Here is a 137,606-nt window from a genome sequence, read left to right on the forward strand (position 1 = left end):
TTCCTCTTAGTCCTCCGTCCCACCAGGGTCAGGCCTGGGGTTAGGCCGGGGGCCCGGTGGGGCTGGAAAGATGACAGACCCATCAGGTCCCGTGAACCACGATGAGCTGTCCGGTGTCAGGGTCGGGGTTTCTGCCCCTCCTTTCTCCCCCCCGACCCCCAGGGCTGTAGTCAGCGCTTGGAACAGTGCTTGGCACATAGTAAGCGCTTAAAAAATGCCATTATTATTAGTCCGAGGGGCCATGGGTGGTGGGGAGCAGGGGTCCGGTTAGGCCTCGGCCCAGCCTGGGCTCCTGGGGGTGTCCTGGGGGCAGCTCTCAGGTGTAGCATGGAAGGGACATGGTAAGAGGGGTTGCTGAGTTCTCCCCAAGGTGGGCTTCTCTCCTGGCCTCCCTGGGCCTGCTCAGGCCGCCGTCTGGGGGCTCTCAGTAGGACCCTCTTAGGGCTGGTGAGGGGGGCTTTAAGCAGGACCTGCTTGGGGCTGGGTGAGGGGCTCTCAGGACCCTCTCGGGCCTGGGTGGGGGGGACTCTCAGCAGGACCTGCTCGAGGTTGAGTGGGGGGCTCTCAGCATCCTCTCGGGCCCGAGTGGGGGGCTCTCGGCAGAACCCGCTCAGGGCTGGATCGGGGGGCTGTTGGCAGGACCTCCCCTAGGGCCGGCTGGAGGGTGCTGGGGGTGGTAGGGGTCTCTCAGCAGAAATGCGGGGGTTGCTTGCCGGTTTCCGGGCATACTGGACCGCTGTTCTTCCATCCGGCCACCCCCCTGCACCCGTAGCAGCAGCTCCAGCAGCTCGTGGCCCCCGGGGGGCAGAGGGGGCTCCGACCGCTGCGTCTCCATCCGCTGGCACTGCGTGGTTGGGGGGGCAAGGGGGAGAGGGTCAGGGTGGGCAGCAGCACTGGTTTGCCCAGGGCTGGGTATTTAGAACCCCAAGGTCAACCAATCAATCAATCAATCATATTTATTGAGCGCTTACTGTGTGCAGAGCACTGTACTAAGCGCTTGGGAAGGTGCCCAAGGAGGGCCTGGGGAGCAGGCTCCAGCACTTAGCCTAGTGCTCGCACCCGGGAAGCGCTTAACAAATACTTTCATTATTACTAGTAACGGTGTTATTAGTAGAGAAGCAGCGTGGCTCAGTGGAAAGAGCACGGGCTTTGGAGTCAGAGGTCAGGGGTTTGAATCCCGGCTCCGTCACATGTCTGCTGTGTGACCTTGGGCAAATCACTTCACTTCTCTGACCCTCAGTTCCCTCATCTGTAAAATGGGGATTAAGGCTGTGAGCCCCACGTGGGACAACCTGATCACTTTGTATCCCCCCAGCGCTTAGAACAGTGCTTTGCACATAGTAAGCACTTAACAAATGCCATCATTATTATTATTATTATTATCCTTAGGACTCCTGGGTCCCTGAAGAAGTAGAGTCTAGAGGGGGTGGGGCTACTGGGTCTTGGGAGGGAGGAGGCTGGGGAGCAGGGCTGTAGCACTCAGCACAGTGTTCGCACACGGTAAGCACTTAAATGCTGTCATCATCATCATTTATTCCTTCTTCTTTTTATTATTATTTTCAGGACTCCTGGGACTCTAAGTAGAGTCCAGAGTGGAGTCTTGGGAGCAGGACTCCAGCACTTAGCAAGGTGCTAGCACACAGTAAGTGCTTAACAAATACAATCAGCGTCATCATGGTTATTCTTGTATTGTTGTTGGTATTAGTATTATTATCATTAGGACTCCTGAGTCCCTGAGGAAGTAGAGTCCGGAGAGGAGGGACTGTTGGGCCTTGGGAGGAAGGGGGCTGGGAGCGGGTTGGGGGTCGACTTGCCTGGTGGCTCAGAATGGTGCTGTAGAGCTGCTCCTTCTCCTCGGGGGGCCGGGCCCGGGTCGGAGCTGAGACCACCCCCTCGAATTCGGCCCTCTGCTCCTCCAGCCGCCTGGACTGGGCCTCAGCCACCAGGTCCAGGAAGATCTCCGTCTGGAGGGACAGGAGCGAGGCCGAGCGGGGGGTGGAGGCTGCAGGGAGATCCGGGAGAGGCGGTGAGGGGGCGATTAGAGGCCCCCTCTAATCAGGGGAGAGGGGCAGGATCCGGGGGGGGGGGGATTGAGAAAGGGGGAGAGGGTCCCATTAGGAATAGGACTGGGGTCCCAGCACCAAACCCGAGACTGTCAACTCCTTGAGGACAGCAGGGAGGGCGCCTACTGACTCTACTGTTTTCTCCTCTCCCAAGCTCTCAGCACAGGGCTGGGCCCACAGTATGCGCTCCGTATATACCCCGGACTGATTGCTCCGCACAGAGTAAGCGCTCGCTCCAGAAGCAAAGTAGCCCAGTAGCAGAAAGAGCCCGGGCCTGGGAGCAAATTCTAATCCCAGCCCCGCCACTGGTCTGCTGTGTGACCCCGGGCAAATCACTTCCACTTCTCTGGGCCTCGGTTCCCTCATCTGTAAAATGGGGATTTAAGACCGTGAAGGGCCGTGTGGGACAGGGACCGTGTCCGACCCGATGATCTCGTCCCCACCCCAGCGCTTAGTCGGTGCCCATCACGTAGTAAGTGCTTAAGACCACGATGATTGATTATTAAAGACCTGTGGCGGATTGAAACCAAGAGTGGGGTGACGGGGGGGATGTTGGTACCTGGGTGGTGGTCTCTGGAGGGAGGAGGTGAGGGAGGGGCGGACCTCCAGGGCCGGGCGGAGCTCCCCAGGGGCCAAGCCTGCTCGCTGGACTGTCCACTCTGACAACACAAACACAGAGTCAGAGAGCGGATGGGGCATTCTGGGGCCGCCGTCCACGGAGAAATCAGACGGCGGGTGGGGAGGGAGGGGACACTGGGCCATCCGGCTCCATTTGTCCACCCTTCCTGGCTCCCCCATCCCTCTGCGTCTCCCCCCAGCCCGGTCCTCTCCTCACCTGATCATGGTCCCGTAGGTCTTCTTCTAGGGGTCCCTCCGTCGCCATCCCTTTCGGCGGGGGGACGGGAGGATAGGAGTCCTGGGTCCCAGGGGCAGAGCCAGGAGCTCTGAGGGGCCCGGACACCTGGGTCCTGGAAAGATTAGGAATGAGGGCCGTGGGGTCCGGATCCTGGAGGTGAAGGGTCCGGACGCCTGGGTCCCGGGAAGATTAGAAAGGGGTGCGGTGATGGCACCTGGATCCCGGGGTGGGGGTGTGGGGAAGTGGTCGGAGGAAGCCAGGGGCCGGGGGAAAGGGGCCAGAACCTGGGTCCTGGCAAGGCAGTGGGACCTCGGGGTGTGCTGGGGACGCGGGAGGGGGGACCAGGATGCCTAGGTCCCAAGCAGGAAGCTGTGTTCCGCATCAGGCTCCCCCACCCCGCCGATGGGCCCCGCCCACCCATCACCAACTCTACCGTGCCACCCCCTCCATACCCCAACTTCCTCCTGTTCCCCTTTCCCATCCCCCTCTCCGGCCCTCCCTTCTCTTGGGAGCCTGTGGGCAGATGTGTGTGAGACAGAGAGCCTCCTAACTTGCTTCCCTTTCCCAAAATGGTGGGGAGGGTCTCCCCGTGCACCCCCTCTAACCTCCAGCAGCCCGCTTCTTGAGACCTAGAGGATGCCCCTTCCCCCCTACCCCAGCTTGAGCTGTGACAACACAGGAACTCCTCGCAGGAAGTGGTTTCACTTCTCAGGGCTCCCGTCACCCTTCCCACCAGCCCAGCCTCCCTGCCCCCTCAGCCCCTGCCCCATCCCGTGAGGACCGGAGGGAAGATTCCCGGTTTCTATCCCCGGATGACCCTCGAAGGAGGGAGAGGAGGTTGGGTGGGAAGAGGGAACCCACCTTGAGCCACACCATCCCTCCGCCTTGCCCTGGCATCAGCTGGCTCTTCCTCACCGGTCCCGGTCAGCGTGGGAGGGCATCGCTCCGGCCTGGGCCCAGAGATCTCCAGGCAAGGGCGAACGAGGTGGGAGCTCGGGGGGCACCGGACGCGAAGCCTTTTAGACTGTGAGCCCACTGTTGGGTAGGGACTGTCTCACTATGTTGCCAACTTGTACTCACCAAGCGCTTAGTACAGTGCTCTGTACGCAGTAAGCGCTCAATAAATACGATTGATGATGAAGCCGGATGAGAAATCCCGACACCGCAGCAGAAGGGATGGGGGTTGCCAAGAGTGAGAGGAACCCCGCCATCCCTGAACCGGTGTGAGAGGGGAGTGAGGAAGGCAGGTTGGCATCTGCCTTAGTGCAGGAAAGTCAACTTGTCTGGGATTTGGGGAGACATACGGGGGCTGGGAAGCTGGACACCTGGATCCTGGATCCAGGTGAGGAGGGAAGTCAGAAATGGGAGCAGGGGCCTGGCCTCGATGTCCTCAACAATTCTATTTTCCTGTGGACCAGGGAGTTGAGAAGGGGATAAGTTTCTCTGGTGGTCTAGTGGTTAGTATGTTTGGTTTTGTTCTCTGTCTCCCCCTTTTAGACTGTGAGCCCACTGTTGGGTAGGGACTGTCTCTGTATGTTGCCAATTTGTACTTCCCAAGCGCTTAGTACAGTGCTCTGCACATAGTGAGTGCTCAATAAATACGATTGATGATGATGATGATTCGGCGCTCTCACCGCCACCGCCCGGGTTCTATTCCTGGTCAGGGAAAGAGATTTCTTTACCAGAGAAGCAGCGTGGCTCAGTGGAAAGAGCCCGGGCTTTGGAGTCAGAGGTCGTGGGTTCAAATCCCGGCTCCGCCACTTGTCAGCTGTGTGAATTTGGGCAAGTCACTTAACTTCTCTGTGCCTCAGTTACCTCAACTGCATAATGGGGGTTAAAACTGTGAGTCCCTCGCGGGACAACCCGATCACCTTGTAACCTCCCCAGCGCTTACAACAGTGCTTTGCACATAGTAAGCGCTTAATAAATGCCGTCATTATTGTTACTTGCAAAGCACTAACGCCACAATTATTATTATTATTATTACGAACAGTGCTTTGCACATAGCAAAGCGCTTAACAAATACCATTATTATTATTAGGTGATCCCCCAGTGATAGACTGTGAGCCCACTGTTGGGTAGGGACCGTCTCTATATGTTGCCAACTTGGACTTCCCAAGCGCTTAGTACAGTGCTCTGCACACAGTAAGCGCTCAATAAATACGATTGATTGATTGATAGCCTATGCCCCAGCCCTGTAAATAGGGCGGCGGCCCCTTTAAGAGGGCATCGCTCCCATTCCCACCGAGCGGCGTCCAGCGTGTTGATAACATAAGGACATTCTTAGTGCCTCCTTAAAGGAGCCGCGCCTCACCGCCTGGGAGGGGGAGGGAGCAGAAAGGCACTCAGTCAGTCAGTCGTACTTACTGAGCGCTTCCTGTGTGTGGGACACTGGGCCAAGCGCGTGGGAGAGTCCAATAGAACAATTAAACGGACACATTCCCTGCCCACAACGAGCTGACAGTCTAGAGGGGGAGACAGACATGAATAGAAATCAATAAATGACAGACAGGGACATAAATGCTCTGGGCCTGGGAAGAGGGGGGAACGAATAATAATAATAATGATGGCATTTATTAAGCGCTTACTATGTGCAAAGCACTGTTCTAAGCGCCGGGGAGGTTACAAGGGGATCAGGTTGTCCCACGTGGGGCTCAGTCTTAATCCCCATTTTATTCATTCATTCAATCATATTTATTGAGCGCTTACTGTGTGCAGAGCACTGTACTAAGCGCTAGGGAAGTACAAGTTGGCAACATATAGAGACGGTCGATCAATCAATCAATCGTATTTATTGAGCGCTTACTGTGTACAGAGCACTGCACTAAGCGCTTGGGACAAGTTGGCAACGTATCATCATCATCAATCGTATTTATTGAGCAATTACTGTGTGCAGAGCACTGTACTAAGCGCTTGGGAAGTACAAGTTGGCAGCATATAGAGACAGTCCCTACCCAACAGTGGGCTCACAGTCTAAAAGGGGGAGACAGAGAACAAAATCAAGCATACTAACAAAATAAAATAAATAGAATAGATATGTACAAGTAACATATAGAGACAGTCCCTACCCAACAGTGGGCTCACAGTCTAGAATCAATCAATCAATCAATCGTATTTATTGAGCGCTTACTGTGTGCAGAGCACTGTACTAAGCGCTTGGGAAGTACAAGTTGGCAACATATAGAGACGGTCCCTACTCAACAGTGGGCTCACAGTCTAGAAGGATGTCTAGAAGGATTTTACAGATGAGAGAACTGAGGCACAGAGAAGTTAAGTGGCTTCCCCAAGTCACACAGCTGACAAGTGGCGGAGCCGGGATTTGAACCCATAGCCCGGGCTCTTTCCACTGAGCCACGCTGCTTCTCTGGGGAGTGAATAAAGGGAGAGAGTCAGGGCGATGCAGAGGGGAGTGGGAGAAGAGGACAGGAGGGCTTAGTTTGGGAAGGCCTCCTACCTCCCCTCCCTTCTGTCCTTCTCCAGCCCAGCCCGCACCCTCCGCTCCTCCACCGCTAATCTCCTCACCGTACCTCGCTCTCGCCTGTCCCGCCATCGACCCCCGGCCCACGTCATCCCCCGGGCCTGGAATGCCCTCCCTCTGCCCATCCGCCAAGCTAGCTCTCTTCCTCCCTTCAAGGCCCTGCTGAGAGCTCACCTCCTCCAGGAGGCCTTCCCACACTGAGCCCCTTCCTTCCTCTCCCCCTCATCCCCCTCTCCATCCCCCCATCTTACCTCCTTCCCTTCCCCACAACACCTGTATATATGTAGACATGTTTGTACATATTTATTACTCTATTTATTTATTTATTTTACTTGTACATATTTCATTTTATTTTGTTAGTATGTTTGGTTTTGTTCTCTGTCTCCCCCTTTTAGACAGTGAGCCCACTGTTGGGTAGGGACTGTCTCTAGATGTTGCCAATTTGTACTTCCCAAGCGCTTAGTACAGTGCTCTGCACATAGTAAGCGCTCAATAAATACGATTGATGATGATGATGATGATGAAGGCCTCCTGGAGGAGATGGGCCTTCGGTTTTGAAGACAGGGAGAGTCACTGTTGGATTTGAGAAGGGAAGGGCGTCCCAGGCCGGAGGCAGGACGTGGGCCAGGGGTCGGCGGCCAGATAGAGGAGATTTGAGGTACAGTGAGAAGGTTGGCATTAGAGGAGTGAAGCATTCACTAGGACAGTAGGGAGGTGAGGTGGGAGGGGCAAGGGGACTGAAGGGAGTCCCCCTCGCCTGTTCCCATTTTTGCCTCCCTTTAATAATAATAATAATAATAATGGTATTTATTAAGCGCTTACTATGTGCAAGGCACTGTTCTAAGCGCTGGGGAGGTTACAAGGTGATCAGGTTATCCCACGGGGGGCTCACAGTCTTAATCCCCATTTTCCAGATGAGGTAACTGAGGCCCAGAGAAGTGAAGTGACTTGCCCAAAGTCACACGGCTGACAATTGGCGGAGCTGGGATTTGAACGCATGACCTCTGGCTCCAAAGCCCAGGCTCTTTCCACTGAGCCACACTGTGGGCCTGGTCCCCCTTCTAGCCTGTGAGCCCGTTGTTGGGTAGGGACCATCTCTATGTATTGCCACTTGTACTTCCCAAGCGCTTAGTACAGTGCTCTGCACACAGTAAGCGCTCAATAAATACGATTGAATGAATGGTCACTGAGGGGAGCACTGAGTGAGGATCGCATCTGACTCCTCCATTGTTTTATTTTTTTACAGTATTTGTTAAAGGCTTACTATGTATTTATCCAAAAAATACCATTGGTAGTCTCCTTTTCCTTTTCTTCCACTCCCTTCTCCATCGCCCTGATTTGCTCCCTTTATTCATCCCCTCTCCCAGACCCACGGCACTTCTGTCCATATCCGTAATTCATTTATTTCTATTAATGTGTAATAGACTGTACTATTAATGTGTAATAGTCCCTCTAGACTGTAAGCTCATTATGGACAGGAAATATGTCTGCTATAGTGTTGTATCATACTCTCCCAAGCGCTAAGTGCAGTGCTTTGCACACAGTAAGTGCTCAATAAATATGATTGATATTTGGCAGGCCCCATACTAAACTGAGGTTGATGCAAGATCAAGTCGGACACAGTCCCTGTCCCACATGGGGACTCACAGCTTTAATCTCCATTTTATAGATGCGGGAACTGAGGCCCAGAGAAGGGAAGAGACATGCCCAAATTCAGGCGGCAGAGCTGGGATTAGAACCCAGGACCTCTGACTCCAAGTTCTGAGCTCTCTCCTCTGGGCCACACTGCTTCTCCCCGACCTTATCGTCCTCTCCCAAGGGCTTCGTACAGTGCTCTGCGCACAGTAAGCCCTCAAAATGATTAATTGATGAAGCAGTAGAGGCCAGATCTGAGCCCATCGGGACATTTCTTTGGGTGGCAAGTGTTGGTGGAGGACAGAGAGGCCGGGCAGGTTTTCGATCAGTTTTATTTCTAGGAAAACCGCAGAGGGGGTGTTAAATAAGAGATTTGGGAAGAGAGCAGAGGGGTGGAGGGGTTGCCTCACTCCTGCTGCACCAAACTCCCACGGCCACCCCCCAAATTCCGACTTTCATTTCCAAGAGAGTCGGGGTGAGTGTGTAAGGAATCGGGTCCCTGGAAGAATATGCAGCCATGAATCCTGGCTTCGAGTCCAGTACGCGTTTTGTTTTGTTGTCTGTCTCCCCCTTCTAGACTGTGAACCCGCTGTAGGGACCGTCCCTACATGTTGCCGACTTGGACTTCCCAAGCGCTTAGTACAGTGCTCTGCGCGCAGTAAGCGCTCAATAAATACGATCCAATGAATATTCCCCTCCCCTGTTTTAAAGCCTTATTGAAGGCCATTTCCTCCAAGAGGCCTTGTTGGGTAGGGACTGTCTCTATATGTTGCCAATTTGGACTTCCCAAGCGCTTAGTACAGTGCTCTGCACATAGTAAGCGCTCAATAAATACGATTGATGATGACTAAAAACCCTGCTTTTCTCTTCTCCCACTCCCTTTTGTGTTGCCCTGACATGCTCCCTTTTTTCCCCTCCCAGCCCCACAGCACTGATGTACATATCTGTCATTTATTCCTATTGATGTCAGTCTCTTCCACCCCCGCCAAGGCTGTAAACTTGAGGGTAGGGAATGTGTCCGTTTTATTGTTGTACTGTACTTTCCCAAGCGCTTAGTACAGTGCTCTGCACGCAGAAAGGGCTCAATAAATACGATCGAATGACTATATACAGCACCCAGATTCGCACCCCTCAGCCTCAGGGTTGGGGTGTCACCGACTTCATCGCCGGGGCTCCCTGTGATCCCTCTCCCAGGATCGCCGCCTTTCCGTCATGGAGTTGGGCTTCTTTTTTGGGAAGAGGGGGTGACTCTCCTTCCCTTTGAGGGTCTTTACTGGGGTCACTGAGCTTCCAAATTTAACAATGGAGGGGAGCAAGGATGGACTGGGGGTGGGGGGGGGTTATCTCATTTTTTTATGGGACTATATTGTCCATCTCCCCCTTTTCACTGTGAGCTCCTTGTGGACAGGGAATGTGTCTATTGTTCTATCATCGTCTCTCAAGCGGTTAGTACAGTGCTCTGCCCACAGTGAGCGCTCAATATATACGACTGACTAGTCATTTTGGGGTCCCACCCTCCAAAGTCTTATTGAGGGCCCATCACCTCCAAGAGGCCTTCCCTAATAATAATAATAATGGCATTTATTATCTCTGCACACAGTAAGTGCTCAATAAATACGATTGATTGATTTATTAAGCGCTTACTATGTGCAAAAGCACTGGACTAAGCACTGGGGAGGTTACAAGGTGATCAGGTTGTCCCCCGGCGGGGGGCTCACAGTCTTCATCCCCATTTTCCAGATGAGGTAACTGAGGCCCAGAGAAGTAAAGTGACTTGCCCAAAGTCACACAGCTGACAGTTGGTGGAGCCGGGGGAAGGAGTGTGGCTCAATGGAAAGAGCACGGACTTTGGAGTTAGAGGTCATGGGTTCGAATCCTGGCTCTGCCAGCTGTCAGCTGTGTGACTTTGGGCAAGTCACTTAACTTCTCTAGGCCTCAGTGCCCTCATCTGTAAAATGGGGATTCATTCATTCATTCATTCAATCGTATTTATTGAGCGCTTACTGTGTGCAGAGCACTGGACTAAGCGCTTGGGAAGTCCAAGTTGGCAACATATGGAGACGGTCCCTACCCAACAGTGGGCTCACAGTCAAGAAGGGGGATGAAGACTGTGAGCCCACTGTGGGACAACCCGATCACCTTGTATCCCCCCAGCGCTTAGAACAGTGCCTTGCACATAGTAAGCGCTTAATAAATGCCATTATTATTATTATTATTTGAACCCATGACCTCTGACTCCAAAGCCTGAGCCCTTTCCACTGAGCCACGCTGCTTCCCTAAGGCCCCCCTTTTCCTCTTCTCCCATTCCCTGTGAGCCCACTGTTGGGTAGGGACCGTCTTTATATGTTACCAACTTGTACTTCCCAAGCGCTTAGTACAGTGCTGTGCACACAGTAATCAATCAATCATATTTATTGAGGGCTTACTGTGTGCAGAACACTGGACTAAGCGCTTGGGAAGTCCAAGTTGGCAACATATAGAGACGGTCCCTACCCAACAGTGGGCTCACAGTCTAGAAGACTAAGCACTCAATCAGCGTGGCTCAGTGGAAAGAGCCCGTGCTTTGGAGTCAGAGGCCATGGGTTCAAATCCCATCTCCACCACCTGTCTGCTGTGTGACCTTGGGCAAGCCCCTTCACTTCTCGGAGCCTCAGTTCCCTCATCTGTCAAATAGGGATGAAGACTGTGAGCCCCACGTGGGACAACCTGATCACCTTGTATCCCCCCCCCAGCGCTTAGAACAGTGCTTTGCACATAGTAAGCGCTTAATCAATCAATCAACCGTATTTATCGAGCGCTTACCGTGTGCAGAGCACTGTACTAAGCGCTTGGGAAGTCCAAGTTGGCAACATAAAGAGACGGTCCCTACCCAACAGCGGGCTCACAGTCTAGAGTGGGCTTAACAAAGGCCCTCATCATTATTATTATTATTAATAAATGCGATTGAGTGAATGAATTCCCTGACTGGCTCCCTTTGCTCACCCTCCGCCCCCGCAGCCCCCCAGCTCTGTCCCCCCCCTTTTAGACTGTGAGCCAATTTGTACTTCCCAAGCGCTTAGTACAGTGCTCTGCACATAGTAAGCGCTCAATAAATACGATTGATGATGATGATGATAGACTGTGAGCCCACTGTTGGGTAGGGACCGTCTCTATATGTTGCCACCTTATCATCATCACCATCAATGGTATTTATTGAGCACTTACTGTGTGCAGAGCACTGTACTAAGCGCTTGGGAAGTCCAAGTTGGTAACATATAGAGACAGTGGGCTCACAGTCTTGTCCTTCCCAAGCGCTTAGTCCAGTGCTCTGCACACAGTAAGCGCTCAATAAATACGATTGATTGATTGATTATGTTCGAGAGACAGTCCCTACCCAACAGTGGGCTCACAGTCTTGTCCTTCCCAAGCGCTTAGTACAGTGCTCTGCATACAAGAAGCGCTCAATAAATACGATTGATTGATTGATTATGTCCGAGAGACAGTCCCTACCCAACAGTGGGCTCACAGTCTTGTCCTTCCCAAGCGCTTAGTACAGTGCTCTGCACACAAGAAGCGCTCAATAAATTTGATTGATTATGTCCGAGAGACAGTCCCTACCCAACAGTGGGCTCACAGTCTTGTCCTTCCCAAGCGCTTAGTACAGTGCTCTGCACACAGTAAGCGCTCAATAAATACGATTGATTGATTATGTCCGAGAGACAGTCCCTACCCAACAGCGGGCTCACAGTCTTGTCCTTCCCAAGCGCTTAGTACAGTGCTGTGCACACAGTAAGCGCTCAATAAATACGACTGATTGATTGATGGATTATGTCCGAGAGACAGTCCCTACCCAACAGTGGGCTCACAGTCTTGTCCTTCCCAAGCGCTTAGTACAGTGCTCTGCACACAAGAAGCGCTCAATAAATACGATTGATTGATTGATTATGTTCGAGAGACAGTCCCTACCCAACAGTGGGCTCACAGTCTTGTCCTTCCCAAGCGCTTAGTACAGTGCTCTGCACACAAGAAGCGCTCAATAAATACGATTGATTGATTGATTATGTCCGAGAGACAGTCCCTACCCAACAGTGGGCTCACAGTCTTGTCCTTCCCAAGCGCTTAGTACAGTGCTCTGCACACAAGAAGCGCTCAATAAATACGATTGATTGATTGAGTATGTCCGAGAGACAGTCCCTACCCAACAGCGGGCTCACAGTCTTGTCCTTCCCAAGCGCTTAGTACAGTGCTCTGCACACAAGAAGCGCTCAATAAATACGATTGATTGATTGAGTATGTCCGAGAGACAGTCCCTACCCAACAGCGGGCTCACAGTCTTGTCCTTCCCAAGCGCTTAGTACAGTGCTGTGCACACAAGAAGCGCTCAATAAATACGATTGATTGATTGATGGATCATGCCCGTATCTAGTGCCATCTGTTTTCCGCCCCCCGGACCGTCAAGTTTTTTTGTGGGCACGGAATGGCCCTTTTTTCTATTGTGGTGTCGCCCCGTGGCAGGCGCTCAGTACAGCGCCCGGCGCTCTGTAGGCACGACGCCCGCCCTCCTGCCTGAGGGGCCGGGCCTTGTGGTGAGGCCTGTGGGGAGGCCGCGGGAGGGGGCGGGGCCTCGGGCGCCGGCCAATCGCAGCCGCCGACGCCCCCGGCCGCGACCAATGGGGAGGCGGCGGCGGCGCCGGCGGGCCGGGCCCCGCCCCTGCGCATGCGCCCTGCGGGGCGGCCGCCCCGTCGAGCAGCGCCAGCAGGTCCCAGTGGCGGCGGCGTCGGGCGATGTCGCGGGCCCCCAGCCCCGTCTGGTCGCGCGGGCCCCGGGCCGCCCCGGCCCTCAGCAGCAGCCGGGCCGCCTCCAGCGCCCCCTCGCGGGCCGCCAGGAACAGCGGCGTCTGATCCTGCGGACGGACAGGCGCGCGCATGCGCGCGGGGGGGGGGGTGTCAGGGCACGGGACGGCTCCAGCGCCCCCTCGCGGGACAACGGCGTCTGATCCTGCGGACGGGCTGGCGCGCGCATGCGCGGGGGGCGTCAGGACACGAGAAGGCCTGCTGTTAAGCGCTCACTCTGTGCGAAGCGCTCTTCTAACCGCTGTTTTGTTTTGTTCTTTGCACATAGTAAGCGCTTTACAAATGCCAGTTACTATTATTATTATTAATAAATACGATTGAATGAATGAATGAATGACCCTGCTCCATGTTACTAATAATAATGATGATGACCTTCTGTTAGGCGCTTACTCTGTGCAAAGCACTCTTCTAACCAATGTTTTGTTGTTTGTCTCCCCCTTCTAGACTGTGAGCCCGCTGTTGGGTAGGGACCGTCTCTATATGTTGCCGACTTGTACTCCCCAAGCGCTTAGTACAGTGCTGTGCACACAGGAAGTGCCCAATAAATACGACTGAATGAATGAAGGAATGACCCTGCTCCATGTTACTAATAATAATGATGCTGGCCTTCTGTTAAGTGCTTACTCAGTGCAAAGCACTCTTCTAACTGCTGTTTTGTTGTTGTCTGTCTCCCCCTTTTAGACTGTGAGCCCGTTGTTGGGTAGGGACCGTCTCTACATGTTGCCAACTTGGACTTCCCAAGTGCTTAGTCCAGTGCTCTGCACACAGTAAGTGCTCAATACATACGATTGAATGAATGAATGAAAGAATGACCCTGCTCCATGTTACTAATAATAATGATGATGGCCTTCTGTTAAGCGCTCACTCTGTGCGAAGCACTCTTCTAACCGCTGTTTTTTGTCGTCTGCCCCCCCCCCCCCCCCTTCTAGACTGTGAGCACTCTGTTGGGTAGGGACCGTCTCTACATGTTGCCAACTTGGACTTCCCAAGTGCTTAGTCCAGTGCTCCACACCCAATAAGCGCTCTCTGGGCCTCAGTGACCTCATCTGTAAAATGGGGATGAAGACGGTGAGCCCCACGTGGGACAACCTGATCACCCTGTATCCTCCCCAGCGCTCAGAACAGTGCTTTGTGCATAGTAAGCGCTTAACAAATGCCAGTTATTATTATTATTATTAATAAATACGATTGAATGAAGGAATGACCCTGCTCCATGTTACTAATAATACTGATGATGGCCTTCTGTTAAGCGCTCACTCTGTGCGAAGCACTCTTCTAACCCCTGTTTTGTTGTTTGTTTCCCCCTTCTAGACTGTGAGCCCGTCGTTGGGTAGGGACCATTGGACTTCCCAAGTGCTTAGTCCAGTGCTCTGCACCCAGTAAGCACTCCCTGGGCCTCAGTGACCTCATCTGTAAAATGGGGATGAAGACGGTGAGCCCCACGTGGGACAACCTGCTCACCCTGTCTCCTCCCCAGCGCTTAGAACAGTGCTTTGCGCATTGTAAGCGCTTAACAAATGCCAGTTACTATTATTATTAATAAATACGATTGAATGAATGAATGAATGACCCTGCTCCATGTTACTAATAATAATGATGATGGCCTTCTGTTAAGCGCTTACTCTGTGCAAAGCACTCTTCTAACCGCTGTTTTGTTGTTTGTCTCCCCCTTCTAGACTGTGAGCCCACTGTTGGGTAGGGACCGTATCTATATGTTGCCGACTTGTACTCCCCAAGCACTTACTACAGTGCTCCGCACACAGTAAGCGCTCAATAAACACGATTGAATGAATGAATTACCTTGCTCCATATTACAAATAATAATGATGGCATTTTGTTAAGCGCTTACTCTGTGCAAAGCACTCTTCTAACTGCTGTTTTGTTGTCCGTCTCCCCCTTCTAGACTGTGAGCCTGTTGTTGGGTAGGGACCGTCTCTCTATGTTGCCAGCTTGTCCTTCCCAAGCGCTTAGTACAGTGCTCTGCACACAGTAAGCGCCCAATAAATACGATTGAATGAATGAATGCTAACGTATCTGCTAATTCTGCTGTACTGCACTCTGCCAAGCACTTCGTACAGAGCTCTGCACAGTGGAAGCATGCAATAAATACCATTGATTGAAATAATTATGGCATAATTTAAGGGCTTACTACATGTCGAGCACTGTACTAAGAGCAGGGGTAGATACAACTTGCACTTCCCAAGTGCTTAGTACAGTGCTCTGCACACAGTAAGTGCTCAATAAATACGATTGAATGAATGAATGAATGCTAGCGTGTCTGCTAATTCTGCTGTACTGCACTCTCCCAAGCACTTAGTACAGAGCTCTGCACAGTGGAAGCATGCAATAAATACCATTGATTGATTGTAATAACTATGGCATGTCTTAAGGGCTTACTACATGTCGAGAACTGTCCTAAGAGCTGGGGTAGATACAACTTGTACTTCCCAAGCGCTTAGTACAGTGTTCTGCACACAGTAAGTGCTCAATAAATACGATTGAATGAATGAATACAAGATCATCAGGGTGGACACGGTCCCTGTCCCATATGGAGCTCGCAGTAGGAAGGAAAACAAGGACTGAATCCCCATTTTACATTTATGCAGCAGGCCGGTGGTGGAGCCGGGATTAGAACTCAGGTCCTTCAGCTGCCAGGCCCCTGGCCCTTTCCACTGGGCCTCTCCCTCCCTTCAAGGCCCTGCTGAGAGCTCACCTCCTCCAGGAGGCCTTCCCACACTGAGCCCCTTCCTTCCTCTCCTCCTCGTCCTCCTCTCCATCCCCCCATCTTACCTCCTTCCCTTCCCCACAGCACCTGTATATATGTTTGTACATATTTATTACTCTATTTATTGATTTATTTATTTTACTTGTACATATCTATTCTATTTATTTTATTTTGTTAGTATGTTTGGTTTTGTCTCCCCCTTTTAGACTGTGAGCCCACTGTTGGGTAGGGACTGTCTCTATACGTTGCCAATTTGTACTTCCCAAGTGCTTAGTACAGTGCTCTGCACACAGCAAGCGCTCAATAAATACGATCAATGATGATGATGATGATATGTATATATGTTTGTACGTATTTATTACTCTATTTCACTTGTACATATCTATTCTATTTATTTTATGTTGTTAATGTTTTCTTTTGTTCTCTGTCTCCCCCTTCTAGACGGTGAGCCCACCGTTGGGTAGGAACCGTCTCTATATGTTGCCAACTTGTCCTTCCCAAGCGCTTAGTCCAGTGCTCTGCACACAGTAAGCGCTCAATAAATACGATTGATTGATTGATTGCCGCTCCCCTTCTTTGTCCCTCCTCCTTTCCAGACTCAGGGTGGGGGGCTCATGGCCCGACTCCACCCTCCTGCCTTCCATTCCTTCCTGAGGCTCCATCCTTTTCCTCCCACTCCTCACTTCATCCCACCAGGTTCCCCCATTTCTCCCCTGCCCTCCTCCAGAACTCAGTCCCGAAGGATTTCAGTTTTTCCGGAAGAGGTCAGGGGAAGTTCAAGGTTCCCGGTCCCCGTTTCCGCTGTCAGCCTGAGATTCCAACCATCTCCTCTTCCTCCGCTCTCCCTGTGCGTCCGGCTCCGGGAACCCACGTTCTTTACCTGTTCTTCCTCCTTCCTAGACTGGGAGCCAGGGGCCGTTGACCTTGGGCAATCACTCAACTTTTCTGAACCTCAATTCCCTCATCTCTAAAATGGGGATTCAATAATAATAATAATAATAATAATAATAATAATAATGGCATGTATTAAGCGCTTACTATGTGCAAAGTACTGTTCTAAGCACTGGGGGGATACAAGGTGATCAGGTTGTCCCATGGGGGGCTCACAATCTTCATCCCCATTTTACAGATGAGGGAACTGAGGCACAGAGAAGCTAAGTGACTTGCCCAAAGTCACACAGCTGACTGGGATTTGAACCCATGACCTGTGACTCCAAAGCCCGTGCTCTTTCCACTGAGCCACGCTGCTTCTCAATCAGTGGGAAGAGCCCGGGCTTGGGAGTCACAGGTCACGGGTTCAAATCCTGGCTCCACCAATTGTCAGCCTGTGACTTTGGGCAAGTCACTTCGCTACTCTGGGCCTCAGTTCCCTCATCTGTAAAATGGGGATGAAGACTGTGAGCCCCACGGGGGACGACCTGATCGCCTTGTATCCTCCCCAGTGCTTAGAACAGTGCTTTGCACATAGTAAGAGCTTAAATGCCATTATTATTATTGTTATTATTATTACTTGGACTGCGAGCCTCACCTGGGACAGGGACTCTGTCCAACCGCAGTGCTTGACACATAGGAAGGGCTTTTGGGACTGTCTCTATATGTTATGAACTTGTACTTCCCAAGCGCTTAGTACAGTGCTCTGCACACAGTAAGCGCTCAATAAATACGATTGATTGATTAATTGATTTGGGGGAATATGGCTGCTAACCATAGAGAAGCAGCATGGCCTAACGGAGGGAGCCCGGGCCTGGGAATCAGACGGACATGGGTTCTCATCCCGGCTCCACCACTTGACTACTGTGTGACCTTGGGGAAGTCATTTCACTTCTCTGGGCCTCCGTCTCCTCATCTGTAAAATGGGGATTAAGACTGTGAGCCCCATGTGGGACAGGGACTGTGTCCAACCCGGTTTGCCTGTATCCCCACCCCTCCAGCATTCAGTACAGTGCCTGGCACGTAGCAAGCGTGTAACGAATACCACAATTATTATTAACTCCGTTGTATCCTCTCCCAAGCGCTTAGTCCAGCGTTCTGCACATAGTAAGCGCTCGATAAATACCATCGATTGAGGAGCATGTACCGGAAATAATAACGATCATCTCTCTCCCCGCCACCTTTCCCCTCCAGGTCCCAGGGTGCGGGGAGGGTGTTCTTAGTGCCTTTGCCCCCGCAAATCCGGTCTCCCTGGGTCCTGCCCCTCTCACCCTGCTGTCTTGGGCGTTTTTGTCGGCTCCGGCCTGGATGAGGGCTCGAGCTGCCAGGGAGTTGTTCACCGCCGCTGCCCAATGTAGAGCTGTCTTCCCTGAGGCCAGGAGGGAGAAAGGGTTAATCCCGCTAGTCATTCATTCATTCATTCATTCATTCATTCCTATCCATTGAGTACTTACTGTTTGCAGAGCACTGGACTAAGTGGGAGAGGACGATACAACAATAAACAGACACATTCCCTGCCCACAGCGAGCCGACAGTCTGGAGGTGAAGGAGACAGGCATTAATAGAAATAAATGGCGGATGTGGACGTAAGAGCTGGTGGAGGGGGGGTGGTAAATAAAGGAAAAAAGTCAGGGCGACGGAGAAGGGAGTGGGAGAAGAGGAAAGGGGGGCTCCGTCAGGGAAGACCTCTTGGAGGAGGTGGGCCTTTGATAAGGCTTTGAAGGAGGGGAGAGGCAGACATTAATAGAAATAAATGGATGTGGACATAAGAGCTGGGGGGGGGGGATAAATAAAGGAAAAAAGGGTGACGGAGAACGGAGTGGGAGAAGAGGAAAGGGGGGCTTCGTCAGGGAAGACCTCTTGGAGGAGGTGGGCCTTTGATAAGGCTTTGAAGGAGGGAAGAGGCAGACATTAATAGAAATAAATGGCGGATGTGGACATAGCTGGGGGGGATAAATAAAGTAAAAAAGGGCGACGGAGAATGGAGTGGAAGAAGAGGAAAGGGGGGCTTGGTCAGGGAAGACCTCTTGGAGGAGGTGGGCCTTTGATAAAGCTTTGAAGGAGGGGAGAGGCAGACATTAATAGAAATAAATGGTGGATGTGGACATAAAAGCTGGGGGGGAGGGATAAATAAAGGAAAAAAGGGTGACGGAGAACGGAGTAGGAGAAGAGGAAAGGGGGGCTTGGTCAGGGAAGACCTCTTGGAGGAGATGGGCCTTTGATAAAGCTTTGAAGGAGGGAGGAGGCAGACATTAATAGAAATAAATGGCAGATGTGGACATAAAAGCTGGGCGGGGGGGATAAATAAAGGAAAAAAGGGTGATGGAGAACGGAGTGGGAGAAGAGGAAAAGGGGGCTTGGCCAGGGAAGACCTCTTGGAGGAGGTGGGCCTTTGGTAAGGCTTTGAAGGAGGGGAGAGCAGTTGTCAGATTTGAGGAAGGAGGGTGTTCCTCTGGACTGTAAGCTCCTCGTGGGCAGGGTATGTGCCCGTTTATTGTATTGTCTTCTCCCAAGCGCTTAGTACAGTGCTTTGTCCACAGTAATCATTCAGTAAATATGGCTGAATGACTGACCGAGCGACCCTGGCCTCAGCCCTAAGGAAACCTGGACCCCGGGACGGCAGCGGGCGCCAGGCCTAGGGGGCCGGGGTGGGGCAAACTGAGGCTGGTGGGGATGGGGAGAACGTCTGGGGGGCGGTTTCCCATTGCTTGGGGGTGGGGGGACTGAGTGGGGGGAGCTCCCCGGGCAGTCAATACCGGGAAGCGGTGTCATGGTGACGGGCGGCGGGAAGTGTTAGCGTGGGTGACGCCACATCCCGCCCCTGGGCCGGGACAATGGCATATTGTTCTGGACCCAAAAGGAGGAAAAGGGACCCCCACCCCCCCCCAACCACACATCACCCAGCGCCTCAGGTCCCACAGCCCGGCATGGGCCCCGCCGTCCTCCCGGGGGAATCGGTGGTCTTGGGGCCTGCTCCCAGAGCGGGAAGTTCTGGGGTCGGGAGGAGACAGGAAGGCGAGACCCCGGGATGGGCCCCGTGGAGATCCCCGAGCCCCCGGCCCCCCTTGTACCCCGGTTGTCCCGGGCCCCGACGTCGGCCTGCGCCTGGATGAGCTCCTCCACTAGGTCCTCCACCGCCAGGCGGGCCGCCAGCATCAGGGGCGTGGTCCCGTCCTCCATCCGGGGGTCCACCGCCGTCTCACGGTTCCGCAGCAGGATCTGGGGGGACGGGGACCCCGAATCCCAGGCTCAGTCCCCTCCCCCCGGCACCACCCCGTTCCCCTCCTCTGTGGCCCCAGATCTCTGGCAGAGAAGTGCTGGTGAAGCTGGGTTTTTTTTTCTTCGTGATATTTGTTGTTGTTTTTTAATGGCATTTATTAAACACTTACCATGTGCAAAGCACTGTTCTAAGCGCTGGGGAGGTTACAAGGTGATCAGGTTGTCCCACGGGGGGCTCACAGTCTTCACCCCCATTTTACAGATGAGGGAACTGCGGCCCAGAGAAGTGAAGTGACTTGCCCAAAGTCACACAGCTGACAAGTGGCGGAGCCGGGATTTGAACCCATGACCTCTGACTCCAAAGCCCGGGCTCTTTCCACTGAGCCACGCTGCTTCTCTAAAAATTATTAAGCGCTTACTATGTGCCAAGCACTGTTCTAAGCGCTGGGGAGGTTGCAAGGCGATCAGGTTGTCCCACGGGGGGCTCACAGTCAATCCTCATTTTACAGATGAGGGAACTGAGGCCCAGAGAAGTGAAGTGACTTGCCCAAAGTCACACAGCTGACAAGTGGCAGAGCCGGGATTTGAACCCATGACCTCTGACTCCAAAGCCCGTGCTCATTCCACTGAGCCACGCTGCTTCTCTGAGCAGCATGTTTAAGCACTCACTATGTGTCAGGATCTGTACTGAGCACTGGAGTAGACAAGATAATCAGGTTGGACCCAAGCAGTATGGCTTAGTGAATAGAGCCCGGGTCTCGGGGTCAGAAGGTCATGGGTTCTAATCCCGGCTCTGCCACATGGCTGCTGTGTGACTTTGGGCGAATCACTTCACTTCTCTATGCCTCAGTTCCCTCCTCTGTAAAATGGGGATTAAGGCTGTGAGCCCCACGTGGGACAGGGACCGTGTCCAAGTTGATTTGCTTGTATCCACCCCAGTGCTTAGTACAGTGTCTGGCACATAGTAAGCGCTTAAATACCATTATTATTATTATTACTATTGTGCCCCACATGGGGCTCACGGTCTTGATCCTCATTTTCCAGATGAAGGAGCTGAGGCACAGAGAAGTGACTTTTGTTTTTTAAATTGTATTTGTCAGGCACCTATTAGGTGCCAGACACTGTATTAAGCACTGGGGTCGATACCAGGACATCAGGTTGGACACAGTCCCTGTCCCACATGGCTCTCCATCTTAATCCCCATTTTCCAGATGAGGGAACTGAGGCACAGAGAGGCGAAGGGACGTGCCTAAAGTCAAAGAGGAGATAAGTGGCGGAGCCGGGATGAGAACCCAGAGAGGCAGCGTGGCTCAGTGGAAAGAGCCCGGGCTTTGGAGTCAGAGGTCGTGGGTTCAAATCCCGGCCCCTCCACTTGTCAGCTGTGTGACTTTGGGCAAGTCACTTCACTTCTCTGGGCCTCAGTTCCCTCACCTGTAAAATGGGGATGAAGACTGTGAGCCCCACGTGGGACAACCTGATTACCTTGTATCTACCCCAGAGCTTAGAACAGTGCTTTGCAGATAGTAAGCGCTTAACAAATACCAACATTATTATTATTATTATTATTATTAGCCTTCTGACTCCCAGCCCCGGGCTCCTTCCACTAAGTCACGCTGCTTATTTTAATGTCTCTCTCCCCCTCCAGGCTGTAAGCCCCCTGTGGCCAAGGAACATGTCTATCAACTCTGTTGTACTGTCCTCTTCCAAGCGCTTAGTACAGTGCTCTGCATATAGTAAGCATTCAATAAATACCCTTGATTGATTGACCTCCACTCTGCTAACAAATCACTTCCACCTGCCGCTATCTTGGTGAAGGGCTGCACTTCCATCACCCCCTACCCCGTGGCGCCCTTAGACCCTCGCTTTCTTTGCTTATTATTATTATTATTAATTACTATAATTATATAATCACATATAATTATAATATATAATAATTATATAATGTATAATATAATTATAATTAATTATAATTAATAATATTAATAATACTGATGGTAGTAGTAATAATTGTGGTCTTTGTTAAGTGCTTACAATACTATTGGAATCAATCAATCGTAATTTTTGAGCGCTTACCATGTGGTACGGGACTAAGTAGTTGGGAGAGGGCAGTAGAATTCATTCATTCATCATCATCATCATCATCATCATCAATCGTATTTATTGAGCGCTTACTATGTGCAGAGCACTATACTAAGCGCTTGGGAAGTACAAATTGGCAACATATAGAGACAGTCCCTACCCAACAAGGCCTCTTGGAGGAAATGGCCTTCAATAAGGCTTTAAAACAGGGGAGGGGAATATTCATTCGATCGTATTTATTGAGCGCTTACTGTGTGCCGAGCGCTTTATTTTATTGAGCGCTTACTGTGTGCAGAGCACTATACTAAGCGCTTGGGAAGTACAAATTGGCAACATGTAGAGACGGTCCTTACCCAACAACGGGCTCCCTGCCCACAACAAGCTGACCTCTGACTCCAAAGCCCGGGCTCTATCCACTGAGCCACGCTGCTTCTCGTTCTGTAAGCTTGTTGTGGGCAGGAATGAGCCTGTTCGTTGTTCCGTGGTACTCTCCCAAGCGCTTTGTACAGTGCTTTGCACACGGTAAGCGCTCAATAAATGCGATTGAATTGAATGAATGAAGGCCCGGGGCCGTGGTCCAGGCCTTCTCACCCAAGTCCCCGGCCCGTCGCCCGTGGTCTCGGTCCATCGTCCGCGCTTAGAACAGTGCTTTGCATATAGTAAGCGCTTAACAAATACCATCATCATCATCATCGTCCTTGGGCCCGGTCCCAGCCCCCTCGGGCCCACCGACCTGACAGACCTCGCGGGCGTCGGCGGCCACGGCCGCGTGCAGGGGCGTGCGGCCGGCTCGGTCGGGCCGGTTGGGGTCGGCTCCGGCCTCCAGGAGACGGCGGGCCGCGGACGGGCGGGAGAAGCGGGCGGCCAGGTGCAGGGGGGTCTCCCCCGATCCCACCGTGTGGGCCTGGGGACTGGCCCCCCTGCAGAGCAGGGGCTCCCACGGGCCCGCCGCCCCACCGGGCCTGGCCCCCGGCCCCTCGGCCTCCGCTCCCCCGCTGCACACCGCAGACATCAGCGGGGTGACGCCGTCTGGAGGGAGGGCAGAGACGGGGAGAAACTGAGGGGGACGGGGGAGAGAAAAGTGGCAGGGGGAGAGACGAGGAGCTGATCAGGAACGGGGTCTGGTGGGGTCAGTTGAGGGATCCGGGAAAGGGATTGGAGGTTGGGAGAAATACCAGGAGGCAGGGAGGAAGCAGGGGGCCCGGGAAGAATCGACAGGGAAGGGGTTGGAGGATGGGGGTACGGGCTTGGGGGGGGGGGGAAGGATAGACATGGGGAATCAGGGGAGACGTGGGGAGAGAGCAGAAGAGTCGGGGGGGAGTTGGGAGTTGGGATGGATGGCCAGATGGACAGACACACACACCTGGGCCTTGGGAATCCACGTCCGGCACCTCTGGTTCCTGGGGAGGGGTGGGCACCTCAGCCTGAGGCTCACGCCCTCCGCCGCAGAGTGGCCAGAACCGGCGTTCGGACACCGGGCCCCCCACTTCTGCCTGGGAGGAGAGAGAGCGAGCGAGCCAGTGCCGGGTTGAAGGGGGGCCCCGGCTCCCCGTGTCACGGACACCCCCGGGCCCGGTCCTCTCACCCGCACATCTCCGAGGCCCGAACCCTCCATGACCTCGTCCTCGTGGCTTTCCGTCTCCGACTTCAGGGGCCTGGGGGAGTCAGGGGTCACTCTGACATCCCCTGTTGGACCTCCCGCCCCCCATCAGCCTCAACCCTGGGCTCTCTTTCCTTCTCTGGGCACCTTGCTCCCTCTCCCGTCATGCCCCTGCCCCACCCCAAGTCTGGTGGCACCCACCTCCCCCAACTCGTCGGGGTGCCCTCCACAATAATAATAACAATGGTGGTATTCGTTAAGTGCTTACTATGTGCCAGGCACCGTACTAAACACTGGGGAGGATACAATCAATCGGGTTGGACGCAGTCCCTGTCCCACGTGGGCTCACAGTCTTAGTCCCCATTTCACAGATGAGGGAACCGAGGCCCAGAGAAGTGAAGTGACTCGGTCACCCAGCAGACAAGTGGCGGAGACGGGATTAGAGAGAACCTTCTAACTTCCTGACCCACACTGTGGCCAGCACTAGGCCCCGCTCACTTGAGGCCGATGCTGTCCTCGCCCAGCGGGGGACATCGGCGTCGGCGGGGGGCGGCGGGCTGGGGCCGGGGGCGGCGGCTGAAGCCGGGGGGCAGCCACAGGGCCCCGTGCTCCCGCCGCCGGGCCAGGTGCACGACCAAGAGGCAGCCCAGGGCCAGGAGGAGCCCGGCGGCCAGAGGAGAGCAAACCAGAGGCCAGGACACGCGTGGGGACAGGGGTCCTGCCCGGGAAACGGGGGGCGGAGATGTCACCCAGGGGACACCGCTCACCCACCCCGGGAGACCCTCCGCTCTCCCGCACACCTGGGGGGACGGGGGGAGGTGGAGCCCAGCAGGTCCGGGGGTTGGGAGCGGTGGCGGGGACGAGGGGGCCGGAAGGGATGGGGGCGTCGAGTACCTGCAGCCCCCCGGGCTCGGGCGGCGAGCAGGGGCCCCGGAAGCAGGGGCTCCAGGGCCCCCACGGCGGCCAGGGCGGCCAGGAAGCGGAGCAGCACGCCGGGGTCCCGGGGGCAGCGGGGGGCCGGCAGGGCCGGGCCGCAGCGGGACGAATCCACTCCCAGGACCACCACGAACCTATGGGATCCACCGAGGGGAGGGGGTCAGGTTGGGCCCCCTCTTGGCCCCCCAACCCCAGCCAGTCCCCCTGACCTTCCCTACCACGGCGTACCCTGCGGCGAGGCCTTCCGTCTCCTCTCCGGGTGGTGGGGCGCTGGGGGTGGCCTTCTCCCGGCGGGGGGTGCGGGTGGGCCCCCCGGCCCCCAGGCCCCCAAGCTCATCTTCGGCCTGGGGACCCGGGTAGGGGTACACCATCTCCCTGCCCTCGGGGTCCCTGCGCACCCACAGCCCCACCCGGAGGGCCAGGGCCAGTGCCCGGGCCAGGGCAGGCAGATGGCGGCGGGGCAGGAACACCAGCAGGGCCAGGGACGGGGTGTCCGGGCCCCCCGCCCGCTGCCCGCCACAGTCCCCACCGTCCCAGCCGCATTCAGCCGAGTCGCAGCCCCGCTCGCAGTGGCCGTTGGCAAAGTGGTCCTGGCAGTACCGCTCGTAGGCTGGGCTGGGGGAGGGGGACACGGGGGTGGCCGTCAGAGACGCCCCCCCACCCCCGTCAGTCCATCCTAAGTCATAATAATTATTATTATCATTATTATTATTATCGTATTTCTTAAGCGCTTACTAGTGCCAAGCACTATTCTGAGCACTGGGGTGATAATAATCAATCAATCAATCAATCGTATTTATTGAGCGCTTACTATGTGCAGAGCACTGTACTAAGCGCTTGGGAAGTACAAATTGGCAACACATAGAGACAGTCCCTACCCAACAGTGGGCTCACAGTCTAAAATAATGATAATCACAACGATGGCATTTGTTAAGAACTTACTATGTGCCAAGCACCGTTCTAAGTGTACCCCAGCGCTTAGAACAGAGCCTGGCACATAGCAAGTGATTAACAAATACCATCATTATTATCATTATTATTATTAAGTGTTGGGGTGGATACAAGGTAATCAGGTTGGAAAGAGTCCCTGTCCCACATGGGGCTCACTGCCTTATAATAATAATAATAATAATGATGGCATTTGTAAAGCGCTTACTATGTGCCAAGCACTGTTCTAAGCGCTGGGGAGGTTACAAGGTGATCAGGTGAGCCCACTGTTGGGTAGGGACCGTCTCTATATGTTGCCAACTTGGACTTCCCAAGCGCTTAGTACAGTGCTCTGCACCCAGTGAGCGCTCAATAAATACGACTGAATGAATGAATGAATCAGGTGGTCCCACAGGGGGCTCGCAGTCTTCATCCCCATTTTATGGGTGAGGGAACTGAGGCCCAGACAAGTGACGTGGCTTGTCCAAGGTCACCCCACAGACTGAGATTAGAACCCACGCCCCCCTCTGACTCCCAAGCCCGTGCTCTTCCCGCTAGGCCGCACCGTGCAGAGCGCTGGACTAAGCGCTTGGGAGGCTCCCCCAGAGTCGGCTGCCTGATTTCTCTGGGCCCAGGCTGCCGGTGGGGTGCCCCCCACCCCGTTCCTCCCCAGCCCCCCGCACCGCGGGGCCTCACGTGCAGGCCGGAGGCGTCTCACAGTCGTAGCCGTCGAACAGACACTCCTCCGAGGCGCACTGCGGGTGGCAGCGCCCGTCGCGGAAGAGCGCCCAGCACCGGGCCTCGGGGGGGGCAGCCCCGCCAGGGGTCCGGGACCCCCAGGGAGCAGTCGCCGCCGTCCCAGCCGCCGAGCCTCCCGCTGCAGGCCCTGTCGCAGGCCCCGTCCCCCGCCCGGCCCTGGCAGGCTCCCCCGGCCCCCATCCCGGGGCCCTGGCAGCGGGGGCCCGGGTACCCCTCGGGGCAAGAACAGCGGAAGCCCCCCGCGGTCTGGGCGCAGGTGCCGTTGTGCAGGCAGGGGGACGGGGGGCCGCAGCCCCGGGGGGCCGGGGGCGTCAGGCAGTCGGGCCCCCCGAAGCCGTCGGGACAGACGCAGCGGGGAGCCGGGGCTGGGGCGGGGGGCGGGGGCAGCGGGACGCACAGGCCCCCGTGGTGGCAGCGGTGGGGGCCGCACGGCGGGGACACGGACGGGAGGCAGCTGGGACCCTCTGAGCCCTGGGCAGGGTGGGGAGGGGGACAGAAAAAAACAAAGCATACGCACAAAAACAAAAACTCACCACTGGCTTCAAAGCAGTCCACCACCTTGCTCCCTCCTACCTCTCCTCTCTGCTCTCCTACTCCAGCCCAGGCCGCACACCTCGCTCTTCTAGTGCTCCAGCGCTTAAAACAGTGCTCTGCACATAGTAAGCGCTTAATAAATGCCATTATTATATAATGCCAACCTTCTCACTGTACCTCCATCTCATCTATCTGGCCCCCGACCGCTGGCCCCCGTCCTGCCTCTGACCTGGAACACCCTGGCCCCTTCTCAGATCCGACAGACAGTGACTCTCCCTGCCTTCAAACGTGGCCCAGAGAAGCAGCGTGACTCAGTGGAAAGAGCCAGGGCTCGGGAGTCAGAGGTCATAGGCTCAAATCCCAGCTCCACCGCTTGTCAATCAATCAATCAATCAATCAATCATATTTATTGAGCGCTTACTGTGTGCAGAGCACTGTACTAAGCGCTTGGGAAGTACAAGTTGGCAACATATATTGTCAGCTGTGTGACTGGGCAAGTCACTTCACTCCTCTGGGCCTTAGTAACCTCACCTGTAAAATGGGATTAAGATTGTGAGCCCCACGTGGGACAACCTGATCACCCTGTATCCTCCCCAGCACATGGAACAGTGCTTTGCACATAATAAGCACATAACAAATACCAAAGTTGTTATTATTATTATTATTCAAAGCCTCATGAAGGCCCATCTCCTCCAAGAGGCCTTCCCTAAGCCTCCCTTTCCTCTTCTCCGACTCCCTTCTGCGTCGCCCCGACTCGCTCCCTTTATTCATCCACCTTCCCAGCCCACAGCACTCAAGTCCACATATGTCATTCATTTCTTTCTTTCATGTCCATCTCCCCTCTAGACTGTAAGCTTGTTGGGGGCAGAGAACGTGTGTTTATTGTTGTATTGTCCTCTCCCAAGTGCTTAGTTCAGTGCTCTGCACACAGTAAAGTGCTCGATAAATATGACTGGAAGACAGACGGGGAGGGGAGCCAGCCCTCCGACCCGCTCCGCTTCCAGGCCAACAGCTGACCACTTCCTGGCCTCGTCCCCCCCAGGATCCCTAGATTCCCCCCTTCCCGATCCTCATCGGCTCTTGACCACCCCTCAACCTTCACCCCCACGACCTGTATCCGATTCTCTTGTGCCTCCCCCGGCCCCAGAGCTTGGTACAGTGCTCGGCCCATAGTAAGCGCTTCACCGAGACCCCCAGTTAGTATCATTATGGCAACCTGTGACCCCCACCTCGCCCGACCATCTCCTCCACTGACCCTGATCCCAGTCCTCCCCCCCACACCCCCTCCATCTCCGGTCCCTCCTGTCGCTTTCCCGGGGGAGCCCAGGGTGGGAAGGGGGGACTCACAGGGGGGCAGTGGCAGGTGAAACCGGGGGGGCTTCCAGGAGTGGGGGTGCAGGTTCCCCCTCGGGGGCAGGGCTGGCTCAGACAGACGTCGATGATGGACTCACAGTTCCGCCCTGGAGGATGGAGGGGTGGAGACACCGTCAATCAATCCATCGGTGGTATTTTTGGAGCGCTTGCCAAGTGCAGAGCGCTGTACTAAGCGCTTGGGAGAGGAAAGTCCAGCAGGATTAGCGTTCCTGGAAATGGTTCCTGGTTCATTTGGCCCAGATGGATCTGAGTTGATGGGGCTGGGGGGAGAGGGGGCTGCTCCCCACAACCCTCGGGCATTGGATGTCCCCTCCCGCATCTCAGAAACGGTTCATCCTCCTCCCTCTCCCTCCACGCACTGAGTCACCCCCTCCTCCTGTTTCCTCAGGCCTCTTCCCAAGGCATTCCCAACCTGGGGAAGGGCCCGGGGGGTGGAGCAGGTGGGGAGCGAGTCTAGTGGAAATCGCTCGGATCTGGGGGAAATCACAGGATCTGGATTCCAGCCCCGGTTCTGTCACCGGCCTGCTGAGGGACCTTGGACAAGTCACTTGACCTCTCTGGGCCTCAACGCTCTGCTCTGTAAAATGGGGCTAGCCACCTCTCCCTACCTCACAGGGATGGTGTGAAGATAGGGTAAGGTGACTGACGTGAAAGCGCTTTGGAAAAAGAAGCGGGTTAAACAAATCCAAGTTATTATTATCGGCATCTGACGATTATTATTGTTATAAGGGGTGTACCCCGCTGGAGATCTCTCAGGACCAGAGAGACGCTGGGGCTGTGGGGGTCAGGGTGGAGGCTGGCCAGGGTAACTTTGAGGGGGCCTTGCCAGGTTGGGACCTCAGTTCCCTCCTCTGTAAAATGGGGATGGAGACCGTGAGCCCCATGTGGGACAGGGACTGTGTCCAACCCGATTAGCTTGGACGTACCCCAGTGTTCGGTATAGTTCTTGGAACATAGTAAGCACTTAACAAGTATTACTACCGGGAAGCAGCAAGGCCTAGCGCTAAGAACCCGAGCTGGGGAGTCGGAGGACTTGGGTTCTCATCCCAGCTCTGCCACTGTCTGCTGTGGGACCGTGGGCAAGTCGCTTCATTTCTCTGAGCCTCAGTTACCTCATCTGCAAAATGGGGATGAAGACTGTGGCGGGACGGGGACCGTGCCCGACCCGATTACTTCGGATCTACCCCAGCGCTTAGAGCGGTACTTGGCACACGGTGAGCGCTTAACAAATACCATCCTACTGATGATCATAATTATTATTACGATCCTCCTTGTTCACGAGGAGGCCTTACCGTGGGTGCCCGGTGGGCAGGAGCACAGGTAGCCGTCAGCAAGGTTAGTACAAGTTCCGAGGTTCCGGCAGGGCTGGGATCTACAATCATCCACTTCCTCGGAGCAGTTGGGGCCGTGGAATCCAGGGGCACACTGAAAAGCCCACCGCACCAACCCCAAGCCGGGTTTATTCATTTATTCAATCGTATTTATTGAGCACTTACTGTGTGCAGAGCACTGTACTAAGCGCTTGGGAAGTACAAGTTGGCGACCTATAGAGACGGTCCCTACCCAACAACGGGCTCACAGTCTAGTTCTACTGTCCTCTCCCAAGCGCTTATTATAGTGTTCTGCCCATAATCAGAGAAGCAGCGTGGCTCAGTGGAAAGAGCCTGGGCTTTGGAGTCAGAGGTCATGGGTTCAAACCCCAGCTCCGCCAGTTGTCAGCTGTGTGACTTTGGGCAAGTTGCTTCTAGGGGCCTCAGTTACCTCATCTGTAAAATGGGGATTAAGACTGTGAGCCCTCCCATGGGACAACCTGATCACCTTGTAACCTCCCCAGCGCTTAGAACAGTGCTTTGCACATAGTAAGTGCTTAATAAATCATCATCAATTGCATTTATTGAGCGCTTACTATGTGCAGAGCACTGTACTAAGCGCTTGGGAAGTACAAATTGGCAACAGCTAGAGACAGTCCCTACCCAACAGTGTGCTCACAGTCTAAAAGGGGGAGAAATAAATGCCATTAGCAGTAATCAGTGCTCAATAAAGATGATTGAATGAACGAATGAACAGAAGCAGTTCATTCATTCTTTCATTCGTATTTATTGGGCAAAGCACCATACTAAGCGTTTGGGAGAGGATGCTTCAACAACAGATGTGGTCTTTGCCCGCAACGAGTTGACCGTCCCGTGTTAATAGTCAATAAATATTATTGCTACTACATCATCGTCATCATCCTCATCGACCCTCTCTGACCCTTCCCCGAAACCACGGCTCCGTCCCCCGACCCGCTGCCTCCTCTCACCCGGCAGGAGAACCCATTGGGCCGGTCCACGCAGGTGGCCCCGTGCTGACAGGGTCCGGATTGGCACTCATCCACCTCCTCCTGGCAAAAGGCGCCCTGGAATCCTGGGGGGCACTGGCAGGCGTAGGAGGAGCTGCGGTCGATGCAGACCCCCCCGTTTTGGCACAGGGCTGACACTTCCACACCTGGGGGTACGGGCACAGGAGGAAGGAGGGAGGGAGAGAAACCTGAGCGAGGACCGGGAGAAGGGAGGGCAAGTGGGGCTCTCTCATCCAGCTGGGGAGCAGGAGGGAAGTCACCCCTTTTGTAACGCGGGGGGCCAGCCCAAGCCGCCGGAAGGGGTAACCCCTTTGGCCATCTCCTGCCAGAGGGGAGATCCCGTCCTCTCTTTCAAAGCCACCTCTAAATGTCACCTCCTCCAGGAGGCCTTCCCTTCCCATCAGCTTCCCCCAGATTTAGCAGTAATGGTATTGAATAAGCTTACTACGTGAACGGCACTGTCCTAAATGCTTGGAGAGAATACCCAGGTGGACGGTAGACACGGTCCCTGTCCCTCAGGTGGGGGCTCACACATCTGGTTATTATTATTATCATCATCATCATCATCATCAATCGTATTTATTGAGCGCTTACTGTGTGCAGAGCACTGTACTAAGCGCTTGGGAAGTACAAGTTGGCAACATATAGAGACAGTCCCTACCCAATAGTGGGCTCACAGTCTAAAAGGGGGAGACAGAGAACAAAACCAAACGTACTAACAAAATAAAATAAATAGAATAGATATATACAGGTAAAATAAATAAATAGAGTAATAAATATGTACAAACATATATAGATATATACAGGTGCTGTGGGGAAGGGAAGGAGATAAGATGAGGGGGATGGAGAGGGGGACGAGGGGGAGAGGAAGGAAGGGGCTCAGTCTGGGAAGGCCTCCTGGAGGAGGTGAGCTCTCAGTAGGGCCTTGAAGGGAGGAAGAGAGCTAGCTTCATGACTAGCATCATCGTTATCAATAAAACTAATGATAGTAAAGGTCAAATACTAATGATAGTAAAGGTCATAATACTGATATCTGTTAAGCGTTCACTGTGTGGTATTTGTGAAGCGCTCGGCGTGGGCCAAGCACTGTGCTAAGGGCTGGGGTTAGCTACAAAGCAATCCAATCAGACCCATCCCCCTCCCCTGCAAAGGGATCCCAGGCTAAGCGGGAGGAAAGATGGGCATTTGGATACCAGGCTAAGCGGGAGGAAAGATGGGCATTTGGATACCGCCACTTTTCAGCCGTGGAAACCCAAGCCCAGAGAAGTTGAACGACTTGCCCGAGGTCACCCATCGGGGAGGCGGTGAGGCCATTACCTCGCTCGAGGGCAGCGGCCCGACATGGGGAGGAGGGGAGGTCGCAGCGGGGCCCGGCCCAGCCGCTCGGGCACAGGCAGAGGAAGGAAGGGCCCGTCTGCAGGCAGCGGGCACCGTTCTGGCAGTGAGCACGGGCGCACAGGTCCAACAGCGTCTGCCAAGAGAAAGAGGGAGGCGTCGCCCGGAAGCAAAGACAGACTTCAGTCAGTCAGTCGTATTTATTTGAATGCTTAGTTTGTGCAGAGCACTGGACTAAGCATTTGGGAGAGGATGGTAGAACAATAAACAGACCTGTTCCCTGCCCACATTGAGTTTACAGCTTACGGGCCTACTGTAGCTCAAACATAGTCCAGGATCCTCATCATCACAACAGTATCTATTGAGCGCTTACTGTGTGCAGAGCACTGTAATGAGCACCAGGGAGAGTCCAGTCCAACAGAGTTGGTAGACACGATCCCTGCCCACAAGGAGCCTCCAGTCCTCAGGGGGAAACAGGGTCTCTTGGTTTTTTCTTCAGTGGCTTCCCAGTTGGAATTGACCAATTCCAAACTTACAGCAGGAAGCGCTCAATAGATACAACTGAATGAATGAATGAATGTATCTAGACTATAAAGTCACTATAGCCCTACTGCAGTCAATCAATCACTCAATCAATGGTATTGAGAACTTATGATGTACATAGAACTTGACCAGTGCTTGGAAGAGTCCAATACCACGCAATTAGCAGAAACGTTCCCTGCCCATGAGCTTACAGTCCTTCCCTTCCCCACAGCACCTGTATATATGTATATATGTTTGTACATATTTATTACTCTATTTATTTATTTATTTTACTTGTACATATCTATTCTATTTATTTTATTTTGTTAGTATGTCTGGTTTTGTTCTCTGTCTCCCCCTTTTAGACTGTGAGCCCACTGTTGGGTAGGGACTGTCTCTAGATGTTGCCAACTTGTACTTCCCAAGTACAGTGCTCTGCACCCAGTAAGCGCTCAATAAATACCATTGATTGATTGATTGATCTAGAGGGGGAGACAGATGTTAAGAGGCATAAAGTCATTTGTAATATATAATTTAAAGACAAGGACATAAATGCTGTGGGGTGGGGGTGGGGAGAAGATCAAACGGCCGCAGGTCACCGGTCCAAGTGGACGGATGATGCAGAAGCGAGACAGACAATACAGTGCTCTGCGTACAGTAAGTGCTCAGGAAATAGGATTGATGGATTGATCGATCAGTCCGCTGGAAATCCCTTTTCCCGGAATCCCCGTCCCCCCTGATATCTCTCTGGTCACACCTCATGACTCTAGACTGGAAGCTCGTTAGGGGCAGGGTACGCGCCTGTTCATTCTGTTGCGTTGGACTCTCCCGAGCGCTTGGTCCTGGGCCCTGCACGTAGTAAGCGCTTGTCGACAAGTACCACCGATTGATTGATGTCTCTTCTTCCTCAGGACCTTCCCAAGCCCCCCCTGTCCGGCTCCGGGCCCCGACAAACCCTTCCCTTACCTGGCAGTCACCACCTGTGTACCCCTGGGGGCAGAGGCACTGAGCTCCCTCAGGGCCGTCCTGACAGGTCCCCCCATTCTGACAGGAGCTGAAAGAGAGGGAAGGTTGACGGAGACGGGGCTTGGGAGCAGGGAAGGGGGAAATAAGAGGTGGGCGAAGGGTGGGAAGAGGCCACCAATGCCTCTCAAGGCCAATGGGGATGGTCGAGACTGTAGACCTCTACACTGTAAGCTCACTGTGGGCAGGGAATGTGTCTGTTGTACTCTCCCAAGTGTTCAGGACAGTATTCTGCACATAGGTAGCACTCAATAAATACAATTGACTGACTGACTGGAGAAGGGGAAAAAAAAGGGGGGTCGGAGTGCAGGTCTGCCAGCCCCACGGGGCCTCTTTTTTTTTTTAATGGTATTTAAAAAGCGCTTACTATGTGGCAGGCACTGGGGTAGATCCAAGCTTAATCACGTTGGATACAATCCCTGTCCCACAGCCTTAATCCCCATTTTACAGATGAGGTAACTGAGGGCCAGAGAAGCGAGGGGACTCGCCCAAGGCCACGCAGCAGACAAGGCCCCTCTAGCCCGGAACCTCTTGAGAAGGTGTCTGCCAACTCTGTCAGATTGCACTCTCACAGTAAGCGCTCAGTAAATACAACTGAATGAATCCCAAGCACTTAGTTATAATAATAATAATAACCGTGGTATTTGTTAAGCGCTTACTATGTGCCAGGCGCTGTACTAAGCACTGGGGTGGATACATGCAAATCGGGTTGGACACAGTCCCTGACCTATGTCTCAATCACCATTTTACTGATGAAGTCACTGAGAACTGAGCGGATATAAAAAACGGAAGGGATAGAAAGGCAGGGGACAGAGATAAAGACATAAAGAGAGAGGATGAAAGAGGAAGAGGCGAAGAACTAGAGTTCGAAGGCGATACCAGTACCGTGTGCAGAGCACACAGTAAGCACTCAGTAAATAGCACGGATGAAGCGGCAGAGAATCCAGGCTCTTCTGACTCAAGCTCTACCTACTAGACGGCGCTGCTTCTCCCCCAGTGGCCCTCCCCATGCCCGACTCACCGCTCAGCACAGCTGGGGAAGACTTTCTCCTCACAGAAGGTCCCCTGGAACCGGGGGGAGCAGAGGCAGGTGAAGGCCCCGGGTCTTTCCACACAGGTGCCTCCATTGGCACAGACAACTGGATTGGGAGAGAGGAGCGAGCTGTGAGAGGCCCAGGACAATTGGACACAACTGCAGGCAACACAAATCCAACACACACCGCCCTCCGCCCGCCACCACCAACTGGCAACACTGGCAACCCACTCTCAAAAACAATTTTCCTCAATTCAACACAACTTTGCCAACTACAAGCCAGCTACACCCCATCCCAAACTCACTCATCCCAACTCACGCACACTCACCTCAACCCAACCGCACTCAACTCCACTCGGCCACACTCACCTCAATCCAACCAAACTCAACCCGACTCTACCACACTCAACCACACCCACCTCGACCCCCTCCCCGACTCAACCCCACACAACCTAACTGCCTTCAACGCCATCCGGTTCTCCTGTGGTCACCTCTCCCGATTCCCATCAGCCTCGCTGACCCTGGAACTCACTGGAGGTGCAGCGATTGATTCCGGCCTGGCAGTGGGCTCCGGTGTAGTTAGAGGGGCAAATGCAGGAATACCCCCCGGGAACTGGGCTGCAGGAGCCCCCATTTTGACAGGGACACTCAGATTCCTCTTCTTCCTCGCTGCAGGTGGGGCCTGGGGGTAGGGTCGGGCCGGAGGTAAAATATCCCCCGCTTTCCCCTTCAGACCATCGTCTTGCTTTCCCTTTCCACCCTTCCCAGCTTCCTCCCCCTTCCCTCATCCACTTCCGTTTCATTCCCTCATCCCCTCCTTTCCCCCCATGATCCCGCTCCCCTCTTCCCAACACCACCTTTTTCATGTGCTCTCCAGGTTTCTCCCATCTCTTCCAGTGCTTCCCTCTCTCTTTTTTATGCTATTTGTTAAGCGCCTACTTCGTGCCAGGCGCTGTACTAAGCGCTGTACTAATCAGATTGGACAGGGTCCCTGTCCCACTTGGAGTTCGCAGTCTTGATCCCCATTTTACAGAGGGGGGAACCGAGGCCCCGAGAAGTGAAGTGACTCGCCCAGGGTCAACCCGGCAGACAAGTGGCAGAGGCGGGATTAGGACGCAGGTCCTTCCGACTCTCAGGCCTGGGCTCTCTCCATTAGGGCCACACTGATCCTTCTCCCCTCTTCCATCTCCCCCAGCACCACCTTTTTTCCTTCTTTCCCAGGTTCCTCCCATCTCCTCCGACGCTTTCCTCCCTCCGTCCTTCCACACACCCCCAACCCCCGATTTCCTCTTCTTGCCCTCCATTTTCCATCCTTTTCCCATCATGAGAAGCAGCGTGGCTCAGTGGAAAGAGCCCGGGCTTTGGAGTCAGAGGTCAGGGGATCAAATCCCGGCTCTGCCAACTGTCAGCTGTGTGACTTTGGGCAAGTCACTTCACTTCTCTGGGCCTCAGTGACCTCATCGGTAAAATGGGGATTGAGACTGTGAGCCCCCCGTGGGACAACCTGATCGCCTTGTAACCTCCCCAGTGCCTAGAACAGTGCTTTGCACATAGTAAGCGCTTAATAAATGCCATCATCATCATCATCATCCTTCCCCTTTTCTGCTCCAGAGTCTCCGGTTCCCAGGGTTGAGTCTTCACAGGGAGGCAGGCTTTAGGGCGGTGGGGGAGAATGCTCGTTACCTGTGTAGCCGGCGGGGCAGGTGCAATTGAAGCCATAGGCCTGGGTCCGGCAGGTGCCCCCATGGGCACAGGGCTCGGAGAGGCAGCTGTCCACCTTCTCCTTGCAGCTGGACCCCGTCCAACCCACGTCACACACACATCTGGGCCTGGGGCGGATACAGGGGAAGGGCACTGAGGGACGTCAGCTTTCCCCTTCATCCTCCTCACAACCCGCTCACCTCTCCCTTGCCCAGCCTGGGACCGATCCCCGTGACCTCTTCCATTGGCTGAGCCCTAATTTGCTCTCTCCCCTTTGGCTACAGTGCCATGTTACTGGCTACAGTGCCCTAATAATAATAATAATAATGGTATTTATTAAGTGCTTACGATGTGCAAAGCACTGTTCTAAGCGCTGGGGAGGTGACAAGGTGATCAGGTTGTCCCACATGGGGCTTACAGTCTTCATCCCCATTTTCCAGATGGGGGAACTGAGGCCCAGAGAAGTGAAGTGACTTGCCCAAAGTCACACAGCGGACAAGTGGCGGAGCCGGGATTTGAACCCATGACCTCTGACTCCAAAGCCCGGGCTCTTTCCCACTGAGCCACGCTGCTTCTCAACGCCATGTTACCTAGAAGTCCGTTGGGTGGTGGCCGAAGGATTGGGGAGAGGCCACGACCCCTTCACTTCTCCCGGGGACTGTCCTTCCTTTCATTCATTCATTCAGTCGTATTTATTGAGTGCTTACTGTGTGCAGAGCACTGTACTAAGCACTTCCCTGCCCAGCGCCCCTCTGTCCCTCGCTGGGATGTTGCTGGGTGGAGGGAGGGGGTGGAGATTGGGCCTCACCCCTGGCACTGGCCGTGCTGGCAGGTACAGTTTTCCCGCTGGTGGAGGCAGCGGCCCTCTCCCGCCACGGCTGTGGAGCACTCCGGTTCCGGCGGGCACTGGAGACAGAGCGGCAGCTCGCAGAGTCGGCCTGGATGGGAGGGGGAAAAGGGACCAGGGACCCCAGAATCAACCCTCCCCAAATCCCGCTGACTTTCAAATCCACCCTCTGCTACCCCAAACGTCCCCCTCCCCCATTATATTTTCCATTAGCATCTCCTAACCCTCCCTCTGTGGCCCCCTCAGGTCTCCCCCCCAACCTTGTATCTACCTCAGCGGTTAGAACAGTGTAACATACTTGTACATATTTACTATTCTATTTATTTTATTTTGCTAATCATGTGCATCTAGCTTTACTTCAATTCATTCTGATGACTTGACACCTGTTACTCTTCTACTTATTTTATTTTGTTAGTATATTTTGTTTGGTTGCCTGTCTCCCCCTTCTAGACTGTGTGAGTCTTTTAGACTGTGAGCCCACTGTTGGGTAGGGACTGTCTCTATATGTTGCCAACTTGTACTTCCCAACCGCACACAGTAAGCACACAGTAAGCGCTCCGCACACAGTAAGCGCTCAATAAATACGATTGATTGATTGTGAGCCTGTTGCTGGGTAGGGACCGACTCTATATGTTGCCAACTTGTACTTCCCGAGCGCTTAGTCCAGTGCTCTGCACACAGTAAGCACTCAGTAAATACGATTGAATGAATGAACGCATGAATGAATGAACCCCAGACCCTACCTTGACCCCCAAACCCAACCCTGTTGGTGACCTTCTTCGCCAACAACCTGATATTGCATCCCCTCCTCCTCCCGCAACCTCATTTCCCATTTCCCATCTGGTTTCCTCTCCTCTTCACCGCCTATTATCTCAGGCAGAGGGAAGGTGCTGAGGCAGAGTGGCCTAGTGGGAAAAGCCCAGGATTGGGAGTCAGGAAACCTGGCCGGCTGTGTGATCTCAGGCAAGTCGCTTGACCTCGGTTTCCCCATCTGTGAAATGGGGATAAGAACCCTGCCCTCCCTACCCCCCAGAGAGGGCTAGGGACGACTGGGTCGGACCTGCTCAGTACAGTGCTTGGCACATAGGAAGAGCTTAACAAATTCCACAATACCACAGTAATTATCACAATCATGTTATAATGCTAATTGTAATTATAATTATAGTGCTAATTATAATGCTAATTGTATTAGTTGTTATTATTCTAATGATTCTACTAATATTATATTGTATATCGCTACTATAGTTCTAATAATGGTGACCATGAATTGTAGTCTGTATGAGTTATTATTATTCTACTGATTCTATTATATATTATATTATATATTGTATATCGCTACTATAGTTCTAATAATGGTGACTCTGAATTGTAGTCATAATAACGACTAAGATGATACAATAACAATACATAATATAAGCACGTAATATCGTTATTGTAATACAGTAGTAGTTATTGTGATATAACACAATTGTTATCATTGCAGTGTAATACTATTATAGTGATTACTATGTAACCATTATTGAGTGGTAGTTGTATAACATCATTATAATATACTATCATGATATAATAATGTGATATAATGATGATAGAGTAGGGGGAGAGGAGCGGACACTCCCCTCCCTGTCTAGGGTGACCATGGTGATATAACATTATAACAATTGTTATTATTGCAGTGTAATATTATAGTGACTACTCTATAATCATGATTGGCTGACAGTTGAATAAAATAATTATACTATACTATGATGATAGAAATAATAATAATGTGCTATAATGAAGATAGAAGTGGAGGAGGAGGGAGGAGCGGGTTTTCCCCTTCCCTGTCTCAGATGAGCCCGGAGCAGGGCAGTGGTGATTGGGGGGGGTGGAGGGGAGGTGGAAGAAGCAGCGTGGCTCGGTGGAAAGAGCCCGGGCTTTGGAGTCAGAGGTCATGGGTTCAAATCCCAGCTCCGCCACTTGTCAGCTGTGTGACTTTGGGCGAGTCACTTCACTTCTCTGGGTCTCAGTTCCCTCATCTGTAAAATGGGGTTTAAGACCGTGAGCCCCCCGTGGGACAACCTCATCACCTTGTAACCTCCCCAGCGCTTAGAACAGTGCTTTGTACATAGTAAGCGTTTAATAAATGCTATCATCATCATCATCATCAGACCTGTGAGCCCGGGGGGGCAGAGGCAGGAGAAGGAGCCGGGGAGATTGAGGCAGCTGGCACCCTGGACGCAGGGCTGACTGTCACACTCGTCCACCTCCGTCTGGCACTGAGGTCCCTCGAAGCCTGCGGGAGAGGGGATAAAGACCAATCAGCCAACTTGTACTTCCCAAGTGCTTAGTACAGTGCTCTACACACAGTAAGCACTCAATAAATACAATTGAATGAATGAATGAATCAGTTGATCAACCAGTTAATCAGTGGTATGTACTGAGCGCTTACTGTGTGCAGAGCACTGGACCAAGCGCTTCTCTGGGTCTCAGTCACCTCACCTGTAAAATGGGGATTAAGACTGGGAGCCCAATGTCCAACCCGATTTGCTTGTATTCGCCGCCAGCGCTGAGTACAGTGCCTGTCACATAGTCAACACTTAAATACCACAATCATTATTATTATTACTAAAATTTGACAATACAACAGAGTTGGTAGACACATTCTCTACCCATAAAGAGTTTACAGTCTACAAGGGGAAACAGACAGTAATATTAATAAATAATTTATAAGAGCACTAAACTAAACGCTTTGGAGAGTATGATATAACAGAGTTGATAGACATGATCCCTGCCCACAAGGAGCTTATGGTCTAGATAGTCTACAGAGCATCCTTATTGATTCCCATGCCCTTCACTCTTGCCAGTTGTTCCAGACATTTAACTCCCTCCTCAAACTCCCTGTCCCCCTGCTGCCCCCCGCCCCCCCCATCTCCTGCCCCTAATGACCTGTCCACCTACTTTGAGATACCTGAAACTACCAGGCGTGATCTCCCTAAAATCTCCCCTGCCCCTCCCCGGTCCCTCCCTCCTCCTGCCCCTCCTTCAACATTCCCATCTTTCCCAGCAGAATCTCTAGCGGAGATCACCTGCTTTCTCTCAAAATCCACCCCCTCCATCTGCACATCTGACCCCATCACTTCACGCCTTATCAAAAGACTTGCCCTGTCACTTCTTCCCTCCTAATCGCCATCCTCAACTGTTTGCTCTCCAATGGCTGCTTCTCCACTGCTTTCAAACATACCCATGTCTCCCTTATCCTAAAAAAACCCCTTCCTGGCCCCATGGCTCCCTTCAGTTATCACCCCATCTCCCTCCTACCATTCCTCTCCAAACCTGTTAGTCCAACCTCCACAGCATTCCTAAAATCTGCCCTTTCCTCTCCATCCAAACTGCTACCACATTAGTCCTAACCCACTTTGATTACTGTAACAGCCTCCCTGCCTCCTATCTCTCCCCGCTCCGGTCCGTACTTCACTCTGCCGCCGGATCGTTTTTCTACAAAAAGCGTTCAGGCCATGTTTCCCCACTCCTCAAGAACTTAACAGTGTTTGCCCACTCACCTCCACATCAAGCTGAAACTCCTCACCATCAGTTTTAAAGTCCTCAATCCCCTTGCCCCTCCTATCTCACCGGGTTCCTCTTAATAATAATAATAATAATAATAATAATGGCATTTATTAAGTGCTTACTATGTGCAAAGCACTGTTCTAAGCGCTGGGGGGGGTTACAAGGTGGCTCTACTTGCCACCCTTCTCACTGTACCTCCATCTCGACAGTTGGTAGGCAGGTCCAACATGACAGTTGGTAGACCCATATGACCGTTGGTAGACAGATCCAACAGTTGGGAGACCAACATGACAGTTGGTAGACAGATCCAACATGGCAATTGGTAGACAGATCCAACACGACAGTTGGTAGACAGATCCAACACGACAGTTGGTAGGCAGGTCAAACACGACAGTTGGTAGACAGGTCAAACACGACAGTTGGTAGGCAGGTCAAACGCGACAGTTGGTAGACAGGTCAAACACGACAGTTGGTGGACAGTAATAATATCAATCAATCAATCAATCGTATTTATTGAGCGCTTACTGTGTGCAGAGCACTGTTGGCAACATATAGAGAAAGTCCCTACCCAACAGTGGGCTCACAGTCTAAAAAGGGGGAGACAGAGAACAAAATCAAAACATACTAACAAAATAAAATAAATAGAATAGATAGGTACAAGTAAAATAAATAAATAGAGTAATAAATATGTACAAACATATATACATATATACAGGTGCTGTGGGGAAGGGAAGGAGGTAAGATGGGGGGGATGGAGAGGGGGGCGAGGGGGAGAGGAAGGAAGGGGCTCAGTCTGGGAAGGCCTCCTGGAGGAGGTGAGCTCTCAGTAGGGCCTTGAAGGGAGGAAGAGAGCTAGCTTGGCGGATGGGCAGAGGGAGGGCATTCCAGGCCTGGGGGATAACATGGGCCTGGGGTCGATGGCGGGACAGGCGAGAACGAGGTACGGTGAGGAGATTAGCAGCAGATAATAATAATAATAATAATAATAATAACAATTGTAGTATTTGTTAAATGCTTACTATGTGCCAGGCACTGTACTAAGCACTGAGGTGGATACAAGCAAAACGGGTTGGACACAGTCCCTGTCCCGCATGGGGCTCACAGTCCTAAAATCCCCATTTTACTAATGAGGGAACTGAGGCCCAGAGAAGTGAAGTGACTTGCCCTAGGCCACACAACAGACAGATCCAACATGACAGTTGGCAGACAGATGGGTAGACGTGTTCCCTGGAGTTATCCGCCGCCCCCCGACACGCATACCTGGTTCTCTCTCCTTCCCTCCTCTGCCCCCCATCCCCTCAGGGCCCCGGCTACTTACCGGGGGGACACTGGCAGTGGAAGCCTCCCGGCCGGTCCTGGCACTGCCCACCGTGGGCACAGGGGCTGCTGGCACACTCGTCCACGTCCTCCTCACACAGGATGCCGGAAAAGCCTGGCAGGGGGTGGGCTGAGTTGGGGGGGATGCTGTCTCCCCGAACCAGGTGCCCGCCCCCTCTGTCTAGCCTCGCCCCTCCCATCCTTACCTAATAATAATAATAACAATAATAATCATGATGGTGGTTGTTAAGCCCTTACTACCTGCCAAGCGCCGTACTAAGCGCTGGGGGAAATACAAGATAATCAGGTTGGACGCAGCCCCTACCCCACACAGGGCTTACAGCCTCCATCCCCATTTTACAGATGAGGTAACTGAGGTAACAAGCGAAGTGACTTGTCCAAGGTCAGACAGCAGACATGTGGCAGAGTCGGGTTTAGAATAATAATAATAATGATGGCATTTATTAAGCGCTTACTATGTGCCAAGCACTGTTCTAAGAGCAGCGTGGCTCAGTGGAAAGAGCCCGGGCTTTGGAGTCAGAGGTCATGGGTTCAAATCCCGGCTCTTCCAATTGTCAGCTGTGTGACTCTGGGCAAGTCACTTAACTTCTCTGGGCCTCAGTTACCTCATCTGTAAAATGGGGATTAAAACTGTGAGCCCCCCCATGGGACAACCTGATCACCCTGTAACCTCCCCAGCGCTTAGAACAGTGCTTTCCATATAGTAAGTGCTTAATAAATACCATCATTATTATTATTATAAATACAATTATTATTATTATTATTATTATTATTATTATTATTGTTATTATTATTAGAACCCATGACCTTCTGACTGCCAGGCCCGGGCTGGAGCCACTAGGCCTCGCTGCTTCTCCTGAATCAGGCACACGCTTCCCTTCACCTGGCCCCGCCCTCTTTTCTCACCCTGCCCCTTTTATTCATTCATTCAGTCATATTTATTGAGCGCTTACTGTGTACAGAGCACTGTACTAAGTGCTTGGGAAGTCCAAGTTGGCAACATATAGAGACGGTCCCTACCCAACAGCGGGCTCACAGTCTAGAAGGGTGGGGGACAGACAACAAAACAAAACATGTGGACAGGTTTTATCTGGCCCCACCTCTGGATCCCGTTTCCGCCTCGTTCATTCATTCAATCGTATTTATTGAGCGCTTACTGTGTGCAGAGCACTGTACTAAGCGCTTGGGAAGTACAAGTTGGCAACATATAGAGACGGTCCCTACCCAACAGCGGGCTCACAGTCTAGAAGGGGGAGACAGACAACAAAACATATTAACAAAATAAATAGAGTAAATATCCCCTCCCCGGGGTCCCCTTGATGGTACCAGGCGGGCAGAGGCAGTGGAAGTGGGAGAGAAGGTCGATGCAGGATGCTCCCGGCCGGCAGGGTTGGGACAGGCACTCGTCGGCGTCCATCTCGCACCGGGAGCCCGTGTAGCCCGGCGGGCACAGGCAGCGGAAAGAGCCGGGGATGTTGAGGCAGGAGCCCGTGTGCTCGCAGGGGCTGGGGCCTGGAGACGGGGTCAGGCCATGGGGTCAGGCCACGGGGTCGGGCCTGGGCGAGGACCCAGGGAGGGGGACGATGCGGGCCTGGGGACCCAGGGGTCGGGGGAGAGAGACAGAGAGGCAGAGAGGGGGACATGGAGAGTCAGAGCTAGAGAGGAAGAGAGATGAGGGCAGGGGGGTCCAGGAGACAGAGGCAAACAGAGCTAGAGACCCAGGGAGGTGGGAGATGGAGACAGGGAGACAGAGGAGGAGATGGAGAGAAAGACAGACACCGACGGAGAGAGTTTACCACAGGGTAAGACTGTAAGCCCCAAGGGAGACACGGACTGTGTCCAACATGATTAGCTTGTGTATACTCCTTCACGTAGCACGGTGCCTGGCAAATAGTAAGCACTCAAAAAGTACCATGAAATAAAAGGAGGGAGAGAGAGGGTGAAAAATGGAGGTAGAAGCAGAGCTAGAGACAAGAGAGGGAGAGACAAGGGGGGGACGGGAATGGAGAGAAACACAGCTAGAAAAGAGAGAGGGAGAAAGAGACAGAGGAAGGAAAATGGAGAGAGGCAGAGCTAGTGTGAGAGAGGGAGAGAGATGGGGAAATGGAGAGAGACAGCTAGAGATGGGGGGAGAGAGATAGGGGGAGAAAAATAGAGCCAGACAGAGAGAAGGAGGGACTGATGGAGACAGAGAGAGGAGAAGAGAAGAGGTGTCCGCAGGGCCAGGAGAGAAGGTTTCTCTACAGGCTACAAAATAATAATAATAATTATGGTATTTGTTAGAAAATGGTCAGGGAGAGGGAGGGGAAAGGAGCCAGGAGCCCGTCAGGAAACTGGGGAAGGAACAGGAGGCTTGGGGGAGGTGGGGGGCTGGGGCTACCGGGCAGGACCCCCGGCTCCCTCACCCATCTGGCACTCGTCCAGGTCCTCATGGCAGGTGGGTCCGGAGTAGCCAGGTTGGCACTGGCAGTGTCTGGTGCCCGTGACGGGGTTGGTACTGCACTGGGCATCCGGGTGGCAGGGCTGGCTCAGACACATGTCCGGCAGGTGGCACAGAAGGCCTGGGGTGGGTGGCAAAGGGGACGAGGGAAGGGATGAGGGGTGGACAGAAAGCCCCCCGGCCCTTCTGGGATGGAGCCTAGAAACCCCCTCTCCTCAGAAACGTGGCCTAGGAGTCAGAGGACCTGGGTTCTAATCCCGGCTCTACCTCCTCGTCTGCTGTGTGACCTCGGTCAAGTCACTTCACTTGACTTCACGGGGGGCTCACAGTCTTAATCCCCATTTTCCAGATGAGGGAACTGAGGCCCAGAGAAGTGACTCGCCCAAAGTCCCACAGCTGACAATTGGCGGGGCCGGGATTTGAACCCATGACCTCTGACTCCGAATAATAATAATAATAGTAATGATGACTGAGCCCCTTCCTTCCTCTCCCCCTCGTCCCCCCTCCATCCCCCTCATCTTACCTCTTTCCCTTCCCCACAGCACCTGTATATATGTATATATGTTTGTACAGATTTCTTACTCTATTTATTTATTTATTTTACTTGTACATATCTATTCTATTTATTTTATTTTGTTAGTATGTTTGGTTTTGTTCTCCGTCTCCCCCTTTTAGACTGTGAGCCCACTGTTGGGTAGGGACTGTCTCTATATGTTGCCAACTTGTACTTCCCAAGCGCTCAGTACAGTGCTCTGCACACAGTAAGCGCTCAATAAATACGATTGATTGATTGATTGATTGATTCACTTTCTGGGCCTTAGTTACCTCATCTGTAAAATGAGCAAATTGAGCCCCAAGCGGGACACGGACTGCATCCAACCTGATTGTCTTGTATCTACCTCAGAGTTTAGTACAGTGCCTGGAACACAGTAAACGCTTAACAAATACCATTAAAAAAAAAAGAAGTGACACTGAAGTTGCTAGGGAAGAACTCGCAGCTTACCTTGCTCCTCCTGGCCCCCGGACCAGGGCCTTGAGGACCTTGAAGCCATCTCTCTTCCCACTTTTTGTTTGATTATGGTATTTGTTAAGCGCTTACTATGTTCCACGCACTGTACTAAGCGCTGGGGTAGGTCCAAGCTAATCAGGTTGGACACAGTCCTTGTCCCACATAGGGCTCACAGTCTTAATCCCCATTTTACAGATGAAAGAACTGAGGTACTAGGAAGTGAAGTGACTTGCCCAGGGTCCCACAGCAGACAAGTGGCAGAGCCTGGGATGAGAACCCAGGTCCTTCTGACTCCCAAGCCCAGGCTCCATCCATTAGGCCACACTGCTTCTCACTTCCTCCCACATGGGGTCCAGGGGTCTTCGTTTGGGCAGGAAGGGCGATCGCTAGGGAGGGTTGCCCCCCGACAACGGGGCCTAGTACCCCGAGGTGCATAGAGAATCCATCAATCGATAGCAGCGTGGCTCAGTGGAAAGAGCCCGGGCTCTGGACTCAGAGGACACGGGTTCAAATCCCAGCTCCGCCAATTGTCAGCTGTGTGACTTTGGGCAAGTCACTTCACTTCACTGGGCCTCAGTTACCTCATCTGGAAAATGGGGATTAAGACTGTGAGCCCCACGTGGGACAACCTGATCACCTTGTATCCTCTCCAGCGCTTAGAACAGTGTTTGGCGCATAGTAAGCGCTTAACAAACGCCATCATCATCATTATTATTATTTATTGGGCACTTTCTATGCGCAGATGACTGTACTAAGTGCTTGGAAAAATACAATACAATAGAGGAAAAGCAGCATGGCCTAGAGGAAAGAGCCCCGGTCTGAGACTCAGAGAACTGGGGTTTTAATCCTGACTTGAGGGTCAGAGAACCAGAGTTTTAATTCTAGCCCCGTCACCTGTCTGCTGTGTCACCTCTGGAAAGTCATTTCGCTTCTCTGAGCCTCAGTTTCCACACAAAAATTCGATTATCTGATCGCCCTCCCGCTTTGACCGGAGGCCCCGCGCAGAACAGGGCTTGTGTCCGGCCTGATTATCTTGTATTTCCCTCAGCGCTCACCCACGGTAAATGTTTAACAAATACCATCATTATAGTCGATGGTATTTATTGAGAGCTTCTGTGCGCACAGCACTGTACTAAGTCCTCTGGGGACAGTCCGAAAGGGGTGGACAGATTCTTTGTCCACAACAAGGTTATAGTCTAGATGGGGAGACAGACATTAATAGAAAGAAATAATGATCTATTTGGAACGTGACTACCCACTCTGTCCTATTGGACTCTTCCAAGCACTTAGTACAGTGCTCTGCACATTAAGTGCTCAATAAATACTATTGAGTGGTTGATTATTTATAAGAAAAATGATCGTTTTGTTGCTCTGAGCTCAGGCCTCCCTTGAGCCGGGACCTCTAGGGGATGGGGGGTCCTGATGCTCCTCTTCCTGGGTTTTCCCCCCACCCTGCCCCACCAATACCTGTGAGCCCGGGGGCCCCTCTTCCTGGATCTCTGCCCCCCAAGACCTATTACTCTATTTATTTATTTTACTTGTACATAGCTATTCTATTTATTTTATTTTGTTAGTATGTTTGGTTTTGTTCTCTGTCTCCCCCTGTTAGACTGTGAGCCCACTGTTGGGTAGGGACTGTCTCTATATGTTGCCAATTTGTACTTCCCAAGCGCTTAGTACAGTGCTCTGCACATAGTAAGCGCTCAATAAATACGATTGATGATGATGATGATGAGGTCGGGGACTGCTCTTCTCAGAGCTCTCCACCTCCCCGCCCTCCCTGTGAGCCTGGAGGCTTGTCTTCCCAGGTCTTCCCCCCCAACCTGTGATCCTGGGGGACCCCATCCCGGGTCTTCCCATCCCTCCCTGCCCCCTACCAGTGAGGCCGGGGGGACAGAGGCAGGTGAAGGTGGCGATGCCGTCGAGGCAGGTGGCCCCCGGGGCGCAGGTGGCAGCCGAGCAGTCGTCCACGTTGTCCGCGCAGGTGGCCCCCGCCCAGCCATTGACGCAGGCACAGCGAAAGCTGCCGGGGACATTCCCGCACGTGCCCCCGTTCTGGCAGCGCGGGGACCCCGGAGACGGGACCCCCGGCGACTCGCACTCATCCACGTCCTGGGAGCAGTCCCAGCCTGCAGAGGGGACATGGGGGGTGGCGGGAGGAGGCTGGAGAACCTACACCTGAATCCCTGAATCCCTGAGGGGATGGGGGTCTGGGTCCCCAAGAAGATTCAAAATGAAGCAGAGAGCTGGATAGAGGGGGAGAATCGGTGCGGCCTGGAGGGCAGAGCCCGGGCCTGGAAATCGGGTGAGCAGGCCTCTGATCCCACCCGCTCGGGGACCTTGGGCAAGTTGCTTTAACGTTCTGTGCCTCAGTTTCTTCACCTGTAAAATGGGGAGGAAACACCCATTCTCCCTCCCTCCCTCCTGTTGACCGTAAGCTGACTGTGGGCAGGGAATGTGTCTACCAGCTCTGTTGGATTGGACTCTCCCAAGCAGTCAGTACACTGCTCTGCACACAGTAAGCACTCAGTAAATACGATCGGTTGACTGACTGATTTGACTGAGAGCCCCCTCCTGGGATAGGGATCGTTCCCAATCGCGCCACTTCTACCCCAATGCTTGGCACAGAGTGAGTGCTTAACGAAAAGCCCGATGATGATGATGCAGGTGAGACCAGGATCCTACTCGGGACTGGAGGCCCTGCCTCGCTGACTCACCCGTCCAGCCTTCGGGGCAGAGACAGCTGTAGGCGCCATGCCCATCCTGACAGGTGGCCCCATTCTGGCACCGGTGCCCCACGCAGTCGTCTGGGTTGACTTCGCACTCAGGGCCAGTGAAACCTGAGCAGGGGTCAGGGGTCAGGCGGTGGCGGGCCGGGGGGGTGGGGGCGAGCTACTGGGGTGGGCTGCCTGGGGGGCGGGGGGAGGTACTCACCCAGGGGGCAGAGGCAGAGATGGTAGGTCCCTTCCAGGGCTGGCTGGCAGATGCCCCCGTGGCGGCAGCTGACCGGAAGGCAGGGCCCGGCCCAGAACTGACAGCGGGGACCGGCCCGGCCCGGTGGGCACAGGCACTGGTAGGAGCCGAGCGTGTTGTGGCAGGAGGTGCCCGCCGGGCAGAGCCCCGGGACCCGGAAGCACTCGTTGATGTCGTGCTGGCACGTGTGACCCTCGAAGCCGGGGGGGCAGCGGCACATGATGTGCGGGTACGTGGCCAGGCAAACCCCGCCGTGGGCGCATGGGTTGGCTTGGCAGAAGTCTCGAACCTGGCACCGCTCCCCTGCCAATTGGGAGGGGAACACTGGCCCCATCATGCACCCTCCCTCGTTGACGTGCCGCCCCATTGGGAACCAAACCCAAATACATCCTTCCCCCCAACCCTGGGCCAAGAGTTCAATCAATTATTCAATGGTTTCTATTGAGCACTATGTGCAGAGCACTGGACTAAGCATGTGGGAGAATTAGGAGACAAGTTCCCTGCCCAGAACCCTGCCAGGTTTCCATTCTCCACCCCTTCATCCCTCGCCCCTGCCTTTTCCTCTTTCTCTCCCAGAATCTTCCACTCCAAGCCTCTCCTCACCCCTGCACACCCCCCTCCCCACCGGGTACCTGTCCATCCGGGCAGACACTGGCAGCGGGGCGGGCCGGAGGGCTGGGCCAGGCAGCGGCCTCCGTGGTGGCAGGGGGAGGGCAGACAGGGGTCTTCCAAGCGGGCCTGGCACCGTTCCCCAGTGAAGCCGGGCAGGCAGGAACAGGAGAAGCCAGGGAGGCGGAGGGAGCCAAAGGACGGGGGAGGATCGGAGAGGAGCGGGAGGCAGGTCCCCCCATTCTGGCAGCGCCCATCTACCTGGCAAGGTTCTGGAAACTGGCAGCTCTCACCCACGAAGCCGGGCATACACCTGAGAGGGGGAGGAAGGGAGGCAGGGGTGAGGACCCTCCCTCCGCCATCCCTCACAACCTCCTCAGACCATTCTCTCCCTCCCCCAGCAGATAATAATAATAATAATAATAATGGTATTTATTAAGCGCTTACTATGTGCAAAGCACTGTTCTAAGCGCTGGGGAGGTTACAAGGTGATCAGGTTGTCCCATGAGGGCTCACAGTCTTCATCCCCATTTTACAGATGAGGGAACTGAGGCCCAGAGAAGTTAAGTGACTTGCCCAAAGTCACACAGCTGACAAGTGGTGGAGCTGGGATTTGAACCCATGACCTCTGACTCCAAAGCCCAGGCTCTTTCCGCTGAGCCACGCTGCTTCTCTAATCTCTTAATTAAGAGATTAAGATCTCTTAATAATAACTGCGGTCTTTGTTAAGCGCTTACCCTGTGCCAGGCACTGTACTAAGCACTGGGGTGGAAACAATCAAAGCGGGTTGGCACAGTCTCTGTCCCATTTGGGGCTCACAGTCTCGACCCCCATTTTACAGATGAGGCAACTGAGGCCCAGAGGAATGAAGTGACTCGCCCACGGTCACACAGCAGACAAGTGGTGGAGTCGGGATTAGGCCCCATGACCTTCTGTCTCCCATCCCCTACCCCCACCCCCGAGCACTTATGTCCCTATCTTTAAATTATACATTCTAAATGATTTACTTATATTAATGTCTATTTCCCCCTCAAGACTGTCAGCTCGATATAGGCAGGGAATGTGCCTGCCAAATCTGTTGTGTCGGGCTCTCCCAAGCGCTTGGTACAGAGTAAGTGCTCAACAAACGCCATCGTTGGATCTCCACAGCTCCTTCTCTCACTCGTGCCCATTGCCTTATACTCGCTTTCTTCTACTAGCTGTTATGTCCTTCAGGGTCCGTCTCCCCCACTAGATTGCGAGCTCTTTGAGGGCAGCGTCTAACTCTATCGTGCTCCCTCAAGTGCTCAGTACAGTGCTCCGCACAGAGGAAGCGCTCGGTAAATACCACCGATTGCTCTCTTTCCGTTCTCTCCCGCTCCGGCCTCCGCGGATCCCCTCCTGTCAGCTCCCCAGCTGTCCATCCCCGGCCCATCCGGGCCCCCAGACTCACTGACAGAAGGCGGCTCCCTGAGGTGGCGTCACACAGCTGGCCCCATTGGCACAGGGTTCGAGCAGACTCCCACAGCGGGACCCTGACAGGCAGAGAACAACTCGGTGTGAAGGAGCCTTCTCCCCTTCTCCGCAGCTCTGTCCCCTCCTCCTGGGAGAAGAAAAACTTTCTCCCTCCCAACCTACCAACCCCGTTGGACCATCTCCGGCGCTCAGTCCAGTGCTCTGCACATGGTCAGTGCTCAATAAACACTAAACAATACTTACGTATTTGTTAAGCGCTTACTCTGGGCCAAGCACCGTTCTAAGTGCTGGGGTAGATACAAGGTAATCAGGTTGGACACAGTCCCTGTCCCAGATGGGCTCACACTCTTAATCCCCATTTTACAGAAGAGGCTCCCTGAGGTGGCATCACACAGCTGGCCCCATTGGAACAGGGTTCGAGCAGACTCCCGCAGCGGGACCCTGACAGGCAGAGAACAACTCCATGTGAAGGAGCCTTCTCCCCTTCTCCGCAGCTCTGTCCCCTCCTCCTGGGAGAAGAAAAACCTTCTCCCTCCCAACCTACCAACCCCGTTGGACCATCTCCGGCGCTCAGTCCAGTGCTCTGCACATGGTCAGTGCTCAATAAACACTAAACAATACTTACAGTATTCGTTAAGTGCTTACTCTGGGCCAAGCACCGTTCTAAGTGCTGGGGTAGATACAAGGTAATCAGGTTGGACACAGTCCCTGTCCCAGATGGGCTCACACTCTTAATCCCCATTTTACAGAAGAGGTAACTGAGGCCCAGAGAAATTAAGTGACTTGCCCAAGGTGAGTGACTTGCCCAAAGTCAGTGAATACCATCCAACTGTCTGACCCCTCCCAGCCTCTAAGTCATCTTTCCACTCCATTCCTCCAAGAAGGAATGGGATCATTTGCCTCTGTGACCCCCTCGCCCTGACGGCTTAGACCACCGACTCAGTCTCATAGCACAACCTCCCCCCCAGCCACCCACCACCACACCTCTTCCTGTTTACTCCCAGGCCTCCCGGATTCCTTGTGTCCCTCCCCAGCCCTCGGACGCCCGGGGAAGCTTGGGTGGAGGGTGGGGAGACTCAGAAGGGATTTCCTCTAAGAAGAGTCCAGGACTGGTCCAGGGAGAAAGGGAAACTCCATATTATAAAGTATTTATTCTTTATTGCTATCTATCTCTCCCTCTAGATTGTAAGGTCGTTTGGGGCTTAATGATAATAACAACATTATTACTCTTGTTGGGCAGGGAACGTGTCTACCAGCTCTGTTGTATAAGACTCTCCCTCGCACATAGTAAGCATTCGGTAAATACCATTAATCATCATCATCATCAATCGTATTTATTGAGCGCTTACTATGTGCAGAGCACTGTACTAAGCGCTTGGGAAGTACAAATTGGCAACATATAGAGACAGTCCCTACCCAACAGTGGGCTCACAGTCTAAAAGGGGGAGACAGAGACCAAACATACTAACAAAATAAAATAGAATAGATATGTACAAATAAAATAAATAAATAAATAAATAGAGTAAAAAAAATATGTACAAACATATATACATATATACAGGTGCTGTGGGGAAGGGAGGGAGGTAAGATGGGGGGATGGAGAGGGGGACGAGGGGGAGAGAGGGGGACGAGGGGGAGAGAGGGGGACGAGGGGGATTAATCATCATTAATGATGATGATGACGACAAATGAGGGAAGGGGCTTAATAAGGATAATAATAATTATGGTACTTGTTAAGTGTTTACTATGTTCCAAGCGCTGGGGCAGATACAAGTCGATCAGGTTGGACTCAGCCCCTGTCCCACCCGGGGCTCACGCTCTTAATCCCCGTTTTCCGGACGAGGCCCAGAGAAGTGAAGTGACTTGTCCAAGGTCACCCAGCAGACAGGTGGAGGAGCCAGGATTAGGACCCAGGTGTTTCTGTCTCCCAAGCCCGGGCTGTAGCCACCAAGCCACTCCACTCTCCGGCCCCTTCTCCCTAGTGGCTTCAGGGTGGAGGGGGCTTCTTCCCACCACCATCACCTTCACACCCCTCCCCTTCTCCGGCAATCTGCGACCCCTCGAAACGAGCCCCCCTCCTCTAATTCAGGCAAAGCAGTCAGCACCCTGGGGGGGCTCTGTGAGCCCCAGTCTCCGGACCCCTGGCAGGACGGGTTGGCTGAGCCATCCATCCTGCCCTCGTCCCTCTCTTACCTCTGGCCATGGGTGGGAGCAGGAACAGCAGCAGCAGCAGCAGCCGGGAAGAGGGGGGCTGCATCCCTGGCTGCCCCTCGCCCCCTGAAGCCCCCCTGCTTCTCCTTGCTCTCCTCCTGGCCAGGCCCACAACTCACAAGTCTCACACACTTCCTGAGACACAATGTCCCGGACACCCCGGGGGCGGGGGGTGGGGAGACCTGCTGGGAGGAGCTGGGGCGTTCTTAGGGGAAAGGTGGGGCTGGGACCCCCTCCCCCCGACCACCCTGAGGTCCGGCCTGGGGGGTCGGGGTCTGTTTAGCGTTGTACTGTGCTCTGCCAAGCGTTTAGTCCAGTGCGCTGCACACAGTAGGCCCTCCATAAATAGGATTGCATGAATGAATTTATCCGGCCGGTGAAGTCTGCACCAAACAAGAGCCAGCTGCATCCTGGAAGGAGAAGGGATGAGAGGCCGGGAGGTTGGGAAGAGGAGGAGGAAGGGGGCCATGGGAAGAGGGGAGGGGGAGAAGAGGAGGGAAAGGAGGAGGGGGCGGTGGGAAGAGAGGAGGGGAAGAAGAGGAGGGCAGAGTTCACTCATTCATTCATTCAATCGTATTTATTGAGCGCTTACTGCGTGCAGAGCACTGGACTAAGCGCTTGGGAAGTACAGGTTGGCAACATATAGAGACGGTCCCTACCCAACAGCGGGCTCACAGTCTAGAGTTCATGCAATCAATCGCATAGACTGCGAGCCCGTTGTGGGCGGGGATTGTCTGTGTTGCTGAATTGTACTTCCCAAAGCGCTTAGGACAGTGCTGTGCACACAGTATGCGCTCAATACGACTGAACGAATAAATGAATTTAATTGAGCGCTTACTGCGTGCGGAGCACGGTACAAAGTGTTTGGAAAGTACAAAACTGTAAAGATGAGGAGAGAAGAAAGGATGGGAGAGAGGGACATGTGTCCAACCTGATTACCTTGTATCTACACCAGAGTTTAGTACAGGGCCTGGCACATAAGTGCTTAACTGATGCCATTAAAAAAAAGATGAGTGAAGAAGGGAGGGAAAGGAGGAGGGGGACATGGGAAAAGGTGGGGGGAAGAAGGTGGGGAGGAGATGATAGAGAAGGGGAAGGGAGAGAGAGATGAGGAGGAGGGAAAAAGGGAAAGGGCAATGGGAAGAGGGGAGGAAAAGATGAGGAGGGGAGAGAAGATAAGGAGGAGCGGGGAGATGGAAAGAGGAGAGGGGAAGAGCAAGAGGCGAGAGAAGGTGAGAGAAGGAAAGGAGAGGGGAGATGCCAAGAGGGGTGATGGAAAGAGGGGAGGGGAAGACCAAGAGGCGAGAGAAGATGAGGAGAGAAGAGAGGAGAAAGAAGAGGTGAGGGAAAGGAGGAGAGAAGCGTTGGGAAGAGGGGAGGGAAAGAAGAGGAGACGACAGGAGGGAAAGGAGGAGAAGAAGCGGAGAGAAGAAAGGTAGACGGGAAAGGGAGGGAGAGGAGGGGAAGAGAAGAAGAGGAGGGGAGAGAAGATGAGGACAGAGGAGAGAAAGAGGATGGGAGGGAAAGGAGGAGAGAGGCAATGGGAAGATAAGGGGAAGAAGACAGGGATATAAGACGAGAAAAGAAGGAGGAAGGGAGAGAGGGGAGGAGGGAAAGGAGAGCAAGAAGAGAAGAGGAAAAGAGGAAGGAGGAAGGAAGGAAAGGGAAGGAAAGGAAGAGGGGGCGATGGGAAGAGATGAGGGGAAGAAGATGGAAAGACGCTGAGGTGGTTAGAGGGGAGGGAAAGGAAGGGAGGAAGAGGTGGAGAGGAGGGAAATGAGGCCATGGAATAAGTAGGGGGAAGAAGAGGAGAAGAGAGGAGGACAGATAAGAGGAGGAGAGGGGCGATGGGAAGAGGGAAAGGGTAGGAGAGCAGGAAGAGAAGATGAGGAGAGGAGAGAGAAGAGAAAGGAGGGGGAAAAGAGAAGGAGAGGAGAGCGGTGTTTGTTCAGCCCCTTTTCAATGAATCGCCTTGAAAAACGAACCGGGAATAACCGCGCCGATTCCAGGTTCATAAGGAAGACGGGGAGGGACAGCAGAGCCATCCCAGAAAATTCTAAATCCGCGGGAAAAAAATCGGATTAGATTGGTTTTGTCTCGGCATTTGGTAGGTAGTGTCACTGGATTCAGCGCTGTCTGTGCGCTCTTTTTCGAGCCCGAAGGGCAGCTGTAAGTACATTCGCATCTAATATTTTATTAGATATAATTTATCGTATCTAATAATGACTTAATAATCAGACATTATTTACATCGATACATAAACCCAACATTAATATTAATATAGTATTTATATTAACGTGTCTCCCCCTTTAGACTCTAATCTTGTTGTGGGCAGGGAACGTGTCTACCAACTCTGTTATAATATCCTTTCCCAAGCGCTTAGGCTAGTGCTCCGCACACAGCGCTCAACAAAGATCATTCATAGAAGCAGCGTGGCTCAATGGAAAGAGCCCGGGCTTTGGAGTCAGAGGTCATGAGTTCAAATCCCACCTCCGCCAATTGTTAGCTGTGCGACCTTGGGCAAGTCACTTAGCTTCTCTGTGCCTGTTGTTACCTCATCTGTAAAACGGGGATGAAGACTGTGAGCCCCCCATGGGACAACCTGATCACCTTGTATCCTCCCTAGCACTTAGAATACTGCTTTGCACATAGTAAGCGCCTAACAAATGCCATTATTATCAATATATATTTCTGCTAGACTGTAAGTTCCTGGAGGGCATTACCTATTTTTTTGAATTGTGGCCGCCCAAGGTCTTAGTATAGTGTTCTGCTCAGGTTAAAGGCTCAATAAATAGAGAACAGAGAAGCAGCGTGGCTCAGTGGAAAGACCTCGGGCTTTGGAGTCAGAGGTCATGGGTTCAAACCCCGGCTCCGCCAATTGTCAGCTGTGTGACTTTGGGCAAGTCGTTTAACTTCTCTGTGCCTCAGTTACCTCATCTGTAAAGTGGGGATTAAGACTGTGAGCCCCCCGGGGGACAACCTGAACACCTTGTAACCTCCCCAGCGCTTAGAACAGTGTTTTGCACATAGTAAGCGCTTAATAAATGACATAATTATTATTATTATTATTGTTATTATTAATAAATACGATTGATCGATTGATTTCCTCCAACCTCTGCCCAGCAGATCTGGCAGAGTCTTTGCGCCATCTCGTGGTCTGGAGCGCTTACTACATTTCCCTGCACTACACTGCACATTTTTTGAAAAAGATATTTTTTAAGCGCTTACAAAGTGCCAGGCACTGTACTAAGCACTGGGGAAACATACAAGATGGTCAGGTTAGACACAGTGCATGTCCCACATGGGGCTCCCAAGCTCAATCCCCATTTTACAGCTGAGGGAACCGAGGCACAGAGACATTGACTCACCTAAAGTCACCCAGTAGACAAGTATCCCCCCCGCCTTACCTTCTCCCCCTCCCCACAGCACCTGTATATATGTATATATGTTTGTACGTATTTATTACTCTATTTATTTATTTATTTTATTTGTACATATTTATTCTATTTAATTTTGTTAACACGTTTGGTTTTGTTCTCTGTCTCCCCCTTCTAGACCGTGAGCCCACTGTTGGGTAGGGGCCGTCTGTCTATGTTGCCAACTTGGACTTCCCAAGCGCTTAGTACAGTGCTCTGCACACAGTAAGCGCTCAATAAATGCGATTGAATGAATGAACAAGTAGTGGAGCTGAAATTAGAACCCAGGTCGTTGGAGTCCCAGTTTCCAGTAGGTCACTTTGCTTTGCACACTTATCTCTCCCAACTCGTTTTATCCCCCGCATTTCCTTCTTGCCCCCTTCCCTCCCCCCTCAAACTGCCTGCCTTCTCCTCCGCACCCACCCCTCACTCTTCCCCTCTCCCTGTCCACAACTGTAATAATAATAATGATGGCATTTATTAAGCGCTATGTGCAAAGCACTGTTCTAAGCGCTGGGGAGGTTACAAGGTGACCAAATCGTCCCGTGGGGGGCTCACAGTCTTAATCCCCATTTTACAGATGAGGTAACTGAGGACCAGAGAAGTGACTTGCCCAAAGTCACACAGCCGACAATTGGCAGAGCCGGGATTTGAACCCATGACCTCTGATAACAATAATAATAATAATAATAATGGCATTTACTTGGTGCAGAACACTGTAAAGCTCCTGTGAGACTATAATAAGGATGGCATTTATTAAGCGCTTACTATGTGCAAAGCACTGTTCTAAGCACTGGTGATCAGGTTGTCCCACAGGGGGCTCACAGTCTTAATCCCCATTTTCCAGATGAGGGAACTGAGGCCCAGAGAAGTGAAGTGACTTGCCCAAAGTCACACAGCTGACAATTGGCGGAGTCGGAATTTGAACCCATGACCTCTGACTCCAAACCCTGGGCTCTTTCCACTGAGCCACGCTGCTTCTCTCTGGACACTTCACTCCTCTAACGTCAACCTACTCAGCCCGCAGATGCCATGATTATGATCATCGCTCCTAGTTTCTTAACAAATACCACAATTATTAACGTCACCATTATTAATATATGATAAAAATGGTGATCGTAGTAATCGTGTTTGTGAATAACAACAAATATTAGTTGTGATGATAATGATAGCCATTTGATAAGTGCTGACTCTCGGCACTTTCACGTTGGGGTAGAGATAAGACAAATGTTGGACACAGTCCCTGGCCCACGCGGGGCTCATAGTCTAAGGTAGCGAGAGAACAGGTACTGAATCTCTATGAACAGTTGGGGACACTGAGGCACAGAGCAATAAAAAACGACTTGCCCAAGGTCACACTGCAGACAAGGGACAGAGCCCGGATGAGAACCCAGATCATCTGAATCTCAAGTCGGGTCTCTTTTCGCGTGTCTGCGTGAAGGGTCGGGTCTCGTGGCTTAGTGGAAAGAGCCCAGGCTTTGGAGTCAGAGGTCATGGGTTCGAATCCCCGCTCCGCCAATTGTCCGCTGTGTGACTTTGGGCAAGTCACTTCACTTCTCTGGGCCTCAGTTACCTCATCTGGAAAATGGGGATTAAGACTGTGAGCCCCCCACGGGACAACCTCATCAACCTCATCACCTTGTAACCTCCCCAGCGCTTAGAACAGTGCTTTGCCCATAGTAAGCGCTTAGTAAATGCTATTATTATTATTATTATTCTTTGTGCCTCAGTTACCTCAACTGTAAAATGGGGATTAAGACTGTGAGCCCCCCATGGGACAACCTCATCACCTTGTAACCTCCCCAGCATTTAGAACAGTGCTTTGCATATAGTAAGCGCTTAATAAATGCTATTATTATTATTTGCTCCTCAGTTACCTCAACTGTAAAATGGGGATTAAGCCTGTGAGCCCCACGTGGGACAACCTCACTACCTTGTATCTACCCCGGTGCTTAGTACAGTGCTTGGCACATAGTAAGCGCTAAACAATCAATCAATCAATCAATCGTATTTATTGAGCGCTTACTGTGTGCAGAGCACTATACTAAGCGCTTGGGAAGTCCAAGTTGGCAACATATACAGTCCCCACCCAACAGTGGGCTCACAGTCTAGAAGGGGGAGACCGAGAACAAAACCAAACATATACCACATTTGTTATCCAGCGCTTAGAACAGTGCTTTGCACATAGTTAAGCGCTTAACAAGTGCCATTATTATTATTATTATTATCATCATCATCATCATCAAAGGTCACCTTAGCTGGGCCTCCAATACCTTGCCCCTAAAGGTGTTCAGAGTGACCGTGAGCCCACTGTTGGGTAGGGACCGTCTCTATATGTTGCTAACTTGTACTTCCCAAGCGCTTAGTACAGTGCTCTGCACACAGTAAGCGCTCAATAAATACGATTGATTGATTGATTGATTGATTGACCGCTAGGGGGAGCAATCGCGGGGCATCCAGCCCGGGAGCGCTGCAATGCCAGACGCGACCGCAAGGGGTCACTCTGCTGTCGCCAAGCCCTCTGTCCCTCCATACACCCCCCAACACCCCCCTGGCGATAATAATAATAATTAATAATAATGATAATAATAATAATTAGTAGTAGTAACAAGAATAATGATGGCATTTGTTAAGCGCTTACTATTTGCAAAGCACTGTTCTAAGCGCTGGGGTAGATACAAGGTTAGCGGATTGTTCCACGGGGGGCTCAGTCTTAATCCATACACCCCTCAACACCCCCCTGACGATAATAATAATAATTAATAATAATGATAATAGTAGTAGTAATAATAATAATGATGGCATGTTAAGCGCTTACTATTTGCAAAGCACTGTTCTAAGCGCTGGGGTAGATACAAGGTTATCGGATTGTCCCACGGGGGGCTCAGTCTTAATCCATACACCCCCCAACACCCCCCTGACGATAATAATAATAATTAATAATAATGATAATAATGATAATAATTAGTAGTAGTAATAATAATAATGATGGTATTTGTTAAGCGCTTACTATGTGCAAAGCATCATTCTAAGCGCTGGGGTAGATACAAGGTTATCGGATTGTCCCCCGGGGGCCTCGGTCTTGATCCTCATTTTAATAATAATAATAATGATGATGGCATTTGTTAAGCGCTTACTATGTGCACAGCACTGTTCTAAGCGCTGGGGGGGATACGAGGTGATCAAGTTGTCCCACGTGGGGCTCACAGTCTTAATCCCCGTTTTACAGATGTGGGAACTGAGGGTCAGAGAAGTTAAGTTGTTGCCAACTTGTACTTCCCAAGCGCTTAGTACAGTGTAAACGCTCAATAAATACGATTGACTGATTGATTAAGTAACTTGCCCAAGGTCACAGAGCAGACATGTGGTGGAGTTGGAATTCGAACCTATGAACCCTGACTCCAAAGTCCGGGCTCTTTCCACTGAGCCACGCTGCTTCTCTACAGATGAGGTAACTGAGGCACAGAGAAGTGACTTGCCCAAAGTCACACAGCTGACAGTTGGCGGAGCCGGCATTTGAACCCATGACCTCTGACTCCATAGCCTGGGCTCTTTCCACTGAGCCACGCTGCTTCTCCGATGTTTGACGATGATAAAAATAATCATGATGGCATTTGTTAAGCGCTTACTATGGGCCGGGCACCGTACTAAGCTCTGGGATGGATACAAGCAAATCGGGTTGGACACAGTCCCTGCCCCACGAGGGGCTTACAGCCTCAATCCCCATTTTACAGATGAAGTAACTGAGGCCCAGAGACATGAAATCACTTGCCCAAGGTCACACGGCAGACAAGTGGCGGAGCCCGTGCTCTATCCACCACGCCATGATCTGATGGATGATATTTGTTAAGCCCTTACTACGCATCAAGCACCGTTCTGGGATAGATAATAATTGTTGTATTTAAGTGATTACTATGTGCCAAGCACTGCGATGGACACAAGCAAACCAGGTTGGACACAGCCCCTGTGCCACGTGGGGCTTACATTTTCAGTCCCCATTCTACAGATGAGGTGACCGAGGGACAGAGGAAGGGAAGCGACTTACCCACGGTCACACAGACAAGTGGCGGAGCCGGGATGAGAACCCATGACCTTCTGGCTCCAAGACCCGAACTCCTGGTATTCGGTATATGCTCCCGCTGTTGGGTCGGGACCGTCTCTATATGTTGCCAACTTGTACTTCCCAAGCGCTTAGTACAGTGCTCTGCGCACAGTAAGCGCTCAATAAATACGATTGATGATGATGATGGATAAATACTATTAATTGATTGGGGTCCTATGAATGGCAGAGCAGCATTCAGGTGCTGGGGCTAGGAGCCCCCAGGGACACTCCTCGCCCCCCAATAATCAGCGGGCATCTTAATCGTTTGCATATCTTTAATCCACGCCCCCCCCCCAAAAGGGGAGGAGAGTCAGGGTGTCCCCCCCACCCCCCAACGCCCCCCTCCCTCTCTCTCACACACACACACACACACACACACACACACACGCACACCCCGGAGGGACACGGAAACGCCCCCAGACAGACAAGGTAGCCATGGGACGGGGAGGGGGCATCAAAGCCACTCGCACCCCTCCCCAGCCACAAAAACAACTCCCCTAGTGCCCCTGCCCCTAGCAGCGTTTGTCAGGTCCCGCAGGGGGGGTCGTAGCCCCCCCCGCCCCCAAAGCCCCCCGATGCCCCCGCTCAGGGGGCTCCCACCTGCCTGCCCCCCCTCCCTCCCGCCCCCCACACTTTGGTTCGCTTCCTGCAGCCCCGGCCCGTGTCTCTCTCTGCGCTGGCTCCGCTCCTCGTGTCCTGTGACCCCGCCCGCGACCTGCTCTGACCTTCTCCTGGCTTCCCCGTGCCTGTCCCGGCCCGGGCCCGTGGGGACCCCGGCCCCACGTTCTCATCATCATCATCATCATCATCATCATCACCACCATCATCCTGCCGCCGCCCCTCGAGGTGGTTCACAGGGCGGCGTTGCCCCGGTCCTTGAGGTCGGGGGCGGACCGCTGGCGCCGCATGCGGGGTGGTGTAGTGTAGGGTGGGTAGCGGGGCGCCTGGGGGTGGGGATGGGGGTGTTTCCGGGGTTCGGCCCGGCCGGGACTAGGGGCGCGGGCTGGGCCGGGGCCTTCCCCGCCGCCCCGCCTGGCGCGGCCTCCTCCGTCCAGCGAGTTGCGGCGGGGCCGGTGCGGGCGGCGCGGGCTGGGTGGCCGGCGGGTGGTGGCGGGGGCCTGGACCGGGGCCGGGGCTGGGGGGTCGGGGTCGGCCCCCAACCCCGGCTCCGGCCCCCCGGCAGCGGGCCAGGACTCCCGGTGTTGAGGGTTGCTCTTGAAGGGGAAGCGGAGCTTGCAGTCGTGCGGCGGGACGAAGCGGGCCGGGGGTCGCCGGAGCCCTCCGCGGGGCCCGGGGCCCTGGAGGCCGGCCTGCAGCCGCTGCTGCTCCTGTTTCAGCCAACGCAGGCGGCCTCGGCGGAAAGCAGGATCTTCTTCCATCAGCCGTGACAGGCGCTCCCAGCTGCTGGCCGGGGCCGGGGGCGGCGGGGACGGGGATGGGGGCTCCCGGCGCGCCCCGGGAGCCTCCTCCGCCAGGCCGCCCTCCCCCTCTTCCTCGGGGGCGCCCCACACCCCCATCTCTCCGTCTTCCTCCCCATCCTCGTCATCCTGCGGCAGAGACAGAAGACACACACGGGGACGGTCAGAGAAAGAGCGGGAGCTGACGTGAGCCACCGTTCTGTGGGGGTGAGGGGAACGGCAGGGGGTCTGTCTCCCCGTCTAGACTGGAAGCTCACTGCGGGCAGGGAACGTGTCCGTTGTTCCCAAGCGCTTCACTCGGGGTTCTGCACACAGTAAGAGCTCAGTACACGACTGACTGACCGGTGGGGGCTGGGGAGAGCAGCGGGGTCCGGGATGGTGGAAGCAGGGGAAACAGAGGCCGGGGGGCCGGGGGAAGGAGCAGGAAGGTCTGGAGGGGGAGGACAGGAGCGGCAGAATCGGAAGCGGCGAGCAGGACCCCCTCACCTGCACCAGGGGGACCACCCGCTCCATCCTCAGCATGCGGTCCCGGAGGGCGCGGATCTCACGGTCCTTAGTGCTGTTCTGCAGCTTGACCTCCTGCAGGATGCCCGTCAGCTTGTCGATGTGGGCGCGCAGGTCCTCCACCTCGCCGGCCCCCCCGCGGGCCCCGCCCCCGGCCCCCTCCTCCCCGTCCTCCTCCCCGACCGTGTCCCAAACGTCCCGGGCCACGGCCCGCCACGAGTCCCCGGGCCCCTCGGCCTTGCCGTAGGTGCGGCAGAGCTCCCGCATCTTGAGGGCCGCCAGGGCCTCGATCTCGGCCCGGCCGTGGCGGAAGTCGGCCAGGGCCACCTCGTAGCAGATCTCCTTGACGGCCTGCATCTTCAGGTCGGCCAGCGTGGCCCAGCGCGGGTCCTTGCCCTGCAGGCGGCGGCGCTGGGGGATCTGGTAGACGACGCGGCGCGGGGCCCGGCGCTTGCCGCTGCTGGGCAGGCCGCACCGCTTGACGATGGACTGCACCGTCGTCGGGGGCAGCTGCTCGCGCAGCGACGAGATCAGCCGCCAGCTCTCCTCGCACGACCGCTTGTCCGAGTCGTCGCCGCTGTCCGAGTCCGCGTACTGTCAGCGGCGGGACGGGGAGGGGCGGGGGCTCAGGCGGGGGAACGGGGACCCTCCCCAGTGCCCGACGGGACCCCAATCTCCAAGAAACCCCATCCCCGCAGGGCCATCCCAGCTTCCGGCAGGCGCCCCCAGCTCCCAGCACCCCTCGGGCCATCCCGGCTCCCAGAAGGCTCCTTATCCAGGTCCATCCCAGTTCCCAACAGCCCCCCTCAACCTTCCCAGCTCCCAGCACCCTGGGCCATCCCAGCTCCCAGCGGCCCTGGGGGAGCCCAGTTCCCAGCCCGGCTCCGGCCCGACGGGCCACGGCCCCTCGGCTCCCACGGCCGCCCCTCACCAGCCTCTGTTGCTCCAGGAGGAGGTCGGCCTCCTCCTTCTCCTTCCGGTACTGGTTCTCCAGATCCTGCAACCTAAGGGGGTGCGGGGAGAGCCGGAGCTGTCAGGACCGCTAGTTGGGGTGGGGGGGGGCCCTGGGGAAGCGGAGGTTGGGGACGGCGGGTCGGGAGGGGAGGGGCACCGGACCGGGGCCGGACGCCAGGGTCTCACCTCTTCTCCATCTCCAACTTGATGTCGATCCCCTGCTGCTCCAGCAGCTCCTTCTGGGCGAAGTTCCAGTCGACGGGCTCGGGGGGCGGCCCCGGGGGAGGTGGGGCCCCCCGCTCCCGCTCCAGACGCGCCTGCTCCGGGTGGTTAAAGCGGAACACGTGGTTCTTCCCCAGGACGATCCGGTTCCCTGGAGACAGCGGCCCACCGGGGTCAGCGGCGGAGCCCTCCCCCGTCGGCCCCGGCCTCAGGGTCAGATCCCCGGAGCGCTTCCCAAGTCCCCCATGAACCGGTTCGCCTCCTCCCGAGGGTAGGATCGGGTCTCCTTTCTCCCCAGGGACCCCAGGAACAGGCTCTACCTGTGGGGCGAGACCACCAGGCATCCGACACAGACGGGGGCAATGGGTCCGAGGTGGCCTGGGCCCCGGTAGACGGGTTGGGCAGGGCTGTGGGCCCGATCCGCTGGACTCCCTTACCATTCCCAGGATTCTTTACCAGAGCCCAAGGACAACCACCTCCTTAAAGGCCTCTCCTCCCTTCCCACTCCAGTCAGCGGGACCCCAGCTCTCAGGTTCATTCAGTCGTATTTACTGAGCACTTACTGTGTGCACAGCACCGTACTGAGCACTTGGGAGAGTACAGTATAACGATAAACGATAAACAGTATAACGATATTTTATTTTGTTAGTATCTTTGGTTTTGTTCTCTGTCTCCCCCTTTTAGACTGTGAGCCCACTGTTGGGGAGGGACTGTCTCTATATGTTGCCAATTTGTACTTCCCAAGCACTTAGTACAGTGCTCTGCACATAGTAAGTGCTCAATAAATATGATTGATGATGATGATAAACAAACATATTCCCTGCCCACAACGAGCTTTCAGTCTGACCAGGCTCTTCCCTTGTCGTGGGCAGATAGCATGTCTACCAACTCTTATTGTATCGGACTATTCCAAGCGTTTAGTACATCATCATCATCATCAATCGTATTTATTGAGCGCTTACTGTGTGCAGAGCACTGGACTAAGCGCTTGGGAAGTACAAGTTGGTGACATATAGAGACAGTCCCTACCCAGCAGTGGGCTCACAGTCTAAAAGGGGGAGACAGAGAACAAAACCAAACATACTAACAAAATAAAATATATAGAATAGATATGTACATATATACATATATGTACATATATACAGAGACAGAGACAGATATGTACATATATGTACAGATATACAGAGACAGAGACAGATATGTACAAGTAAAATAAATAAATAAATAAATAGAGTAATAAATATGTACAAACATATATACATATATAAAGACAGAGAACAAAACCAAACATACTAACAAAATAAAATAAATAGAATAGATATGTACAAGTAAAATAAATAAATAGAGGAATAAATATGTACAAACATATATATATATATATATATATATATATATATATATATATATATACAGAGACAGAGAACAAAACCAAACATACTAACAAAATAAAATACAGTGTTCTGCACACAGTGAACACTCAATCGATACCACTGATTCGTTGATTCATATTCAATTGACCACCACCGGCCAGTACCAGTAATAACTTTGGTACTTGTTAAGTGCTTAATATGTGCCAAGCATTATTCTAAGCGCTGGGATAATAATAATGATATCTATATTGGCGAAGCACTTACTGTGTGCCAGGCACTGTATTAAGTGCCGGAGTGGATACAAACAAATTGGGTTGGACAAAGTCCCTGTACAACATGGGGCTCACAGTCTCATTCCCCATTTTACCATTGAGGTAACTGAGGCACTGAGAAGTGAAGTGACTTGCCCAAAGTCACACAGCAGACAAGAGGTGGAGCCGAGAGATTAGAACCCATTACCTTCAGATAATCAAGTCCCATATGTGCCTAAGTGCAGAGGCTTTAATCCCCATTTTACAGATGAGGAAACTGAGGGACACGGTAATGAAGTGACTTGCAGCACACAGCAGAAAAGTGGCCAGGCCTGTTGCTTTTCCTCTAATAATAAGTGTCGCGTTGTTAAGCGCTTACTACGCTCCAGACGCTGTACTAAGTGCTGGGGTGGATATGAGCAAATCGGGTTGGACACGGTCCCTGTCCCACATGGGGCTCACAGTCTTAATCCCCATTTCACAGCTGAGGTAACTGAAGCCCAGAGAATAATAATAATAATGATGATGATGGTATTTGTTAAGCGCTTACTATGTGCAAAGCACTGTGCTAAGCACTGGGGAGGTTACAAGGTGATCAGGTTGTCCCACGGGGGGCTCACAGCCTTCAACCCCACTTGACAGATGACGGAACTGAGGCCCAGAGAAGTGAAGTGACTTGCCCAAAGTCACACAGCCGACAGTTGGCGGAGTCGGGATTTGAGCCCATGACCTCTGACTCCAAAGCCCGGGCTCTTTCCACTGAGCCACGCTGCTTCTCAAAGTGCTGTGACTCGCTTGAGGTCACACGGCGGACAAGGGGCGGAGCCGGGATTAGAACCCAGGCCCTCCGAGTCCTGGGTCTGTGCTTTCTCCCCCAAACCATTTTCTGCTGGACCTGTCTTCCCCCCTCAGTAGTCTGTCCCCGCAACCAACCACCCGCCACCCCGAGGGTGGCAACTGGGTCATCTCCTAGATCTTAGGAGAAGCAGCGTGGCTCACTGGAAAAGAGCCCGGGCTTTGGAGCCAGAGGTCACGGGTTCCAATCCCGACTCCGCCACTTGTCCGCTGTGTGACTTTGGGCAAGTCACTTCACTTCTCTGGGCCTCAGTTCCCTCATCTGGAAAATGGGGATGAAGACTGTGAGCCCCACGTGGGACAACCTCATGACCGTGTATCCCCCCAGCACGGAGAACAGTGCTTTGCACATAGTAAGCGCTTAATGCCGTCATTATTATTATTATTATTCTGTGAGCCCGCTGTTGGGTAGGGACCGTCTCTATGTGTTGCCAACTTGGACTTCCCAAGCACTTAGTACAGTGCTCTGCACACAGTAAGCGCTCGATAAATACGACTGAATGAATGAATCTCCTTCCGGCCCGGGATCCCGCAGGCGGAGGGGACAGTACCAACGGTGGAGGCGGCCTGATTCCAGTCTCCCCAACCCTGGGTGCTCCCCACAGTCCCCCCGACGAAGGCTCTCTCCGCCTCCTCCCCGTCCTGGCAGGGCATACCTGATCTCAGCACCAGGGGCTGAGTCACCGGGTTCCCGTTGACGTAGGTCTCCGCTCCTTCCCAAGGCTCCAGCGTGACCACCACTGGCAGGAAAGAGGAGGGGAAGCGAGTCAGAGGCAGTGGGAGCCGGGGGGCGGTTTGGGGGGGATCGGCAGCGGCCCCCACCTGCCCACCCAGTACCTGCTGGAGTCCGCCGAACCCTCTGGTAGCAGCACAGAGAGGAGGGAAGAGTAGAGGGACATTAGAGCTCCCTGAAGCCTTTATTGAAGGGCACAGGGCTCCCCGAAAGGGGCCTACGACCCCCAGAATCCTCTGTCAGAATGGTCTCTCCCCGGCCCGGTGCCCAGACTATACCTCTCATGAGGCTAAGCTCTTCTGGGGTACCCAGAGAGGCAGGACTGAGGGGATGGAGGAGAAGGGTGGGGAATGAATGGCAGGGAATCAGCAAACCAGGCTTTCTTTTTTTTTAATGGTATGTGTTAGGCGCTTACTACGTGCCAGGCACTGTCCTAAGCCCTGCGGTAGATCCAAGTTCATCGGACTGGACGCAGTCCGTGCCCCCGCATGGGGCTCACGGTCTCGATCCCCATTTTACAGATGAGGGAACTGCGGCCCAGAGAAGCCCAGTGACTCGCCCAGCGGCAGACGAGTGACGGAGCCGGGATGAGAACCCAGGTCCTTCCAACTCCCAGGCCCGGACTCTATCCACCGGGCCACACTGCCTTAGGCGACTCCCCACGGGAATGTCTCCGGACGGTTTCAGGAAGGACCGAACTTTTCCAATTCCCCGAGCGTCTGCACGCCCCCAGACGTCTCCCCTACCTTCTCCATCCGGCTGGGTCAGGCTCCGAAACAGGCAGTGCTGTTCCCGGATAAACTGTCCCGTCAGCTTGATGTCGACGTCCACCTGCCCGACCCTGCGGGGAGGGGGAGATGGGTGGGACGGGGGAGGGCCCCCCGTCTCCCCGCCCGGCTGGTCCCCCTCCATCCCCGCACCCCAATTCCTCCCAGCATCCAGGCGGTACCTAGTCACCCCGTCCTTGATGTGGTAGAGGAGACACTCGGACATCAGGGGGTCTTCGTTGAGGTTGACCAGGTGCGGAGTCTGTCCGGGAAGGAAGAGGAGGGAGGGGGACGTGAGCAGCCGCCGGACGGGGCGTGGAGGCGGGGGAGAGGTCAGGAGTCGAGGAGGAAAGCCCTCTAGACTGGAAGCTCGTTGTGGGCAGGGAATGCGTCTGTCGTGTTTTTTCTTTATTTTTTTTTAACGGCATTGTTTAAGCACTTACTATGTGCCAGGCACCGTTCTAAGCGCTGGAGTACATACAAGTTAATCAGGTTGGACACAGTCCCCTGTCCCACATGGGGCTCAGAGTCTTAATCCCCATTTCACAGATGAGGTTACTGAGGGATGGCAAAGTGAAGCGACTTGTCCGAGGTCTCTCAGCAGGCAAGTGGTGGAGCCGGGATTAGAACCCAGGTCCTTCTAGTAGGTTCTACCTACTAGACCGTGTTGCTTCAGCCCTCTGTAGGTTTGTTGGGGGCAGGGAATGTGTCTGTTCTATTGTCCTCTCCCAAGCGCGTAGTACAGTGCTCGGCACACAGTCAGCGCTCAATAAATGCAACTGACTAAGCAGTGAGGGGTTCAGAGGTCAAAAGGTGTCACGGCATGGCTAGGAATCTCCCCTCCCCAACCTCGGGCCGCCCCCACCGCCACTCACCTTCCTGGGGGAGAAGACCCCAACGGTGCCGCCGTCTTCCCGCACGGCCACCCCCATCTCCGCCAGCAGCGCTTCTCTGGAGGGAGATGAGGGGAGCGGAAGAAGCTCATCTCGGTTCCCCTCCCCTCTTCCCTCCTCTCTCTCCCCGGGACTTAACTCAGGGCTAATCCGAATCCTCCGTGCCGGGACCGAAGCCGTGTCTGACGGGATCGGAGTGGCTCCCCCTCCCCATGAAATAACGATAATAATGACAGCGATAATAATTACGGAACTTGTTAAGTGTTTACTATACGCCAGGCACTGTTCAAAGAACTGGGGAAGATGACGGTGATGATGATAATGATAATAATAATACTTGTTCAGTGATTACTATGTGCCCAGCACTGTTCTAAACACTGGAGTGGATACAAGTGAATCAGGGTGGGCGCAGTCCCTGTCCCACATGGGGCTCACATTCTCTTTGTTCCCATTTTGCCGATGAGGTAACTGAGGCCCAGAGAAGGGAAGTTACTCGCCCAAGGTCCCACAGCAGACATGTGGCGAAGCCAGGATTAGAACCCAGGTCCTTCTGACTCCCAAGCCCGGGCTCTACCTACTAGACCACACTGCTTCTCGACATGGTAAAGCCCCCCTAACCCTAACCCTTCTGGGGCTCAACCCCTCAGCCTTCTCCTCCTCCCGGACGGACACCCTACCCTCCCATCTTGTCCCGGGCCCCTTATACACTCTCCAATCTAATTAGCTGAAAGAAGGCTCTGACTTATAATAATAATAATAATAATAATAATAATGGTATTTGTTAAGCGCTTACTATGTGCAAAGCACTGTTCTAAGCGCTGGGGGGGGATACAAGGTGATCGGGTTGTCCCACGTGGGGCTCACAGTCTTAATCCCCATTTTACAGATGAGGGAACTGAGGCACAGAGAAGTGAAGTGACCTGCCCACAGTCACACAGCTGACAATTGGAAGAGCCAGGATTTGAACCCATGACTTCTGACTCCAATTCTAAAGGTTCACCTGCACAATTTCGCCTGGTTGGTCTAGACTGTTAGCGCCCTGTGGGCAAGGCACAGATCTACATGTATCTATTCTATTTATTTTATTCTGTTAATATGTTTTGTTTTGTTGTCTGCCTCCCCCGTCTAGACTGTGAGCCCGCTGTTGGGTAGGGACCGTCTCTATCTGTTGCCAACTTGTACTTCCCAAGCGCTTAGTACAGTGCTCTGCACACAGTAAGCGCTCAATAAATACGATTGAATGAATGAATGAATGAATGTATCGCTCTCTTCCAAGCACTTAGTACAGTGCTCTCAATCAGTCATATACAGTGAATGCTTACTGTGCGCAGACCATTGTACAGAGCCACTTGGGAGAGTATAATTCAACAGAGTTGGTAGGCGAGGTCCCTGCCCACAACAAGCTTACAGTCTACAGGGGGGCACAGACATTAATATAGAAAAATAACAAACCAACCAAATTATGGATATAGACCTCAGTGTTGTGGGGCTAAAGTGAATAAAGGGAGCAAATTCAAGTGCAAGGGCGAGGCAGAAGGGCAGTTGAGCGCTCAATATATATGGACACAATAAGCGATCAATAAATATAGATGATTGATTACGATTAGATGATGATTAAATGATTAATCATTAATCATAAATAATCAGATGATTAAATACGATTGAATGAATGAATTGATTAATTGATTGACTGGCCAAGAAAGTTTCCAAAGACTGACCGTCACCCCTCCCCGCCAGCATAGAGAAGCAGCGTGGCTCAGTGGAAAGAGCCTGGGCTTGGGAGGCAGAGGTCATGGGTTCTAATCCCGGCTCCGCCACGTCTGCTGTGTGACCTTGGGCAAGTCATTTCTCTTCTCTGAGCCTCAGTTCCCTCATCCGTAAACTGGGGATTAGGACTTGAGCCCCCCGTGGGACAACCTGATCACCTTGTACCACCCCCAGCGCTTAGAACAGTGCTTTTGCACATAGTAAGCGCTTAACAAATGCCATCATTATTATTATCTCTTGCTCTAGACAGACTTCCCCTCCTCCCCACTCCACCTTTGCCTCCCAAGACTGCAAAAGCATTTTGGGAAGGAGCTGAGTCCCCCCCGTCCCGGCCCACTCCACTCCGCCGTCCGCCTCACCTCTCCATCCGCAAGGCCTCCGTCTTGCGCAGTTTCTCCTCCCACGTCTCATTCAGTTCCGCGATGATCTTCTCCGTCTCCTGCGTCCGCAAAGAGGAGCGGATTCAGAGGGGAAGGGGACGCGGGGTGCTGCCCCTCCTCCCAACCCTCAACCCCCCTTTCCACCTTCAGGACCAAGGGGCCCCGACACCCACCCTCCCCAGACCCCTCCTCACCTGCAGCCGCTCCATGGCCTCCTCGGGCCCAATCTGGGGTTCGGGACTTGGGGAGTAGGGAGGTTCCAGCTCACCGTTCTGGCCAGGGGGGCTCAGGCCGGGCTCCGGGGAGGCGGCAGGTGGGGAGAGGGGCGGCAGTGGGGTCCCACAGTGCCCATCCTCCAGCTTCAGCCCTGGTGAGGGAAGAGCGGAGGGGTACAGGGCGAGCCATGAGGCCTGCAGGGGCCCAGCCATCAGGGCTGGGGAGACTGGGGTGGTTGGGGGGTACCAGCCAAAAGGGAGGTCAGCGGTGGCAGCTGACGGGGCTGGAGTCCCGGCCAGGGTCCCTCTGGGAATGGAGAAGGGGGACAGGAAAGGAGGGAGAAGGAAGCAGAAAGAGAGATGGGGAGACAGGGAGAACCCCAGAGCTGGAGAGACCAAGCACAGCATCAAGGCAGATGACGCGGCGGTTGGGTGGTGGAGGGGACGCCCAGAACGATCCCCTCCCCGCCGCCCATCCTGCTGGTGGGTGTCGGTGTCATCCTGAGGAGCCCCCTGGCCTGTCCACTCCTGGGGACCCAAAGGGACAAGAGGTAGAGGGTGGGGAGAAGAGCAGAGACTGAGTGATCAAGAGCGAGGAGAGTGGAAGGGAGAGAGAGAGCAGAGATAGAGAGGGCAGAGACTGAGAAGAAAGAGAGATAGAGAGGGGAGACAACAGAGAAAGGGAGAGCAGAAATCGAGAGGGAGTGCAGCAGTTGAGAGGGGAGAGCAGCGTGGCTCAGGGGAAAGATTACGGGCTTGGGAGCCAGAGGTCATGGGCTCTAATCCCGGCTCTCCCACGTTTGGTGTGTGACCTTGGGCAAGTTACTTCACTCCTCTGAGCCTCAGTTCCCTCATCTGTAAAGTGGGGCTTAAGACTGTGAGCCCCACGTGGGACAACGTGATCACCTTGTATCCCCCCAGCGCTTGCTTTGCACATAGTAAGCACTTAACAAATGCCATCATCATCATCATCATATCAAGGGAGTTGAGGGAGAGCAGCGATGGAGAGCTCTAGACTGTGAGCCCGTTGTTGGGTACGGACCGTCTCTATATGTAGCTGACTTGTACTTTCCAAGCGCTTAGTACAGTGCTCTGCGCACAGTAAGTGCTCAATAAATACGACTGAATGAATGAAATGGAGAGGAACAGAGAAAAGGAGGCAGAATGCAGGGTCCCCTCCCCTGGTCGCCCTGTACCGCTGAGGGTGGAGGCCGACAGCCCCTGGGCTGCCAGTAGCTGCAGCAGGCGGGCCCCCTCCCCTGCCTCGGTCTCCCCTGGGTCACCCATACCCCCCACCCCGCCATACCCCCGAGGGCGGAGGCCGACAGCCCCTGGGCGAACAGCAGCTCCCGCAGACGAGCCACCTCCTCTTGCAGCTCCCGGATCAGCCTGGCGTTGGGGTCCTCGTTGATGACGGCATTGCAGCGGATCTGCTTGGCGCGATCGGCGTACCTGGGCGGGGAGCAGGGGGAGGGTCGGAGCCGGAGCCTCCAGCGCCCGGCCTCCGTCCCGCCCGGGAACCCCGGCCCCCCGGCTCCCCGCAGCCCTGGGGCACCTGAGAGTGCTCAGGGTCTCCTCGTAGTTGATGTCGGCTGGGCTCAGGGCCGCGATCATCGCCGTGCGTGAGTTGCCCCCTGTGGAGGAGAGACATGGCGTGGGGGAGGGCAGTGGTTAGGCCACAGGAGAAGGGTCACGTCGTGGGGAGGTTGGGGGGAAGGGGAATCCGTCGGCAGCCCCTTACCCAGATTCTCCTTCAGCAGCCATGTCAGCACCGAGTCTCTGTACGGGATGAAGTCCGACTTGCGCTTTTTGGATTGCTGGGTGTGATGGCGGTTGGGGGAAAAGGGGAGGCATATCAGGCTACTGGAGGGGCAGGGGTCCCTCCCCAAAGTCCTCCATTGCCCCTCTGACCCCCTGGGGACCCTCCCCCTGCCCGTCCCCGGGCCCAACCCCCTGCCCATTCCTCACCATCTCTGCCAGAGCCGAGATCACCTTCCCCAGCGTGGTCAGGGACTTGTTGATGTTGGCACCTTCCTGGAGTGTGGGGGAGGAGGAGAGGCAAACCGGGCCTCTAATCAACCCTTCCTCACAAGCTCCCCAAGACAGCCCCAGTATGCCCCCCCGCCAAGATGTGGAGAGCTCCCCCGACCCCAAACACACTCCTGTAGGCTCCTCTGAGGTAAATCGGGCCACCTCCCTGCATCCCTGGAGATGTCCCTAGCCCCAGCTGGTGAGGGGCAGCCCCTTTTATATGCTATCGTATTTGTTAAGTGCTTACTATGTGCCAGGCACTGTATTAAATGCTGGGGTAGCTAAAAGTTCATCAGAATGGACACAATTCACTACTCACATGGAGCTCACAGTCTTAATCCCCATTTTGTGGATGAGGTAACTAAGGCGTTAGAGAAATGCCGTGATTTGCCCAAAGTCACACAGCAGACAATCAATCAATCAATCGTATTTATTGAGCGCTTACTGTGTGCAGAGCACTGTACTAAGCGCTTGGAAAGTACAAGTTGGCAACAGAGAAAGTCCCTACCCAACAGTGGGCTCACAAGCGGCAGAGCCGGGATTAGAACTCAGGTCCTCTGACTCCCGAGCCCGGGCTCTTTCCACTAGACCACACTGCTTCTCCCTCACACCTAGAAATCCTCTCTACACAGCAAATTTGTCCCCTCTCACCAGTCTACCTTCCTTATTCCCCCTCCGTTTTTATTTTTAATGCTACTTGTTAAATGCTTACTACACGCCAGGCATTATACTAAACGCTGGGGAAGATACAAAACAATCCCATCGGGCCAAGTCTCTGCCCGACATGGGGCTCACAGTCCAAGTCAGATCCTTGATATCTCAGTGCTTCAGTCGTCTCGTCCCGGCTAATTAGCCCACAGAAAGTTCTGCAGCTTCATTTCAAGGCTGAAAGGACTCCCCCCGCTCAGTCAGTTTCTGGCACCTGCTCAGCTTGGGGTCCCTACTGACCTCTGATTCCATTTCTCTTCCTGTTTTCACTCCTGTTTTCACTCCTGTTCTCTGGGAGCCTCTTCTCCCGGCCCCTCACCCCCAGTTCCTCCTGAGGCTCTCTTTCCTGCCCCCCAAACCACTCACCTTCAGCCGCGTCCCCTTGGCCCCCGTGGAATCAGCTCGCTCGCTCCCAGCCAGATCCACCAGGCTGATCTTGCTGACCTAGGGGACAGGAAGAGGTGAGTGGGAGGGAGGGAACCAGACAGAAGGCACACACCCGTAACGGACAGGAGAAGCAGCATGGCCTAGTGGAAAGAGCCCAGGCCTAGGAGTCGAAAGGACCCGGGTTCTAATCCCGGCCCCTCCACATGTCTGCTGTGTGACCCTGGACAAGTCACTTCGTTGCTCAGTTACATCATCTGTAAAATGGGGATCGAGACTGTGAGCCCCACGCGGGACAGGGACTGTGTGCGACCTGATTAGGTTGTATCTATCCCAGCGCTTAGTACACATAGTAAACGCTTGACAAATACCATAAAAAATGGGGGGAGAGGGGATGGAGAAAGGAGTGAGGAGAAACAGTCAGGGGAGTAGGACACCTTGGATGGGCAGTGGGTGGGCTGGAGGAAAAGGGTCCTATCTTGGAGAGGTGAGGGAGAGTTAAAGGCTGTGGATTTGGGGAGATCTGGGGGGCAGCGGTGGGGAGACAGGGTACCTTCTCCGTGTCGAGCCCCGAGAGCTGGTCATGGCATCGCTGGGTAAACACGATGGTGAAGACGGCGTGCGAACGGCTACTGGTCTCATTCATGTTGGTGGCCGCCACCGTCCTGGAGAGGGATGGGGACCCAGGCATCCGGCTCTCCGCCTTCTGGCCCTCCACCAACCACCCGCCTCTCCAACCGCCACCCCGACCCGTCCGAGGCCCAGGCACCCCGGCTCGGCCCTCGCAGGCAGCCGCCTCACCGGGCCTTGTTGCCGCAGTCCATGAGGTCGGCGATGTCAGCGTAGGAGGTGACGGCCAGCTTGGACAGGTCCTGCACGTACGGCCCCAGGATCGGATGCTCCCGGACCCGCAGGGCCCCCCGGCTCTTGGGGTTTAGCAGGTCCCGGACACGCTCGCAGTAGATCTCCATGTAGCTCACCTGGTCGGGGGCAGGAGACCCGGGCGTCCTGCCTCCCCACACTCTCCTTCTTCCTGCCTTGCCCCCCACCCTCATCCTCCCAAGCTCCAAGCATCCCACGGGCCCCCCCACACCTCCCACCTGGAGCAGGTGTATACGTACATATGTATGTATCTGCGATTAATTTACGTATATTAATGTCTGTCTCCCCCTCTAGACCGTGAGCTCGGCGTGGACAGGGAATGTGTCTGTTTGTTGTTGTACTCTCCCAAGCACTGAGTACAGTGCTCTGCACACAGCAGTGCTCAATAAATACGATTAAATGAATTCATGAAAGCATCCTCACCTCGACGGAGAAGGAGAGCTGGGCGCCCTGGTTCTCACTGACGCGGGAGAAGAGGTCTTCGCAGAGCTTGGGGGGGGGTCAGTGAGGGGGAGGAGTGAGGCCCCCTTTGGCCTCGGAGGTGGGGGGCCAGGGAGATGGAAGCAGACGGGGGACCCCGCCACCTTCTGCTCTTCCCCTTCCTCTCCTCCCAGCACCGCCTGGGTCTCCCCACTTGCCCTCCCCCATGGAGTCGAGGACGGATAGACGGACGATTGGACCGAAGCCGTCCGGGACTTGTTCTCTCCCTCCATCAGACGGAGAACCGCTTCTGGATCGCTGGGGTTCCCGGGTGGTTGTGTTCCCTTGCCAAACCCTTGCCAATCAGTCTTTCCAACCATTCCCAATGGTGGGTCTTGGGCCCCGTCTGTGGGTCTTCCACTCTGTCTCTCTTTCACTCAGGGCACCTCCTGGGGCTTTTGTATCTACTACCAGGTACTGGCCTCTGCCAAGGGGAGTCAGCTCCGTGTGCCCCCGCCCCCCGCCCAACTGCCGGCGGGGCTTGGGGGAAGGGCCGGGTACCTGGGGCACGATGCCCTGCTGCCCGGGCTCCTGCCGCCCCATCATGGTGTAGGACTTGCCAGACCCAGTCTGCCCGTAGGCGAAGATGCAGACGTTATAGCCCTCAAAGGCGTGGACCAGCATCTCCTCCCCGATGTCTTGGTACACTTGGCGCTGGGAGGCAAACTGGGGGTCTTCGGCCTGGGGCGGGGGGGCAGAGCATGAGGGGGGAGGCCACAGGCCTCCTGACACCCTGCCCCCCCGACTCAAGTCCGAAGGGACCCCGGGGTCCTGCTCACCGACGTGTGGGACCAGTAACTGTGGTCGAACGTGAAGCTCTTTGGGGAGTCCTTGTTCTGCTTGGGGTTGGTGATGGCTGAGGGGGCGGAAGGCGGAAGGGGTGAGGGCGGGCAGCCCCCCGAGTCTCTCCCCCGCTCCCTGCCCGCCCCCCCACCGGCTCCCCACCCCCTGCCAACTCCCTGCCAGGCCCCGGAGCTAAATCCAGCCCCGGGCTGCAGCCCCCACCTCCGAGTGGCCTGTCTGGATTGGGCAATGGGGATTCTGGGCCAACCCCCGCCCCCAGTGGGCCTCGGCCCCCTCCCCCACAACCACTGCCCAGTGACCCAGAGAGCGGAGGCAAAGGGACAGGAGAGGAAAAAGGGGCCCAGGTTTCCCAGCCCCTGCCTCGCTCCCAATCCCCGCCAGCCACCCCAGCTGCCGGGGCCCACTGGCCCTCCCTCACTCCACGCCCCAACCCACTGGCTCATCCCCGCCCCCCGCCCAGCCCATAGTCTGTCCCCCAGCTCCCCGTCCCCTCCCCTCGCCATCCCCCAGCCACCCCACCCCATCCCCTCCGGCCCCCTGGCCTTTACTCACAGGTGGTAGTCCCCTGCATGCTGACCACACACTTGGCATCGCGGCTGGTCTCGCGGGCATTGAACGGGCGGACCCGGACGGCCACCTTCACAGAGGCCCCTGCCATGGCCCCCTCACGGGCAGAGGGTGGATCCCCGCAACTCAACTGGGGCGGGGGGACAGAGGGGATTGAATGGGTCAGGTTTACGGCAGCTGGGAACTCTGCCCCACTTCCTGCTCCCCTCAGGCCCCCAAGCCCACAGTCCTCTCAGAACGAGTTCCCTGAGCACCACCGCCCCCCCTGCTACCCTTCAGTTCCCCTGGAGCCCCGGTTCCCAATTACCACAGCCCCTGCAACCATTAGGGTCCCAGCTTTCTGTTCCCAGCCCCGGCGCCACCTTCCTCAGCGGTCCGGCGCACCCCCTCCCTTCAGCCCCATCCCCCCCATGGACCTTAGGTGGTCCCACCACTGACTCCACCCCACACAGGGGGCCAGGCATCCTGGACCCCAGGAACTCCTCCACATCCTCCCCACCAAAAGGCTCCAAGCAGCCCAAGGCCAATCCCCCTTGGCCTTCCATGCCCCCGCTCCCTCTCCTCGGGGACCCCGATCTTCAACCCTCAGCAATGACCCAGTCACCTGGCTACCTGGTGTCCGGGCCCCAGGCTGGGGACGCTGAATCAGAGGCAGCTGTGTCTGGTCTCCCGTGAACGGTGGCCATCCTAAGCCTGGGGTGGCGGCCCAGAGACCCTGGAGCTAGGGGAAAAAGGAGGAGAGCCAGGTTTTGGGGGGGACGGACCAGCCCCCCAGCCCCCTCCTCTCTGGGGCTCATCGCTTGAGGGGGGGGGGTGTCCCAGGAGGGCTGAGGCCTGGGGCTGGACACCAGGCCAGCCCCAAGGTGAACCCAAGGGCAGGGGATGAGCGGGCGGGGGGAGCGGGGGATAGTATTTTTAGACCCCCGGCTCACAGCCACGCGGACCACACACAGAGGGAAACAGACAGCCCGAGGCAGCGGGGGGGTGGGGGGGAGACACAGAAACCAGGTGGGGGTCTCTGCGGGTGGACCCCAGAGGCAAGGTGGGGGACAGAGCAGCAGCAGGAGTGGAAGGGGACGGAACCGAGAAGACGGTGGAGGGGGAAGAAGACAGGGGAAAAGAGCGGAAAGGCCAGGAGAGACCGAGACATCCAGAGAGCCAAAGACAAACAGAGAGAATGGGGACGGGGAAGTTGAGAGAGACCGAGACACCCAGAGAGCCATACACATACAGAGGCGATGGGGATGGAGAGACCAGGAGAGACTGGGACACACTCAGAGACACTCCGAGAGCCAGAGACAGTGAGGCCAGGAGAGAGTGGGACACCCAGAGAGCCAGAGACATATAGAGAAGGTGGGGACGGAGAGGCCAAGAGAGACCAAGAAACCTAGAGAGGTGCAGACATACAGTGACAGTGAAGACAGGGCAGGAGGGATTGAGCCACACAGAGACATACAGAGATGGTGGGGACGGAGAGGCCAGGAGTGACCAAGATACGCAGAGATGTACAGAGATAATGGGGACGGGGTGGCCGAGCGAGACCGAGACATTCAGAGAGCCAGAAACAACCAGAGACGGCAGGGATGAAGAGGCCAGGAGAGACCAAGACACCTAGAGAGCCAGAGAGATCCACTGACAGCGGGGATGGAGAGGCCAAGAGAAACCAAGACTCTCAGAGAGTCAAAGACAAACAGTGGGAAACGGTGGGAACGAAGAGGCCAAGAGAGACCAAGAAACCTAGAGAGGTTTAGACATACAGTGACAGTGAAGACAGGCCAGGAGAGATTGAGCCACACAGAGACGTACAGAGATGGCGGGGATGGAGAGGCCAGGAGTGACCAAGATACGCAGAGACATACAGAGATAATGGGGACGGAGTGGCTGAGAGAGACCAAGACATTCATAGAGCCAGAGACATCCAGAGATGGAAGGGATGAAGAGGCCAGGAGAGACCAAGACACCTAGACAGCCAGAGAGATCCACTGACAGCGGGGATGGAGAGGCCAAGAGAAACCGAGACTCTCAGAGAGTCAAAGACAAACAGTGGGAAACGGTGGGAACGAAGAGGCCTGGAGGACTGGAACACAGTAACACAGAGACTGTGGGAACCGAGAGGCCAAGAAAAATGGGGACACCCAGAGACGGCGGGGACAGAGAGGCCAGGAGAGACTGGGCCAGCCAGAAAGCCAGTGATACACAGAGACAGCAGGGACAGACAGGCCAGGAGAGGCCAGAGACATATGGAGAAAGTGGACCAAAGGGCCACCACAGAGTGTTCCCCAACCATTACCCCAGTCTCCACCCGGTGTACATGTACATGTGTACACACACACATACACGTGTGACCCTGACTTGCCCAGAGCAGGCCACCTGGCACACGTGGAGAGGGAAGAGGGGGCAGAGGACAAAGTTCCCCCTCCGTCTGGTTCCAGTTCATCCTCTCCTAACCACTCAGGGCCCTTGGAGACACCCCCCCCCCACAAGATTTCCCGCCTCCTGGACTCCCATCCCGCCCCCCAGCTGCTTCCTCTTGGGGGGGAAGGGGACAAAAGGCCCAGCTGGGTGGAGTTTTCCGGCCCTCCCACCCTCTGTGCACTGGGGGAGTGGCAACTGGGGTGGGGGTACACAGGGGACAAGCCAGGACCCCCCCCCACCCTGGAGCGCAGACTCACCGCCTTCAGGGAGCCAGAAAGGACAGACCTCAGAGAGACGGGATCTCAGAGGGAAGGGGAGGAAGCTGGGGAGCAGGGAACCAGGGTTCCTGAGAAGCTGGAGTCGGTGGGAGGGATCTGGGGGCTCTATGCCTGGGCTGGCAGAGGGACCAAAAGGGTAGGGGTGGGGGAATGGTTCTAGGAAAATTTGCCCAGAACTGGGGGGTCGGGGGAGCATGGTTGGGGGGCTGGAAAGAGCCAGATTCAGGGCCTCAAGGATCTGAAGAAGGCAGGCCAAGATGCCGGGGTCCTGAGAGGGTTTTGGGGTCCGAAGGAAGCCAGAGGGCTGAAGGAGGGAAGTTGAGACAGTCGGGAGCTGATAGGAAATCGGGGCGGGGGGCCTGAGGGAGTTGGGGGGAACCCCTCCAACTCCAATCCCGGTCACAGAATCGAGGCATCCTGCCACCCCGCCTCCCCCGGCCTCAGGGGTGCCAGGCAGGAGTCCAGGAATGCGGGAGAGCGGGTGCCCACACCCTGAGAGGAGGCAGGCCTCGCCAGCCACCACCCACGGAGGGCTAAGCTGGGGGGGGGGGGGCCGTCGGAGGAGGTTGGCAGCCAGCCCGCGGGGTCCCCCAAGCCCCCTCGCCTCACCTCTGGCCCGGCGTCCTGCCCACCGGCCCGGCCCGGCCCGGGCCAGGCCAGGAAGGGAGCAGCTGAGACCGGAGCCGGTCACTCAGGAAGGGGCGTTTCTGACCCCCAACCCCGGCCGGGGGAGGCAGGGGGCCGGGGCTGGACGGATGCGGGGCGGAGCCTGGGTTGGGGCTGTCAGACGGGGACAAGGGCGGGGGGCCCCCGGAACCCACGGCTGCGGAGACCGAACGGGACCCCACCCTGACCCCCGTCCTTTGGGCTGTGGAGTCGAAAGCTGGGGACCCCCTGACCCCTGGGGCGGGGGTCCCCCGGGGTCGAAAGACGGGGACCCCACCCTAACAGCTCCGAATGGGCCCCCCCACCCGAAGTGGGGGGACATTCCTCCCGTTCCCGGGGCCCCGGCGGACCCCCCCCCTTCACATTCATTCGTATTTATTGAGCGCTCACCGTGTGCAGAGCACTGGACTAAGCGCTTGGGAAGTCCAAGTTGGCAACAACTAGGGACGGCCCCTACCCACCGGTGGGCTCACGGTCTAGTCTACCTCCTTCCCTTCCCCACAGCACCTGTACATATATATATATATATATGTTTGTACATATTTATTACTCTATTTATTTTATTTTGTTAGTATGTTTGGTTTTGTTCTCTGCCTCCCCCTTTTAGACTGCGAGCCCACTGTTGGGTAGGGCCTGTCTCTAGATGTTGCCAATTTGTGCTTCCCAAGCGCTTAGTACAGTGTTCTGCACATAGTAAGCGCTCAATAAATACGATTGATTGAGAGTGTGGGGCTCCCCCCGCCCCAACCGGCGCATTGTCCGCCCCCCGCGCTCCGTCGCTCACCTCTGCTCCCCTCCCGGGGATTGCAGAATTTCTGAACTCGAGGGGACCGGCGGCTCCGGTTTGGGGGGGGGGTGGTCGTGGCTCCCCCCGGGCCCCTTTGGGGGGGGGGGGTCCCGGGGGTGTTGGGGGGGAGAAGGAACCGGCTCTATATGTTGCCAACTTTTACTTCCCAAGCGCTTACTACAGTGCTCTGCACACAGTAAGCGCTCACTAAATACGAATGAATGAATGAGCGAGCGAACGGGGCGGGGCGGGGGCGGGCGTTAGAGCGGGCGCGCGCGCCGGACGAACGTGGGCGCGCGCGGCGGGGGGGGGCGGGGGCGCGCGCCTGGGGGGGGGCGGGGGCGCGCGCCTGGACGAACGTGTGCGCGCGCGCCGGACCGAACGTGCGCGTGCGCGCGCTCTCCCCGGCAACCAATGGGCGGGCCGAAGGAGACTCCCTCAGGAAAAGCGCGCGCTGGGGAGGCCTGGGCCGCTGAGGGGAAAGAGGGAGGCTTGGGGCCCTGAGGGGGAAGAGGGAGGAGAAACGTTGAGGAAAACGGGGGGCGGGAGGGGTTAGGGCCCCATTCATTCATTCATTCATTCATTCATTCAGTCGTATTTATTGAGCGCTTACTGTATGCAGAGCACTGGACTGAGCGCTTGGGAAGTCCAAGCTGGCAACACACAGAGACGGTCCCTACCCCAGCACAGGGCTCACGGTCTTGAAGGGGGAGGCAGACAGCGAAACGTATTAACAAAATAAAATAAATGGAATAAATATGTGCAAATAAAATAAATAAATAGAGTAGTAAATACGTAGAAATATGTATATATATATACATGGTCCCGCCCCCGTCTCCTCGGATTCTTCCACTGGGCGGGGCGCGCCGGTTCGGCCTGACCGCGGCCTTCCTTCCCCTCAGGCCTCCGCCTCCTCAGGTGTCTTCCCCACAGCACCTGTATATATGTGTATATGTTTGTACACATTTATTACTCTATTTTACTTGTACATATCTATTCTATTTATTTTATTTTGTTAGTATCTTTGGTTTTGGTCTCTGTCTCTGTCTCTGTAAATATGTTTGTACATATTTATTACTCTACTTATTTTACTTGTACATATCTGTCTCTGTATATATGTACATATCTGTCTCTGTCTCTGTATATATGTTTGTACATATTTATTACTCTATTTTACTTGTCCAGATCTATTCTATTTATTTTATTTTGTTAGTATGTTTGGTTTTGTTCTCTGTCTCTGTCTCTATATGTATATATGTTTGTACATATTTATTACTCTATTTATTTGTATTACTTGTACATATCTGTCTCTGCATATATGTATATGTTTGTACATATTTATTACTCTATTTTACTTGTACATATCTATTCTATTTATTTTATTTTGTTAGTAAGTTTGGTTTTGGTCTCTGTCTCTGTCTCTGTATATATGTATATATGTTTGTACATATTTATTACTCTATTTATTTTACTTGTACATATCTGTCTATATATGTACATATCTGTCTCTATCTCTGTATATGTGTATATATGTTTGTACATATTTATTACTCTATTTATTTATTTATTTTGCTTGTACATATCTGTCTATATATGTACATATCTGTCTCTATATATATGTATATATGTTTGTACATATTTATTACTCCATTTATTTATTTATTTTACTTGTACATATCTATTCTATTTTATTTTGCTAGTATGTTTGGTTTTGTTTTCTGTCTCTGTATATATGTATATATGTTTGTACATATTACTGTATTTATTTATTTATTTTACTTGTACATATCTGTCTCTGTCTCTGTATATATGTATATATGTTTGTACATATTTATTGCTCTATTTATTTATTTATTTGACTTGTACATATCTATTCTATGTATTTTATTCTGTTAGTATGTTTGGTTTTGTTCTCTGTATATATGTATATGTGTTTGCACATATTTATTACTCTATTTATTTTACTTGTACATATCTGTCTCTGTCTCTGTATATATGTACATCTATGTACATATCTGTCTCTGTATATATGTTTGTACATATTTATTACTCTATTTATTTATTTTACTTGTACATATCTATTCTATTTATTTTATTTTGTTAGTATGTTTGGTTTTGTTCTCTGTCTCCCCCTTTTAGACTGTGAGCCCACTGTTGGGTAGGGACTGTCTCTATATGTTGCCAACTTGTACTTCCCAAGCGCTTAGTACAGTGCTCTGTACACAGTAAGCGCTCAGTAAGTATGATTGATTGATTGACCTCCCCAACTGTCAGCCTCTCCATTCAGTCGTATTCATTGATATTCAATCGCATTGAATAGTCTATTTATTTTATTCTGTTAATATGTTTTGTTTTGTTCTCTGTCGTCTCCCCCTTCTAGACTGTGAGCCCACTGTTGGGTAGGGAACGTCTAAATATGTATGAATGAATGAATGAATGAGCACTTACTGTGTGCAGAGCACTGTACTAAGCGCTTGGGAAGTCCAAGTTGGCAACATAGAGAGACGGCCCCTACCCAACAGTGGGCTTACAGTCTAGAAGGGGGAGACGAAAAACAAAACAAAACATATTAACAAAGTAAAATAAATAGAATAAATATGCAAAAATAAAATAAATAGAGTAATAAATTCATTCACTCATTCAGTCATATTTATTGAGTGCTTACTGTGTGCAGAGCACTGGACTAAGTGCTTGGGAAGTCCAAGTTGGCAACATAGACAGCCCCTACCCAACAGTGGGCTCACAGTCTAGAAGGGGGAGACAGAGAACGAAACATAATAACAACATAAAATAGAGTAAATATGCAAAAATAAAATAGAGTAATAAATTCATTCATTCATTCAATCACATTTATTGAGCGCTTATTGTGTGCAGAGCACTGGACTGAGCACTTCGGAAGTCCAAGTTGGCAACATAGAAAGACAGTCCCTACCCAACAGTGGGCTCACAGTCTAGAAGGGGGAGACAGAGAACAAAACAAAACATATCAACAAAATAAATAGAATAAATATGCAAAAATAAAATTTAAAAATAGAGTAATAAATTCATACAAACATATAAGTATATACAGGTGCTGTGGGGAGGGGAAGGAGGTAAGGTGGCGGGGGGGAGTCTCTAGACTCCTTCTCTAGACTGTGAGTCCGTTGTTGGGTAGGGACTTCAAAGCCCTACTAAGAGCTCACCTCCTCCAGGAGGCCTTCCCAGACTGAGCCCCCTTCTTCCTCTCCCCCTCCACCCCCTCCCCATCCTCTCCGCCTTACGTCCTTCCCCTCCCCACTGCACCTATATATATGTATATATGTTTGTATGTATTTATTACTCTATTTTACTTGCACATATTTATTCTATTTATTTTACTTTGTTAATATGTTTTGTTTTGTTGTCTGCCCCCCCTTCTAGACTGTGAGCCCGCTGTTGGGTAGGGACCGTCTCTATATGTTGCCAACTTGGACTTCCCAAGCGCTTAGTACAGTGCTCTGCACACAGTAAGCGCTCCGTAAATACGATTGATTGAATGAATGAATGAATTGCCCTCCCCACGCCCCCTCTCAGCTCTCCAACAGCCCCTTCCTCACCAACCCACCCCCAACCGCCATCAGTTTCCAACTGAGGCATCTCTGCCCCCCACCCAAGGTCCTACGGCACTCCCATTCATTTATTCCATCGTATTTCTTGAGCACTTTCTGTGTGCAGAGCACTGTACTAAGCGCTTGGGAATTCTAGACTGTGAGCCCGCCGTTGGGTCGGGACCGTCTCCGAATGTCGCCAACTTGTATTTCCCAAGCGCTTAGTACAGTGCTCTGCATACAGTAAGCGCTCAATAAATACGATTGAATGAATGAAAGTACAAGTTGGCAACATAGAGAGACGGTCCCAACCCAACAATGGGCTCACAGTCTCCCACTGTGCCACCCTCGGCTGTCCCAGCCGGCCTCACCCTCCCTCAATTACACCCACTGCGATGCCAGCCGCGCCCAGTCCAGCCCATGGGCGATCACTTCCCTTGGGAGGGCAGGGCCCGGCTGCGGCCTTGATCCCCAACTTCTTCCAACCCGCAACACCCCAGGCCTCCGGACGCTGCCCCACTCCTGGGGCCTCAAAGTCAGGCCTGCCACACACACGTCTCTCTCGCGCACACATACGAACACACAACTCACACGGTTTGACAGGGCCTTTTCATTTTCCTTTCACTTTCCAGGGTTCAAAAAGAGGGCAAAGGCTCATCCTCTCCCCTGACCAGCCATGCAGGAGCAGGACGACAGGGGAGGCTTCATCCCCTTTGTCAAGTAGGTCTCCCCCTGAAATACCCTGGTTGGGGTGGTCGGGATGCCTGGGTTCCTGAAGAGCGGAAAGGGGCTCAGGAGCACATTCTTGCCCTTAGATGCTCCCGGATTGTAAGGCGTACCCCGCCTCCCGGCCAAGCCGCCTTCACTCTCCCCACTCAAGTGGCCCCCAGATCGGCCCCCCAGCCTTATGGGGAGATTTTCTGGGAAAACCTCAGTCGCCAACCCAGGTATGTGTCTCCCCGCTATTTATCACTGTATTCCAGCTCTAGGGGACCAAAGGAGAGGGCGAGCGTTTGGTCTCCATCCTTGGGGGTGAGGGGAGGGAGGACATGGGTGTATGGGAGATCATTGAACTACAAATCCCAGCATGTCTTGCAATGGGATACTGTCACCTGGCATTCTCTGGCCCCAGGGACTGTTGGGATCTGTGGTTCAAGATCCAGTACCAGGCTCCCACGAGGAAGGGTTTGGCAAGGAAGGTGGGCAGACAAAAATTCCAGCAGCTTCTGTGACAACTGTTAGTCATTCCAGGGGTCCAGGTGGGAAACAAAACTCCTTACAGGGCAGAAGACCAGTTCAAGGGAGCAAAGGGGAAATCAGTCAGATGGGGCCACCTTTTATCCCAAACCAGCTATTTATCCAAGGCCCTGTAGAGGCTTAAACTAGTCTCTCTCTCTCTCTCTCTCCCCACCCCCTCCTTTGGATCTTTTAGCTCTATTTCACCACAGGAAAAGCACACCATGGCTTCAGTTGTGTTGGTATGAGAACCTCCTCCAGCCTCTTCTCTCCTACAGACCCAATCACCTTGTCCCCAACTCTTTTCCTCTTTTTGCCCCTTCACAAAGACCACCCCCCCCCCCCATACACACACATACTCTCCTCGGGGATCCAGCATCCTGCCCAACTCCCAGCTGTTCCCCTTCCCACATTCAACCCCAAGTGTGAGAAGTAGAAGATGGGCCGCTGGCCCTGTCTTCCTCCATCCTCCTCACCCCCATACCTCCCAGGTGCACGGAGATGCCCATCGGGCACTGTCCCACCTGGAAGCCCCAGGAGATCTGCCGGCCCCCGAGACGCTGTGCAGAAGGCGGCGGCGACAGGGCAGGCCTCAGAGGCTCCGGGAGTCTTCGGTCCGGGTGCGGGCCGTGAGCTTCCACCTCGAGGAGTTGAGGAGACGCCAGCAAGCCATCGACAAGTAAGGGCTGAGGGTCCGGAGCCCCGAGGGGAGCAGGAGGATTAGCAGGTGGGGAGGAGTGAGGGTTTTGAGGTCTGGGGAGGAGAACCGGGGGCACAACACCGAAGTCCTCGATCCCCCGTGGTTCGCGTCACAGAGGGAAGAATCTGCAGTGGAGCAGCTGCAGCGCTTCATCTAGAGGTCCAGAGTCCAAGGTGGAAGCCCCAATTCTGACCCCGAGGCCTCCTATCCCCACGGAGATCCCAGGGCCCAAGGCAGAGCCCGGGACCACCACCGAGGTTGGGAACGGCGACAGCCAAAGACAGACCCAGGTGCTTGGAAGAAAACGGCATGGAGGCTGGGCAAAGCAGGGTGGGAACGGGGCAGGGGGTCTGGGTTATAAAGGGGAGTGGGGTGTCTGGGCCCTTGAGAGCAGAAGAGAGCACACTGAGGGTTAAGGATTGAACTGGGAGATTGAGGGAGGTGGGAATCAGTGGCCAGAAACTGTGGGGATAGAAAAGGGAGGGTGGGAGGCCTGGAGGTGAAGGGGGGCATTGGGGAAGATGGGGGCTTCCCCCCCAGTGTCTCATTTGCGCTCTCTACTTCCTCTTCATCCCCAACCCCTTGACAGCTCCTGTGGTCCCCATGGACTCCCCGTGTCCCAGAGCAGCCGTGGTTGCCCGGGCTCGGCTCTCTGACTTCCTCCTTGGTTGTCACGGCCCGCAGGGCCGCCCCGGAGGTCCAGTGGGACCAGAAGCTGGAGGTGGAGGAGTAGCCGTTCCCACGATCTCTAGCCTCACCTCCTTCTCTGTGTGCCCCCCCTCCCCAGGAGACCCAGGGTCCGGGGCGGGGAGGAGGGGGCGCCCTCACCAGAGGTCCCAAGGGCCCCTTTCTCCCTGTCGAGATTTCATTATTAAAGGAAATGAAGCTGATTCCATGTTTTCTCATCCTTACGGGGGTGGGGGAAGATGTAACCTTATTTTTTTAATGGTATTTGTTAAGCGTTTACTACGTGCCAGGCACTCTACTAAGTACTGAAGTAGATCATCATCATCGACAGTATTGAGTGCTTATTGTGTGCAGAGCACTGTACTAAGTGCTTGGGAGAGCACAATAGGGGAGAGTTGGTAGACACATTCCTCTCCCATAATGAGCTGACAGTTTTAAGATAATCGGGTTGGACGCAATCCATATCCATATCTAATTCCCATTATACAAATGGGGGAACTGAGGCCCGGAGAAGAGAGGTGACTCGCCCACGGTCACACAGCAGACAAGTGGCGGAGCTGGGATTAGAACCCAGGTCCTCTGACTCCTGGGCTGGTGCTTTTTCCTTTAGGCTACACTGCTTCTTGCTGTGGACAGGGAACGTGCCGACCGACTCTGTTGTATCCGATTCTGCCAAGCGCTCAGTACAGTGTTCTGCACACAGCAGGCGTGCAATGGATTGGTTGGGAAGGGGAAAGAGTCCCCTCATGTCCGATATATTGTGCCCGCACACTTCATTCCTCTAATGCTGCCCATCTCACTGTACCTCCATCTTGTCTATTTCCTTGCCGGCCCCTCACCTTCGTCCTGCCTGTGGCCTGAAACGCCCTTCCTCCTCAAATCTGAGACGACTTTCCCCCGCTTCAAAGCCTTACTGAAGGTCCATCTCCTCCAAGAGGCCTTCCCTGATTAAGCCCTCCTTTCCTCTTCTCCCACCCCCTTCTGTGTCGCCCCGACTCGCTCCCTTTATTCACCCCCCCCCTCCAAGCCTCACGGCACTTATGTCCATCTCCGTCATTTCTTTATTTCTGTTCATGTCTGCCTCTCCCTCTAGTCTGTAAGCTCATTGTGGATAGGGAATGTCTGTTATAATAATAATGATGGTATTTGTTCATTCATATTTATTGAGCGCTTACTGTGTGCAGAGCACTGTACTAAGTCCTTGGTAAGTACAACCAAGATTAAGACTGTGAGCCCCCCGTGGGACAACCTGATCACGCTGTAACCTCTCCAGTGCTTAGAACAGTGCTTTGCACATAGTAAGTGCTTAATAAAAGCCATTATTATTATTATTATTACAACTCGGCAACAGATAGAGACAATCCCTGCCCAGCAACGGGCTCGCAGCCTAGAGGGTGGAGACAGACAAGCTAAACGCTATGTGCAACCTCCCCAGCACTTAGAACAGTGCTTTGCACAGAGTAAGTGCTTAATAAATGCCATTATTATTATTATTACAACTCGGCAACAGATATAGGCAATCCCTGCCCAGCATCACACCTAGAAGGGCAGAGACAGACAAGCTAAACGCTATGTGCCAGGCACTGTTCTACTGTGAGCCCGTTGTTGAGTAGGGACCGTCTCTGTTGCCAACTTGGACTTCCCAAGTGCTTAGTACAGTGCTCTGCACACAGAGCAGTGCTCTGCATTGAATGAATGAATGAATATACAGGTGCTGTGGGGAGGGGAAGGAGGTAATCAGTCAATCAATCAATTGTATTTATTGAGTGCTTACTGTGTGCAGAGCACTGTACTAAGCACTTGGGAAGTACAAGTTTGCAACATATAGAGACAGTCCCTACCCAACAGTGGGCTCACAGTCTAGAAAGGGTAGACAGAGAACAAAACCAAACATATTAACAAAATAAAATAAGTAGAATAGATATGTACAAGTAAAATAAATAAACCAATAGAGTAATAAATATGTACAGGTAAGGCGGGGGGGATGGGGAGGGGGAAAGGAAGGAGGGGAACAGGAATTCTAGCAAAGGAAGGTTTTGATCCTTCGACCTCTGGGTTATGGGCCCAGTATGCTTCCGCTGCGCCACTCTGCTGACTATATATAATTGTATATATAATATAATATAATATATAATTGTTGTAGTGTCCTCTCCCAAGCACTTAGTACAGCACTCTGCGCACAGGAAGGGCTCAATCTACGACTGACTGACTGATTGACAGGAGGCCTTCCCAGACTGAGCCCTCACCTTCCTCCCCCCCACACCCTCCCGCCTTACCTCCTTCCCCTCCCCACAGCACCTATATATATATGTTTGTACACATTTATTACCCTATTTATACATATTTATTCTATTTATTTTATTTTGTTAATATGTTTTGTTTCGTTCTCAGTCTCCACCTTCTAGACTGTGAGCCCGTTGTTGGGCAGGGACCGTCTCTATATGTTGCCAACTTGTACTTCCCAAGCACTTAGTACAGTGCTCTGCACACAGTAAGTGCTCAATAAATACAATGGAATGAATGAATGAATACTTGTACATATTTATTCTATTTATTTTATTTTGTTAATATGCTTTGTTTTGTAGTCCGTCTCCCCCTTCTAGACTGTGAGCCCGCTGTTGGGTAGGGACTGTCTCTATATGTTGCCAACTTGGACTTCCCAAGCGCTTAGTACAGTGCTCTGCACACAGTAAGCGCTCAATAAATATGACTGATTGATTGATTGTAACCTCCCCAGCGCTTAGAACAGTGGTTTTCACCTAGTAAGCGCTTACTAAATGCCATCATTATCATTATTATTATTACTTCACTTCTCTGGGCCTCAGTTCCGTCATTATTATTGTTATTAATAAATACAACTGACTGACTGACTGACTGGCTGCCTGAGGGAAGTTCACTTCTCTGGGCCTCAGTTCCATCATTATTATTGTTATTATTATTAATAAATACGACTGACTGACTGGCTGCCTGAGGGAAGTTCACTTCTCTGGGCCTCAGTTCCGTCATTATTATTGTTATTATTATTAATAAATACGACTGACTGACTGACTGACTGGCTGCCTGAGGGAAGTTCACTTCTCTGGGCCTCAGTTCCATCATTATTATTGTTATTATTATTAATAAATACGACTGACTGACTGGCTGCCTGAGGGAAGTTCACTTCTCTGGGCCTCAGTTCCGTCATTATTATTGTTATTATTATTAATAAATACGACTGACTGACTGACTGACTGGCTGCCTGAGGGAAGTTCACTTCTCTGGGCCTCAGTTCCATCATTATTATTGTTATTATTATTAATAAATATGACTGGCTGCCTGAGGGAAGTTCACTTCTCTGGGCCTCTGTTCCATCATTGTTATTATTATTAATAAATACGACTGACTGACTGACTTTTAGACTGTGAGCCCACTGTTGGGTAGGGACTGTCTCTATATGCTGCCAACTTGTACTTCCCAAGCGCTCAGTACAGTGCTGTGCACACAGTAAGCGCTCAATAAATACGATTGATTGATTGATTGACTGACTGACTGGCTGCCTGAGGGAAGTTCACTTCTCTGGGCCTCAGTTCCGCCATTATTATTGTTATTATTATTAATAAATATGACCGACTGACTGAGGGAAGTTCACTTCTCTGGGCCTCAGTTCCATCATTATTGTTTTTATTATTAATAAATATGACTGACTGACTAATAAATACGACTGACTGACTGACTCACTGACTGACTGACTGGCTGCCTGAGGGAAGTTCACTTCTCTGGGCCTCAGTTCCATCCTTATTATTGTTGTTATTATTAATAAATACGACTGACTGACTGACTGATTAATAAATACGACTGACTGACGACTGACTGACTGACTGGCTACCGACTGACTGACTGGCTGCCTGAGAGAAGTTCACTTCTCTGGGCCTCAGTTCTGTCATTATTATTGTTTTTATTATTAATAAATACGACTGACTGCCTGAGGGAAGTTCACTTCTCTGGGCCTCAGTTCCGTCATTATTATTGTTATTATTATTAATAAATACAACTGACTGATTAATAAATATGACTGACTGGCTGCCTGAGGGAAGTTCACTTCTCTGGGCCTCAGTTCCGTCATTATCATTGTTATTATTATTAATAAATACGACCGACTGACTGAGGGAAGTTCACTTCTCTGGGCCTCAGTTCCGTCATTGTTACTGTTATTATTAATAAATACGACTGACTGACTGATTAATAAATACGACTGACTGACTGGCTGCCTGAGGGAAGTTCACTTCTCTGGGCCTCAGTTCCGTCATTATTATTGTTGTTATTATAAATAAATACGACTGACTGACTGACTGATTAATAAATACGACTGACTGACTGGCTGCCTGAGGGAAGTTCACTTCTCTGGGCCTCAGTTCCGTCATTATCATTGTTATTATTATTAATAAATACGACCGACTGAGGGAAGTTCACTTCTCTGGGCCTCAGTTCCGGCATTATTATTGTTATTATTATTAATAAATACGACTGACTGATTAGTAAATATGACTGACTGGCTGTCTGAGGGAAGTTCACTTCTCTGGGCCTCAGTTCCGTCATTATCATTGTTATTATTATTAATAAATACGACCGACTGAGGGAAGTTCACTTCTCTGGGCCTCAGTTCCGGCATTATTATTGTTATTATTATTAATAAATACGACTGACTGATTAGTAAATATGACTGACTGGCTGTCTGAGGGAAGTTCACTTCTCTGGGCCTCAGTTCCGTCATTATCATTGTTATTATTATTAATAAATACGACCGACTGAGGGAAGTTCACTTCTCTGGGCCTCAGTTCCGGCATTATTATTGTTATTATTATTAATAAATACGACTGACTGATTAGTAAATATGACTGACTGGCTGTCTGAGGGAAGTTCACTTCTCTGGGCCTCAGTTCCGTCATTATTATTAATAAATACGACTGACTGAGGGAAGTTCACTTCTCTGGGCCTCAGTTCCGTCATTATTATTGTTATTATTAATAAATACGACTGACTGACTAATAAATACGACTGACTGGCTGGCTGCCTGAGGGAAGTTCAGTTCTCTGGGCCTCAGTTCCGTCATTATCATTGTTATTATTATTAATAAATACGACCGACTGAGGGAAGTTGACTTCTCTGGGCCTCAGTTCCGTCATTATTATTATTATTAATAATAAATACGACTGACTGTCTGTCTGTCTGACTGTCTGTCTGTCTGTCTGACTGACTGACTGACTGACTGACTGACTGACTGACTGACTGACCGTCCGGTTGAGGGAAGAGGCCCCGTTGCCCTGACGTGAGGAAGCCCCCTTAAAGGGTAGGCCCCGGGCCCGTACGTGGTGACGTCAGACGCGGCTGTCACGGCCGGCGAGGAGGGGGCGGCCGCTGGCGGGGGAGGGGGCGGTGTTGTGGAGAATGGCCGCCGCCGCCGCCAGCGGGACCCCGGGAGGTGAGAGGAGCCGGGCCCCGCGGCCTCCCCGCCCCCCCCGGGACACCCCCGCCGAGGCTGACCCTTCACCCCTGCCCGCCCCGTCCGTCCGTCCTGCCTGCCGCCCTTTGCCCCTTCCCCTGCCCCCCTCCTGACAGACCCACCGGGGACCCTCGAGAGGAGGGGAGGGAGGGCATGAGGGGCAGAAGGTGGCGAACAACGAAGGGCCCTGAGGGCTGAGAAGGGCCCACCGTCCCCCGGGCCCGCCCTGGCTTCACCAGGTGAACGGGGGGGTCTCCCGCCCCCGCCCACCTCCAATCAATCAATCAATCAGTCGTATTTACTGAGCGCCTACTGTGTGCAGAGCACTGTCCTAAGCGCTGGTAGCCCTGCTTCTCTTTATTTGGCTTATACGTTTGGTTTTGGCGTCTGCCCCCCCCCCCCACCTTCTAGACTCTGTTGGGTAGGGACCGTCCCTATTATGTTGCCAACTTGGGCTTCCCAAGCGCCTAGTACAGTGCTCTGCTGGGTAGGGACCGTCTCTATTATATTGCCAACCTGTACTTCCCAAGGCGCTTAGTACAGCGCCCTGCACACAGTAAGCGCTCAGTAAATACGATTGATTGAATGGATGGTCCCCATCCCGCCCTCATCTGACTTCCCATCCCTCCTTTCCGTCGTGTCTCGCGGCTCACCTCCTCCAGGAGGCCTTCCCAGACTGAGCCCCCTCCTCCCCCTCTCCGTTTGAGACTGGGAGCCCACTGTTGGGTAGGGACTGCCTCTGGATGTTGCCAACTTGGACTTCCCAAGCGCTTAGTACAGTGCTCTGCACACAGTAAGCGCTCAATAAATACGACTGATTGATTGATTCGCGGGGCGGACGGGGGGTCTTTCGCCCCCGCACACCTCCACCCCCTCGGTAGCCCCGGTCCCCATTCCACCCTCATCTGACTTTCCATCCCTCCCTCATCTGACTTCCCATCCCTCCTTTCCGTCGTGTCTCGCGGCTCACCTCCTCCAGGAGGCCTTCCCAGACTGAGCCCCCTCCTCCCCCTCTCCGTTTTAGACTGGGAGCCCACTGTTGGGTAGGGACTGTCTCTATATGTTGCCAGCTTGTACCTCCCAAGCACTTGGTACAGTGCTCTGCACACAGTAAGCGCTCAATAAATACGATTGATTGATCGATTCTTCTAGACTGTGAGCCCACTGTTGGGTAGGGACCGTCTCTATATGTTGCCACCTTGGACTTCCCAAGCGCTTAGTACAGTGCTCTGCACACAGTAAGCGCTCAATAGATACGATTGATTGATTGATCCCCCTGCCTTACCTCCTTCCTTTCCCCACAGCACCTGTATATATGACGTTTGTACATGTTTATTATTCCATTTATTTTACTTGTACATATCTATTCTATTTATTTTATTTTGTTAATATGTTTGGTTTTGTTCTCTGTCTCCCCCCCTTCTAGACTGTGAGCCCACTGTTGGGTAGGGACCGTCTCTATATGTTGCCAGCTTGTACTTCCCAAGCGCTTAGTATGGTGCTCTGCACACAGTAAGCGCTCAATAAATACGATTGATTGATTGAGCCCCCCCACCTTACCTCCTTCCCTTCCCCACAGCACCTGTACGTATGTTTGTACAGATTTATTACTCTATTGATTTTACTTGTACATATCTATTCTATTTATTTTATTTTGTTAGTATGTTTGGTTTTGTTCTCTGTCTCCCCCTTTCTAGACTGTGAGCCCACTGTTGGGTAGGGACCGCCTCTATATGTTGCCAGCTTGTACTTCCCAAGCGCTTAGTACAGTGCTCTGCACACAGTAAGCGCTCAATAAATACGATTGATTGATTGATCCCTGCCCTGTCCTTACCCCCTCCGTCCAGCCCGGGGGACCCCTGGGCAGTAGGGAGGGAGACCCTGGGGCTGGAGAAGTCCAGCCGGTCCTGGACAGCTCCTAGCCGATGGTGTTTCCTGCTCCATTCCCCTTCTCCCGGAAGCTCAATCAATCAATCAATCAATCAATCAATCGTATTTATTGAGCGCCTACTGTGTGCAGAGCGCTGTACTAAGCACTTGGGAAGTACAAGTTGGCAACATATAGGGACACTCCCTGCCCAACAGTGGGCTCGTCCCCGGGGTCCATTTCCAACCCCCGGGAAGCCCCCCACCCCCTTGGCTGCAAGAACTGGGGGAGCAGGCCGTGATCAGAAGCTCGACCCCCGACCCCACCCTTTCTTCATCCTTTCTTCCTGCAGCTCGAACGCCCCCTCCCCCCGGCCCCCCTGGCCGGGGGTGACCTGGCTTCCCGGAGCTGCCCCGACCATGAATAATAACAAGGACCCAACCGAGGTCGCCGGTGAGTCCGCCCCCGACTCCGTCCTTCGGGGCCTCTTGGACTCTTTCCCCCGGACCCCACCCCAAGCCAATCCACGGGCTCCCTGCAGCTCCCGGTCCTCCTCAAATCACTTCCCTGTGCCTCAGTTCCCTCATCTGTAGTAATGAGGATTCAGTCCCCATTCTCCCTCCTACTTAGGGGGCTGGGAGCCCCATGTGGGACCTGATTCACCTGTATCCACCCCAGAGCTTAGCTCAGTTGTTGGCACAAAGTAAGTGCTTAACTAGTACTATTATTGTTGTTATTATTATTATCATTAGTATTACTGTTCTCAGATGGGGGTGGGGGTGACGGCGGGAGGACCAGGGGCCAGGCTCACCTCTCCCCATCTGGTTTCGCTGCCCAGAGAACAGCCACCACCTGAAGATCTTCCTGCCCAAAAAACTACTGGAGTGTCTCCCCCGCTGCCCCCTGTTACCCCCAGAGAGGCTCCGGTGGAACACCAACGAGGTGCCCGGGAGAGGAGGGGGGCGTCTCGGGGTAGAGGAGGGAACCCCAGAATAGGCTGACTGTGAAGCCCGACGGGGTCCTGTTGTCCTTTTTCCCCCTCCTCCCGCCCCCAGGAGATTGCCTCCTACCTGATAACCTTCGAGAAGCACGATGAGTGGCTGTCCTCCTCCCCCAAGACCAGGTGAGAGGGGTCGGGGAGAGGGGGAGCGGAGAGGTCGGCCCCCGGTTGGTCCCAGGGCCCTCAGCTCTTCCCCCCCCCCTTCCCCCGTCTCCCTCCCCAGGCCCCAGAACGGCTCCATCATCCTCTACAACCGCAAGAAGGTGAAGTACCGGAAAGACGGCTACTGCTGGAAGAAGCGGAAGGATGGGAAGACCACCCGCGAGGACCACATGAAGCTTAAAGTGCAGGGCGTGGAGGTAGGGACCCCTGTCCCGTCCCCCACCCCCGAACCCACCGCCTGGGCCCGGCCTGGGGGGATCTGGACCTGTCGTGGGGAAGGTCCAGCGGAGAGGGTGAGGAGGAAGAGGCACGCGACTCCTCCCACACTTGGCCCTGTCCCATCCTTCCCCCCTCAGTGCCTCTACGGCTGCTATGTTCATTCTTCCATCGTCCCCACATTCCATCGGCGCTGCTACTGGCTGCTGCAGGTAGGGGGAATTGGGAAGAGGACTGTTGGGGAGCAGGGTTCCTGGGTCCTCATGGCTGGGATGGGGGGCTTGGAGGAGTGGGTTGCCTGGGTTTCTGGGGGGTGCCTAACGGGGAGGAGACGGGCTGTAGGGGACGGACTTCGGAGGCCAGTGGGGTGGCCAGGTTCGGGGACACGGGGGAGGGATAAGGGCAGAAGCGGGTCCAGATTGTTGCCAATTCCAAGGAAGAACCTCTGCCTCCTCCTCCTCCGGGTGCTGGGGGGCAAACTGGGGCTGGGCGAAAGCCATTAAAAAAAAAATCATGGTATTAAGCACTTACTGTGGGCCTGAGCACTGTGCTGAGGCCTGGGGTAGATACAAGATAGATCGGATGCTGATCATGGCCCTCGTGGGACTTAGTCTAAGAGGGAGGGAGATCCAGGTACCTTCTCCCCATTTTACAGATGAGGAAGCCTCAAGGCTCAGAGAGGTTAAGGAACTTGCCCAAGGTCCCGCGGCAGGCCAGGAGTAGACCTGGGGGCTGGAGGCCCGCGCCGTGTCCTGTGGGCCCCTTGCTTTCTCTTCCCCCGTCCCCACACACTTTTTTGGAGGTGGTAGGCAGGGGGAGGAGTGGGGTGAAAGAGGAGCAAGCACTCAGGGGAGTGGGTTGCAAAACCGTGGGGTTTGGGCGTGCCCTGTCCCTGGCCTGGGAAATGGGGACTGAGGAACCAGAGCCCTCTATGAGATGGGAAAGCTTGGCAGTGGCTGGGGGGGGCAGGGGGGTACCCACAACCCCTCCCCGTCCAGCCTGGCCCAGACTGAGGTCCGCCCATCTCCCCCGCTGAACTGTCCCCATCCCAGGTTGGGGATGGAGTCACTCCAGTCTCCCAGAACTGAGTCAGCGTGACTCCTGGAACTCACTTCCTGGAGCCGGAGGGTGGCCTGGGGGCGGTTCCCGCCCTTCCTGGTCTCCAGGAGACAGATGAGGGCGAAGGGGTGAGGGACAGGGCATGGAGACCCCCACGATTCCTCACAGTTCCCCGGTTCCCCTCACCCCCAGAACCCCGACATCGTCCTGGTTCACTACTTGAATGTCCCAGCCCTGGAGGATTGTGGGAATGGCTGCGGCCCCATCCTGTGCTCCACCCGCAGTGACCGGCGCGAGTGGCTCAAATGGTCCCGGGAAGAGCTCGTGGGCCAGCTGAAGCCCATGTGTAAGGGTTGCAGGGGCCAAAGGGGACGTGGGAGGGACCCCATTGTCCCTCACGCCTCTCCCGGCTGCCCGTGGGGCTCCCCAAGCCGAGCGAGGGCGCAGCCCCGGGGGCTGCCGGGAGCTGGAGTGTGTCACGATTTGGATCGTGAGACGGGGGGGCGGCCGGGACTCCCGGACTCCTGCTGGGAGCGGGTGGCTACAACCGGGGGGCCGGGGTTCCCCTGGGTTTGCCTGCCCAGGGGCAGTCCGGCTCCCTCACGGTCCTCACGGCTTCCGTCCGCTCCCGGCCACCCAGTCCACGGGAGCAAGTGGACCTGCGGCGGCGGGAACGGGGCAGCGGAGTTCTCGGTGGAACAGTTGGTGCAGCAGATCCTGGACACCCACCAGGCCAAAGCCCCGCCACAGACTCACGCCTGCCTGTGCAGCGGTGGGCTGGGTGAGTACCCCGCCCCCTCCCTCCCTGGGGCATTGACCTTTGACCCCCCGCGCTCTCCCTCCCCCGGGGCTGGCCTGTCCCCTGCAGTACTTGCATGGTGATGGCATGTCCCTCTGCGTGTGGCTTATTCCCGGGATGTGGCCAACTGGCAGGGGGCTTCCGGGCCCCCCTCTCCTTGCCACCCTCACCCCCCACCCCGCCCCGCAGCCCAGAGGGTGGTCTCCGCCGCCCCCCGGTGGCCCTCTCCGGCACTGCAACCGGCCCAGCTTGGGGGGACCGGGGGGTCGGGATGGGTCCCTGGGGGGTGACGGGGGCGGCCTCTCACCCCCTCCGCCACCCGTGTCCCCAGGAGCTCCCGGGAGCCTCCCCCCAAAATGCAGCAGCGCCAAGCACTGTATCATCTCCCCCAAAGTGGAGCCCCGAGCCCTGGCCCCCCCGGACCCTCCACCGGCGCCCCCCGCCCCGCCCCCGGAGCCCCCGGAGCCCCCGAAGGCCGACGCCTCCCCTTCCTCCTCGTCCTCCTCCTCCTCGTCCTCGGGGTTTGCCGAGCCCCCTGAGGTGACCCCCAGCCCCCCGGCGCCCCTGGGTGGGGGGTCTCGGAGCCGGGGAGCCCCACCCACCTTGCTACTGGTGACGGGGCGGGAGCGGCCCCCCGGCGGGCTGACCCCCAGCCAGCACCTGGCCCCGCAGGCCGAGCTGGGCCCGGCCCTGGGCCTGGCCCTGGTCCTGGGGCCCGAGCCCCCCACGGCCCCCGGCCCCCCGAGCCCGGCCTTCGACCCCGACCGCTTCCTGAACAGCCCACGCCGGGGCCAGACCTACGGAGGGGGGCGGGGCGTGAGCCCGGACTTCCCAGAAGCCGAGGCGGCCCGGGCACCCCCCTGCCCGGCGCTGGAGCCCGCCGCCGCCCTGGAGCCGGGGGTCCCGGGGCGGGGCAGCCCCCCGCCGGGTGCCCTCCGGGGGAACCGCTTCTTCATCCGGGACGACGACGGGGCCGGGACGGGGCCAGAGACCCCGGGGGAGACCCCTGCCCCCGAGGCCCCGCCGGCCCCCACGCCCATGGACACGGCCGGCCGGCGGGGAACGGAGGGGCTGTTCGGGGGGCCCGCGGCGGCCGGCGAGCTGCCCCTGGAGCCCTTTGGGCTGACCTTCCCGGACCTGATGGGCGAGATCATCAGCGAGGACACCGGAGGGCCCCAGGCCCCACCCCCAGCCGGGCCCCCCGCGCCCCTCGGGGCCATCACCGACTTCTCGCCCGAGTGGTCCTACCCGGAGGTGAGCGGCCGCCCCCCTCCGGCCCCAGCCCACCCACTCACTCACTCCCCCGACCGGCTCCACCCGGCGGGCCTGGTTTCCACGGCAACCGAGCACCACCTGTTTTTCCCGGGTTTCCATGGAAACTGGGATCTGGCCACCGTTTGGGGGGCTCCTCCTTCCCCAGTTCTCACGGTACCCTGGGCCCCACCCTTCCCCGTCCCCTTGGTACCCGTGGTCCCGCCATCCCTTGTTTCCAGGGCAACCGCATCCCAGGCCATAACTCCGACAGCATTCCCCCTCCCAGCCACTGTCCAGTTAGCCTGTCGCCATGTCCCGGGGCCTTAGGCCTCTGGGGTCCTGACCACCCTCTCCGTACTCCCCTCCCCCAGGCAACCTGCTTTGTCCCCTGGGTGTGATGGCGGGGTCTCGGGGGCTGTCTCGGTGTCTGCAGGGTGGGGTGAAGGTGCTGATCACAGGTCCCTGGACGGAAGCCTCGGAACGCTACTCCTGCGTCTTCGACCAGATCCCCGTGCCTGCCTCGCTCATCCAGCCTGGGGTCCTGCGCTGCTACTGCCCCGGTACGGGGCCGGGGGCCGGGGGGCTCTAGGCTGTCCAACTTGTCAAGAGCAGGGGTCCCGGCCACCAATTCGATTGATCTGTCCTCTCCCAAGCGCTTGGGAAGTAGCCTGGAGCCTGGGCTTGGGAGTCAGAGAACCCAAGTTCTTATCCCCGTCTCCGCCGCTTGTCTGCTCAGTGACCTTGGGCGAGTCACTTCACTTCTCTGGGCCACAGTTCCCTCATCTAGAAAATGAGGACTAAGACCGTGAACACCCTTGCGGGACGAGGACTGTGTCCAATCCCCCATCGGGTTGTGCTATGCCTGGCACATAGTAAGTGCTTAACAAAGTGCTTAGGGCAGTGCTGTGCGTGCAGCAAGCACTCACTAAATACCACCAGTTGATTGACCGGGGTGCACTGGGAACTCGGGGCCCGATCAGAGGTTGGGGACTCAGGGTCCCCGGGGATTGGAGGGAATGGCTTCCTGAGGCTTCCGACCTTCATTTCCAGGGAGCATCATCCCCTAGCAACCGAATGATGAGTCCCCCGGCATTGACAGATGTGGTCCTTGGGGGAGGAGAGCGGGGAGACTTGGGGCGGGGGTGGGGGGAGGAATCCCCACCCTGAGCCCCAACGGGCGCCCTTTGTTCCCCCCACCGCAGCGCACGAGGCAGGGCTGGTGTCCCTGCAGGTAGCTGGGGAGGGTGGGCCGCTCTCCACTTCGGTCCTCTTCGAGTACCGAGCTCGCCGCTTCCTGGCACTGCCGAGCACCCAGCTGGACTGGCTGTCCCTAGATGGTGAGTACCCCACTTGCGCTTCCTCTCACCCTCTCCCCCGCCCCGGCTCCCCGCTTTCTTTCCCCAGAACCCCATTCTGGCTTCCCCTCTCAGGACCCAGGCATCCTGTCTCCCAGCTCTCACCTCCCCCTTCCCCATCAACTAGGACCCCAGCTCTCTGCCTTCTCCCCAGGCCCACTTAACGATGGCGATGGTAATAGTAATAATAATAGCTTTTTACGCTGTTCATTAAGCGCTTACTCTGTGTCAGTCAACCATATTTATTGAGTATTGAGCGCCTGGGAGAATACGGTCTAACAACAGACATTCCCCGCCCACAACGAGCTTACAGTCTAAAGGGGGAAACAGACGTTAATATAAGTAAATAAATTACAGAGCTGGTCATAAGCGATGTGGGACTAGGATGGGGGTGAATAAAGGGAACAAGTCAGGGCGACCCAGAAAGGAGTGAGAGAAGAGGAAAGGAAGGCTTAATCAGGGAAGGCCTCTTGGAGGAGATGGGCCTGCAATACACTGGTCTCCTTTCAGGGTAGGTACAAGTTAATTAGGTTGGACACAGTCCCTGTCCCATGTGGGGCTCACAGTCTATGTAGGAGGGAGAACAGGTGTTGAATCCCCATTTTATAGTTAAGAAAACTGAGAAGTGACTTGCCCGAGGTTACACAGCAAGCAGTGGACAGAGCCGGGGTTAGTACCCAGGCCCTTCTGACCCCCGGGCCCGGCCTCTCAGGCTGTGGCTGCTGTCCCAGGGGTCACCATCACGGAGGGTAGGACCCAGGGGTCCTGACACACCAAGACCCTCAGAACCCTGGCTTTCTGCCCCCACCCCGTGGTGTCTCGCTCCTTGTGAAGCAGTGTGGCCTAGTGGATAGAACACAGGCCTTCCCCTTCTAGACTGTGAGCCCGCTGTTGGGCAGGGACCGTCTCTATATGTTGCCAACTTGTACTTCCCAAGCGCTTAGTACAGTGCTCTGCACACAGTAAGTGCTCAATAAATGCGATTGAATGAATGAATGAACGAGTCAGATGGACCTAGGTTCTAGTCCTAGCTCCACTACTTGTCTGCTGTGTCACCTGGGCAAGTCACTGAAGTTCTCTGGTCCTCGTTTACCTCATCTGCAAAATGGGGATGAACGTGGGACGTAGGATTGTGTCCCACCAGATTACCTTGTATCTACCCAAGCCCCTGGAACAGTGCTTGCTTGGCACGTAGTAGATGTGTAACAAGTGCCATTTAAGTGTATGTATCTGTATACATAACTTTGGTCTTGGGGTCCATGGCCTGTGTTGTCCCCACATCTACTCCTCCGCTATTTTCTTTCTTTGTGCTCTTGCTCTCTTGCCCCAAGCCGGAGTTGGCTGTCGGGCTCCCCCATATTCTGGGGGACATTTCTTCTTGGTGGGACTGGGTACTGGGTTGGGGGGCGTCCACCCACTGTCTCCTTCGGGCCTCTCCCCCGGGGCTGACCTTTCCCCGCCAAAGTCGGCGCGTCCACGTGTCCGTCTCGGGCCTGGGTCTCTACCTCCGTCTCGGTCTCTGGGGGTCCTTGTCTGGCACTCTGCCTCCCTCCCTCCTCCCACCCATCCCGATGTGGCCATCTGGATCTGCCTCCGACCCCGGCTCCCCCTCCTCCCTCGGCACTCCCGTCCTCGCCCCTCTTGCCCCCTGCCCCGGTCTGCCTCCCTGCCGCCGGCCCCCGGCCGCCTCCCTCGACCTGCCCGCGTCTGAGCTCACGAGGGGACGGATATAGCCCGCGGGTGGCAGAGGCAGGAGGGTGAACCCCCGGCTGGTCCTGCCACCCCGCCCCTTCCATGCGGACAGCTGCCCGGGGCGGGGGAGGGGGCCGGGGGCGGGGGAGAGGGGACCGGGCGGGAGGGCGGGGCGGTGCTTTCAAACCACAGGCTCCGTGCCCCGGCCGGGCGGCAGAAGGGACCCAGGGGCCCCCGGCCCGGCCACGGTGGACAGAGGTAGCGTCCGGTGGGGGGGGTGGGCCTGGGCCAGCGGCTTCTCCCGGGGAGAGGTGGGCGAAGGCGAGGTACATCTCTCCGGCCGGCCATCGCCCCCGTCCTGTCCCCGCCACCTGTGGCTGCCCGCTGGAGGTTGTAAAGGCCCCTCGAATTTGAAGAGGAGGGTCGCAGGCCTCCGATCTCACGCGCATTTCCAGTTCTGGGTTCCGGCGCCCCTGGCCGCATGGGGTCTCCTCTGTGGGACTGGCACCGAGGTTTGGGGGTTCCCAGGGACCCCGCCCCCGCGGCCTGGACCGGTCTCCGAGCACGGCTCCCCCCCACCCCCACCCAGATAACCAGTTCCGTATGTCGATCCTGGAGCGGCTGGAGCAGATGGAGAAGAGGATGGCGGAGATGGCGGCCGCCGGGCAGCCCCCTCCTCGGGGGCCCGAGCCCCCCCACGGGCAGGTAGCAGGCCAGCGGGCGGCCGGGGAGGGAGCGGAGGGGCTTCCTGCCGACCCACCCTCTCTGACCCGACCCTCGCCTTAGTCCTGGCCACCCGTCCCTTTCCCTGCTGCACCACCCCCCGCTTCTCTCCCACCTTCGTCTCCCCCGACCCCAACCCTGCATCCTGCCTCCTCCTCCTCCTCGCGTGGCCCAGCCCCTTTCCCCTCCCGCTGACATCACCCCAGCGCTCCACCCTCCTTGGTGGCTGCTATTCTGGGCTCCTCCTTGGCACGCTCGCCCCTTGGGCTATTTCTGGCCCAAGGGGCGGGGGTGGGGAAGCGGGGAGTGAAGGGGGAAGGTCGTGCGGCCCACCTCGTCCCCCTTCTCTCGGGCCAGCCCGGCCGCGGGCACCAGGGCCTGAAGTCCCCCCGGGGGCCGGGCCCCCTCGGTGACGGGGCGGGCCCCCCGCAGGGCAGTGGCGGTGGCTCGGGGGCCGGGTTCGAGGCCCGCATCGTGGCCCTGGTGGAGCAGATGATCCCCCGGGCGGGCTGGCGGCAGCGGCGGGCGGAGCGCCTGGCCCACGGGGGGCCTTTCCGTGGCATGAGCCTGCTGCACCTGGCTGCCGCCCAGGGCTACGCCCGCCTCATCGAGACCCTCAGCCAGTGGCGGTGAGCCGGGGCAGGGCCGGCGGGGCGGGGCGACCGCGGGGTGTCCGGGAGGGGCGGAGGCCCCGAGACCCTGACCCTCGGTCCCTTCGACCCCTAACCCCTTGACCTCCTGCTTCCCAGGCTTTCTGTCTTGCCGGCCCCTTGCTCTTCCACTTCCGGATGCCCTGCACCCAACCCCTTCCCCCCCCGCCCCGACACACTCCCACGCACATTCCTGGCCATCCTGACGGCCATGCGCCGCTGCCCCCTCAGGAGCGCCGAGGCCGAGAGCCTGGATCTGGAGCAGGAAGTTGACCCGCTCAACGTGGACCACTTCTCCTGCACCCCTCTGGTGAGGGGGCGGGGGATGCCCAGGACGCCCAGGGGACAGAGAGCTGGGCTGGGACCCAGTGATCCCCCCCCAAGCCCGGGCGGGGGTGGGGGACAGCTACACGGTCCAGGACTCTTGGCCCAGGGCCCTCCCCGAGAAACGGGGTCGTCCACACTGTCCGGGGCGTCGGGTGGGCCCGGGGGGTGCCGGTTGAAGTCCGCCCCGGGTGGGCGGTGCCGAACCCGTCCGCTCGACCGTCCGTCCTCCCAGATGTGGGCCTGCGCCCTGGGCCACCTGGAAGCGGCCGTGCTCCTCTTCCGCTGGAACCGGCGGGCCCTGACCATCCCCGACTCCCTGGGCCGCCTGCCCCTGGCCGTGGCACAGGCCCGGGGCCACGTGCGCCTGGCCCGCTGCCTGGAGGAGCTGCAGCGCCTCGACGCCCCCCCGGAGCCCGTCCCCTCCCCGCCCTCGGCCAGCCCCGACACCGGTGAGGGGGCCCCGGCGCCAACCGACGGGCGGGCCGACGGGAGGTGGGGGGACTGACCCAGAGGGGAGAGGTTGTGGGGCGAGGAGGAAGTTGGTGCGGGGACGATCCTTAGGGGCGGGAAGGCTGATTACCCGGGGGGACCGAGGCAGGGGAGAGCTGGGACGGAGGAGGGAAGTGGAAGCCGGTCGGTGGAAGAGGAAGCGATCGGAAGGATGCGGGGGATGTGGCAGAGGCGGAGGAGGGAAAGGGGAGAGGTTTCGAGAACCCTCCCGCCTTCCCGACTCCATCCTTCTTACCCACACCCGCCCCCCACTCCGGGCGGACCCAGGGTTGAGCAGCGTCTCCTCCCCCTCGGACCTGTCGGACGTCTCCGTTTCCGTCACTTCGGCCTACTCCAGCGCCCCAGAAGGCAGCCCCCCGGCCCTCCCCACCGAAGTGGCCATGGAGGTGACCGAGCTGAGCCACCCAGCCCCTCCTCGGGAGCCCGAGGCCCCCGCCCTGCTCATGGACTTTGAGGCCAGCAGCCCCGGGGGACCGCCCTCCCCACCACCACGGCCCCCACCCCTGGGAGCCCAGCTCCTGGACTTCGGAGCGGGGCCCGGCGGGGGCGGCTACCTTCGGGCCGTGGATGTGATCCAGGTATGGCGGGGGCGGGGGTCACTGGGATGGCAGGTTGAGGGAGCAGGGGGGAGTCAGGGGTCACGGGAATGGCGGTGAGGAGGTTGGCAAGCTCAGCGAGTGGAGGGGGGTCGGGGTCACGGAGATGGCAGTTGGGGAGTTGGCCAACTTACAGTCCTTCTAGACTGCCAGCTCGTTGTGGGCAGGGACTGTCAGTTCATCGTTGTGTTGTCCTCTCCGAAGCGCGTAGTACAGTGCTCTGACTCGGTAAGCGCTCAATAAATGCAATCGAATGAATGAATGAAAAGCTTAGGAAGCGGGGACGGAGCGGGCGGTCAGGGAGGGCGATGAGGGGGTTGGCAAGCTTAGGGAGCAGGGAGGGGTCGGGGTCACGAGGATGGCGATGGGGGCTGGCAGGGGGAGACGCAGGTTGCCAGGAGAGCCGCGGGGCTGGCCGCACGGGGAGGAGGGGAGCCAGCCCGGGGCGGCACTGAACCTGGGCGGGGGCAGCAGGTCCCGGGTGCCCCAGGCCTGTCGTCTCCCGACCCCTCCCACCCCCCCTTCCAGGTGGACATGATCTCCCTGGCCAAGCAGATCATCGAGGCGACCCCGGAACGCATCAAGCAGGAGGACTTTGTGGGGGACACCGAGGCCGGGGGGCTGCTGCGGGAGCGGCCGGGGGCCATGGGGCTCAGCGAGACCATGTCGTGGCTGGCCAGCTACCTGGACAACGTGGACCAGCTGCCCAGCCTGGCCCAGCACAGGTACATGACAGGGATCGACGTCTTCGCGGTCCTCCTCTTCCCCCTCGAAACCCTCTCTTCCACCTCATTAGTCATAACTGTGGTATTTGTTCAGCGCTTGCTCCTCCTCCTCCTACTAACAACAACTTTGGTATTTATTAAACACTATGTGCCGAGCACTGTACTACGTGCCGGGGTGAATATAGACAAATCAAGTCGCACACGGTCCTGTGCCTCCCAGCCGTAATCCCCATTTTGCAGATGAGGTAACTGAGGCACAGAGAAGTTAAGCGGCTTGCCCAAGGTCACACAGCAGACACGTGGCAGGGCTGGGATTAGAACCCAGGTCCTTCCCACTTCCAGGCCCGTGCTCTATCCACCAGGCCTCACTGCTTTGATCGGATCGGATACGGTCCCTGTCCCACACGGGCTCACGGTCTAGAGGAGAGGGAGAATAGATATTTAATCCCCATTTTACGGATGAGGAAACTGAAGCACAGAGAATAATAGTAATAATTATGGTATTTGCAAAGGGCTTACAGTGCGCCAAGCACTCTACTGAGCACTGAGTAGATGCAAGTTAATCAGGTTGGACACAGTCTTTGACCCAGATTCACAGGGTAGAAGAGACGGTGAGGAGGTATTTAACACCCATTTTACAGATGAGTAAACTGAGGCCCAGAGAACGATGATTATAGCAATAATGATTAATAGTAATTGTGGTATTTGTTCAGTCCTTACTCTCTGCCAAGTGTTGGGGTGGATGCAAGACCATCCGGTTGGACCTGGGGCTTAGAGTCCTAAATAGGGCGGGAGAACCTCGGTATTGAATCCCCATTTTGCAGATGAGGGAAGTGAGGCACCTAATACGGAGAAAGAGCTCTGTCCGTCTGTCTCTCTGGAGAAGGGAGAGAGTCAAGCCAGGTGGATGGTCCGGCCTGGATCACTGGGGGAGAATCAGGGATGGAGAGGGGGGAGGGTCAGGGGTGCTGGATTTTTTTAATGGTATTTAATAATAATAATAATGATGGCATTTATTAAGCACTTACTATGTGCAAAGCACTGTTCTAAGCGCTGGGGAGGTTACAAGGTGGTAACTTGTAATTTAAGGTCTTAATACGTGCCAGGCTCGGGTAGGTACGATCTGATTTGGTTGGGCTGGCATTGCCCATATCCCACAGGGAGCTCACCGTCTTAATCCCCATTTTACAGATAAGGAAACTGAGGCACAGAGAAGTGAAGGGACTTACCCAGGGTCAGGCAGCAGACAAGTGGCGGAGGGGGGATCAGAGTGCTTCCCCTCGGGATCGCTTATCTCACCGTCTCGTATCCTCCAACTGCTGCCTCAGACTGTGAGCCCACTGTTGGGTAGGGACTGTTGCCAACTTGGACTTCCAAAACGCTTAGTACAGTGCTCTGCAAACAGTAAGCGCTCAATAAATACGATTGATTGATTGATTCCCACTGTCAAAGCACTTTTGTTACCCAAACCCCCTCAAACCTCTTGTGAATGTACGGATCGTATTCCCCGATCGGGAACCGAGTGTCTGTCTCCTCTCCTAGACTATAAGGTCCTCGGATGCAGCAATCGTGGGGCAGGGAAAAGAGCGAGTGTCAGAGGACCTGGGTTCTAATCCCAAATCTTGTCTTCCAAGGGACCTTGGGCATGTCACTTTGCCTTTTTTGTGTGTGTGTAATGTGTTAAGTGCTTACTATGTGTCTAACGCTGCTCTAAGCGCTAGTTAAGGTACAAGTTAATCAGGTCAGATACAGTCCCTGCCCCGCGTGGGGCTCACAGTCTAAGTAGGAAGAAGAACCAGGTATTTAATCCTCATTTTACAGCTGAGGAACTGAGGCACGGAGAAGTGAAGAGGCATAGAATTCAGGTCTTCTGACTCCCAAGCCCAGGCTCTTTCCACTCGGCCGTGCTGCTTTTCTGGGCCTCGGTTTCCTTATCTGGACGATGGGGATTCAGTGCCTGCTTAGACCGTGAGCTCCTCTTGCGACAGGGATTGGGTCTGATCTGATTATCCTAATGCCCACCCCAGCGCTCAGTACAGTGCTCGGCACACAGTAAGCGCTTAACAGATAGCCTGGTAATTATTCTTATCATCATGGTTGTACATATTTATTACTCTATTTTACTTGTACATATCTATCCTATTTATTTTATTTTGTTAGTATGTTTGGTTTTGTTCTCTGTCTCCCCCTTTTAGACTGTGAGCCCACTGTTGGGTAGGGACTGTCTCTATATGTTGCCAATTTGTACTTCCCAAGCGCTTAGTACAGTGCTCTGCATATAGTAAGCGCTCAATAAATACGATTGATGATGATGATCATCATCATCACTTATTCTACCATAGCCCCCAAAGTGTCGAATACAGTGCTCCGCGTGCTCTTCAAGGTACCGTAGGTTGAGGTGGCGTGCCGGAGGGCGGGGGGAGCCCCCTCTGATTCCCCCGTGCCCCCCACAGCGAGCTGCCCTTCGAGCGGGGGCGTCTGGCAGTGCCACCCGCCCCGTCCTGGGCCGAGTTCCTCGGGGCCTCGGCCAACGGCAAGATGGAGAGCGACTTCGCGCTGCTGACCCTGTCGGATCACGAGCAGAGAGAGCTGTACGAGGCCGCCCGGGTCATCCAGACGGCCTTCCGGAAGTACAAGGTGGGGCGCGCCCCGGGGCTGGGGCCGGAGGGGTCAGAGGGCCTGGTCCGAGAGGCGGGACGGAGTGGGGAACATCCCAAGTCCCATCCACGACGGGGGTCCGAAGGGAACAGGGAGGCCACCTGAGGCACGCTGAGGCCTGGCTCCTCCCGCCCCCCAGGGCCGGCGCCTCAAGGAGCAGCAGGAGATGGCGGCCGCCGTGATCCAGAGGTGCTACCGCAAATACAAGCAGGTGAGAAGGAGCCCTTGGCCGAGCCCCGCCTCCTTCCTGCCCCTGGGTCCCCCCCCAACCTCATCCTCGCCCTCCCCCGGGCCCGGGCCTAGGCGCTCACCCCACTTCTCTCCCCACAAGCTGACATGGATTGCCCTCAAGGTACTCAGTGCGGGGTGGGGAGGGAGGGCGGTCTGACCCCGTGGGGTGAGGGATGCGGGGGGAGTCCGAACTGGTGTGGTGAAGGATGTGGGGGGGTCTGACCCTGTGTGGCAGAGGGTGAGGGAATGCCGGAGGGCATTCGGCTGTGTGCGTCCACTCCCCCAGCCCCAAATTTCACCAGTCCGTGCCCTGCGGCGCCCCGGGCCTCCTACCGTCTCCGCGCCGGCCGCGGTCCCGCCTCCCCTGTAGCCATCCACCCCACCCCCGGTGTCCCCCGGGTCCGGTCCCTCCGGCCGGGCCTCCGCCCTCCCCCTGACCGGCCGTCTCTCCGGCGCCGGCCCCGGGCCCGCCCAGTTTGCTCTCTACAAGAAGATGACCCAGGCCGCCATCCTGATCCAGAGCAAGTTCCGCAGCTACTACGAGCAGAAGCGCTTCCAGCAGAGCCGCCGGGCGGCCGTCCTCATCCAGCAGCACTACCGCTCCTACCGCCGACGGCCCCCTGCCCTGCCTCCGCGCAACAAGTATGGCCACCCCCCCTCCATCTCCCACCTTCCCCGGGCTGCCCTCCGCCCCACCACTTTCTACCCTGACCCCCAGCCCCTCTTCCCTGACACCCATCTCTCCCCACCCTTTTTTTCGTAATGGTATTTAAGTACTCATTACGTGCCGGGCACTGTACTGAGCGCTAGGGTAGATGCAGGCTTATCAGGTTGGACAGTCGCAGTCCTGCGTGGGGCTCGCAGTCTCAATCTCCATTTTACAGATTCGTTCATTCAGTCGTATTTATTGAGCACTTACTGTACTAAGCACTGTACTAAGCGCTTGGGAAGTACAAGTTGGCAACATAGAGAGACGGCCCCTACCCAACAGTGGGCTCACAGTCTAGATGAGGAAACTGAAGCCCGGAGAAGTTTGTGACTCTCCCAAGGTCCCACAGCAGACTAGTGGCGGAGCAGGATTAGAACCCAGGTCCTTCGGACTCCAAGGCCCGGGCTCCACCCACTAGGCCACGCCGCTTCTCACGGGCTTTTTTCCCTGTCCCTGCCCGAATCCCCATTTCTCCCTGGCCTCCCGCCCTGCCCTCTGGGACCCTCTGCCCCGACCCCTTTCGGAGAAGCAGCGTGGCTCATTGGAAAGAGCCCGGGCTTTGGAGTCAGAGGTCATGGGCTCAAATCCCGGCCCCGGCAGTTGTCAGCTGTGTGACTTTGGGCGAGTCACTTCACTTCTCTGGGCCCATTACCTCATCTGTAAAATGGGGATTAAGACTGTGAGCCCCCCGTGGGACAACCTGATCACCTTGTAACTTCCCCAGCGCTTAGAACAGTGCCTTGCACATAGTAAGCACTTAATGACATCGTTATTATTATTCCCAGCCCCTTACCCTGTCCCTCTATCCCTACAATCTGAGCCCATCCCCTGTCTCTCCCTGGCCTCCCACCTCCTCCCTCACTCCCTGTCTCCCCCAAGCCTCTTACCCTGCCCCCCCCTCCTCCATCCGAACCCCCTGCTCCTCCCGGGCTTCCCCCTGCCCTTCCCAATCCTCCCCTGCGAGATCTGGCTCACCCACTCAGTTAATCAATCAGCCAATGGCAGGAAACTGGCATCACCTCGTCCATCTGCCGTCGGCTTGGGGGATGGGAGGGGAGGGGGCCCCCCGTCCCCCACCCCACTTTCTGCTCACGCCTCCCTCCCCCTCAGGGGCTCCTTCCTCACCAAGAAACAGGACCAGGCAGCTCGCAAGATCATGCACTTCTTCCGGCGCTGCCGGCACAGGTGACCCCTTCCTCCCTTCCCTCCTGCCCACCTCCGGCTCGCCGTGACCCCGTCCCCCCAACCCTTGACCCCCACGTACTCCTTCCCCCAACTTCCCAGGGCCCATCCCCCTCCCCACAGCCATCCTTCCACTCTCCCGCAAAACCAGACACCCACCCCCCCACCGGGGTGACCCCCGCCCAGGGTTCCTCCACCCGTGACCCCCGACCCCCGGGGTCTCTCTCTCTCCCTCCCCCGACAGGATGAAGGAGCTGAAGCAGAGCCGGGAGCTGGAGGGCCTCCCCCCGCCTGGCCTGACCACCTGACCCCCGGCCCCGGGGGCCACGGAGTCTTAACCGGGAGGGGTCCCTCTGCGGCGGTGGAGGTGGCGGACTGATGAGACGGCATGGACGGCCCGGGCCGCCGCCCCACCCCAACCCGCGCTCTCTGCCACCCAAGTGCTTGGCGTTGCCACCCCCCGCCCCAGCCTTTCCGCGGCCCTGAGGCCAAGTGGGCCCGGTGCCATCCTCCTCCGGCCCAACCGTGCATTCACCGTGGCACCGCCCGGGGCCTCCTCTTGTCCGCCCAGTGAGCAGGTGGATGGCGCTGGCGGGGGCCGCAGCAGCCGGGGGGTGGGACAGGGCACGGCTTCGACCACCCCACCGCAAGTGGGCGGGTGGACGCTGCACTCGGAGCTGGGAGCTTTTCCCTGCCCCCTATTCTGTTCCACACAGCTTGGAGCCGCACCCCTCGGGCTCTGCCCGGCCCACCCCGCGGGGAACCCTGCCCCTCTTGCTCTGCTCTGCCCACCGCGCTGGGCACCTCACTCTGGCCGCGTTACCCCCCCCCCCCCCCGACCCCGGCCATCTGGACTGGGAAACTGCATTTCCAGCTCAGAACCGCGCTCCCAGATAGGTCCCCCCTCCCCCCAGCGACGGTCAGGGGCTCGCCTCCTCCGGAAGCAGGGGGTGCCCCCCCACCCCCGATTCCTCCTCCTCCGCCCCCAATTTCTGTCTCCAGAAGTCTTCATCACCCCCTCCACCCTCACGTCGTCCCACCCCAAACCCGTCTTCCCTCCCTCATCCCCCCGCCCCTCGGCCCGTCCCTCTGGGGGGCCGAGGGAGGGGTGTAAATAGGAACGTGGTTGGGGGAGGCACCCTGGGTCTCCCCCACCCCGGGAGCTGTGTACATACTGTAACATACAGATTATAGTGGAGAATCTATTTAAGGGGCTGTGCTGGGGGAAACGCGGGCGGGAGGGGGGTCGGTGCATGGACCCTAGGTTGGTCTCCCCATTTCCTGCCCCCACAACCTTGGGGGATGTGGGGGAGGGCCAAACCCCCCTTCCCGGGGCCCCAGGCCCAGCTGGTCACCGTTTCTACTTCTGCATGGCCTTGGTTTATACAAATTGCCATTAAAATCATTGCTGCACCAGTCCCCGGCTTCTCCTTCGTCCGGGGGAGGAGAGGCCCGAACCCCAAAAGTCAGGGGGTCCGGCCGGACGTCCAAGGGCTGCCCTCAAGCTCTGGAAGGATCCGAGGGGAAGGCGCCAAGGAGTCTTCGGAGCCAAGCTGAGAGAGGGAAATGCAGATGAACCATCAGACCCTCTTGCCGGGTGGGTAGATGAAATGCCAACCTCCCCCTTGGAGCCAATCAGTTTGGGGCCAAAGGGTAAGGTGGGGTGAGATGCAGACCCCTGAGGGATCGTGACTTTGTGGCCCAGATAATAATAACAATTCTGGTATTGGTTAAGCCTTTACTATGTGTCAGGCACAGTACTAAGCGCTGGGGTGGATGCAAGCAGATCGGGTCCCCGTCCCATGTGGGGCTCACAGTTCCCATTTTACAGATGGGGTAACTAAGGCAAAGAAAAGTCAAGTGATTTGCCCAAGGTCACGTAACCAACAAGTGGCAGAGCCGGGATTAGATGTGACCGCTAATCCCAGCGACCCCCGGGAGAATGAGCAGGGTAGAAAGGATGGCTGACCCCTAGTCAATCATTTATTGAGCGCTTACTGTCTGCAGAGCATTGTGCTAAGCACTTGGGAGGGTACAAGAGGACGGACAGATTCCCTGGCCATAACGAGCATAAAGTCTAGAGGGGGAGACAGTAGTAAAAATTTCAGATATGTACATAAGTGCAGGGGGGCTGGGAGTGGGGAGGAATAAGGGAGGAAGTCGGAGCGACTCAGAAGGGAGTGGGAGAAGAGGAGGCCTTAGGGAGGGCCTCTTGGGGAAGATGGGCCTTCAATAAGGCATTTAAGGGGTGGGGAAGCTGGCGGACATGGCCAAAGTCAGGATGTGTATATATGTAAAATAAATAAATAAATAGAGTAATAAATATGTACAACCATATATACATATATGTATATATATGTATATGTACATGTATATATATATGTACATATACATATATATACACATATGTATATATGTACATTTCTATCCTATTTATTTTATTTTGTTGGTATTTTATTTTGTTTGGTTTTGTTCTCTGTCTCCCCCTTTTAGACTGTGAGCCCACTGTTGGGTAGGGACTGTCTCTATGTGTTGCCAATTTGTACTTCCCAAGCACTTAGTACAGTGCTCTGCACATAGTAAGCGCTCAATAAATATGATTGATTGATGTGGGCAAGGGGTTGGCAGCGAGATAGAGGAGCTTGGGGCACAGTGAGAAGGCTGGCATTAGAGGAGCGAGGTATGCTGGCTGGGTTGTAGTTGGAGAGCAGCGAGGTGAGGTAGAAGGGGCCTTTGGCATTCTTCCTCTCTCCTCCAGTACCGAGGGTGTGGGAGGGGCTGGGGCCCTCTTTTATTTTAAACGTTTTTGCTAAGCGCTTACTATCTACCGGGGACCGTATTAAGCGCCGGAGTAGATGAAAGCTGATCAGGTTGGATACAATCTCACGTGGGAATCGGATTCCTCATTTTACCAATGAGGAAATTGAGGCATGGAGATCAATCAATCAATCAATCGTATTTATTGAGCGCTTACTGTGTACTAAGCCCTTAGGAAGTACAGGTTGGCAACATAGAGAGACAGTCCCTACCCAACAGTGGGCTCCAAAACTATTACACACACCTCTTGCTAAACTGGGGAGAAGGATGAAAGAGCAATAGGACGGCTGGGAAACATGCCTCATGACTACAGAAAGTGAGTGCATGATTACATATCATCAATCATATTTATTGAGCGCTTACTATGTGCAGAGCACTGTACTAAGCGCTTGGGAAGTACAAATTGGCAACATATAGAGACAGTCCCTACCCAACAGTGGGCTCACAGTCTATGCAAATATACTTATGGCTGCCTTTTTTTTTAATGACGTTCCTGATGGTGAGGTCCTATCTTGGCATTCAGCCCAGGCCTCCAGAGCAGTGTGAAGGGCTGAGGACTTCCTGGGAGGGGAGGAAAGGGGGAAGGCTGGCTTGCTTCCTTGTTTGGTCCTTCTGACTTTGGTCCTCCTTTGGAGGGGAAGGAGAGGGCGGGGTGTGTTCGGAGACGGGGAATGGCCCGCCTCCGGTGCTTCCTCTCAGGCAAGGAAGTTAAGGTCCTTCCTGATGTTAAGCTAAGCAAAAGAGAGAAGTCTAACCAACAGGAAACCGAAGGTGGGGCGTGAGGGGACACTGGAACCACGAGCAGATTGACGGCTCCCAAAACCCAGATATCCCAATGGTCACTCTGTGACCGTCTGTCCCCCGCGTAAATATTTTGGGAGTCAGAGGACCAGGATTCCAGTCCCGGCTCTGCCATTTACCCGCTGGGTGACCATGGGCAAGAAGTCGCTAGACTTTTCTGTGCCTCTGTTTCCTCATCTGTAAAATACCTGTCCTCCCTCCTGTTCACATGGTGAGCCTCATGTGGGGCAGGGACTGTGTCTGACCTGATTATCTTGCATCTACAGTGTTGCATGTGTAGTAAGCACTTAAGTACCACAGTTATTATTACTATGATTATCTTGCTCTCTGATCCCTCCCCCCGACATCAGACCAGCCCTTTCCGCTGTGGCCTTGCTGGGCTCCAGGAAGCCCAGCAGAGTAAGAGCTGGGGGAACCGCACTTGGATCTGTGACCTTTGGGCATTTGGTGTTCACACCACCCCAACCCCAAGGCACCTATGTGCATATCTTTCAATTATGTATTATAAATTACTCATGAAGGGACGGGCGATGGCCTCCGTTGCCCTCACCTCCTCGACCTCTCAGCTGCCTTCGACACTGTGGACCACCCCCTTCTCCTCAACACGCTATCCAACCTTGGCTTCACAGACTCGGACTCCGTCCTCTCCTGGTTCTCCTCATCTCTCCGGCGGTTCATTCTCAGACTCTTTTGCGGGCTCCTTCTCCCCCTCCCATCCCCTTACTTGTAGGGGTTCCTCAAGGGTCAGTTCTTGGTCCCCTTCTTTTCTCAATCTACACTCCCTCCCTCGGTGAACTCATTCGCTCCCACGGCTTCCACTATCATCTCTACGCTGATGACACCCAAATCTCCATCTCTGCCCCTGCTCTCTCCCCCTCCGTCCAGGCTCGCATCTCCTCCTGCCTTCAGGACATCTCCATCTGAATGTCTACCCACCACCTAAAACTCAACATGTCCAAGACTGAACTCCTTGTCTTCCCTCCCAAACCCTGCCCTCTCCCTGACTTTCCCATCTCTGTTGACGGCACTACCATCCTTCCCGTCTCACAAGCCCGCAACCTAGGCGTCATCCTCGACTCTGCTCTCTCGTTCACCCCTCACATCCAAGCCATCACCAAAACCTACCGGTCTCAGCTCCGCAACATTGCCAAGATCCGCCCTTTCCTCTCCATCCAAACTGCTACCCTGCTCGTTCAAGCTCTCATCCTATCCCATCTGGATTACTGCATCAGCCTCCTCTCCAATCTCCCATCCTCCTGTCTCTCCCCACTTCAATCCATACTTTGCGCCGCTGCCCAGGCCGTCTTTGTCCAGAAACGCTCTGGGCATGTTACTCCCCTCCTCAAAAATCTCCAGTGGCTACCAATCAACCTACGCATCAGGCAGAAACTCCTTACCCTCGGCTTCAAGGCTGTCCATCACCTCACCCCCTCCTACCTCACCTCCCTTCTCTCCTTCTCCAGCCCAGCCCGCACCCTCCGCTCCTCCGCCGCTAATCTCCTCACTGGGCCTCGTTCTCGCCTGTCCCGCCGTCGACCCCCGGCCCACATCCTCCCCCTGGCCCGGAATGCCCTCCCTCCGTACACCCGCCAAACTAGCTCTCTTCCTCCCTTCAAAGCCCTACTGAGAGCTCACCTTCTCCAGGAGGCCTTCCCACACTGAGCCCCCTGCTTCCTCTCCCCATCCCCCCCACCTTACCTCCTTCCCCTCCCCACACCACCTGTATAGATGTATATGTTTGTACGTATTTATTACTCTATTTGTACATATTTATTCTATTTATTTTATTTTGTTAATATGTTTTGTCTTGTCTATCTCCCCCTTCTAGACTGTGAGCCCACTGTTGGGTAGGGACCATCTCTATGTGTTGCCAGCTTGGACTTCCCAAGCGCTTAGTCCAGTGCTCTGCATACAGTAAGCGCTCAATAAATAAGATTGAATGAATGAATACGATTGAATGAATGAATGAATATGATTGAATGAATTCATTCATTCAATCGTACTTATTGAGCGCTTACTGTGTGCAAAGCACTTAGCCCAGTCCAAGTCGGCAACATACAGAGCCCGTTGTTCATTCATTCATTCAATCGTATTTATTGAGCGCTTACTGTGTGCAGAGCACTGGACTAAGCGCTTGGGAAGTCCAAGTGAATTCATTCATTCAATCGCATTTATTGAGCGCTTACTGTGTGCACAGCACTGGACTAAGCGCTTGGGAAGTCCAAGTGAATTCATTCATTCAATCGCATTTATTGCACTCTTACTGTGTGCAGAGCACTGGACTAAGTGCTTGGGAAGTCCAAGCGAATTCATTCATTCGATCGTATTTATTGAGCGCCTACTGTGTGCAGAGCACTGGACTAAGCGCTTGGGAAGTCCAAGTGAATGCATTCATTCAATCGTATTTATTGAGTGCCTACTGTGTGCAGAGCACTGGACTAAGCGCTTGGGAAGTCCAAGCGAATTCATTCATTCAATCGTATTTATTTTATTTATTTAATTTATTTTATTTTGTTGGTATGTTTGGTTTTGTTTTCTGTCTCCCCCTTCTAGACTGTGAGCCCACTGTTGGGTAGGGGCCGTCTCTATGTGTTGCCAATTTGTACTTCCCAAGCGCTTAGCACAGTGCTCTGCACATAGTAAGCGCTCAATAAATACGATTGATGATGATGATGATGATTTATTGAGCGCCTACTGTGTGCAGAACACTGGACTAAGCGCTTGGGAAGTCCAAGCGAATTCATTCATTCAATCGTATTTATTGAGCACCGACTGTGTGCAGAGCACTGGACTAAGCGCTTGGGAAGTCCAAGCGAATTCATTCATTCAATCGTATTTATTGAGCGCCTACTGTGTGCAGAGCACTGGACTAGGCGCTTGGGAAGCCCAAGTTGGCAACACATACCCAACAGTGGGCTTACAGTCTAGAAATGAATGAATGAATGAATGCCATCGTTATTATTATTATTAATTGGCCTCCGACGGGGTGCCGCCGCGCGGGGGGCGGCCTCCCCTTTAAGGGGGCGTGGCTTCATCGCCGCCGCCGGCCACGCCCCTTCTGCGCGCGCCGGCCCCGCCCCTTCTGCGCGCGCCGGCCCCGCCCCCTTAAAGGCGCCCCGACCCGCCCTTTAAGGCGGCCGAGCCGCCGACGCTCAGTCGCTTCCAAGATGGCGGACCTGCTCGGCTCGATCCTGAGCTCCATGGAGAAGCCGCCCAGCGTCGGTGACCAGGAGACCCGCCGGAAGGCCCGGGGTAAGGCCGCGGCCGCCGACCCGTCCTCCGGAGCCCCGGGACCTCCCTCCACACCGCGCCCGGCTCCGGGGCCCGGCCTGCCCTCCCCGCCATCGACACCCCCCGTTCGGCGCCGCTCCGCCCGCCCACCGCGCGCCCCGATTGGTGGCCGGCCCCGTCCGTCAGCCCGTCGCGCCGCCCCGATTGGCGGACGGCCCCGCCCACCCGCGGTGCCGATTGGCCGCCCGGCCTGCCTGTCCGGCGCTGGCCCCTTCCTGATTGGCGGGGGAGCCTCGGGGGGCCGGACTGAAGAGCCCCGCGGGACGGAGCGCCCCCCAACGACGGGAAATAATAATAATAATAATAATAATAACATTTATTAAGGGCTTACTATGTGCAAAGCATTCACTCATTCAGTCGTATTTATTGAGCGCTTACTGTGTGCAGAGCACTGGACTAGACGCTTGGGAATCAATCAATCAATCGTACGTATTGAGCGCTTACTGTGTGCAGAGCACTGGACTAAGCGCTTGGGAAGTCCAAGTGGGCAGCATACAGAGCCCGTTGTTCATTCATTCATTCAGTCAGTCGTATTTATTGAGTGCTTACTGTGAGAAGAGCACTGGACTAAGCGCTTGGGAAGTCCAAGTGAGCAACATACAGAGCCCGTTGTTCATTCATTCATTCATTCAATCGTATTTATTGAGCGCTTACTGTATGCAGAGCACTGGACTAAGCGCTTGGGAAGTCCAAGTGAGCAACATACAGAGCCCGTTGTTCATTCATTCATTCATTCAGTCGTATTTATTGAGCGCTTACTGTGTGCAGAGCACTGGACTAAGCGCTTGGGAAGTACAAGTGAGCAACATACAGAGCCCGTTCATTCATTCAATCGTATTTATTGAGCACTTACTGTGTGCAGAGCACTGGACTAAGCGCTTGGGAAGTCCAAGGCGGCAACATACAGAGCCCGTTGTTTATTCATTCATTCAATTGTATTTATTGAGCGCTTACTGTGTGCAGAGCACTGGACTAAGCGCTTGGGAAGTCCAAGTCGGCAACATACAGAGCCCATTGTTCATTCAATCGTACTTATTGAGCGCTTACTGTGTGCAGAGCACTGTACTAATAGCTTGGGAAGTACAAGTTGGCAACATAGAGAGACAGTCTCGACCCAACAGCGGGCTCACAGTTTAGAAGGGGAAGACAGACAACAAAACAAAACATATTAACAAAATAAAATAGAGTAAATATGTACAAATAAAATAAATAGAGTAATAAATACGTACAAACATATATACATATATACAGGTGTTGTTGGGTAGGGACCGTCTCTATATGATGCCAACTTGTACTTCCCAAGCGCTTAGTACAGTGCTCTATTTATTTATTACTCTATTTATTTTACATGTACATATTTATTCTATTTATTTTATTGTGTTAATATGTTTTCTTTTGTTGTCTGTCTCCCCCTTCTAGACTGTGAGCCCGCTGCTGGGTAGGGACCGTCTCTATATGTTGCCAACTTGGACTTCCCAAGCACTTAGTACAGTGCTCTATTAATTTATTACTCTATTTATTTTACTTGTACATATTTATTCTATTTATTTTATGTTGTTAATATGTTTTGTTTTGTTGTCTGTCTCCCCCTTCTAGACTGTGAGCCCGCTGTTGGGTAGGGACCGTCTCTATATGTTGCCAATTTGGACTTCCCAAGCGCTTAGTCCAGTGCTCTGCACACAGTAAGCGCTCAATAAATACGATTGAATGAATGAGTGAATGAAATGAATACAGAACAGTGCTGTGCACATAGTAAGCACTTAATAAATGCCGTCATTATTATTATCATTACAGAGATGGTCCCTACCTAACAGCGGGCTCACAGTCTAGAAGGGGGAGACGGACAACAAAACAAAACATGTGGACAGGTGTCAAAGTCATCAGAACAAATAGAATTAAAGCTGTAGGCACATCACTAACGAAATAGAATAGTAAATATGTACAAGTAAAATAAATAGAGTAATAAATCTGTACAAATGTATATACAAGTGCTGTGGGGAGGGGAAGGAGGTAGGGCCAGGGGGTGGGGAGGAGGAGAGGAAAAAGGGGGCTCAGTGTGGGAAGGCCTCCTGGAGGAGGTGAGCTCTCAGTAGGGATTTGAAGGGAGGAAGAGAGCTAGTTTGGCAGATTTGGGGAGGGAGGGCATTCCGGGCCAGGGGGAGGACGTGGGCCGGGGGTCGACGGCGGGACGGGCGAGAACGAGGCCCAGTGAGGAGATAAGCGGCAGAGGAGCGGAGGGTGCGGGCTGGGCTGGAGAAGGAGAAAAGGGAGGTGAGGTAGGAGGGGGCGAGGTGAGTGCCTGAGCGCTTTAAAGCCGACCATGAAGGGCCTCTCTTTGCCGCGGAGGTGGATGGGCAGCCGCTGGAGGTTCTCGAGTAGGGGGGAGAGCGGTGGTCTCTTGGCCATGAGGAGGGAGGGCGTTCCAGGCCAGATGCGGGAGGTGGGCGAGGGGTCGGGGGCGAGAAAGACGGGCTCGAGGTACGGCGAGTAGGTTGGTGTTAGGGGAGCGAATGGGGCGGGCTGGGCTAGAGTAGGAGAGGGAGGGGGCCAGCCGGTTGAGTCGCTGACCCCCCCCCTCGGTCTTTTGTTTCCTCTCCCCCCTCCCCCAGAGCAGGCCGCCCGGCTGAAGAAGCTGCAGGAGCAGGAGAAGCGGCAGAAGGCGGAATTCCGGAAAAGGGTGAACGTGCCCCCCCCACGCCCTCCCCAATCCTAGCCCGGGCGGAGTTGGGGGGCGGGGGGTGGGCTCGGAGTGGGGGAAGGCTTCTCAGGGTTGGAGACCTGTCATGGGGAGGGGGTGTGAGGGAAGGAAGATTTTTGAGGGAGAGGGTCCCTGTCTAATTCCCACCTGGGCACTTTCCCAGCGCTCAGCACAGTAAGAGCTTAGTAAATGTTGTTACTACTTCTCTCCCCCTCCCCGCAAGCTCACCCAGCCACTTACCTCATCTGGAAAGCGGGGATTAAGACTGTGAGCCCCCCGTGGGACAACCTGATCACCTTGTAACCTCCCCAGCGCTTCGAACAGTGCTTTGCACATAGTAAGCGCTTAATAAATGCCATCATTATTATTATTATTACTTACACAATTAGTAGGGTGTCCTGAACAGCACAAACTAACTGCGGTGTTCGTTGGGCACTTCCTGTGTGGTAAGCGCTGCTCTAAGCATTGGGGTAATAATAATAATAATAATAATAATAATAATAATAATAATAATGGCATTTATTAAGCGCTTACTATGTGCAAAGCACTGTTCTAAGCGCTGGGGAGGTTACAAGGTGATCAGGTTGTCCCACGGGGGGCTTACAGTCTTAATCCCCATTTTACAGATAAGGTAACTGAGGCACAGAGAAGTTAAGTGACTTGCCCAGAGTCACACAGCTGACAGTTGGCGGGATGGGGATTTGAACCCGTGACCTCTGACTCCAAAGCCCGGGCTCTTTCCACTGAGCCACGCTGCTTCCCTGGATATGAAATGGGTAGATATGAAATGATCAAGTCCGCCCCTGTCCCACACGGGGCTCACAGCCTAAGAGTGAGGGAGAACGGGGATTTTAATCCCATTATACGGATGAGGCAACTGAGGCCAGAGGAAGTGAAGTGACTTGCCCAAAGTCACACATTAATTGGCAGAGCTGAAATTAGAATCCATGTCCTCTGATTCCCAAGTCCGGGATCTTTCCACTAGGACACACTGCTTCCCTGCCCACTGTGAGCTCAGAGTTTAGAGGGTGAGATGGACTTAATTCAAATAAATAATTTACAGATTCAATCAGTCAGTCAATTGTATTTATTGAGCGCTTACTGTGTGCAGAGCACTATATTATACGCTTGGGAAAGTCCGATATAACAATAGACACAGATTCATTCATTCGATTGCACGTATTGAGTGCTCACTGTGTTCAGAGGACCGCTTGGGAGAGTACAGTACAACAATAAACAAGACATATTCACCACCCACAACGAGCTTACAGTCTAGAGGGGAGACAGCCGTTAATATAAATAAAGAAATGACAGATACGGACATTAGTGCCGTGGGGCTGGGAGGGGGGAGGAACAAAGGGAGCAAGTCAGGGTGAAGCAGAAGGGAGTGGGAGAAGAGGAAAGGAGGGACTTAGTCTGGGGAGGCCTCTTGGAAGAGATGTGGCCTCAAAAAGGCTTTGAAGAGGGTGAAGATGGGGGAAGAGTCATTGTCAACGTGACACATGGTAGCTTAGAGAACGGAGGAAAAAGTGCTTAAAGACTAGGGCACTTATGGTGCTTGCTCTCTCGTCCGTTACCCGGATGACCACCATCACTGGTGCCTGTCCCACTGGGCGGCAAACCGGGGAGGACCAGGGGGAAGGGACAGGCCCGGGGTGACCCCGCTGAGGCTTGGGGAGGAGAACGGCAGAACCGAAGCTCGGATCTGACTGAATTGAATCGCGGCATCTGTGGAGCGCTCACTACGTGCCAAGCGCCGCATTAAGCGTTGCACATGGGGGCTCACAGTCTTCCCCCTCCCCCGAGGGCAGATGGAGAAGGAAGTGTCGGACTTCATCCAAGACAGCGCCCAGACCAAGCGCAAGTTCCAGCCCATGAACAAGATCGAGCGGAGCATCCTGTACGTTTGGGGCGAGGGCAGAGCCGGGGGCTGGGATGCCCGGGTCCGGGGTCCAGCCCCCTGAGACGTCCGGGAGGTGGGGGCCGGGGGGCCTGGGTCCCCGACCCCTCCCTGCCATCAGCCCTCCTTCGAGATGTCAGGGGTGGGGGGCCAGGATGCCCGGGTCCCTGACCTCTCCCGGCCTTTGACTCCCTGAGATGTCAGGGTGGGGCTGCGGGGTTGCTCCCTGGGATTGGTTTCCTGAGTGTGTCATCCCGCCGTACCCCCAAACTGCCGGGCCCACGTTGTGGGGGAGGACGTGGAGACCACTCTCCTGGCTCTTGGGGCCTGGCCCAAAGTAAGGCCACCGACTGACGACTCCCCTCTCTCTCCCGCCGCACCAGCCACGACGTGGTGGAGGTGGCCGGCCTCACCTCCTTCTCCTTCGGGGAGGATGACGACAGCCGCTACGTCATGATTTTCAAAAAGGTGCGGGGGCGCCCCGGTGGGCAGAGGCCCAGGGCCGCCTCGGCCCGGGCGGCGGGAAAACCCACCCGCCGAGCCCAGCTGGACCGGATGGGAGGACTCAGGGGAGGCTTCCCGGAGGAAGCGGGCTTCTGGCAGCTCTGGGGGTGGGTTTTTCCGTCTCCCGGAGCAGGTGGCGGGGAAGAGTGGCTACTGGTGGGTTCGGGGAGGTTCCGGGTGGTCTCTCTCCCCGCTAACCTCCATCGCCACCCTCTCCCCCATCAGGAGTTCGCCCCCTCGGACGCCGAGCTGGACTCGTACCGCCGGGGAGAGGAGTGGGACCCGCAGCGGGCGGAGGAGCAGCGGCGACTCAAGGTACGGCCGCCAGCCCCCCTCTCCTCCCCCCTGGCCCGGCCTCTGCCCTCCCCGGCGCCCATCCCTCTCCTCTCCCTCCCGTCAGGAGCTGGCCCAGCGGGAAGCAGAGGAAGAGGCCTCGAGGGGCCCGGCGGTGGTGAACCCCAACACTGACTACAAGGACAAATACAGCCACCTCATCGGCAAGGGGGCCGCCAAAGACGCCGCCCACATGCTCCAGGCCAACAAGGCCTACGGCTGCGGTGAGAGGGGGTCAGGCGCCTAGGAGGGCCGTGGGGGGAAGTGGGGGAGACTACATCTGCCAGAAGCCCCCGGGACCTCCGGCATCCCAGTTGGTGAAGATGTTGACCTTGGGTCTGCTGGGAGTTGGAGTCCCCTTTGACTCAATCACAGGAATAAGGAAGTGGGGTGCTGGGGTCCCGGCGGGGGACGTCTCTGAGGTCTCGCCTCCTTCCTCCCCTGCTTCTTTCAGTGCCGGTGGCTAACAAGCGGGACACACGCTCCATCGAGGAGGCCATGAACGAGATCCGTGCCAAGAAGCGGCTGCGGCAGAGTGGGGAGGAGGGCCCGGCTGCTTCCTAGGCCCTCCCTGCGGCCCGGGGTGGGGGCCGGGCAGACCTCCCCGCCCGCCCCCCGGCCATGATGCGCACTCGGCAACCCTAGGCCCCTCCCCGGGGCCTAAGCTTTTAAAGACTCCCAACCCCAACCCCTCTCCCACCTCCTAGACAGAGGGCAGGGAAGGGACAGGCTGGGGGACGGGCAAGGGGATATGAAGTGAATGTTTTAGAGTTTTAAAAGGTGGAGTGGGAGTGAACGCCCCTGCTCCTTGAGGTCTTGTGTGTGTGTCTGTGTGTCTGTGAGAGCGTGAGGCAAAGGTAGAAAGGAAAGCGAGAGTGAGTCGTGACCAGAAAGACCATACTGAGTATTTAATTTGTGTTTTTTCCCCCCACCCCTTTCTCACAGGGACTTCCTCTTCCCTGGGGGGAACGGGCAGGGAGCTCTGAATAAACACTATGGAAAGACTCAGCTGTGATGGTCTGTGGAGGGGCAGGTAGGGTTGAGGCTTTGGGGGCCAGACTCCCCAAATTCTACCCGGCCGGCCTGAGATTCCGTCTCTGGCCGGAACCACGGGGCCCTTAGAGGAAGTCGGGGGCGGTTACCTCTCGGCCGGCGTCTCACCGTTAGGGAGGGACCCTCCAGCCCCCCTCAACCCTCTCCCCCACACCCCCCCCCCCCAACTTTCCCCCCAGCCACCCCCTCAGAGACCGCTTCTCCACACGTCAACTCAGAACCCCCTCGGAGCGGCTGGTATCGTCTCTGCCTGTACGACTTCCTGTGGTAACAGATCACCCAGGCTCACACGCTCTCACGGCCTCCGACGGTAGGGTTTCCTCCGCTCGGGCTTGAACCTGCGACCCCTGAGCCTTCCCCCACCCCACCCGGGGGGAGAGGGATTCTGGACGGATTTCGCTCACACCGGTTCGTGTTCCCCAATCCCAAGCTTCTCAGGACCCCGGAACCTCTTGACCCCCTTTCTCCAGGTCGGGTCTGTCTATATTGAGAAGGGTGACGCAGTATTCCAAGTGTGTGATGTCTTTACAGAGGCAAAACTAAGCTTCTCTAATTTTTTGTTGTTGTTGTTAAGCACTTGCTATGTGCCAGCGCTTGGTACAGTGCTTTACACAGTAAGCACTCAATAAATACGATTGAATGAATGACTGCCAGGCACTTTTACTAAGCGCCGTACTGGCTAATCGGTTGGACGCAGTCCCTGTCCCACGTGGGGCTCACGGCGTTAATCCCCATTTTACAGAGGAAAGAACAAAGCACGGAGAAGTGAAGTGACGTGCCCAAGGAGAAGCAGCGTGGCCTAGTAGATAGAACACGGGCCCGGGAGTCGGAAAGATCTGAGTTCTAATCCCGGCTCTGCCACTTGTCTGCTGGGTGACACTGGGCAAGTCACTTCATTTCTCGGCTTCAGGTCCCTCATCTACGAAATGGGGATTCAGACTGTGAGCCCCATGTGGGCCAGGGACTCTGTCCAACCCGATTAGTGCGTATAATAATAATAATGATAATAATAATGGTATTTGTTAAGCACTTACTACGTGTCAAGCACTGTCCAGCCCCATGTGGGACAGGGACTGCGTCCAACCTGATTAGCATGTATTATAATAATAATAATGGTATTTGTTAAGCACTTACTATGTGTCAAGCTCTGTCCTAAGCGCTCGGTTAGATACAAACTAACATCTACCCCAGCACTTAGTACAGTGCCTGGCACATAGTGAGCGCTTAACAGATACCAAAAAAAAAACCAAACAGTTCACACAGCAGATGAGTGTCGGTGCTGGGATTCAATTAGATTAGTTTCGTTTTCGATCCCTATTGGACGCCGCCTGGTTCTCTTTCGTGGCTGCCGCCTCATGGGGAACCGACACAATCGAATAATAATAATTGGTATTTGTTAAGCGCCTACTATATGCCAAGTACTGTACTAAGCGCTGGGGCAGATACAAGGTAATATGGTCCCTCATGGGACTCACAGTCCAAGTAGGAGAGAGAATGGGTTTTGTAGGTGAGGGAACTGAGGCCCAGAGAAGGGAAGTGTCTTGCCCAAGGTCTCCCAGCAGGGAAAAGGCAGAGCCAGGATTAGAACCCGGGTCCTCCGTCTTCCAAGCCCGGGCTTTTTCCATCCGGTCACGCTGCTTTCCAATCGGCTGATCTCTTTCCTAGTGGGCTCCTCCAGGCCGTGATGGCGGCCTTCTGGGGCACCGGCCAAGACCCGCCTCGACTGGAAGAGAGGCTGGAGCTGGCCAGGGTCAGGCTCGGTCAGTGCCCTATTGCTTCCTCTCTGCTCCGTCTCACTTCCCTCCTCCTCGTCTCATATCCTGTGTCCCCTTTCCAACCGTCTTCCCTTCCTGGACCCAGTTTGTAGTTGGTCAGCTCTCCCCACCAACAAATTCCCTGGCTCTCCTTTCTTGCTGCCTTCCCAGACAGTAATATTAATTATTATTGCATTTAAGCACCTACTGTGTGCCAGGCCCTGTACTAAGCGCTGGGATGGGTATAAGCAAATCGGGCTGGACACAGTTTCTGTCCCACGTGGGGCTCACAGTCTCAATCCTCATTTTAGTCCTCATTTTCTTTTCTTCCGAGCCCAACTTCCCGTCTGTCCCAGCCCTCTATTTCCTGTCTCCCTATCATACCCAGTTCCTCTTCCAACTTCCTCTGTGCCCCAGCCGTCCATTTCCGGGGGGTTTCCCGGCCGTGCCCGGTCCCGCTTCCATCCGCCAGTCCCCTCTCCCTTTCCGCTGTCCTCAACTTCCCACTTGACTCATCCCATATTTTGTATTCCAATGTCACTTCCCAAGCCCGTTTCCCCTCTTCGGCCGGTCCCACCTCCACGGCTCTCGGGCTCCATTTCCTACCCTTTCCACCCCAAAAACGGAGTCCGAACTTTGCGGCTTTCACTGGAGCTTTATTGACCAGGAAGGAGGGGGCAGCCCGTTGTTGGGTAGGGACCGTCTCTAGATGTTGCCGATTTCTACTTCCCAAGCGCGCAGTCCGGTGCTCTGCACACAGTAAGCGCTCAATAAATACGATTGAATGAATGAATCTCCAGTGGCCGAGATCCAGGCTCCTCACTTGGCCTTGGGGTTGCGGAACTTGCGTCCGGCAAAGACTGCTTTGTCGCCAAGGGCCTCCTCGATCCTGAGCGGGGAGGGGCGGGATGGGGTGTCATGTCCAACCGTACACACGAAGGCCCAGGCCCCCTGCCCTGAGAGACCATCCCCTTGAAATGGTCCCATCTCTTCCCCTCTAGACTGTAAGCTCATTGTGGGCAGGGAATGTGTCGGTTATATTGTTCTATTGTACTCTCTCAAGCGCTCAGTACAGTGTTGTGCACCCTGTAAGCGCTCAATAAATACGATTGACCGTTACACTGTTCTGTTGTCCGCTCCCAAGAGCTTAGTATAGGGCTCTGCACACAGTAAGCGCTCAGTAAATACGACTTACTGACTGACAGACTTCCCCGGCCTATCTACCTCTCGACTGCTCCCTTCCTCCCCACCCAATCCCCCCCCGCGACCCCAGCTCTAGATGGGCCAGCTTTTCACTGGGAGCATGTGGGTGGAATGGGGTTAGGGATTTGGGGGAGCCCAGGGGGTGAAGGAATAGACTCCAAAGAGTGGATGGGCACTATTTTAGACTTCTCAAGCCTGGTTGGAAACCCTGCCCCCGACCACAGCCCCCTTCCTCCATCCTCCCCCTTACCTCAAAAGCTGGTTGTACTTGGCCAGGCGCTCGGAGCGACACGGGGCTCCCGTCTTGATCTGGGGGAGAGAGAGGGCTCAGTGAGCATCTGAGAGGGCTGGGAAGGGGATGGGCTGACTCGAACCTTGGAGTCCGGGGCTCCCGGGAGGGGTATGTAGTGGGAGGGGGCGGGATAGAGGGGTTTTTGGGGGGAAGGGCCCCCCAACAGACCTGGCCAGTGCACAGTCCCACGACGAGGTCAGCGATGAAGGTGTCCTCCGTCTCTCCCGAGCGGTGGCTCACCATGACGCCCCAGCCATTGGTCTGGGCCAGCTTGCAGCTGCAAACCAGAGGGTTTAGGATGGGGAGGGTCACACTGGAGTCCTCACTTGTCCCATTCTCCCCTGGCTCTGGACACCCATCCCTGGGACTTGCGATAAGGCCTATGCTTCTCATCCTTCACCTCCCGGCCCCAGGTGGACCTCTTGAGCGTGCCCTTTGGCCTCTGGAGGCCGATTCACGGCCCCCTGCGCCTGGGTGTCCTGGGAGCCGATCGGATGAGGACGGGGGACGGATGACTCCGGGGTGTAGGGGGGCGGGCCGGAGAGAGCGGTGTCACTCACGCCTGGATGGACTCGGTGACGGAGCCGATCTGGTTGACTTTGAGCAGGAGGCAGTTGCAGGCCTTCTTCTCCACGGCCTGGGCGATGCGTTTGGGATTGGTCACGGTCAGGTCATCCCCCACGATCTGGATGTTCACGCCCGAAAGGAAGGACGTCCACGTGGCCCAGTCATCCTGGTCAAACGGGTCCTCGATGGAGACCACTGGGAGAAGGTCGGGGGAGGTTGTCGGCGGGGATCAGATGGCCCAGTGGCGGGGACCAGGGGAGACCAGGCGGCCCGGCGTGGGTCAGGGGCAGCTCTCACCGGGATAGTTCTTGATGAAACTTTTGTACAGGTCTCCCAGCTTCTCCCCGGAGATGTGCCGGGCGGGGTCATCCGGGGATTTGAAGTCCAGGTCGTACTTCCCGTTGCGGAAGAACTCAGAGGCCGCCACGTCCATCCCGATGACGACTTTGTCCGGGTAGCCGGCCTGCCGGATGGCCGTATTCAGCAGCTCCAGGGCTGGGGGCGAGAAAAGGTGAGAACCCAGGAGTCCACCCCCGCCCCAGGGACCCCGGGATGTCGAGGCAGTGACCCTCCCCTGCCCTCAGCGCTCCCCGCACCCACCCCCCGGGCCCGATCATCCCCCCAAGTCCAGGGGCCGGGCACCTTCGTTGTTCTCCAGGATGTTGGGGGCGAAGCCGCCCTCGTCACCCACGTTGGTGGCATCCTTGCCGTACTTGGCCTTGATGACGCCCTTGAGGTTGTGGTAGACCTCCGCCCCGATGCGCATGGCCTCCCGGAAGGACGCGGCGCCCACGGGCAGGATCATGAACTCCTGCATGGCCAGCTTGTTCCCCGCGTGGGACCCCCCGTTGATCACGTTGAACGCCTGTTGCCGGCGGCGGGGTGGGGATGGGAGGGTGGGGTCACGGAAGGGAAGGAGGAACGCGTCCGAGGAGGGAGAGGAAGGGGGCAGGATGACTAGAACTAGGGACGGGAGGGAATTGTGGGAGGAGACGGATATCCGAGGGATACTTCATTCAATCGTACTTATTGAGCGCTTACTGTGTGCGAAGCACTCGGTGAAAGAGGAGGGGGCCCGGTGGGAATTGAGGTGGGGAGAGAGAAGATTCCCCAGGGACCGGGGCGATGGGATCTCACGCGACGGTGGGAGAGGAGCGAGGGGTGGGACAGAGGGTGAGAGCCCTGCCTTGGTCACAGGGAAAAAAGTGGTCACCCTGCAGGGGTCTGAGGGATCGGACTAGGGACGCCTGCGGGGTCAGGGATCGGAGCTACTCACGGGGACGGGCAGGACAAGGTCAGGATTTCCGGCCAGGTCAGCGATGTGTCTGTACAGGGGGATGCCCTTTTCGGCCGCCCCGGCCTTACACACAGCCAGAGAGACGCCCAGGATGGCATTGGCCCCAAATTTGGCTGTGAGGGAGACGGGGTGGGAGAGGGGATCAGGACCTTCCTCTCCCCCAGCCCCCCTCTTGTACATACTCTAGTGCTTAGCACAGAGTAAGCGCTTAATAAATCCCACACTTTAATATTATGGTTACCGAGAGTTTCGCCTCCCCCCCGCAGCGACTCACACTTGTTCTCTGTCCCATCCAGTTCGATCATGAACTTGTCCACCTTCTCCTGATCCACAACGTTCAGTTTCTGTAGGGGTGGGGAGGCAGAAGGGGGGCGGGTCAGGCCTCAGAGGTCCAGGCCAGCGGGGGTGGGTTAGGGATGGTAGGGTTCAAACGAGCCACATTGCTGGGGCTTCGAGCATCCTCCGACACCCCCTTTCCCGGAGGTATCCAGGGATGGAGGTGGGGGCAGGAGGTTGGGTAAACTTGAGGGGTCGGAGAAGTTGAAGGGGAGGGGGGTGGTACCCCGGGAGGGAGAGATGGGAAAGGGGGAGACCGTGGGGTGGTCACCTTTTCCAGGAGGGCGGGGGCCAGAGTCTTGTTGATGTGCTCCACGGCCTTTAACACCCCTGAGAGGTAAGGAGATTGGGTTGAGGGGCGAAACAGAAGCCCCCCGAGCCTACTCCAATGTCTGCTTCCACCCTCCCTCCCTCTCTGAGCTCTCAGACCCCTGGTATTAGCCCCGCTTCCTTTTTGTGCGTGATTTTTTTAAATAGTATTCATTAAGCTCTTACTATGTACCAGGCACTGGGCTAAATCCAGGTTAATCAGGTTGGACTCAGTCCCTGTCCCACATGGCGCTCAAGGTCTCAATCCCCATTTTACGGACGAGGGAACTGAAGCCCAGAGAAGTGAAGTGCTTGTACATATCCTATTTATTTTATTTTGTTAGTATGGTTTTGTTCTCCATCTCCCCCTTTTAGACTGTGAGCCCACTGTTGGGTAGGGACTGTCTCTATATGTTGCCAACTTGTACTTCCCAAGTGCTTAGTACAGTGCTCTGCACACAGTAAGCACTCAATAAATACGACTGGTTGAAGTGACTCACCCAAAGTCACCCAGCAGACAAGGGGCGAAGCTGGGGTTAGAACCCAGTTCTTTGTGGGCAGGGGATGTGTCTGCTAATTGTTATAGTGTACTCTTCTGCCAAGCGCTTAGTACAGTGCTCTGCACACAGTAAGCGCTCAATAAATACGACTGGTTGAAGTAACTCACCCAAAGTCACCCAGCAGACAAGGGGCGAAGCCAGGGTTAGAACCCAGTTCTTCGTGGGCAGGGGATGTGTCTGCTAATTGTTATAGTGTACTCTTCTCCCAAGCGCTTAGTACAGTGCTCTGCACACAGTAAGCGCTCAATAAATACGCTGAATGAACCCAGGTCCTTCTGACAGCCGGGCCCGGGCTCTGCCCACACCGTGTGGCTCAGTGGAAAGAGCCCGGGCTTGGGAGTTGGAGGTTCTAATCCCGACTCCGCCACTTGTCAGCTGTGTGACTTTGGGCAAGTCATTTCACTTCCTTCTCTGTGCCTCAGTTACCTCATCTGTAAAACGGGGACTAAGCCCCACGTGGGACAATCTGATTACCTTGTATCTACCCCAGTGCTTCGAACAGTGCTTGGCACATAGTAAGTGCTTGACAAATACCATCGTCATTATTATTACTTTCCTTCGAATCGTGGCATTGGCCCCGCCCCCTTTCTGATTTTTGTTAGCCCCGCCCCTTCGGACCCTTGATGTTCACCATGCCCCCTTGGACTAATAATAATAATGGCATTTATTAAGCGCTTACTATGCGCAAAGCACTGTTCTAAGCGCTGGGGAGGTTACAAGGCGATCAGGTCGTCCCACGGGGGGCATCCCCATTTTACAGATGAGGCAACTGAGGCCCAGAGAAGTGAAGTGACTTGCCCAAAGTCACACAGCTGACAATTGGCAGAACTGGGATTTGAACCCATGACCCCTAATAATAATAATAATAATAATGGTATTTATTAAGCGCTTACTATGTGCAAAGCACTGTTCTAAGCGCTGGGGAGGCTACAAGGTGATCAGGTTTGTCTCACGGGGGGCTCACAGTCTTCATCACCATTTTACAGATGAGGCAACTGAGGCCCAGAGAAGTGAAATGACTTGCCCAAAGTCACACAGCTGGCAATTGGCAGGACTGGAATTTGAACCCATGATCCCTAATAATAGTAATGGCATTTATTAAGCGCTTACTATGTGCAAAGCACTGTTCTAAGTGCTGGGGAGGCTACAAGGTGATCAGGTTTGTCTCACGGGGGGCTCACAGTCTTCATCACCATTTTACAGATGAGGCAACTGAGGCCCAGAGAAGTGAAATGACTTGCCCAAAGTCACACAGCTGGCAATTGGCAGGACTGGGATTTGAACCCATGACCCCTAATAATAGTAATGGCATTTATTAAGCGCTTACTATGTGCAAAGCACTGTTCTAAGTGCTGGGGAGGTTACAAGGCGATCAGGTTGTCCCACGGGGGGCTCACAGTCTTCATCCCCATTTTCCAGATGAGGTAACTAAGGCCCAGAGAAGTGAAATGACTTGCCCGAAGTCACACAGCTGACAATTGGCGGAGCTGGGATTTGAACCCATGACCCCTAATAATAATAATAGTAATGTATTAAGCACTTACTATGTGCAAAGCACTGTTCTAAGCGCTGGGGAGGTTACAAGGTGATCAGGTTTGTCTCACAGGGGGCTCACAGTCTTCATCCCCATTTTACAGATGAGGCATCTGAGGCCCAGAGAAGTGAAATGACTCGCCCGAAGTCACACAGCTGACAATTGGCAGAGCGGGGATTTGAAGCCATGACCTCTGATGCCAAACGCCGGGCGCTTTCCACTGAGCCACGCTGTCCCCCCGCCTTGAAATCTTCATGTGAGCCACGCTCTTGGAAAATTGGCGTTGGCCCCGTCCCTTTTCTGATTTGGGTGTTAGCCCCAACCTTTCGGACCCTTGACGCTGGCCACGTCCCCTTGGGCTCTTCGGGTCGGCCACAGCATCTTCGGACCCTCGGCGTTGCCCCCACCCCCTTGGAGTCTCCGGCCCCGGCCCCCGGCCCTCACCTTTGCCCAGGTAGCGGCTCTTGTCGCCGTCCCGCAGCTCCAGGGCCTCGTAGATGCCGGTGGAGGCTCCGCTGGGCACGGCCGCTCGGAACCGGCCTGCGGAAGGCACCGAGGGGGTCACGGGGGGACCCCGGGAGGCCCCCCCATCCCGTTCACTCCCTTCCGAGTCCCCCTGTTTTATAATAATAATTACCGTATATGTTCCGGGCGCTGTACTAAGCTCTGGGGAGGATACGAGCAAATCGGGATGGACACAGTTCCTGTCTCACAGTCTCAATCCCCCTCGTCCCCCTCTTACCTCCTTCCCTTCCCCACAGCACCTGTATATATGTATATATGTTTGTACATATTTTTTTTACTCTATTTTATTTGTACACATCTATTCTATTTATTTTATTTTGTTAGTATGTTTGGTTTTGTTCTCTGTCTCCCCCTTTTAGACTGTGAGCCCACTGTTGGGTAGGGACTGTCTCTATATGTTGCCAATTTGTACTGCCCAAGCGCTTAGTACAGTGCTCGGCACATAGTAAGCGCTCAATAAATACGATTGATGATGATGATGATCTTACAGATGAGGTAACTGAGGCCCAGGGAGGTGAAGGGATTTGCCCCAGATCACGCAGCAGACAAGGAGCGGAGTGGGATTAGAACCCATGACCTTCTGACTCCAAGGGCCGTGCGCCACGCTGCTTCTCTTGCTCCCTTTATTCATTCAATTGTATTTATTGAGCGCTCACTGTGCAGAGCACTGTACTAAGCGCTTGATTCACTGCCCCGTCCATCATTCAATCGTATTTATTGAGCGCTCACTGTGTGCAGAGCACTGTACTAAGCGCTTGATTCACCGCCCCCATCCATCATTCAATCGTATTTATTGAGCGCTCACTGTGTGCAGAGCACTGTACTAAGTGCTTGATTCACCGCCCCGTCCATCATTCAATCGTATTTATTGAGCGCTCACTGTGTGCAGAGCACTGTACTAAGCGCTTGATTCACCACCCCGTCCATCATTCAATCGTATTTATTGAGCACTCACTGTGTGCAGAGCACTGTACTAAGCGCTTGTTTCACTGCCCCGTCCATCATTCATTCAATCGTATTTATTGAGCGCTCACTGTGTGCAGAGCACTGTACTAAGCGCTTGATTCACCGCCCCGTCCATCAGTCAATCATATTTATTGAGCGCTCACTGTGTGCAGAGCACTGTACTAAGCGCTTGATTCACCGCCCCCGTCCATCATTCATTCAATTGTATTTAGCTTGATTCACCGCCCCCGTCCATCATTCAATCGTATTTATTGAGCGCTCACTGTGTGCAGAGCACTGTACTAAGCGCTTGATTCACCGCCCCGTCCATCAGTCAATCGTATTTATTGAGCGCTCACTGTGTGCAGAGCACTGTACTAAGCGCTTGATTCACCGCCCCGTCCATCATTCAATCGTATTTATTGAGCGCTCACTGTGTGCAGAGCACTGTACTACGCGCTTGATTCACCGCCCCTGTCCATCATTCAATCGTATTTATTGAGCGCTCACTGTGTGCAGAGCACTGTACTAAGCGCTTGATTCACCGCCCCCGTCCATCATTCATTCAATCGTATTTATTGAGCGCTTACTGTGTGCAGGGCACTGTACTAAGCGCTTGGGAAGTACAAGTTGGGAACGTATAGAGACTGTCACTACCCAACAGCGGGCTCACCATCACCAGAGCGCTTATATCCACCTCCATAATTTATTTATTTCTACTAATGTCCGCCTCCCTCTCAGGACGGTAAACTCGCTGTGGGCAGGGATCGGGCCTGTCATGGTATGTTGCCATCTCCCAAGGAGGTCATGGGTTCTAATCCCGCCTCCACCACTTGTCTGCTGTGTGACCTTGGGCAAAGTCACTTCATCTCTCTGGGCCTCAGGTCCCTCACCTCTCTATATGTTGCCAACTTGTACTTCCCAAGCGCTTAGAACAGTGCTCTGCACACAGTAGGCGCTCAATAAATACGATTGATTGATTGATTGATTGATTGAGACTGTGGGCCCCACATGGGACAGGGACTGTGCTCAATTTGCCGCTTAGTACAGCGCCTGGCACATTGTAAGCGCTTAACAATCCTCAATCCCACAGCACCTGTATATATGTATATATGGTTGTACATATTTATTACTCTATTTATGTATTTATTTATTTATTTTACTTGTACATTTCTATCCTACTTATTTTATTTTGTTGGTATGTTTGGTTCTGTTCTCTATCTCCCCCTTTTAGACTGTGAGCCCACTGTTGGGTAGGGACTGTCTCTATGTGATGCCAATTTGTACTTCCCAAGCACTTAGTACAGTGCTCTGCACATAGTAAGCGCTCAATAAATACGATTGATTGATTGATTAACAGATACCATCGTCATCTGCTCCTCCTCCCTTCCCCATCGCCCCTACTCCCTCCCTCCGCTCTAGCCCCTTCCCCGCCCCACGGCGCTTGTGTATATCGGTAAATATTTATGATTCTATTTATTTTATTAACGATGTGTAAAGATCTGGAATGATATTTATCCATTTTGATGCTACGGATGCTCCAGTGCTCTGCACACAGTAGGCGCTCAATAAAAAGGATTCGAAGAAAGAGGGGACGGAAGGGAGAGGCCACGGCCTACAGTCGGGAGCTGGGGTACCAGAAGACCGGGATTGAGGGGTGTTGTGAGGGGGTCCCACGAGGAGCCGGGGGAGGGACAGGACAGGGAAAGTGGACCGACCCCCCCAACCCCCCTTTCACCTTTGTCCGTGTACAGGTCGACTTCAACCGTGGGGTTTCCGCGGGAGTCCAGGATTTCCCGGGCGAAGATCTTCTGGATCGACATGGCTTGAAGGGAGAGGAGACGCGGGACGTGGCTGGAGGGAAAATCGGGAAAGGCCGGGGGGCTCCTCCTGCGGTTTTCAGGGCGAGCTTTCCCGGCCCTCTCCCCCCTCCCCTTAGCCCCCCCACCCCACCACTTCAGCCGAGGCAGGTGGTTGGGATAAAAATACCGTGCGGAGTGACACTGGAGAAAGGTCAGCGCTCTTCCCCTCCCCGCTTCTCCTCTGACCCCATCCCCATTTTCTCCTGCACTGACTTCTCACTCTCCTTCGGCTCTAAAAATCCCGCTCTCTCCTCTATAATAATAATAATAATAATAAAGATGGCATTTATTAAACGCTTACTATGTGCAAAGCACTGTTCTAAGCGCTGGGGGGGATACAAGGTGATCAATCAATCGTATTTATTGAGCGCTTACTGTGTGCAGAGCACTGGACTAAGCGCTTGGGAAGTCCAAGTTGGCAACATCCAGAGACGGTCCCTACCCAACAGTGGGCTCACAGTCTAGAAGGGGGAAGACAGAGAACAAAACCGAACATATTAACAAAATAAAATAAATAGAATAGATATGCACAAGTAAAATAAATATGTACAAACATATATACAGGTGCTGTGGGGAAGGGAAGGAGGCAAACATATTAACAAAATAAAATAAATAGAATAGATATGTACAAGTACAAACATATATACAGGTGCTGTGGGGAAGGGAAGGAGGTAAGGTGATCAGCTTGTCCTGCGTGGGGCTCACAGGTATCATCCCCATTTTATAGATGAGGTAACTGAGGCCCAGAGAATCAATCAATCATATTTATTGAGCGCTCACTGTGTGCAGAACACTGTACTAAGCGCTTGGGAAGTACAAATTGGCAACATATAGAGACAGTCCCTACCCAGAGAAGTGAAATGACTTGCCCAAGGTCACACAGCAGACACGTGGTGGAGCCGGGATTCGAACCTATGACCTCTGACTCCAGAGCCTGTGCTCTTTCCACTGAACCACGCTGCTTCTCTAGACCCCCCCACCCCGCCCTCCTGTAGTTCCTTACACAAATTTGTACAGGCCTCAGGCCCCGATCCCCCCCCCACGCCCCCCCATGTTACTAACTTGTCCTTCCCAAGCGCTTAGTACAGTGCTCTGCACACAGTAAGTGTTCAATAAATACGATTGATTGAATGAATGAATTCCACGCCCCGTCTCCCCCCACCCCACATCCCTCCTCCCCCGGGACCGGATGGCTTTCAGTCCAATCAATCAATCAATTATATTTATTGAGCACTTACTGTGTGCAGAGCACTGTACTAAGCGCTTGGGAAGTCCAAGTTGGCAACATATAGAGACGGTCCCTACCCAACAGCGGGCTCACAGTCTAGAAGGGGGAGACGGAGAACAAAACCAAACAGATTAACAAAATAAAATCAATAGAACGGATATGTACAAGTAAAATAGAGTAATAAATACATATATACAGGTGCTGAGGGGAAGGGAAGGAGGTAAGGCGGGGGGGATGGGGAGAGGAAGGAGGGGGCTCAGTCTGGGAAGGCCTCCTGTTGCCAACTTGTACTTCCCAAGGGCCTAGTCCACTGCTCCGCACACAGTAAGCGCTCAATAAATACAATTGAATGAAGGAAGGGAGGAAAGAAGGGAGGAAGGAACGCCCCCCGCCACCTCCGGAATGTCCTCCCCATCCTCGGTGTCCCCTCGAGTCTCGGCCTTCCGAAAAACCCCCACCCCGGTCCAGCCCCGGGGATGGGGGAGACGGAAGGTCACCTCACCGGCGCCTGGCGAGTCGGTGGGCCAGTCCCAGGGGCGACCCCAGCCCCGAAGTATTTATCCCCATCCCCTTCCCCTTCCCCGCCCCTTTTAGGGACACTCAGTGACCGTTTTCCCGGGTGGTCCCCACCCACCCTTCCCCTCGCCATCCTCCCCCCCTGAGCCCAGGGATTGAGTTCCCGGCGGGAAAAGGTTAAAGAGCGGGCCCGGCTATTTGGGAAAGGCCACCGGCGTAACCCGACCCCCCGACGGGGACCCCCCGGCCTCCAGCTGGCGGGGCGGGGCGGGGGAAGGGTGATGGTGGCATTTGTGAAGCGCTTACTATGTGCAAAGCACTGTTCTTTTTTATTTTATTTTATTTTGTTAGTATGTTTGGCTTTGTTCTCTGTCTTCCCCTTTTAGACTGTGAGCCCACTGTTGGGTAGGGACTGTCTCTATATGTTGCCAATTTGTACTTCCCAAGCGCTTAGTACAGTGCTCTGCACATAGTAAGCGCTCAATAAATACGATTGATGATGATGATGATGTTCTAAGCGCTGGGGAGGATGCACGGTGATCAGGTTGTCCCACTTGGGGCTCACAGTCTTAATCCCCATTGGGAAGGGTGATGATGATGATGATGATGGCATTTGTGAAGCGCTTACTATGAGCAAAGCACTGTTCTAAGGGCTGGGGGGTGATACAAGGTGATCAGGTTGTCCCACTTGGGGCTCACAGTCTTACTCCCCATTGGGAAGGGTGATGATGATGATGATGATGGCATTTGTGAAGCGCTTACTATGTGCAAAGCACTGTTCTAAGGGCTGGGGGGGGGATACAAGGTGATCAGGTTGTCCTACTTGGGGCTCACAGTCTTAATCCCCATTGGGAAGGGTGATGATGATGATGGCATTTGTGAAGCGCTTACTATGTGCAAAGCACTGTTCTAAGCTCTGGGGAGGATACAAGGTGATCAGGTTGTCCCACTTGGGGCTCACAGTCTTAATCCCCATTGGGAAGGGCGATGATGATAATGATGGCATTCACTAAGCACTTACTATGTGCAAAGCACTGTTCTAAGCGCTGGGGAGGTTACAAGGTGATCAGGTTGTCCCACGGGGGGCTCACAGTCTTCATCCCCATTTTACAGATGAGGGAACTGAGGCCCAGAGAAGTGAAGTGACTTGCCCAAAGTCCCACAGCTGATAATTGGCAGAGCTGGGATTTGATCCCATGACCTCTGACTCCAAAGCCCGGGCTCTTTCCACTGAGCCACGCTACTACAGTGCCTGGCACAACATCAGCACTTAGTACAGTGCCCGGCACAACGTCAGTGCTTAACAACCACCCCAGTTATTATTCTGTTTGTCGGCTTCTTGGGCTGGATCGCTCCCCACGCCCCACTCCTTTATCTCTCCGGCCTGTCCCGGGAACTCTGCCCCGGGATCTCTGCCCCGGCTCTTCCCTCCCTCCACCTCTCTCTGGGCGTTTTCTGCGTCTCTCCCCTGTCTCTGTCTCACCCACCCCGGGTTATCACTCTGCCTCGGTTACTCTGTCAATCAGTCGTATTTATTGAGCACTTACTGTGTGCAGAATGCAGTATTAAGCGCTCGGGAAGCAGGCTGGCTTCATGGAAAGAATTCGGCCTGGGAGTTAGAGGACCTGGGTTCTAATCCCGGATCTGCCAATCAATTGTATTTGAGTGCAATGTGCAGATCACTGTACTGAGTTCTTGGGAGAGTAATAATAGTAATTGCA

The 137,606-nt window shown here is 54.7% G+C and overlaps 7 protein-coding genes across 11 annotated transcripts in view; 3 read left to right on the forward strand and 4 right to left on the reverse strand.

The window, feature by feature from the left end:
- GPSM3 (G protein signaling modulator 3) overlaps positions 1-3,240 on the reverse strand; it is a 3,320-nt gene extending 80 nt beyond the window's left edge. The window contains exons 1-4 of the mRNA XM_038768895.1: positions 2,899-3,240; positions 2,623-2,722; positions 1,815-2,002; positions 1-844 (exon numbers count right to left, since the gene is read on the reverse strand). The exon at positions 1-844 is cut by the window's left edge and continues 80 nt beyond it. Of these exons, the coding sequence (XP_038624823.1) occupies positions 611-844; positions 1,815-2,002; positions 2,623-2,722; positions 2,899-2,946 (570 nt within the window). The 5' untranslated portion in view covers positions 2,947-3,240 and the 3' untranslated portion in view covers positions 1-610. The remainder of the gene's footprint in view (positions 845-1,814; positions 2,003-2,622; positions 2,723-2,898) is intronic.
- A 9,261-nt stretch (positions 3,241-12,501) lies between these two features.
- On the reverse strand, positions 12,502-52,384 carry NOTCH4 (notch receptor 4). The gene is given in 30 exon segments (XM_038768211.1): positions 12,502-12,915; positions 17,792-17,889; positions 19,592-19,739; positions 22,552-22,847; positions 23,182-23,311; positions 23,404-23,473; positions 23,917-24,136; positions 24,313-24,488; positions 24,583-24,969; positions 25,978-26,090; positions 26,092-26,511; positions 27,922-28,034; positions 29,241-29,373; positions 30,248-30,432; positions 31,604-31,757; positions 33,110-33,197; positions 34,188-34,305; positions 34,732-34,881; positions 35,883-36,028; positions 36,709-36,838; positions 38,897-39,019; positions 41,612-41,725; positions 42,958-43,143; positions 44,037-44,192; positions 46,958-47,209; positions 47,798-47,920; positions 48,015-48,356; positions 48,686-48,975; positions 50,095-50,176; positions 52,311-52,384. Coding segments are annotated over 30 exon segments (5,421 nt in total). The 5' UTR covers positions 52,375-52,384.
- An 8,084-nt stretch (positions 52,385-60,468) lies between these two features.
- On the reverse strand, positions 60,469-80,260 carry KIF1C (kinesin family member 1C). Of its 4 annotated transcripts, none has more exons than XM_038768910.1 (23): positions 80,175-80,260; positions 76,644-76,752; positions 76,017-76,161; positions 75,440-75,516; positions 75,162-75,341; positions 74,604-74,669; positions 74,100-74,278; positions 73,852-73,963; positions 73,281-73,358; positions 72,144-72,209; positions 71,917-71,992; positions 71,731-71,809; positions 71,482-71,627; positions 70,155-70,327; positions 69,940-70,019; positions 67,796-67,871; positions 67,103-67,182; positions 66,900-66,994; positions 66,077-66,160; positions 62,909-63,095; positions 62,700-62,772; positions 61,751-62,362; positions 60,469-61,393 (listed from the first exon to the last, which is right to left on the reverse strand). In XM_038768910.1, the coding sequence occupies exons 3-23, from the start codon at positions 76,120-76,122 to the stop codon at positions 60,698-60,700; spliced, it is 3,321 nt and encodes a 1,106-aa protein (XP_038624838.1). In that variant the 5' UTR covers positions 76,123-76,161; positions 76,644-76,752; positions 80,175-80,260; the 3' UTR covers positions 60,469-60,697. The 4 variants fall into 4 exon arrangements, with proteins under 4 accessions (XP_038624838.1, XP_038624840.1, XP_038624837.1 ...); XM_038768912.1 differs by having other exon boundaries at positions 76,636-76,752; positions 80,175-80,254; XM_038768909.1 differs by lacking the exon at positions 80,175-80,260 and adding an exon at positions 79,334-79,415.
- A 4,121-nt stretch (positions 80,261-84,381) lies between these two features.
- On the forward strand, positions 84,382-86,559 carry INCA1 (inhibitor of CDK, cyclin A1 interacting protein 1). The gene is made up of 6 exons (XM_038768953.1): positions 84,382-84,463; positions 84,559-84,690; positions 85,176-85,221; positions 85,471-85,658; positions 85,795-85,969; positions 86,269-86,559. Exons 1-6 carry the CDS (start codon positions 84,420-84,422, stop codon positions 86,410-86,412), a joined length of 729 nt encoding a protein of 242 aa, XP_038624881.1. The 5' UTR covers positions 84,382-84,419; the 3' UTR covers positions 86,413-86,559.
- Positions 86,560-91,795: 5,236 nt separating this feature from the next.
- Positions 91,796-110,976, forward strand: CAMTA2 (calmodulin binding transcription activator 2). Of its 2 annotated transcripts, XM_038768267.1 has the most exons (23): positions 91,796-91,824; positions 94,065-94,165; positions 94,551-94,654; positions 94,768-94,835; positions 94,936-95,071; positions 95,231-95,302; positions 96,342-96,495; positions 96,790-96,930; positions 97,280-98,202; positions 98,636-98,762; positions 99,405-99,539; positions 101,839-101,954; positions 102,405-102,601; positions 102,854-102,932; positions 103,182-103,398; positions 103,727-104,037; positions 104,584-104,780; positions 107,234-107,417; positions 107,578-107,649; positions 107,770-107,790; positions 108,145-108,311; positions 109,489-109,563; positions 109,805-110,976. In XM_038768267.1, exons 2-23 carry the CDS (start codon positions 94,132-94,134, stop codon positions 109,866-109,868), a joined length of 3,594 nt encoding a protein of 1,197 aa, XP_038624195.1. In that variant the 5' UTR covers positions 91,796-91,824; positions 94,065-94,131; the 3' UTR covers positions 109,869-110,976. The 2 variants fall into 2 exon arrangements, with proteins under 2 accessions (XP_038624195.1, XP_038624196.1); XM_038768268.1 differs by lacking the exon at positions 107,770-107,790.
- Positions 110,977-116,340: 5,364 nt separating this feature from the next.
- SPAG7 (sperm associated antigen 7) lies at positions 116,341-123,714 on the forward strand. The gene is made up of 7 exons (XM_038768269.1): positions 116,341-116,430; positions 119,079-119,146; positions 120,979-121,067; positions 121,451-121,535; positions 121,797-121,886; positions 121,972-122,128; positions 122,359-123,714. Exons 1-7 carry the CDS (start codon positions 116,346-116,348, stop codon positions 122,466-122,468), a joined length of 684 nt encoding a protein of 227 aa, XP_038624197.1. The 5' UTR covers positions 116,341-116,345; the 3' UTR covers positions 122,469-123,714.
- A 1,637-nt stretch (positions 123,715-125,351) lies between these two features.
- On the reverse strand, positions 125,352-134,209 carry ENO3 (enolase 3). The gene is made up of 11 exons (XM_038768544.1): positions 134,018-134,209; positions 131,254-131,349; positions 128,678-128,736; positions 128,345-128,414; positions 128,050-128,183; positions 127,416-127,638; positions 127,071-127,268; positions 126,767-126,968; positions 126,375-126,483; positions 126,165-126,223; positions 125,352-125,600 (listed from the first exon to the last, which is right to left on the reverse strand). The coding sequence occupies exons 1-11, from the start codon at positions 134,100-134,102 to the stop codon at positions 125,531-125,533; spliced, it is 1,305 nt and encodes a 434-aa protein (XP_038624472.1). The 5' UTR covers positions 134,103-134,209; the 3' UTR covers positions 125,352-125,530.
- Between the last annotated feature and the right edge of the window lie 3,397 nt (positions 134,210-137,606).

This window comes from Tachyglossus aculeatus, chromosome Y4 (assembly GCF_015852505.1).
Source record: "Tachyglossus aculeatus isolate mTacAcu1 chromosome Y4, mTacAcu1.pri, whole genome shotgun sequence".
NCBI classification, from domain to species: Eukaryota; Metazoa; Chordata; class Mammalia; order Monotremata; family Tachyglossidae; genus Tachyglossus; species Tachyglossus aculeatus.

Excerpts from the sequence above, each read along its gene's own strand:
- KIF1C (XM_038768910.1), bottom strand. The coding sequence starts at position 76,122 with ATGGCAGGGGCCTCTGTGAAGGTGGCCGTCCGGGTCCGCCCGTTCAAT. Across the intron at positions 71,993-72,143 it reads TCTCGGCTCTGGCAGAGATG|CAATCCAAAAAGCGCAAGTC; the intron begins GTGAGGAATGGG and ends CATCACACCCAG. Across the intron at positions 61,394-61,750 it reads GGGTGGTCCCCCTGGTGCAG|GATGACGAGGATGGGGAGGA; the intron begins GTGAGGGGGTCC and ends TCTCTGCCGCAG.
- INCA1 (XM_038768953.1), top strand. The coding sequence starts at position 84,420 with ATGCAGGAGCAGGACGACAGGGGAGGCTTCATCCCCTTTGTCAA. Across the intron at positions 84,691-85,175 it reads AACCTCAGTCGCCAACCCAG|CTCTATTTCACCACAGGAAA; the intron begins GTATGTGTCTCC and ends TGGATCTTTTAG. Across the intron at positions 85,222-85,470 it reads CCATGGCTTCAGTTGTGTTG|GTGCACGGAGATGCCCATCG; the intron begins GTATGAGAACCT and ends CATACCTCCCAG.
- CAMTA2 (XM_038768267.1), top strand. The coding sequence starts at position 94,132 with ATGAATAATAACAAGGACCCAACCGAGGTCGCCG. Across the intron at positions 99,540-101,838 it reads GGACTGGCTGTCCCTAGATG|ATAACCAGTTCCGTATGTCG; the intron begins GTGAGTACCCCA and ends ACCCCCACCCAG. Across the intron at positions 107,650-107,769 it reads GCTACCGCAAATACAAGCAG|CTGACATGGATTGCCCTCAA; the intron begins GTGAGAAGGAGC and ends TCTCCCCACAAG.
- SPAG7 (XM_038768269.1), top strand. The coding sequence starts at position 116,346 with ATGGCGGACCTGCTCGGCTCGATCCTGAGCTCCATGGAGAAGCCGCCC. Across the intron at positions 119,147-120,978 it reads AGGCGGAATTCCGGAAAAGG|ATGGAGAAGGAAGTGTCGGA; the intron begins GTGAACGTGCCC and ends CCCCGAGGGCAG. Across the intron at positions 121,887-121,971 it reads AGGAGCAGCGGCGACTCAAG|GAGCTGGCCCAGCGGGAAGC; the intron begins GTACGGCCGCCA and ends CCCTCCCGTCAG.
- ENO3 (XM_038768544.1), bottom strand. The coding sequence starts at position 134,102 with ATGTCGATCCAGAAGATCTTCGCCCGGGAAATCCTGGACTCCCGCGGA. Across the intron at positions 126,484-126,766 it reads GTCACCGAGTCCATCCAGGC|CTGCAAGCTGGCCCAGACCA; the intron begins GTGAGTGACACC and ends TCTGGTTTGCAG. Across the intron at positions 125,601-126,164 it reads AAGTACAACCAGCTTTTGAG|GATCGAGGAGGCCCTTGGCG; the intron begins GTAAGGGGGAGG and ends CTCCCCGCTCAG.